Source organism: Salmo salar, chromosome 02 (genome assembly GCF_965601325.2).
Source record: "Salmo salar chromosome 02, fSalSal1, whole genome shotgun sequence".
Taxonomy (NCBI): Eukaryota; Metazoa; Chordata; class Actinopteri; order Salmoniformes; family Salmonidae; genus Salmo; species Salmo salar.
Window position 1 is genome coordinate 92,968,668 of NC_138292.1, and position 144,179 is coordinate 93,112,846.

The following is a 144,179-nucleotide window of genomic DNA, read 5'->3' on the forward strand; positions in this document are numbered from 1 at the left end:
TGAAGTTATGGTTCCTACAGTAGGTCTATGTTGTTGTTAGGTGAAGTTATGGGTCCTACAGTAGGTCTATGTTATTGTTAGGTGAAGTTATGGGTCCTACAGTAGGTCTATGTTGTTGTTAGGTGAAGTTATGGGTCCTACAGTAGGTCTATGTTATTGTTAGGGGAAGTTATGGGTCCTACAGTAGGTCTGTGTTGTTGTTAGGTGACGTTATGGGTCCTACAGTAGGTCTATGTTGTTGTTAGGTGAAGTTATGGGTCCTACAGTAGGTCTATGTTATTGTTAGGTGAAGTGATGGGTCCTACAGTAGGTCTGTGTTGTTGTTAGGTGAAGTTAAACAGTGTACAAACCCTCATTGTCAGGCTGATGGAAAAGCCAAAGAGAATTTTAGTGGTTGAAGTACAAAGCGGTTGATTTGCGATGATGACACAAACATTATATTAAGCATGACATTGAAGCGAGCCTTACAATTATAATTATAATAATATAATAATAATAATAATAAAATAGATATACCTGCTTATAATCCAAAGTAGTGTGAAATGCACTCATAAGCAACCTGGTAATGGAGGTTACTCCCCTGAGTTTCCCCCATTCACATTCAGAATACATTGTGAAAAACTCAAATCTTTGCTCACCAGATATACTACATCCTTACCTAGTGGTTTCCTCATTACCAGATATACTACATCCATAACTAGTGGTTTCCTCATTACCAGATATACTACATCCATAACTAGCGGTTTCCTCATTACCAGATATACTACATCCATAACTAGCGGTTTCCTCATTACCAGATATACTACATCCATAACTAGTGGTTTCCTCATTACCAGATATACTACATCCATAACTAGTGGTTTCCTCATTACCAGATATACTACATCCATAACTAGTGGATTCCTCATTAACAGATATACTACATCCATAACTAGTGGTTTCCTCATTACCAAATATACTACATCCATAACAAGTGGTTTCCTCATTACCAGATATACTACATCCATAACTAGTGGTTTCCTCATTACCAGATATACTACATCCATAACTAGTGGTTTCCTCATTACCAGATATACTATATCCATAACTAGTGGTTTCCTCATTACCAGATATACTACATCCATAACTAGTGGTTTCCTCGTTACAAGATATACTACATCCATAACTAGTGGTTTCCTCATTACCAGATATACTACATCCATAACTAGTGGTTTCCTCATTACCAGATATACTACATCCATAACTAGTGGTTTCCTCATTAGCAGGGAGGAGTTTCTGCAATCAAATAGTGTGTGCATTGCCCTCGTGCCGCAATTTTAGCAAACACAGAAAGGGGCCTATATTGGAGACCAAAAGTCGTCTGGCACACTGCTTAGAGTTTCAACAACTTTAATAATTTATTTCTAGCCTACAATCATCGATGTTACTACTAATGTGAAAACAATACTAAATATGACTATTCTTGCTCATTTTAAGACAAACGTCAAGTAATCATTACATTCATTACAGACGTCAATTTTTGTACAACATCATGGCTACGCTGTTGGCATCACCTTTTACAGTGGATTTCCGCTGATGTGGGCTTTTAACCATCTGTCTGACTTTGTTGTTCACACAGGAGAGAGACGGGACTATCGTGGATCCTCTGGGGAGCCTCAACAACCTCATGATGCTGAAGAGGCAGAGAAGAGTCTCTCCAGATCAGAACACCTCAATAAACACCTGCAGAGATCCACAGGGAAGAGAACTCACTGCTGCTCTGACTGTGGGAAGAGATTCACCTCCCCATCAGGCATTAAAATTCATCAGAGAATCCACACAGGAGAGAAACCGTATAGCTGTCATCAATGTGGGAAGAGTTTTACCACATCTGGCCATCTGACTCAACACCAGAGAACACACACAGGAGAGAAACCTTATAGCTGTGTTCAATGTGGGAAGAGTTTTAGTCAATCTGGAGCTCTGACAATGCACCAGAGAACACACACAGGAGAGAAACCTTATAGCTGTGATCAATGTGGGAAGAGATTTGTTCGATCTGCCCATCTGACATTACACCAGAGAACACACACGGGAGAGAAACCTTATAGCTGTGATCAATGTGGGAAGATTTTTGGTCAATCTGGAGATCTGACAGTGCACCAGAGAACACACACAGGAGAGAAACCTTATAGCTGTGATCAATGTGGGAAGAGATTTGCTACATCGAGCAATCTGACTCTACACCAGAGAACACACACAGGAGAGAAACCTTATAGCTGTGGTCAATGTGGGAAGAGTCATGTTTCATCTAGCAATCTGACTCTACACCAGAGAACACACACAGGAGAGAAACCTTATAGCTGTGTTCAATGTGGGAAGAGTTTTAGTCAATCTAGCAGTCTGACTGTACACAAGAGAACACACACAGGAGAGAAACCTCTTAGTTGTGACCAGAGATAATCTGATAAAAGATATCTGATCAAATATCAGAAAATACATGGAGTTGTTTCATGATATTAATTTCACCATGTGGAATGTTTTAACATTGTAGTAGGAGTATTTTAATAATGTCACAATGTAGAACCCTAAACGTTTGTCCCCTGTTCTATTGATTTCAACATGATATGGATATTAGCCTCAGGGGGAAAATCCAGGCTCTGAATTGAAAGAGTACTATTTTTGTGATTTAACAAAAAGTGACTAACAAAAAAAGAGTTGTGTTACACTTACCATGTTGGTGACCCACTTGAATCAAAATGCAACACTTCAAAATGTGGCTAGCTGTTTTCTACAAATTGTCCTCTAACCAGTGATGTGCACATTATTCCCAGATTCCGTGTGGTTTTTGAGCTGTTAGTTTTAACAGGACGTGCAACCTCATCTCCCATCTGTCACACAAATTATTTTGGCGATGACTTATGACAAATACTTGTTGTGTTCCTTTGTTTAACGACACCTACATTTAAATGTATCACCTAGCTGACTGTCTTCTGCAGGTTGTCCTCTAATCAGTGAGGTAAAATACATCTCCCATTTCCATGTGTTTATTTTAGTTGTGTTAGTTTCAACAGCACGTACAACCTGATTTCCCCCCTAATTGATATCAGTGGTTTATTGCAGTGTTTTTCGTGCTTGTGCAGTTTATAAGGTGCTTGTTTTAAAAAATACAAGTAATATGAATATTGTGGCAGATGTTTGTGTATATAGCACATTTTATGTTTAGGCTTTCAATTCATCACAAACTGTTTCTGCATATTGGTTATTGATTTGGACACGTTAAAACTGTGTTTTGACATTGGGGCTATTTCATATTTTATTTCATGTAACATTTAGTAATGATTATTTATTAATGCAACCAACTGACAATTTTTTGTACAATTATATTGACATTGTTGCCCTGCTTTTAGAATATCAGGGTTCATTCTCACATGTGCCAACCCAAATGTACCAGACCATGACATTGGGGACTGGGCCCCGATCCAACAACATGCCTATCTAGTGAACTCTGAAAAGAGAGAGAAGCTCCGCAGTGAGGTGGAAAGTAACTACAGATATTGCAGGAGTTTCCTCTTGAAATCAGACATGTCCGTGGTTAAGGACAACTTGGTTGCTGATTGTCTCGAAGGGTGGGCAGTCAAATGGTTTTGCGTTTAGCCAGTGAGTTGCCATGGATCACAATTTATTTTGACTGCATGTTTTTCCGTATTGGAGATGAGTTTTGTTTGGGCTCGTTCCAAGGGGACGAGAGTTCTAGAAGCTAGTGAGTTTTAGGAAGATATAAAAAAATATATTGTTTTTAATTGTTGACAGCCAGTAGACACCATGTTTATATTGGTGAAGCATTGTAGTTGATTATAATGTGAAATGGAAGTTGTTTTCTGTTGGTGGTAAGCATTCTCTTACGGTGTTACAGTCTTTGGTTTTTCCATGTTATGTTTTGAGGTTTGGATTTTAGCACGTCTAGCTCGTTAGCACGTCTAGCTCGTTAGCACGTCTACCTCGTCAGCACGTCTAGCCCGTTAGCACGTAGGACGCACTGATTGGTGTCACCTCGTTAGTCAGTATGTGTTACACCTGTGCTGGCTTGTCCATCTCGTTAGTGGGAAGGTGTTTCACCTGAGCTGGTCCAGGTTCTATTTAAGAGTGTCTGGCCCAGTGCTCCAGTTGTCTTGATACATGTGGAGAGTCAACACCTTTAGTTGCTCCACCTTTTTGGTTTACTTCCTGTCTTTAAGTTTGGTGTGGGTTTTCTTTTGTTTTCCTCTTCTTGGGCAGATTTAGTGGGTCTCATGGTGGGTGTCTTTTAGGTCCCAGTTGTTGTTACTAGTCAACTTTCAGTGGACACAGAGCAAAACTGCAAGATTATGTTATAATACTTTCATTGCATCAAATGGTTGTTTTATTAACAGAATAGAGGGTTCTTAAAACTATTGTCTGTGTGTTCTACTGAGGATGGGTCTCTGGGAGAAAACACTGACAGGAGATTTACAATGTCTTTTGGGTGATAAAACCTAAAGAGACCGCATTCCAGAGCATGAGTTAATGTTTCTGTTCTATATGGTACCAGGGAGAGATGACCCCAGGGCCAGACCCAGGTCTCTACACAAAGAGTACTGTTTTTACAGCAGATACTGTCTGCTGAGAATTATAAGTATCTTTCATACAAATCTTAACCTTGTGACCCGATCTATACATCTGTTGTTCGTCATGTAGGTTGAAAGGGGTGTATCTTGGCTGTAAAAGACCTTTGTACTTTTGTCTCTGGGCTCTCAACTAATCATCTGGGGGTGATTCATCTCTCAACGAATCATCTGGGGGTGATTCATCTCTCAACGAATCATCTGGGGGTGATTCATCTCTCAACTAATCATCTGGGGGTGATTCATCTCTCAACTAATCATCTGGCGGTGATTCGTCTACCAGCCATCATTATCGTAGAGCACTCAATTGATTCACCCTATGTTTGTGCGTTGTATTGACCTGCTCCCTTATTATTAAGTGAATAAAGATTTAGTTTAAGTATAACTCTGACTTGTGTGATAAGTTTGTCTCATTTGATATTAAAGAAATTAACAACCACATTTGGGGATGTGAATCTTCACTTGGTGACCGCTCCTGATGACCTGGGTAAATGGTGCACCAGGGTTCCCTCTAACTTGGGATCTCAGGGAGACCACACTTCGGGAACAGAGCAGATGGACCCACCTTTGATCTGAGAGGCAGCGAGCCGAGTGGATACCACATCTCGAACGTAGTTTAAAAAGAAAGAGGTGAGCGAAGCACGCAAAGTGGAGTTTTTAGAAAATCCTCGTAGGCTCTGAGTGTGTATTTCTTTGTGGAGGTGTAAACAGGGCCCAGTCAGCTATCTGTGCAAACTGGAAAACTAGAATCTGTGTTTACTAGTTAAGACCATTTATGATATAGTATAAGATAGTAAGGTGCACCTGTAATTGTTTTAAACCTGGACTCCATTTTAGAAGTATTGAAAGGTGTAAATGTATTTGTTTCATTATCCTAGGAACTAACTATGAGATAGATATTAGAAAATATTCCTGCAGGTTAAAATGTTGTTGAAAAACATCTATTTGATTAGGTATGTTTGGGAATAGCATTGTGTGACTGTGATATGAGAGTTGTGTGACTGTGTCTTAATCTGAAGTTTGGATAGTAACAGAGATCTGTCGTTCCGCACAGAGATCTCTAGTTCCTCACAGAGATCTGTCGTTCCTCACAGAGATCTATAGTTCCTCACAGAGATCTATAGTTCCTCACAGAGATCTATAGTTCCTCCTAGAGATCTATAGTTCCTCCTAGAGATCTATAGTTTTTCACAAAGATCTATAGTTCCTCATAGAGATAGATCTATAGTTCCTCATAGAGAGAGATCTATAGTTCCTCATAGAGAGAGATCTATAGTTCCTCATAGAGATAGATCTATAGTTCCTCATAGAGATAGATCTATAGTTCCTCATAGAGATAGATCTATAGTTTCTCCTAGAGATCTATAGTTTCTCACAAAGATCTATAGTTCCTCATAGAGATAGATCTATAGTTCCTCATAGAGATAGATCTATAGTTCCTCATAGAGATAGATCTATAGTTCCTCATAGAGATCTATAGTTCCTCATAGAGATCTATAGTTCCTCACAGAGATCTATAGTTCCTCATATAGAAATATGCTTAATCAGATGATTGACATGTGGATAATAAGCTTTGATATAACGTTATCTTGGGGTTCCTTCACTGCCCATCATAGAAGATCACGGGGTGGTATTGAGATATATGTATGATAATTTAGAAAGCAGAGGAAGGTCTATAGTTCCTGGGAGGCTTGATTTTGCCGTGGTCTCTGGGAGGTTAGAGAACCGTTGAGGATCCCATGGTCATTGTCCGGGAAACAAAAGTTTATTTTTTGTTCTGCTGGGAGTATGTTTGGAGAGCTGCTTCGTAGCTGTGGAGAGTCCTTGAAAAAGCAAATGGAATGGTTGTTGTGAGTACCTGAGAATTTCTTACGTTTTCTATGGATTCTGTGAATATATGAAAATATGATGAATTGTATGTGTGTATAATGATTAGTAGAGATTTGATGAAGTAATACTGGGAATATAATTAGATACAATTTATACAACCCATATGTAGACGAACGTATGTTTTGAGTTGGTATCTTTAATTAATGGATCATTTGATAAAGATGAGGTTTAAGCATTATTAAACAGTCTACAAAGTCTGGGCAGTTGTTTCAGAAACTGATGGGAGTGTGTCCACTTTAGGGGAAGTTACGGGGGGGGGGGGGGGGGCTGCCCCTACAAGCGACTTCCCCTACAAACCAACGACTCCCTTTGAAAACGGGCGATGCGGCATCAGAAACATTTATTATAGTGTAAAAATGTACTACAAAGTGTAGCTAAACAGAATAACTTTGGTCATACCCACTCAGCACGTGGCGTCAAAGGACGTTGAATTACGGTCGATATCAGGTCTGTCTGTGGCCTCTATTTCGCCCTAAAATAGTCATCCCAAAATGGGCTGTGTATAACTATGTAAATGTCTCTCGGACAAGGTGACTTTTATCAATATACACTCTAAAAAGTCAAGGTTCCTGGAGTATCCTGTAGGGGTTCTTCAAACTGAAACTGTGGGGGAACCCCTAAAAGTTATTTGAAGAACCTTTAGTGGGAACCCCTATTATTTCTTCAAAGAACCCCTTATCATGGTTCCTCAAAGAACCTTTTGGGGTTCCTTTTTTAACTCCCTGTCCACCCTCCCTCCTTATAAAAAAAAATATTTTAATAACAATATTGACAATATTGATTTAAATAATTCATTGTTTATTTAGTGGCACCACAAATGTGAATTAATATTTACAAAACCATTTACCAAACAAAACACATTACAAAATTGAAACATTTCTGCAGACATGTCAGACCATAATAAATAATACATTTACTTTGTATAGTGCTTTTTATGACTTTTAAAAATATATAAATAATGATGTACAATAAAAAAACATAAAAAATGAATCATAGGTCAACTAACAATATTATAGACTTGATGCTAAATACAGATTTTTTTCAGCTTTAGTGTGTATATCATATTCACTTAGTTATGTTAGGAAGTTTTCCATCTTTATGACCGGCCCTGGTAACTTCACCCCAACTTCTCTGATCCCCAGAACACAGTAACTTAACATAAGTTAGGTGTTCCCTGTGGCTCAGATGGTAGAGCATGGTGTTTGCAAGGCCAGCATGGTGTGTGCAACGTCAGGGTTGTGGGTTCAATTCCCACGGGGGGCCAGTACAAAATAAAAAAATAAAAATACATGAGATGTATGAAATGTATGCATTCACTACTGTAAGTCGCTCTGGATAAGAGCGTCTGCTAAATGACTAAAATGTAAAATAAGTGTTTATGTGTTTATGACATTTTGGAGAAATTTAAGGGAAAATAAAAAATCCAGCCGTAGCAGAGCCCCAAGTCCCATGGGGACGTCCTCGAGGGCCTGGATGTTCTCCCCATCAAAGGCCAGCGGGATTTCACTCTCATGGTGAAATGGATTTCCACCGATGTGCAGTAAAGGAGTGAAGAGCAGTGAAATCTGTGTCAACAAAAGTAAGAAACGATTAATACACATACAATTAACAAAGAACATAACAAATGTTCAGCTGTAGTTTTATATAAGCATGCACACCTATGTTTATGAAGAAACAGATGATTGGTGCATAGGCATACCTTGTCACGGACATAAAGGCCACTCGGGTCCTCATTGAAGAGGTAGGGCAAGAGCAGAATCGCTGCTGTGGTCTCCAGTCCTAGTAAAGTAAAGCAATGATCTTACTACACTTGCACATTTTATTACAAAATACATTACTGAAAGGGAAGGAATAAGAGCAAACTCCTCTTCTGTATTTTCCTTCAGGGACTGTCAAAATAGCAGGATGATGTCCTCACCCCTGCCTCGCCTCTCTACCTCTGATAGTCCTTCAATTATCTAAGGAATAAGAGCTGTTGTTGGCTTTATGGAAACGATATACAATATATGGGAAAGAATATAGTTGAGGAAATAATCCAAACCTAGTTGTGCCTAGTTAGGACATAACGTTAGCTAGCTAGCTAACGGTACTGTACTGTAGCTCATACAACGCCGACGTTCAAACGCGGCTTTCTAATATTTACGTTCATAAACTATAGTAACGTTATGAAAGATATTCACAGAAAACCATCATTGTCTTCGTTATTCATTATTAGTATGTTATATTATAATACATTATTTCGATACATATTCAGAGCCAAACATCAACCCAACTTAACCTTTTTAACTGTTGTCGCATCCAAACTTGTCACCATCGTTTTCAGTTGTAATGGCGAAGTTCCCGGAAGAAGTCCAGCAACAACGGAGGTTCCTCGATGAACCCACCTTCTAACAAGTTCTTTGAAGAACCTTTTGGGGCTGTTTTTCATTGACCAAAAACCCTACGGTTCTTAGGGGATCTGAGAACAACTCCAGTTGAACCCTTCATTTTTAGAGTGTAGTCGGCTCTATTTACTCTCAGATTCAAACATGATGATTAGTATCAACGATCAAGTCAGCTGCTGCTGCTCCAATACAGTATGTGGTGAGACGGTGAACTGATGTTGAACTGGGCAGTCATCTGCTGCTGCTCCAATACAGTATGAGGTGAGACGGTGAACTGATGTTGAACCGGGCAGTCAGCTGCTGCTGCTCCAATACAGTATGAGGTGAGACGGTGAACTGATGTTGAACTGGGCAGTCAGCTGCTGCTGCTCCAATACAGTATGAGGTGAGACGGTGAACTGATGTTGAACTGGGCAGTCAGCTGCTGCTCCAATACAGTATGAGGTGAGATGATGAACTGATGTTGAACTGGGCAGTCAGCTGCTGCTGCTCCAATACAGTATGAGGTGAGACGGTGAACTGATGTTGAACTGGGCAGTCAGCTGCTGCTGCTCCAATACAGTATGAGGTGAGACGGTGAACTGATGTTGAATCATAATGATTAAGTTAATTAAAATGTGAAATTTGTGAAACGGTAAAAAAGTAGTGTATGTCATATTAAATATATTACTCTATTGTTATCATATAGAAACATCATGGAATATTGTACATCATATTAGCATCAACATACATTATTGTTTCATTCACTTTCACATTTTCAAGTTCAGAAGTCAGAACCCATCACCTGCTATGTAAAAGAGACAGAAGAATGCACAATGGTCAATGCTATCTGGGATCCTTGGTACATCCCTACCCTAAACCCTAACCTTAACCATTTTAAATGTCAACTTCAACAGGCTAGGGATGTCCCAAGGATGTATCTCTACCTGAAAATACACGATCTAAGTGATTGATAGTTGGTATTCAGCAGTCATAAAGCCTTATTTACTTTAATGAACTACTAAAATAGTGATTTTGTGAGACAGCATAGACAGCAGCTCTACACTTTATTGACTGACTGATCCATTCATCCTTCCATCCCTCCTCAGCCTTCCTCACCTCTGAAGACCCAGTGAGGGTGGAGCTCAGTCAGAGAGCTGTTGAGGGACTGGTTAGGAAGAACACTTCTACAGCCAGAGAGGTGAGAGGTCACACATGGTTTAGATGGTAAATATTTATGTCCCCTTAGCGGTTCATCACGTCAGCAAAAGGGAATATGTTCCATCATCCATGTTTATTTACATTAGTGCAAATTGTCCACTGAAATTGGTGTAATTTCTTACCCCTTTTGGCTGTATGAAAGTTAATTTCCTCTCAGGCACACACATTTGTTCTTTGATAATATGAAGGTAATTTGTGTAAAATGTATTTTTCCCCTCATTCACCCCATCTCTTTACATTGCTTATTTATATTCAGTGGCCTGACTGCATCCAGACTATGTCAAAGGCCCATCCTGGTAGATCTGAACCTAATGCAGCTTGGAGTGATCGGATGACAGAAGTCACATTTAGGTGCCAGGTGTAACTGAGGCCCTAGATGCTCCATATCCATTACTTTTAGAGTTTTATATAATATGACTAAATGTGTTTATTTCTGTGTTGCAGGGGCAGTCAAGAAATGGAACAGCAAGGCCACAGAACATGACATAAGCAGAGCTGTGGGAGACCACCTCAAGCCCCTGGTAGAGCCGGGGGTGGTGTTTACCACTCCCCCACACCTTCAGCAGGCTAGAAAAGTGGGATTGATACGGTTTGATCCATTTGTTTGTTTCAGTTTTCAGTAGTTGAATCCTTTTCGACATAATATCCTCTGATGTATTGTTGAGTTCAACATTTTTCATTTTCAACAAATGAATTGGGTTGGTTGAAAAGTGATACTAAACATGCATACCATTTGCACTATTTTGACAGTGGAAGATATGCTGAATTTATACTGTTTTTCATACTAAGATGGACCAATATGTGTTGCTTTTGCACATATTTGTTAATTGGTTTTGCAAGAGTATACAAAAGAAAAACCCACACCAAACTTAAAGACAGGAAGCAAACCAAAAAGGTGGAGCAACTAAAGGTGTTGACTCTCCACATGTATCAAGACAACTGGAGCACTGGGCCAGACACTCTTAAATAGAACCTGGACCAGCTCAGGTGAAACACCTTCCCACTAACGAGATGGACAAGCCAGCACAGGTGTAACACATACTGACTAACGAGGTGACACCAATCAGTGCGTCCTACGTGCTAACGAGCTAGACGGGCTAACCAGCTAGACGTGCTAACGAGCTAGACGTGCTAACGAGCTAGACGTGCTAAAGTCCAACCTCAAAACATGAATGGAAAAACCAAAGCCTGTAACACCTTCCCCCTTTAAGACAACAAATATATCCTATATTTTTGTTGGACAAGTTTGCTCACCACCAACAGAAAACAACTTCCATTTCACATTATAATCAACTACAATGCTTCACCTTCACAAATATAAATACGGTGTCTACTGGCTGTCAACAATTAAAAACAAGAAAAAAAACACGTATTTCTAAATAATAATATACACAATCATGTAATTTCTATAGAACCCCCCCCCCCCAGAAAAGCAATTTTTCCCACAAAACACAAAACTTTTTGACTGCCAACCCTTGAGACAATCAGCAACCAAGTTGTCCTTACCACAGACATGTCTGATTTCAAGAGGAAACTCCTGCAATATCCGTAGTAACTTTCCACCTCACTGCGGAGCTTCTCTCTCTTTTCAGGGTTCACTAGATAGGCATGTTGTTGGATCCGGGCCCAGTCCCCAATGTCATGCTCTAGTACATTTGGGTTGGCACATCTGAGAATGAATCCTGATATTCTAAAAGCAGGGCAACAAAGTCAATACAATTGTACAAAAAATTGTCAGTTGGTTACATAAATAATAATCATTACTAAATGTTACATGAAATGTAAATATGAAATATTTGGATGCATAGTCTTATTTTCAACGTCTTATCAATTACATTTTGCTAAATGTCCAAATCAATAAACAATATGCATAAACAGTTTGGGATAAATTGAAAGCATAAAATGTGCTATGTACACAAACATCTGCCACAATAATCATATTACTTGTATTTTTTAAAACAAGCACCTTATAAACTGCACAAGCACCAGAAACACTGTTGTTTTGACAAGTAGCAATAAATCACTGATATCGATTAGGGGGAAAATCAGGTTGTACGTGCTGTTGAAACTAACACAACTAAAAAAACACATGGAAATGGGAGATATCTTTTACCTCACTGGTTAGAGGACAACCTGCAGAAGACAGTCAGCTACATTTTGGACTGATGCATTTAAATGTAGGGGTCGCTAAACAAAGGAACACAACACTTATTTGTCCTAACTCATCGATATCATGTTAAAATCATTTGTGTGACAGAAGGGAGATGAGGTTGCACGTCATGTTAAAACTAACAGCTAAAAACCACATGGAATCTGGGAATAATGTGCACATCCCTGGTTAGAGGACAACTTGTAGAAAACAGCTAGCTACATTTTGAAGTGTTGCATTTTGATTCCAGTGGGTCACCAACATGGTAAGTGTAACACAACTCTTTTTTTGTAAGTCACTTTTTGTTAAATTTCATAAATAGTAACTCTTCTAATTCAGAGCCTGGATTTTCCCCCTGAGGATAATATCCATATCATGCTGAAATCAATAGAACAGGGGGCAAATATTTAGGGTTCTACATTGTGACATTATTAAAATACTCCCACTACAATGTTAAAACATTCTACATTGTGACATTAATTCATTGAAATCATGAAACAACTCCTTCATGTATTTTCTGATATTTGATCAGAGATCTTTTATCAGATTATCTCTGGTCACAGCTAAGAGATTTCTCTCCTCTGTGTGTTCTCTGGTGTCGAGTCAGATCACTAGATGAGGCAAAACTCTTCCCACATTGATCACAGCTATAAGGTTTATCTCCTGTGTGTGTTCTCTGGTGTAGAGTCAAATCACTAGATGTAATAAACCTCTTCCCACATTGAGCACAGCTATAAGGTTTCTCTCCTGTGTGTATTCTCTGGTGCACTGTCAGAGCGCTAGATTGACCAAAACTCTTCCCACATTGACCACAGATATAAGGTTTCTCTCCTGTGTGTGTTCTCTGATGTAAAGTCAGAGAGCCAGATGCTGTAAAACTCTTCCCACATTGAGCACAGCTATAAGGTTTCTCTCCTGTGTGTATTCTCTGGTGCACTGTCAGATAGCTAGATTGGCCAAAACTCTTCCCACATTGACAACATATATGTTTCTCTCCTGTGTGTGTTCTCTGGTGTATAGTCAGAGAGCCAGATGTAGTAAAACTCTTCCCACATTGATCACAGAGAAAAGGTTTCTCTCCTGTGTGTGTTCTCTGGTGTGATATCAGGCTGTTTGATTGAGTAAAACTCTTCCCACATTGAGTACAGCTATAAGGTTTCTCTCCTGTGTGGATTCTCTGATGAATTTTAATGCATGATGAGGTGAATCTCTTCCCACAGTCAGAGCAGCAATGAGTTCTTTTCCCTGTGGATCTCTGCAGGTGTTTATTGAGGTGTTCTAATGTGGAGAGACTCTTCTCTGCCTCTTCAGCATCATGAGGTTGTTGAGGCTCCCCAGAGGATCCACGATAGTCCCGCCTCTCTCCTGCGTGAACAACAAAGTCAGACAGATGGTTAAAGGCCCACAACAGCGGTAATCCACTGTAAAAGGTGATGCCAACAGCGTAGCCATGATGTTGTACAACAATTGACGTCTGTAATGAATGTTAAAATTATTTGACAATTGTCTTAAAATGAGCAAGAATAGTCATATTTTGTCTTGTTTTCTCATTAGTAGTAAAATTGATGATGGTAGGCTAGAAATAAGTTAAAGTTACTGAAACTCTAAGCACAGTGCCTGACGACTTTTGGTCTCCAATATAGACCCCTTTCTGTGTTTGCTAAAATTGCGGCACGAGGGCGATGCACATGCAATTTCATTGCAGAAACTCCTCCCTGCTAATGAGGATCCAACAGTTATGGATGTAGTATATCTGCCTGGAGCAAAAATGGTGAGCAAAGATTTTAGTTTTTCACAATGTATTCTGAATGTGAATGGGGAAAAACTCAGGGGAGTAACCTCCATTTCCAGGTTGCTTATGAGTGCACTTCACACTACTTTGGATTATAATTGTAAGGCTCGTTTGAATGTCCTGCTTAATATAATGTTTGTGTTATTATCGCAAATCAACTGCTTTATACTTAAACATTTCAATCAGTAAAATATTCGTTGGCTAGCTTTTCCATCAGCCTGACAATGAGGGTTTGTACACTGTTTGCAAATTGGCCCATCACTTCACCTAACAATAACATAGACCTACTGTAGGACCCATAACTTCACCTAACAATAACATAGACCTAGTGTAGGACCCATAACTTCACCTAACAATAACACAGACCTACTGTAGGACCCATAACTTCACCTAACAATATAGACCTACTGTAGGACCCATAGCTTCACCTAACAACAACATAGACCTAGGATTATAAATCATTTAATATTTCAGGTGAAACAAGGAAACTAAAATGTCTGTCATGACATTTCATAACCTGATCACCAGATAATTTTGTGAATAATCCCACTAGGCTTCTCTGTAATGTGTTGTCATTCTAAATGTCCTGAATAAAGGAAAATAGCTCTGTGTGTTGTACAATAACCTATTAATCAATGAACAGTTCTCTACACATTATGAGCAAAGTATCTCTGTGTCCAAACAGACTAACGAGACCCTACTTTAAATCAACCTATAATAACCTATAATATAATGTTTGTGTCAATCAATTGCTTTGTATTTAAAAACACTTCAACCAGTAAAATGCTCTTTGGCTTTTCCATCAGCCTGACAATGAGGGTTTGAACACTGTTTGCCAAATTGGCCCATAACTTCACCTAACAACAAATATACCCATGTCATGATGTTTGTCATGCGACTGTCATTCAGAAAATGATATCCTGGATCAGCTGATGATAGTTGAACATGTGACTGTAACTAAACAGCTACAGTATTAAGAATTATGTGTAATTATTTAAGAACTGCGTTAATGACAGTATCCATTCGGGTGTTGTCAATAAAGTTAAGGTAAACTAGGTACAACATACTATTAAATCCACATGTTATGACTATAACTACTGTTCCCTGAAGGAGGGAAACTAGGTACAACATACTATTAAATCCTCGCTGGAAGCCCTGCCTTCTACAGGTGATGAGCGTGAGGCTCGGATTTATTCCTTCAATTTAATACCGCTCTTCACCGACCCAGGAAGGGGTGGGGTCAAACAGGTGTTGCACCTCGTTTCCCTCCTTCAGGGAACAGTAATTATAGTCATAAAGTTACACTCCCTTTCAGTCGGTCAACTTCGGTACAACATACTATGGGGAAATACAATCATTCCCCATGCCGACCCAAACGGATACTAAATGAAACGGCCCCTGGCAGACCACCCAGACCTGATCGTACAAGATGCGTCAGTTTTGTCAATTTATTAATTGTCTTTTGTTTGAAACACTCCTGTCAATGTTGAGTAAGGACGCACAGCTAATTACCCATATAGAATTAGGACTAGTCTACCTGTCCTGCACGCAAATGTAGGCCTATAAATGTGCCCATTTGGGGATGTCTGATAGTATTTCTGATTGTCTTAATGCACCACCACTAATGAGTTGTGAAGGTTCTCAAAGTAATTTTTTCTTCACCTCAAACAGCAAGTAAACAAAGTCTAATCAAAATCAATTGCAAATGACAATAGTTCCTCAAAGTATTTTTGTAAAATATTGCCAGCTCTCGCCCTTTCGATAACCACTCGGCATAAAAGGGAAAAATGTAATGCTCTGATCCAGTGGAAATGTCATAAAATACCTGATTACTTCTTATCCTTTGTACAAATAGCCGACAGCTGTGTCTGTCCCAAACTCACTGGCGAGGGAAACTCTGAGGGCCTAGAATATTTTATACAATGTTGCAAGCTTGTTACCTAGAGTTTTGGGCCGACCCAGTTGATAGTTGATACAATGTTTCAAGTTTGTTGTAGACAGGCCATGTGCAGCCAAAGTGATTTCTAGGATATTTATTACCTGCAGGCTGCAATGTTTTTATTTGTTGGTTTTATGTAGTCTATTTTTACATAGTTGGCAATGGCAATAATAGTTACTTTTAGATTTGTATAATTTTCATTTAGATTTAGATAGAATGTAGATTAATCACAGACAATGATTTTGAGATACTATTATGAATTAAATGAAACTGTTCCAGTAAAATGTACATATGAAAATCATAACTGGCACCAGATCAGTAGAAATGGTCAGATACATTGCCACTCCAAATGGAAAAGGTTGCTGACCGCTGGTGTAGCCCATTACCGGAAACTTCAGGAGCATAACGGCAGAATGTTTCTCCTTCTGGTTAGGTTATCTTGATCTCTGGCTCCCTCCAGTCATTTGTGTGTCTTAATTATTTGATCAAACAGCTTAAAGCATCAGACCAGTTCAGTACATACAGTTGATTTTATTAAAACACATGGGGTGTGTCTATATATGGAAAAATACACATAACCAAGCGATTGGTAGAAATAACAGACGACTCTTGGTTGACCAAGATTTATTAGAGGTGGGGACAGCACTAGAATATAATTTTGGGGCCCCTGAGTGGCGCAGCGGTCTAAGACACTATCTCAATGCTTGAGGCGTCACTACAGACACCCCGGTTCGAGTCCAGGCTGTGTCACAACCGGCCGTGATTGCGAGTTAAATAAAGGTTACATTGTTAAAAATGAAATAAAACATAGTTCATTCAGAAAGTTCACACTCCTTCCCGTTTTACACATTTTGTTATGTTACAGCTTTATTTTAAAATGGACTTAAAAAAATAGAATCCTCATTAATCCACAGACAATAATGAAAAAGTGAAAACAGGTCAAAAACAGAAATACCTTATTTACTTAAGTATTCAGACCCTTTGCTATGAGACTCGAAATTGCTTTCGGGTGCATCCTGTTTCCATTAATCATCCTTGAGATGCATCAACAACTTGTTCGGAGTCCACCTGTGGTAAAATTCAATTGATTGGATATGATTTGGAAGGCACACACCTGTCTATATAAGGTCCCAGAGTTGACAGTGCATGTCAGAGAAAAAACCAAGCAATGAGGACGAAGGAATTGTCCGTAGAGCTCCGAGACAGGATTGTGTTGAGGCACAGATCTGGGGAAGGGTACCAAAAAACACTCTGCAGCATTGAAGGTCCCTAAGAACACAGTGGCCTCCATCATTCTTAAATGGAATACTCTTCCTAGAGCTGGTCACCCGGCCAAACTGAGCAATTGGAGGAGGAGGGCCTTGGTCAGGGAGGTGACCAAAAACCTGATGGTCACTCTGACAGAGCTCCAGAGTTCCTCTGTGGAGATGGGAGAACCTTCCAGAAGGACAACCATCTCTGCAGCACTCCACCAATCAGACCTTTACAGTAGAGTGGCCAGATGGAAACCACTCCTCAGTAAAAGGCACATGACGGCCTGCTTGGAGTTTGACAAAAGGCACCTTAAGACTCTAAGACCATGAGAAACAAGATTCTCTAGCTTGATGAAACCAAGATTGAACGCTTTGGCCTGAATGCCAAGCGTCACGTCTGGAGGAAACCTGGCACCATCCCTACGGTGAAGCCTGGTGATGGCAGCATCATGCTGTGGGGATGTTTTTCAGCAGCAGGGACTGGGAGACTAGTCAGGATCCAGGGAAATATTAACAGAGCAAAGTGCAGAGAGATCCTTGATGAAAGACCTGCTCCAGAGTGCTCAGGACCTCAGACTGGGGTAAAGGTTCACCGTCCAACAGGACAACAACCTTAAGCACACAGCCAAGACAACACAGGAGTGGCTTCGGTAGAGGTCTCTGAATGTCCTTGAGTGGCCCAGCCAGAGCCCGGACTTGAGCCCAATCTAACATCTCGGGAGAGACCTGAAAATAGATGTGCAGTGATGTTCCCCATCCAACCTGACAGAGCTAGAGAGGATCTGCAGAGAAGGTTGGGAGAAACTCCCCAAATGCAGATGTGCCAAATAAATGAGCTAAATGAAAGGGGGGAAGAATTTAATCAATTTTAGAATAAGGCTTTAACATAACAAAATGTGGAAAAAGTCAAGGGGTCTGAATACTTTCCGAATGCACTGTATACAGCAACACCTCCCCCATAAGCATTCCTGTCTTTTCTGTAGATGTTATATCCCTGTATTGTTACTGCTGTATGAAAGGAATTCTCAGTGAGTTTCAGATGAACAGTACAGTGCATTCCAAATTCAATAGGCAGGCAAGTAAATAAAAACATTTTCAAATAAAAACTATTCCAGAAAATGTCAAAGCGAATATAACGCCCGTCCAAGAGACTGTCGACCAATCGCGTTCACATTGTCACCAAATCTCACCAAATCCCTTTTTAAAGTCAGGGTATGAGTCGAGAAACATGCCTATTATCCTTGAAAGTACGTACTGTTACGATTGCAAAGCTATACGATATTACAGAGAACAAGTTCATTATCTCACATCTCTGAAAATATTTGTAATGTTGTACTTCTAGTTCACATAGTGTAATTCATGCCAATGTTATTTTCTTTAAGCTGTTAATATGAAACGAAAGGAGTTTCTAATATCCTCATTTCTTAAAGTATTTCTGGTGATAACTAGTGATAGTGATACACAAGCTAGGTCTATTTGAAACATTGCCATCCCATGGCAGCATTTACCAGCCACCAGGTTCAGAAGCTTTAAAACCACATAAAAAATATTTTAAACCCAATTCTATTTTTGCCCAAAGTTAAGATATAAATTATTCAAACTGAACATAATTCATGCTGGTTATTATTTTAGGCTATTTTAGTTTTGGAGTCAAAGATAGTTTTGGAACAGTTTTCATTTTTCAAACAGGTTTGTTATTTTATTTCAGTTTTCTAAATAGTTTCCCCCTAATTACTTTTTCTATAATAAGCATGGAGGTTTCCCCTATAAACCAGTCATAGGTACTGGTGACAAAGCACCTCGTAACCTAGCTGGGAATGAACAGACTGAAACCACTCCCCTATCAACCAGTCATAGGTACTGGTGACAAAGCACCTCGTAAACTAGCTGGGAATGGGACAGACGGAACCCTTCTGTGGTAACAGACAGGGGAGATTTGTAATCTAATCTAATTCCCAGGAATGGGGTTCATATGAACCACAGAGACTGTGTGTGGGATAATAACATGGCCGTGTCCAACCCTGCTTGTTCCCTCGACTCCGCTACCAACCACCAATCTCCAACAGGGCCCTTAACCTGTATCACTAGACACCTCATAGTGAGCTACAGGTAGGAATCAGCAATGAATTCCAATAATGAGACACCTCTGGGGAGGGGTGTCAGCAACAGTTAAAAAATATATAGTGTTTTATGATAAACCGTTTTTACAAATCTGTCAAGACACCAACTCAGACTTTACCGATTTTGATGTGATATTTAAGTATTGTGTGAAATGATTTGACGTTATATGAAAGTACCGCAATTTATGTTTGTAGAAACGTATCGGAATTGAGAACCGATTCAAATTTAGATGGAATATTTGACTATTTTAGCTGCCAGAGCCAGTCTACCTCTGAAAATAACATACAGTCCTTGGACCTTGAGGAGTAACGGGGGCAGCAATCAGCAGTAGAAACAATAACAAAGCGTACTCCCTGCCCGTTTCAGTAAAAAGCTGAGGGATGGGGCTGGAGAAATGTAACCATCCATGATAAACATTCTAGTTTTAACCATGTTTTGAGGATATACAGTGTTTGTTTATATTTACTGACAAACATTGGAGTTAAAAAAAAGACTATATTTTGGGTTCTGATGGGGTACGACAGTTGAACTAAGCTCATGAGGCATTTATAAGTGATTTCTTCAAGAAACAATGGGTACATATCATTAATGTATAAGTCCCTAAATGGATGTAACAACTGCTGATTGCCCCTTTAAGAGAACATCTTGGGCTAATCTAATAGGAGATATTGAGGACTACAGTATTTCAGGCATTGTCATTGGATGCATTTGATCAAATGTTAACGTGTTGTTGATGGTCCACTCTTGATGCTCTACACGTTACAGTGTAGTTTCAGCCATTCCTAGAGAACAACATTAAAGTGTAGAACCCCTTTACTGCATATTGGTTCAACGACTGCAGAGACGGTACTTACTGGTGTTAAACAGATCTCCAACCTCCTCTTCTTCCTCCAATGTGACAGTCATCTCTCCCTCCTCTTTCACTCCAAAAACTGCATCCTCCTCTTCCTCCTCTTCTTTTACTGTAACATCCTCCTCCTCTTTCACTCTGAACGCGTCTTCCTCTTCTTTCACTGAAACGTCTTTCTCTTCTTCTTTCACTGTAACAGCCTCACCCTCTACTTGTTTTTGTATTGTAACATCTTTCTCCTCCTCCTCCTCTTTCACCAGAGCTTCTTTCTCTGTCCAGCAGACCTCCTCTTCTTTAACAGGAGGAGAGTAGCTTAGTGAACTCATGGTCGGAGATGTTAGCTAGCTAGCATTAGCGACTAGCCTAGTTCTAAGCTAACTTAGCAAACCAGCTAGCTGACAAACAACGTAAATATATAATTAAATGGGCCAACAAGTACATACGACAGAAGTGTGTTTAATACACAGCGACTAATATACACCAAAACAGTGTAAAGAGCGTGAATGTTGTAGCTATGTTTGCTAGAAAGCTACCGAGGTGTCTGACTAGCTGTTGTTGTTGAAGGAGCGTCCCGTCCACTAGATTATACGTCACACTGGCAGCATCGCCTGAACCTAAAAGACGCACATCGCCATCTGCTGACGGGAGTGGGCAACGCAGTTGAGGAACCAAACGTTTATTTTTCATTTATTTCAGAAAAGTTTAATATTATATTAAGTCGTTCAAAGAGAAACATGTGTTGATTGTTTTAATTTCTCACTCATTAAAAACGAATCAAACTTTACACCCACTACATATTTGCATTGAACCATACTTCTGACATGGATCATTTTGACCCCAGAGGCATATCTTTTATCATAGCCAAAATGTATTTTATTAAATTCTTCCAATTTTTCGTGACTTTGTCAATCAACTGGTTGTTAATACATCTAAATCATGGTTTAGTGTTTCTATATCAATATGGACTTTTAACAAATTCAAATCCTTTGGAGTCATTTTGACCCCAGACAAAAGCACCTTTGATAAATAGGACGTTTATTTCAAATCAAAATCACATTTTATTGGTCACATACATGTGTTTAGCAGATGTTATTGCGGGTGTAGCAAAATGCTTGTGTTTCTAGCTCCGACAGTGCAGTAATATCTAACAAGTAATATCTAACAATTTCACAACATATACCCAATACACACAAATCTAAGAATTTGAATCTAGGTTTCTCTGTAGACATGATCAATCCCACCAGAGGGTGGAGGGGCACCTGTATCAGTGGTTTTGACCAGATAGACACCTGCAGACACACAGTATAGTGCCTCCCATATACTCTCCTAAGATTGGACTTTTCTATGCCACGTATCACATGACTGTGTACAAAACTGCTAATGCGGCGGCAGGGTAGCCTAGTGGTTAGAGCGTTGGACTAGTAACCAAAAGGTTGCAAGTTCAAATCCCCGAGCTGACGAGGTACAAATCTGTTGTTCTGCCCCTGAACAAGGCAGTTAACCCACTGTTCATAGGCCGTCATTGAAAATAAGAATTTGTTCTTAACTAACTTGCCTAGTTAAATAAAGGTTAACATTTTTTGTTGTTGAAAACTCTACACAATCCCAAAGCAGGTTTTTAGACATTTTTACAAATGTACTTAAGTATTCAGACCCTTTGCTATGAGACTCGAAATTGAGTTCAGATGCATCCTGATTCCATTAATCATCCTTGAGATGTTTCTACAACTTGATTGGAGTCCACCTGTGGTAAATGAAATTGGTTGGACATGATTTAGAAAGGCACACACCTCTCTATATAAGGTTCACAGTGCATGTCAGAGTCTTACCTTCTCCCCTTGGGTGTAGCTCGTCTGAGGAGGAGAAGTAAATGCCTGGGCCTAAACACACCAGGTAACATGGATGAAAGGGGAAGAAATGTGGGGTGCAATGAGCGATAAATAAATCAGACCACAACCAGAACTCAATTTTAACCCTCAGGGGATGTTTAGTGAATTAGTTAAATAAATAATATAAAACACCCATAAATAATCAGTAAGAAACAAAAACAACCACAACAAGGGAAGGTAAGAGAAGGTAATGTTTGGGATCGGGGTCCAAGTAATGAAAACAAACAAAAGGTCCCTCCTCTTCTACACACCTAATCCTTCCTAACACACTCTAAACCCTAACCCACTGTCCTACCTGGTTCCTAATCCTTCCTAACACACTCTAAACCCTAACCCACTGTCCTCCCTGGTTCCTAATCCTTCCTAACACACTCTAAACCCTAACCCACTGTCCTACCTGGTTCCTAATCCTTCCTAACACACTCTAAACCCTAACCCACTGTCCTACCTGGTTCCTAATCCTTCCTAACACACTCTAAACCCTAACCCACTGTCCTACCTGGTTCCTAATCCTTCCTAACACACTCTAAACCCTAACCCACTGTCCTACCTGGTTCCTAATCCTTCCTAACACACTCTAAACCCTAACCCACTGTCCTACCTGGTTCCTAATCCTTCCTAACACACTCTAAACCCTAACCCACTGTCCTACCTGGTTCCTAATCCTTCCTAACACACTCTAAACCCTAACCCACTGTCCTACCTGGTTCCTAATCCTTCCTAACACACTCTAAACCCTAACCCACTGTCCTACCTGGTTCCTAATCCTTCCTAACACACTCTAAACCCTAACCCACTGTCCTACCTGGTTCCTAATCCTTCCTAACACACTCTAAACCCTAACCCACTGTCCTACCTGGTTCCTAATCCTTCCTAACACACTCTAAACCCTAACCCACTGTCCTACCTGGTTCCTAATCCTTCCTAACACACTCTAAACCCTAACCCACTGTCCTACCTGGTTCCTAATCCTTCCTAACACACTCTAAACCCTAACCCACTGTCCTACCTGGTTCCTAATCCTTCCTAACACACTCTAAACCCTAACCCACTGTCCTACCTGGTTCCTAATCCTTCCTAACACACTCTAAACCCTAACCCACTGTCCTACCTGGTTCCTAATCCTTCCTAACACACTCTAAACCCTAACCCACTGTCCTACCTGGTTCCTAATCCTTCCTAACACACTCTAAACCCTAACCCACTGTCCTACCTGGTTCCTAATCCTTCCTAACACACTCTAAACCCTAACCCACTGTCCTACCTGGTTCCTAATCCTTCCTAACACACTCTAAACCCTAACCCAGTGTCCTACCTGGTTCCTAATCCTTCCTAACACACTCTAAACCCTAACCCACTGTCCTACCTGGTTCCTAATCCTTCCTAATACACTCTAAACCCTAACCCACTGTCCTACCTGGTTCCTAATCCTTCCTAACACACTCTAAACCCTAACCCACTGTCCTACCTGGTTCCTAATCCTTCCTAACACACTCTAAACCCTAACCCACTGTCCTACCTGGTTCCTAATCCTTCCTAACACACTCTAAACCCTAACCCACTGTCCTACCTGGTTCCTAATCCTTCCTAACACACTCTAAACCCTAACCCACTGTCCTACCTGGTTCCAAGAAAATACAAGGGTGACACCTGCCCGGCTAACCTAGTGTATAAAACAATGGGTTATCTACGTGGGAATGTACACCCATGGGCAGATCTACCTTTTCCCTTCTCCAGGACCTTGGTAGGGTGGAGCACCTCAAGAGGACAGGCTGAAACACAAACAAAAACATTAACACAAATAATCAAACAAAAAAACAAGTGTCCTCTCTCTCCCCCTCTCTTCTTCTCACACGGCAAACAGATATCCTCTCTGTAATCAGCTACAGCCACGCCCACCATCGTTAGCCACAACTCGGTACACCTGTAATGCCCAGGACACAAACACACTAACAGGGGAAAATGGGGAACAAGAAAAACGTAACACGTAACACAGAGCAAAAACCAAGCCATGAGGTCAAAGGAATTGTCCATAGAGCTCTGAGACATTATTGTGTCAAGGCACAGATCTGGGGAAAGGTACCAAAAAATGTCTGCAAGAACACAGTGGCCTCCATCATTCTGAAATGGAAGAAGTTTGGAACCACCAAGACTCTTCCCAGAGCTGGCTGCCTGGCCAAACTGAGCAATCGGGGGAGAAGTGCCTTGGTCAGGGAGGTGACCAAGAATCCGATGGTCACTCTGACAGAGCTCCAGAGTTCCTCCTGTGGAGATGGGAGAACATTCCAGAAGGACCATCATCTCTGCAGCACTCCACCAATCAGGCCTTTATGGTAGAGAGGCCAGACGGAAGCCACTCCTCAGTAAAAGGCATATGACAGCCCACTTGGAGTTTGCCAAAAGGCACCTAAAGGACTCTCAGACCATGAGAAACAAGATTCTCTGGTCTGATTAAACTAAGATTGAACTCTTTGGCCTGAATGCCAAGTGTCACGTCTGGAGGAAAATTTGCACATTCCCTACGGTGAAGCATGGTGGTGGCAGCATCATGCTGTGGGGATGTGTTTCAGCAGCAGTGCAAATTGTCCACTGATATTGGTATAACTTCTCAACCCTTTTGGCTGTATGAAAGTTAATTTCCCCTCAGGCACACACATTTGTTCTTTGATATAATGAAGGTCATTTGTGTAGAATGTACTTTTCCCCACCTCTTTATTTTTTTTTCAAGAGAAAAACTGCTGATGCACATTTCGAAATTACACCTTGTCTATTCTTCTATTCTAACTCTCAACAGTAAGTTTAGACCCCGACTGATTTAAAAATATATTTTATTATATTATTATTTATTACAAAGAACACAAGGAAGGGGTAAAATTAAAGAATTAGAACATGAAGGACAAACAATACAGCATCAAGACACTATCAAACATGTATCAGTCTGTCCACAACAGAGCCATCCTTATGTGTGAGGGTGCGTGTGCATTATAGTGATATAAAATATATGTCATAGTTTCCTTTTTCATGATCACAATCTAGTGAAACCCGAACCCTCCAAGATCCCCCCACAGTTCCCCAATAGCTGTCCCTCAACCATCCAAGATCCCCCCCACACTTCCCTAATAGCTGTCCCTCAACCCTCCAAGATCCCCCCACAGTTCCCCAATAGCTGTTCCTCAAACCTCCAAGATCCCCCCACAGTTCCCCAATAGCTGTCCCTCAACCTTCCAAGATCCCCCCCACAGTTACCAAATAGCTGTCCCTCAACCCTCCAAGATCCCCCCCACAGTTCCCCAATAGCTGTCCCTCAACCCTCCAAGATCCCCCCCACAGTTCCCCAATAGCTGTCCCTCAACCCTCCAAGATCCCCCCACAGTTCCCCAATAGCTGTCCCTCAACCCTCCAAGATCCCCCCACAGTTCCCCAATAGCTGGCCCTCAACCCTCCAAGATCCCCCACAGTTCCCCAATAGCTGTTCCTCAACCCTCCAAGATCCCCCCCACAGTTCCCTAATAGCTGTCCCTCAACCCTCCAAGATCCCCCCACAGTTCCCCAATAGCTGTTCCTCAACCCTCCAAGATCCCCCCACAGTTCCCCAATAGCTGTTCCTCAACCCTCCAAGATCCCCCCCACAGTTACCCAATAGCTGTCCCTCAACCCTCCAAGATCCCCCCACAGTTCCCCAATAGCTGTCCCTCAACCCTCCAAGATCCCCAATAGCTGTCCCTCAACCCTCCAAGATCCCCCACAGTTCCCCAATAGCTGTTCCTCAACCCTCCAAGATCCCCCCCACAGTTCCCCAATAGCTGTTCCTCAACCCTCCAAGATCCCCCCCACAGTTCCCCAATAGCTGTCCCTCAACCCTCCAAGATCCCCCCACAGTTCCCCAATAGCTGTCCCTCAACCCTCCAAGATCCCCCCCACAGTTCCCCAATAGCTGGCCCTCAACCCTCCAAGATCCCCCCACAGTTCCCCAATAGCTGTTCCTCAACCCTCCATGATCCCCCCCACAGTTCCCCAATAGCTGGCCCTCAACCCTCCAAGATCCCCCCACAGTTCCCCAATAGCTGTCCCTCAACCCTCCAAGATCCCTCCACAGTTCCCCAATAGCTGTCCCTCAACCCTCCAAGATCCCTCCACAGTTCCCCAATAGCTGTCCCTCAACCCTCCAAGATCCCTCCACAGTTCCCCAATAGCTGTCCCTCAACCCTCCATGATCCCCCCCACAGTTCCCCAATAGCTGGCCCTCAACCCTCCAAGATCCCCCCACAGTTCCCCAATAGCTGTTCCTCAACCCTCCAAGATCCCCCCACAGTTCCCCAATAGCTGTCCCTCAACCATTCGAGACCCCTCCCACAGTCCCCCCTAATAAAAAAACACAATTAATTCCATTCCCCACCTCCAAGAACCCCCCAATGCACCAACAACCAAGAGAATGAACTAAAGAGAAAAAAGGAAAAGACAGAAGAAAACAGCAAACAATGCAAAAAAATTATAAAACAAAATAATACATTTAAAACAAAGGACATCAAGGACAACTAAAATCATAACAGCAATGCCAACTGTCTATGTTTTTGTGAATGTCTGGCACTATTACATGTATGTGTGTGTTCTTGTATGTGTTTGTTTGAATGAGAGTGTGTGAATATGCATGTGTTCCAACACCTGCACGGGCATCAGCCTCAGGCAAACCGGCATTAGTTGTAAAAACACTGCCACTTAGTGTCATTCAAATGTACTTTTTATTATGTTTGATTTTGACTTAAAAAAAAAAAAAAAAACTTTTGTCTTTTGACCATCTATCATCTACCATGAGGTAGTCACCTGGAATGCATTTCAATTTACAGGTGTGCCTTGTTAAATATTCATTTGTGGAATTTCTTTCTTTCTTAATGCATTTGAGCCAATCAGTTGTGTTGTGACAATGTAGGGGTGGTATACAGAAGATATCCCCATTTGTCTATATTATGGCAAGAACAGCTCAAATAAGCAAAAAGAAATGACAGTCCGTCATTACTTTAACACATGAAGGTCAGTCAATACGGAAACTTTCAAAAACTTTGAATGAATCTTCAAGTGCAGTCACAAAAACCATCCATCGCTATGATGAAGCTGGCTCTCATGAGGATTGCCACAGGAAAGGAAGACCCAGAGTTACTTCTGCTGCAGAAGATAAGTTCATTAGAGTTAACTGTGAAGACAACACAACTATGCCTATGAGATGGTTTGAGATTAATCGGACTGCAGAGTGAAAGAAATGCAGCCAACATGTGCTCAGCATATGTGGGAACTCCTTCAAGACTGTTGGAAAAGCATTCCAGGTGAAGCTGGTTGAGGGACTGCAAAGAATGTGAAAAGCTGTCATCAAGGCGGATACTTTGAAGGATTTCAAATATAAAATATATTTGGATTTGTTTAACACTTTTTTGGTTACTACATGATTCCATATGAGTTATTTCATAGTTGTGTTCTCTTCACTATTATTCTACAATGTAGACAATAGTTAAAATAAAGAAAAAACTGAATTTGTAGGTGTGTCCAAACAATTGACCGGTACTGAATATGCATTGTGGAGGAGAACTGATCTTAGATCTGTACAAAGGCATAACATCTACAGCAGGAACAACTGTCTGCGTTAAAAAGGCCCAGCTGGATTGAATTTAGCTATTTTAAATGACATATTTGAATGTCAAATGATTTGTTCTGTTTGTCAATACAAGACAGGGTCTGTGGAGGCTTGGCCTATTAGTGGTAGATTTGGGGGAGAATTTGAGTTGGAATAGTGATAGATTTTTGGAGGGACCCTTGTCACTACAGCCAATCAGTGAGCAGCGTCCCTTCCCCCACACCGTAGGCAGTTCTGTTACTCACAACACTTCCCCTGCTTTCCTCAACAATGGAAAAGCCCACTGAACTAAAGCCTTGCCATTTCAGATCTTTTTTAAAAGATTGGGGAATTTTTTTGAATTAGGAAATAATATTTCATGTTTTACTCGTACCTCAGCCAGCATTGTGAATGGTTAGGAAATAATAGGTAATGTTTTACTCGTACCTCAGCCAGCATTGTGAATGGTTAGGAAATAATATTTCATGTTTTACTCGTACCTCAGCCAGCATTGTGACTGGTTAGGAAATAATGTCATGTTTTACTCGTACCTCAGCCAGCATTGTGACTGGTGTCTGATGCAGTGACATACTAGACCATGGCAGTAAATCTAATACTTAGGTGTTTTTAGTCATGCATGAAAGGTCTGGGGTGGTTCTGTGGTTATAAGTTACTGACCTTGGAATACATTTCTGGCCATGCTGGCAGGGTCTGAATCAAACCCAATGTCCACCTTGTACACTGGCAGGGTCTGAATCAAACCCAATGTCCACCTGGTACACTGACAGGGTGTGAATCAAACCCAATGTCCACCTGGTACACTGACAGGGTCTGAATCAAACCCAATGTCCACCTTGTACACTGGCAGGGTCTGAATCAAACCCAATGTCCACCTGGCATACTGGCAGGGTCTGAATCAATCCAATGTCCACCTGGTACACTGGCAGGGTCTGAATCAAACCCAATGTCCACCTGGCATACTGGCAGGGTCTGAATCAACCCAATGTCCACCTGGTACACTGACAGGGTCTGAATCCACCCAATGTCCACCTGGCATACTGGCAGGGTCTGAATCAAACCCAATGTCCACCTGGTACACTGACAGGCTCTGAATCAAACCCAATGTCCATCTGGTACACTGGCAGGGTCTGAATCAACCCAATGTCCACCTGGTACTCTGACAGGGTCTGAATCAATCCAATGTCCACCTGGTACACTGGCAGGGTCTGAATCAAACCCAATGTCCACCTGGTACACTGACAGGGTCTGAATCAACCCAATGTTAAGGGGAGGGAAGATTGGTCAAGAGGGTGATGATTATTGTTGTTCTACTACCTGATTGTTATGCAACAACACTGTTTACAAAAGCTTTGTTAAATCAGCACAACAGTTTTCAGCTGTGCTAACATAATTTCAAAAGGGTTTTCTAATGATCAATTAGCCTTTTAAAATGATAAACTTGGATTAACTAACACAACGTGCCATTGGAACACAGGAGTGATGGTTGCTGATAATGGGCCTCCGTACACCTATGTAGATATTCCATAAAAAAATCAGCTGTTTCCAGCTACAATAGTCATTTACAACATTAACAATGTCTACACTGTATTTCTGATCAATTTGATGTTATTTTAATGGACAATCTTTTTGATTTTCTTTCAAAAACAAGGACATTTCTAAGTGACCCCAAACTTTTGTTACACCATGTAGGAGCAGTATAGACCTAGTCTGTTCATTATATACATCTACATGATGTATTGTTACACCATGTAGGAGCAGTATAGACCTAGTCTGTTCATTATATACATGTACATGATGTATTGTTACACCATGTAGGAGCAGTATAGACCTAGTCTGTTCATTATATACATCTACATGATGTATTGTTACACCATGTAGGAGCAGTATAGACCTACAGTAGCTGGCTACTTATTTAGATGTTGTTTGACTGAATAAAACTGCCTTAAATGTGCTGTAGTAAAACATTATTAGCACTAATCAACCAACACATTCCTGTCTTTGTATGTCTCAATATAATAGTATTATTTAATTAAATCCATGTAAAATAATCTTAGTCTGAATATAAAATCTGATCCTCAACTGCGTTTCCCTCCAGTCAGCAGACGGCGATGTGCGTCTTTCAGGCGATGCTGCAGCGTGACGTATAATCTAGTGGACGGTTCTTCATAAACAGCTCGTCAACCACCTCGGTAGCTTGCTAGCGAACATAGCCTAAACATTCAAGATATTTATACGCTTTCGGTCTATATTAGCTACTGTGTTTTAGACACACTTCTGTCGTATCTACTTGTTAACCTATTTAATTTAATATTACGTTATTTTTTTTATTAGTCAGCTATAGTAGCTGGCTGGTTAAGTTAGCATTAGCCTGGTCGCTAATGATAGCTAGCTAGCTAACATCCCCGAACATGAGCTCCCTAAACTACTCCCCTCCTGTTAAAGAAGAGGAGGTCTGCTGGACGGAGAAAGAAGCTCTGGGGCTGAACATTGTCGTGAAAGAGGAGAAGGAAGAGGAGGATGTTACAGTAAAACAAGAAGTAGAGGGTGAGGTTGTTACAGTGAAAGATGAAGAGAAAGACGTTTCAGTTAAACAAGAGGAAGAAGAGGATGATGCTGTTTTTGGAGTGAAGAAGGAAGGAGAGATTACTGTCACATTGGAAGATGAAGAGGAGGAGACAGGAGATCTGAGTAACACCAGTAAGTACCGCCTTCAATTAGTTTTTAACTTTGGATATTCGGAGTTGGCTCGTCAATACCTCTTCAACGGAGGGCCCTGGGATGATGACTGATATGTCTAGAATCAGGACGTAGAGAACAAGCTAAGCCTTGTTTTCTCCTTTCCGTTTCCAAAAAGTCACTTAACATATATATTTGAGAAGGGTCTATCTGCTGACCGCAGACTTCGGGGGCCACGGCATGTAGTGATTTTAATGTAGTGATGTTTTACTACACACCGTTCCCCTCAATAGAGCCATGTGAGAGTTGGGTTGGCTACACCAAAGATTATGCATATACTGACAAGATGTCTCTCCGTCCTAACAAGGGGAGTCGTTGTCCACAAAGCTGCACTGTGTGTTGTCTCGCTCCCACCTATCCTGTCTTTGGATTGGTGGATACATCTTATTATTGTAATCTATTGTTTATATTCTATGAGGGTTGTTGTCGTCAACCGCCTGTATTCAATGGAGAGAGATGCTAAGCTACTAGCATGAATATGCATAGCGATCTGGAGACAACTCCTATAGTGTTTCTATCAAAGTTGTCGGTATGTCACGTGTCCACATAACAACTGAAGAATTACAAAACTTATGTTGGATCAAGTAAACCTCATGTAGCAAATAAGCCATTCATTTTGTTGTTGACCAAATTCAACACTTTCCTCATTGGGTTGATAATTGTTTCCACTTGGATACAACCTACTGTAGCCTACTGGTATGACCAAGAGAGTTACAACCTACTGTAGCCTACTGGCATGACCTAGAGAGATACAACCTACTGTAACCTACTGGCATGACCTAGAGAGATACAACCTACTGTAGCCTACTGGCATGACCTAGAGAGATACAACCTACTGTAACCTACTGGCATGACCTAGAGAGTTACAACCTACTGTAACCTACTGGCATGACCTAGAGAGTTACAACCTACTGTAGCCTACTGGCATGACCTAGAGAGATATAACCTACTGGCATGAACTAGAGAGTTACAACCTACTGTAACCTACTGGCATGACCTAGAGAGATGTAACCTACTGGCATGACCTAGAGAGTTACAACCTACTGTAGCCTACTGGCATGACCTAGAGAGTTACAACCTACTGTAACCTACTGGCATAACCTAGAGAGTTACAACCTACTGTAACCTATTAGAATGACCTAGAGAGTTACAACCTACTGTAGCCTACTGGCATGACCTAGAGAGTTACAACCTACTGTAACCTACTGGCATGACCTAGAGAGATGTAACCTACTGGCATGACCTAGAGAGTTACAACCTACTTTAACCTACTGGCATGACCTAGAGAGTTACAACCTACTGTAACCTACTGGCATGACCTAGAGAGATGTAACCTACTGGCATGACCTAGAGAGATGTAACCTACTGGCATGACCTAGAGAGTTACAACCTACTGTAGCCTACTGGCATGACCTAGAGAGTTACAACCTACTGTAACCTACTGGCATGACCTAGAGAGTTACAACCTACTGTAGCCTACTGGCATGACCTAGAGAGTTACAACCTACTGTAACCTACTGGCATGACCTAGAGAGATACAACCTACTGGCATGACCTAGAGTTACAACCTACTGTAACCTACTGGCATGACCTAGAGAGATGTAACCTACTGGCATGACCTAGAGAGTTACAACCTACTGTAACCTACTGGCATGACCTAGAGAGATGTAACCTACTGGCATGACCTAGAGAGTTACAACCTACTGTAGCCTACTGGCATGACCTAGAGAGTTACAACCTACTGTAACCTACTGGCATGACCTAGAGAGTTACAACCTACTGTAACCTACTGGCATGACCTAGAGAGTTACAACCTACTGTAACCTACTGGCATGACTTAGAGAGTTACAACCTACTGTAACCTACTGGCATGACTTAGAGAGATATAACCTACTGGCATGAACTAGAGAATTACAACCTACTGTATACTACTGGCATGACCTAGAGAGATACAACCTACTGTAGCCTACTGGCATGACCTAGAGAGATACAACCTACTGTAGCCTACTGGCATGACCAAGAGAGTTACAACCTACTGTAGGCTACTGGCATGGCCTAGAGAGTTACAACCTACTGTAACCTACTGGCATGACCTAGAGAGATGTAACCTACTGGCATGACCTAGAGAGTTACAACCTACTGTAGCCTACTGGCATGACCTAGAGAGTTACAACCTACTGTAACCTACTGGCATAACCTAGAGAGTTACAACCTACTGTAACCTATTAGAATGACCTAGAGAGTTACAAACTACTGTAGCCTACTGGCATGACCTAGAGAGTTACAACCTACTGTAACCTACTGGCATGACCTAGAGAGATGTAACCTACTGGCATGACCTAGAGAGTTACAACCTACTTTAACCTACTGGCATGACCTAGAGTTACAACCTACTGTAACCTACTGGCATGACCTAGAGAGATGTAACCTACTGGCATGACCTAGAGAGTTACAACCTACTGTAGCCTACTGGCATGACCTAGAGAGTTACAACCTACTGTAACCTACTGGCATGACCTAGAGAGTTACAACCTACTGTAGCCTACTGGCATGACCTAGAGAGTTACAACCTACTGTAACCTACTGGCATGACCTAGAGAGATACAACCTACTGTAACCTACTGGCATGACCTAGAGAGTTACAACCTACTGTAGCCTATTAGAATGACCTAGAGAGTTACAACCTACTTTAACCTACTGGCATGACCTAGAGAGTTACAACCTACTGTAACCTACTGGCATGACCTAGAGAGATGTAACCTACTGGCATGACCTAGAGAGTTACAACCTACTGTAGTCTACTGGCATGACCTAGAGAGATACAACCTACTGTAACCTACTGGCATGACCTAGAGAGATACAACCTACTGGCATGACCTAGAGTTACAACCTACTGTAACCTACTGGCATGACCTAGAGAGATGTAACCTACTGGCATGACCTAGAGAGTTACAACCTACTGTAACCTACTGGCATGACCTAGAGAGATGTAACCTACTGGCATGACCTAGAGAGTTACAACGTACTGTAGCCTACTGGCATGACCTAGAGAGTTACAACCTACTGTAACCTACTGGCATGACCTAGAGAGTTACAACCTACTGTAACCTACTGGCATGACCTAGAGAGATACAACCTACTGTAACCTACTGGCATGACCTAGAGAGTTACAACCTACTGTAGCCTATTAGAATGACCTAGAGAGTTACAACCTACTTTAACCTACTGGCATGACCTAGAGAGTTACAACCTACTGTAACCTACTGGCATGACCTAGAGAGATGTAACCTACTGGCATGACCTAGAGAGTTACAACCTACTGTAGTCTACTGGCATGACCTAGAGAGATACAACCTACTGTAACCTACTGGCATGACCTAGAGAGATACAACCTACTGGCATGACCTAGAGTTACAACCTACTGTAACCTACTGGCATGACCTAGAGAGATACAACCTACTGTAACCTACTGGCATGACCTAGAGAGATACAACCTACTGTAGCCTAATGGCATGACCTAGAGAGATACAACCTACTGTAGCCTAATGGCATGACCTAGAGAGATACAACCTACTGTAACCTACTGGCATGACCTATAGAGATACAACCTACTGTAACCTACTGGCATGACCTAGAGAGATACAACCTACTGTAACCTACTGGCATGACCTAGAGAGTTACAACCTACTGTAACCTACTGGCATGACCTAGAGAGATGTAACCTACTGGCATGACCTAGATAGTTACAACCTACTGCAACCTGCTGGCATGACCTAGAGTTACAACCTACTTTAACCTACTGGCATGACCTAGAGAGATACAACCTACTGTAACCTACTGGCATGACCTAGAGAGATGTAACCTACTGGCATGACCTAGAGAGTTACAACCTACTGTAGCCTACTGGCATGACCTAGAGAGATACAACCTACTGTAGCCTACTGGCATGACCAAGAGAGATACAACCTACTGTAGCCTACTGGCATGACCTAGAGAGTTACAACGTACTGTAGCCTACTGGCATGACCTAGAGAGATACAACCTACTGTAACCTACTGGCATGACCTAGAGAGATACAACCTACTGTAGCCTACTGGCATGACCAAGAGAGTTACAACCTACTGTAGCCTATTAGAATGACCTAGAGAGTTACAACCTACTGTAACCTACTGGCATGACCTAGAGAGATGTAACCTACTGGCATGACCTAGAGAGTTACAACCTACTTTAACCTACTGGCATGACCTAGAGAGTTACAACCTACTGTAACCTACTGGCATGACCTAGAGAGATGTAACCTACTGGCATGACCTAGAGAGTTACAACCTACTGTAACCTACTGGCATGACCTAGAGAGATGTAACCTACTGGCATGACCTAGAGAGTTACAACCTACTGTAGCCTACTGGCATGACCTAGAGAGTTACAACCTACTGTAGCCTACTGGCATGACCTAGAGAGTTACAACCTACTGTAACCTACTGGCATGACCTAGAGAGATACAACCTACTGTAGCCTACTGGCATGACCTAGAGAGTTACAACCTACTGTAGCCTATTAGAATGACCTAGAGTTACAACCTACTGTAGCCTACTGGCATGACCTAGAGAGTTACAACCTACTGTAACCTACTGGCATGACCTAGAGAGATACAACCTACTGTAACCTACTGGCATGACCTAGAGAGATACAACCTACTGTAGCCTACTGGCATGACCTAGAGAGTTACAACCTACTGTAGCCTACTGGCATGACCTAGAGAGTTACAACCTACTGTAATCTACTGGCATGACCTAGAGAGATGTAACCTACTGGCATGACCTATTGAGTTACAACCTACTGTAGTCTACTGGCATGACCTAGAGAGATACAACCTACTGTAACCTACTGGCATGACCTAGAGAGATACAACCTACTGGCATGACCTAGAGAGTTACAACCTACTGTAACCTACTGGCATGACCTAGAGTTACAACCTACTGTAGCCTACTGGCATGACCTAGAGAGATACAACCTACTGTAACCTACTGGCATGACCTAGAGAGATGTAACCTACTGGCATGACCTAGAGAGATACAACCTACTGTAGCCTAATGGCATGACCTAGAGAGATACAACCTACTGTAACCTAATGGCATGACCTAGAGAGATACAACCTACTGTAACCTACTGGCATGACCTAGAGAGATACAACCTACTGTAACCTACTGGCATGACCTAGAGAGTTACAACCTACTGTAACCTACTGGCATGACCTAGAGAGATGTAACCTACTGGCATGACCTAGAGAGATACAACCTACTGCAACCTGCTGGCATGACCTAGAGTTACAACCTACTTTAACCTACTGGCATGACCTAGAGAGATACAACCTACTGTAACCTACTGGCATGACCTAGAGAGATGTAACCTACTGGCATGACCTAGAGAGTTACAACCTACTGTAGCCTACTGGCATGACCTAGAGAGATACAACCGACTGTAACCTACTGGCATGACCTAGAGAGTTACAACCTACTGTAGCCTACTGGCATGACCTAGAGAGATACAACCTACTGTAGCCTACTGGCATGACCTAGAGAGTTACAACGTACTGTAGCCTACTGGCATGACCTAGAGAGATACAACCTACTGTAGCCTACTGGCATGACCTAGAGAGTTACAACCTACTGTAGCCTACTTGCATGACCTAGAGAGATACAACCTACTGTAACCTACTGGCATGACCTAGAGAGTTGTAACCTACTGGCATGACCTAGAGAGATAACCTACTGTAACCTACTGGCATGACCTAGAGAGATACAACCTACTTTAACCTACTGGCATGACCTAGAGAGATACAACCTACTTTAACCTACTGGCATGACCTAGAGAGATACAACCTACTGTTGTCAATGAACTAATCACTGATAATAATCTTGATGTGATTGGCCTGACTGAAACATGGCTTAAGCCTGATGAATTTACTGTGTTAAATGAGGCCTCACCCCCTGGTTACATTAGTGACCATACCCCCCGTGCATCCGGCAAAGGCGGAGGTGTTGCTAACATTTACGATAGCAAATTTCAATTTACAAAAAAAAAAACAACAATGACGTTTTCGTCTTTTGAGCTTCTAGTCATGAAATCTATGCAGCCTACTCACTCACTTTTTATAGCTACTGTTTATAGGCCTCCTGGGCCATATGCAGTGTTCCTCACTGAGTTCCCTGAATTCCTATCGGATCTTGTAGTCATAGCAGATAATATTCTAATTTTTGGTGACTTTAACATTCACATGGAAAAGTCCACAGACCCACTCCAAAAGGCTTTCGGAGCCATCATCGACTCAGTGGGTTTTGTCCAACATGTCTCTGGACCTACTCACTGCCACAGTCATACTCTGGACCTAGTTTTGTCCCATGGAATAAATGTTGTGGATCTAAATGTTTTTCCTCATAATCCTGGACTATCGGACCACCATTTTATTACGTTTGCAATTGCAACGAATAATCTGCTCAGACCCCAACCAAGGAGCATTAAAAGTCGTGCTATAAATTCTCAGACAACCCAAAGATTCCTTGATGCCCTTCCAGACTGCCTCTGCCTACCCAAGGACGTCAGAGGACAAAAATCAGTTAACCACCTAACCGAAGAACTCAATTTAACCTTGCGCAATACCCTAGATGCAGTTGCACCCCTAAAAACTAAAAACATCTGTCATAAGAAACTAGCTCCCTGGTATACAGAAAATACACGAGCTCTGAAGCAAGCTTCCAGAAAATTGGAACGGAAATGGCGCCACACCAAACTGGAAGTCTTCCGACTAGCTTGGAAAGACAGTACCGTGCAGTATCGAAGAGCCCTTACTGCTGCTCGATCATCCTATTTTTCCAACTTAATTGAGGAAAATAAGAACAATCCGAAATTTATTTTTGATACTGTCGCAAAGCTAACTAAAAAGCAGCCTTCGCAAATGGAGGATGGCTTTCACTTCAGCAGTAATAAATTTATGAACTTCTTTGAGGAAAAGATCATGATCATTAGAAAGCAAATTACAGACTCCTCTTTAAATCTGGGTATTCCTCCAAAGCTCCATTGTCCTGAGTCTGCACAACTCTGCCAGGACCTAGGATCAAGGGAGATACTAAAGTGTTTTAGTACTATATCCCTTGACGCAATGATGAAAATAATCATGGCCTCCAAACCCTCAAGCTGCATACTGGACCCTATTCCAACTAAACTACTGAAAGAGCTGCTTCCTGTGCTTGGCCCTCCTATGTTGAACATAATAAACGGCTCTCTATCCACCGGATGTGTACCAAGCTCACTAAAAGTGGCAGTAATAAAGCCTCTCTTGAAAAAGCCGAATCTTGATCCAGAAATTATAAAAAAACTATCGGCCTATATCGAATCTTCCATTCCTCTCAAAAATTTTAGAAAAAGCTGTTGCACAGCAACTCACTGCCTTCCTGAAGACAAACAATGTATACGAAACGCTTCAGTCTGGTTTTAGACCCCATCATAGCACTGAGACTGCACTTGTGAAGGTGGTAAATTACCTTTTAATGACGTCAGACCGAGGCTCTGCATCTGTCCTCGTGCTCCTAGATCTTAGTGCCGCTTTTGATACCATCGATCACCACATTCTTTTGGAGAGATTGGAAACCCAAATTGGTCTACATGGACAAGTTCTGGCCTGGTTTCGATCTTATCTGTCGGAAAGATATCAGTTTGTCTCTGTGAATGGTTTGTCCTCTGACAAATCAATTGTAAATTTCGGTGTTCCTCAAGGTTCCGTTTTAGGACCACTATTGTTTTCACTATATATTTTACCTCTTGGGGATGTCATTCGAAAACATAATGTTAAATTTCACTGCTATGCGGACGACACACAGCTGTACATTTCAATGAAACATGGTGAAGCCCCAAAATTGCCCTCGCTAGAAGCCTGTGTTTCAGACATAAAGAAGTGGATGGCTGCAAACTTTCTACTTTTAAACTCGGACAAAACAGAGATGCTTGTTCTAGGTCCCAAGAAACAAAGAGATCTTCTGTTGAATCTGACAATTAATCTGGATGGTTGTACAGTCGTCTCAAATAAAACTGTGAAGGACCTCGGCGTTACTCTGGACCCTGATCTCTCTTTTGAAGAACATATCAAGACTGTTTCAAGGACAGCTTTTTTCCATCTACGTAACATTGCAAAAATCAGAAATTTTCTGTCCAAAAATGACGCAGAAAAATTAATCCATGCTTTTGTTACTTCTAGGCTGGACTACTGCAATGCTCTAATTTCCGGCTACCCGGATAAAGCACTAAATAAACTTCAGTTAGTGCTAAATACGGCTGCTACTATCCTGACTAGAACCAAAAAATTTGATCATATTACTCCAGTGCTAGCCTCCCTACACTGGCTTCCTGTTAACCTGTTAGGGCTAGGGGGCAGTATTGACACGGCTGGATAAAAAACATACCCGATTTAATCTGGTTACCACTCCTACCCAGTAACTAGAATATGCATATACTTATTACATATGGATAGAAAACACCCTAAATTTTCTAAAACTGTTTGAATGGTGTCTGTGAGTATAACAGAACTCAAATGGCAGGTCAAAACCTGAGAGATTCCTTTACAGGAAGTGGCCTGTCTGACCATTTCTTGAACTTCTTTTCCATCGCTATCATTTACTAAGGATCTCTGCTCTAACGTGACACTTCCCACGTCGTCCATAGGCGCTCAGAGCCCGGGAAAAAACAGAATGTCGTCATTCCAGCCCCAGGCTGAAACACATTATCGCCTTTCTCAAGTGGCCGATCAAGGGACACTGGGCTTATGCGCGTGACCCCGACCGCCCCCGCCTTTGGGATTTTTTCCTCTGTTTGCCGAAAAGGAGATTCCCTGTCGGAATATTATCGCTTTTCTACGAGAAAAATGTTTTAAAAATTGATTTTAAACAGCGGTTGACATGCTTCGAAGTACGGTAATGGAATATTTAGAATTTTGTCACGAATTGCGCCATGCGCGCGACACTTCTTTACTATTTCGGATAGTGTCTGGAACGCACGAACAAAACGCCGCTATTCGGATATAACGATGGATTATTTTGGACCAAACCAACATTTGTTATTGAAGTAGCAGTCCTGGGTGTGCATTCTGAGGAAGACAACAAAAGGTAATCAAACTTTTATAATAGTAAATATGATTATGGTGAGTGCTAAACTTGCCGGGTGTCTAAATAGCGAGCCTGTGATGCCTGGGCTATGTACTTAGAATATTGCAAAATGTGCTTTCACCAAAAAGCTATTTTAAAATCGGACATATCGAGTGCATAGAGGAGGTCTGTATCTATAATTCTTAAAATAATTGTTATGCTTTTTGTGAACGTTTATCGTGAGTAATTTAGTAAAATGTTAGCGAATTCCCCGGAAGTTTGCGGGGGGTATGCTAGTTCTGAACGTCACATGCTAATGTAAAAAGCTGGTTTTTGATATAAATATGAACTTGATTGAACAAAACATGCATGTATTGTATAACATAATGTCCTAGGGTTGTCATCTGATGAAGATCATCAAAGGTGAGTGCTGCATTTAGCTGTCTTCTGGGTTTTGGTGACATTATATGCTGGCTTGAAAAATGGGTGTCTGATTATTTCTGGCTTGGTACTCTGCTGACATAATCTAATGTTTTGCTTTCGTTGTAAAGCCTTTTTGAAATCGGACAGTGTGGTTAGATTAACGAGAGTCTTGTCTTTAAATGGCTGTAAAATAGTCATATGTTTGAGAAATTGAAGTAATAGGATTTTTAAGGTTTTGAAAATCGCGCCACAGGCTGGCAGTGGCTGTTACGTAGGTGCAAGCGTCCCACCTAGCCCATAGAGGTTAAGGCAAGGGCTGATTTCAAGGTTTTACTGCTAACCTACAAAGCATTACATGGGCTTGCTCCTACCTATCTTTCCGATTTGGTCCTGCCGTACATACCTACACAAGACGCAGGCCTCCTAATTGTCCCTAGAATTTCTAAGCAAACGGCTGGAGGTAGGGCTTTCTCCTATAGAGCTCCATTTTTATGGAATGGTCTGCCTACCAATGTGAGAGACGCAGACTCAGTCTCAACCTTTAAGTCTTTACTGAAGACTTATCTCTTCAGTAGGTCCTATGATTAAGTATAGTCTGGCCCAGGAGTGTGAAGAGGAACGGAAAGGCTGGAGCAACGAACCGCCCTTGCTGTCTCTGCCTTGCAGGTTCCCCTCTTTCCACTGGGATTCTCTGCCTCTAACCCTTTTACAGGGGCTGAGTCACTGGCCTACTGGTGTTCTTCCATGCCGTCCATGGGAGGGGTGCGTCACTTGAGTGGGTTGAGTCACTGACGTGGTCTTCCTGTCTGGGTTGGCGCCCCCCCCCTTGGGTTGTGCCATGGCGGAGATCGTTGTGGGCTATACTCGGCCTTGTCTTAGGACGGTAAGTTGGTGGTTGGAGACATCCCTCTAGTGGTGTGGGGGCTGTGCTTTGGCAAAGTGGGTGGGGTTATATCCTGCCTGTTTGGCCCTGTCCGGGGGTATCATCGGATGGGGCCACAGTGTCTTCTGATCCCTCCTGTCTCAGCCTCCAGTATTTATGCTGCAGTAGTTTGTGTCGGGGGGCTAGGGTCAGTCTGTTACATCTGGAGTATTTCTCTTGTCTTATCCGGTGTCCTGTGTGTATTTAAATATGCTCTCTCTAATTCTCTCTTTCTCTCTTTCTGTCTTTCTCTCGGAGGGCCTGAGCCCTAGGACCATGCCTCAGGACTACCTGGTATGATGACTCCTTGCTGTCCCCAGTCCACCTGGCCGTGCTGCTGCTCCAGTTTCAACTGTTCTGCCTGCGGCTATGGAACCCTGACCTGTTCACCGGACGTGCTTGTTGCACCCTCGACAACTACTATGATTATTATTATTTGACCATGCTGGTCATTTATGAACATTTTAACATTTTGACCATGTTCTGTTATAATATCCACCCTGCACAGCCAGAAGAGGACTGGCCACCCCTCATAGCCTGGTTCCTCTCTAGGTTTCTTCCTAGGTTTTTGGCCTTTCTAGGGAGTTTTTCCTAGGGAGTTTTTCCTAGCCACCGTGCTTCTTTCACATGCTTTGCTTGCTGTTTGGGGTTTTAGGCTGGGTTTCTGTACAGCACTTTGAGAATATCAGCTGATGTACGAAGGGCTATATAAAAATAAATTTGATTTGATACTGTAACCTACTGGCATGAGCTAGAGAGATACAACCTACTGTAACCTACTGGCATGACCTAGAGAGTTACAACCTACTGTAACCTACTGGCATGACCTAGAGAGATGTAACCTACTGGCATGACCTAGAGAGTTGTAACCTACTGTAGCCTACTGGCATGACCTAGAGAGATACAACCTACTGGCATGACCTAGAGAGATACAACCTACTGTAGCCTACTGGCATGACCTAGAGAGTTACAACTTACTGTAACCTACTGGCTTGACCTAGAGAGCTAAAGTTTTAAAATTCCTGGATTTTAAATGAATATTTTCCAGTAATAATGATAATTTGTATCTTCCTATCCACATATTGGATCCCTCTCCTTTGTCGTCCAGTCTACACCAATAACAGACAACTACTGTGGGACTCCCAATCATTCAGCCTGGATTCGAACCAGGGACTGTAGTGACGCCTCTTGTACTGAGATGCATTGGCTTAGACCGCTGCATCCGTGTGTGTGTGTGTGTGTGTGTGTTAACTATTTAACTGTACTAGAATGCTTAAAAGGCCGCTAAAAGTTTTAATATCGCTATCATTTTTTGGGGCAAGGAGAAAAATAGGATATCGGTATTGGCCAGAAATGTAATATCGGTTTTAGGATATTGCGGTGAGAAAATCCCTCTAAGCTCACACAGCTCTCCCGTACCTTTATCAGATCAGCAGTGATTCTCGTCAGCCTCCAGAGAGGTAGTCAGGTGTAAAGTGCTGCAATCATCGTGGTGTGTAACTGTTTTGAGTGAGGCCATAACAGGCACAGTCTTGTTTCACAGATTAGTTCAATCTGCTTTGAAAGTATCAGAAACCTCTTGTATTCAGGTCTGAATCGTAGCCACGACCTCAGTTGAAATTACATTTACATTTAAGACATTTAGCAGACGCTCTTATCCAGAGCGACTTACAAATTGGTGCATTCACCTTATAATATCCAGTGGAATGAAAACTATACTGCTCAAAAAAATAAAGGGAACACTTAAACAACACAATGTAACTCCAAGTCAATCACACTTCTGTGAAATCAAACTGTCCACTTAGGAAGCAACACTGATTGACAATACATTTCACATGCTGTTGTGCAAATGGAATAGACAACAGGTGGAAATTATAGGCAATTAGCAAGACACCCCCAATAAAGGAGTGGTTCTGCAGGTGGTGAACACAGACCACTTCTCAGTTCCTATGCTTCCTGGCTGATGTTTTGGTCACTTTTGAATGCTGGCAGTGCTTTCACTCTAGTGGTAGCATGAGACGGAGTCTACAACCCACACAAGTGGCTCAGGTAGTGCAGCTCATCCAGGATGGCACATCAATGCGAGCTGTGGCAAGAAGGTTTGCTGTGTCTGTCAGCGTAGTGTCCAGAGCATGGAGGCGCTACCAGGAGACAGGCCAGTACATCAGGAGACGTGGAGGAGGCCGTAGGAGGGCAACAACCCAGCAGCAGGACCGCTACCTCTGCTTTTGTGCAAGGAGGAGCACTGCCAGAGCCCTGCAAAATGACCTCCAGCAGGCCACAAATGTGCATGTGTCTGCTCAAACGGTCAGAAACAGACTCCATGAGGGTGGTATGAGGGCCCGACGTCCACAGGTGGGGGTTGTGCTTACAGCCCAACACCGTGCAGGACGTTTGGCATTTGCCAGAGAACACCAAGATTGGCAAATTCGCCACTGGCGCCCTGTGCTCTTCACAGATGAAAGCAGGTTCACACTGAGCACATGTGACTGACGTGACAGTCTGGAGAAGCCGTGGAGAATGGTCTGCTGCCTGCAACATCCTCCAGCATGACCGGTTTGGCAGTGGGTCAGTCATGGTGTGGGGTGGCATTTCTTTGGGGGGGCCGCACAGCCCTCCATGTGCTCGCCAGAGGTAGCCTGACTGCCATTAGGTACTGAGATGAGATCCTCAGACCCCTTGTGAGACCATATGCTGGTGCTGTTGGCCCTGGGTTCCTCCTAATGCAAGACAATGCTAGACCTCATGTGGCTGGAGTGTATCAGCAGTTCCTGCAAAAGGAAGGCATTGATGCTATGGACTGACCCGCCCGTTCCCCAGACCTGAATCCAATTGAGCACATCTGGGACATCATGTCTCGCTCCATCCACCAACGCCACGTTGCGCCACAGACTGTCCAGGAGTTGGCGGATGCTTTAGTCCAGGTCTGGGAGGAGATCCCTCAGGAGACCATCCGCCACCTCATCAGGAGCATGCCCAGGCGTTGTACGGAGGTCATACAGGCACGTGGAGGCCACACACACTACTGAGCCTCATTTTGACTTGTTTTAAGGACATTACATCAAAGTTGGATCAGCCTGTAGTGTGGTTTTCCACTTTAATTTTGAGTGTGACTCCAAATCCAGACCTCCATGGGTTGATAAATTGGATTTCCATTGATTATTTTTGTGTGATTTTTGTTGTCAGCACATTCAACTATGTAAAGAAAAAAGTATTTAATAAGATTATTTCATTCATTCAGATCTAGGATGTGTTATTTTAGTGTTCCCTTTATTTTTTTGAGCAGTGTATCTCCGAGCATAGTAGCTTGATGGCCTCGAATGTTCATTTTAGCCCCCAGACAAAACCACACACCCGGGCAAAGTGCAAGTCTCTGGGCTTTCAGTCTCAGGAGAGGGTCCCCTGAAAAAGGGGAGAAATAATCACGAGAGTGATACGGTATTGTTTCCTCAGAACTTTTACTGCAATCATTTTACCAAAGTAACACATTTTACAAAAGTAACACATTTTACAAAACAACAGATCTACAGGAAAGAGCTAGTGTTGTTGGGTACAAGGCTTATTCAAGTCACAACAGTATACACTGTAATTCACTGAAACATACACTAATTTCAATATAACTGTCAAGCACAAAGCTTTAACTCAGTAAACCATAACTCAATTTATCAACAGTCAATAAAGTGTTTGAAAAACCATTATACATATAACACCGCAAAATATCTTATTAGCAACGCACATGTTCATTCACGATCGACATAAAATGGCAACTACTCTCAGTACGAAGCTAGCCTTCGCTGCAACCGAGCAGGGCTCATATTACTCTCTGAAAACTTAACTCTGACTTCCTCAAGATGTTACTAAGACACACCTTAAACACTCTTGACATGTTAGCGAGTTATTACATTTAAATGACTCTGTTTTATCATCAATAACGTACCTGAAAAAGGGGAGAAATAATCACGAGTGTGATACGGTATTGTTTCCTCACTGAGAACTTTTACTGCAATAAGGAAAAGACCGCGATTTCCCCGCGAACTTGGGTGGAGACCAGAGCAATCGATCTCAGGCTCATAGATTAAGAGCATTTAGTAGATCATAGATGAACACTTTTCCCCTTCAATTAGGCACCACAAAATAAAGTAATCAATATAACGTTTACACATTCCTTTTACAATTCTTACCCTTTGTATGCTTGATGGATTTGAACTTTTTAACACAATTATATGAATGTTATCAATCTCTATCAACTAATACAGAATGCATGATCTTTTTAACGTTAAATGTTTTAAGATCCTCACATACTATGAACTTACTAATACTTTTTAATGTATAACAGGCTATGAGTATTTCCTTTAACCTGTCACAAGGGCAGTGATGAAACTGGGTGTTGTAGGCTGGGAAAATATATATTTTTACTGCTAAATTCACAACACTTTAGAATACTGCTGGAGCAAACGGGAAAGACATTGGGTTTTTACAGAAATGTTTGATGATTGACTAGGAATGCCTTGGTGACCACTGTTTTTCACACTGGCTATTATTTTAATGACCTCCCCCAAACAAGACCAAATCTGAACCAATCATAGACTTATATGTTTCACCAGTTTGGCCACACAGTACAGCACAGTAGACAACTAAGTAACTAAGATACTCTGTTTGTCTTTGACAGGAGAGAGACCAGACTATCCCTCTGACAGCGGGAAGAGTCCTTCAGGGGAATCAGACCCAGGGAAGAGTCCATCAGGGGAATCAGACCCAGGGAAGAGTCCTTCAGTGGAATCAGACCCAGGGAAGAGTCCTTCAGGGGAATCAGACCCAGGGAAGAGTCCATCAGGGGAATCAGACCCAGGGAAGAGTCCTTCAGGGGAATCAGACCCAGGGAAGAGTCCTTCAGGGGAATCAGACCCAGGGAAGAGTCCTTCAGGGGAATCAGACCCAGGGAAGAGTCCATCAGGGGAATCAGACCCAGGGAAGAGTCCTTCAGGGGAATCAGACCCAGGGAAGAGTCCTTCAGGGGAATCAGACCCAGGGAAGAGTCCTTCAGGGGAATCAGACCCAGGGAAGAGTCCTTCAGGGGAATCAGACCCAGGGAAGAGTCCATCAGGGGAATCAGACCCAGGGAAGAGTCCTTCAGGGGAATCAGACCCAGGGAAGAGTCCTTCAGGGGAATCAGACCCAGGGAAGAGTCCATCAGGGGAATCAGACCCAGGGAAGAGTCCTTCAGGGGAATCAGACCCAGGGAAGAGTCCTTCAGGGGAATCAGACCCAGGGAAGAGTCCTTCAGGGGAATCAGACCCAGGGAAGAGTCCTTCAGGGGAATCAGACCCAGGGAAGAGTCCATCAGGGGAATCAGACCCAGGGAAGAGTCCTTCAGGGGAATCAGACCCAGGGAAGAGTCCTTCAGGGGAATCAGACCCAGGGAAGAGTCCATCAGGGGAATCAGACCCAGGGAAGAGTCCTTCAGGGGAATCAGCAGAATCAGGCCCAGAGATGCCCAAAGCAACAGGAGGACATCATCACTGCTCCCACTGTGGAAAGAGTTTTACCAAGTTAGGGAACCTGAATAGGCATGAGAGGACACACACAGGAGAAAAACCTTTCCAATGCTCCCAGTGTGGAAAGAGTTTTAACGAATTAGGGTACCTATTAATACATAAGAGAATACACTCTGGAGAGAAGCCTTATCACTGCTCCAAATGCGGAATGACTTTTACCTGGCTAGGAAGCCTGAAAACACATGAGAGAATTCACACTGGAGAAAATCCTTTCCAATGTTCACACTGTGGAAATAATTTTACCCAGTTAGGGAACCTAAATCGGCACAAGAGGACACACACAGGAGAGAAGCCTTATCACTGTTCCCAGTGTGGAAAGAGTTTTAAGGGTTTAATGAGCCTGAAACAGCATGAGAGGACACGCACAGGAGAAAAGCCTTACCAATGCACCATATGTGGAAAGAGATTTACCCTGTTAAAGTCCATGAAATTACATGGAAGAATACATACAGGAGAGAAGCATTATCAATGTTCCCAGTGTGGAAAGAATTTTAGGGGTTTAGTGAACCTGAAACAGCATGAGAGGACACACACACACACACACACAAGAAAAGCCCTACCACTGCTCCCTGTGTGGAAAGAGTTTTAACCGGTTGAGGCATCTGAATAAGCATGAAAGAATACATACACAGGAGGAGAAGACATACCACTGCTCTCATTGTGGAAAGACATTTTCCCAGTCAGAAGACCTGAAAGCACATGAGAGAATAGAGAGACTGTGTTCTGACTTGTGTTTTTGACTGAAAATTAGTGTTTTAGTTTGGCACATTAAATCATATTGTTTAAATGAAATCATACATGAAAATCTGACCAAAACAACAGGCCTGTTTTTGTTGTTTTTTCATATTGATCATGTCTAAAATCAATTAAATATTTTAAGGTGTATTTTGTTTTTCTTTATTAGCTTTGATTGGTTGTATACAAGTATAAACCCTCTATTTTTCATAATATCATTTGGATATTGCTAAATGTAAATGATTATATAAGGAAGTAAGTAGCCTTGGCTTGTCTGAGCCAGAACGGCTCACAGTAGCAGGAGCTGTTTCTGTAGTGTGAGGCAGCTTGATGTACAGTACTTCCCCTGGACAGGACTCTAGTCTATACAGTACCACAGTATAGTAACAGGACTCTAGTCTATACAGTACCACAGTATAGTAACAGGACTCTAGTATATACAGTACCACAGTATAGTAACAGGACTCTAGTCTATACACTACCACAGTATAGTAACAGGACTCTAGTCTATACAGTACCACAGTATAGTAACAGGACTCTAGTCTCTACAGTACCACAGTATAGTAACAGGACTCTAGTCTATACAGTACCACAGTATAATAACAGGACTCTAGTCTATACAGTACCACAGTATAGTAACAGGACTCTAGTCTATACAGTACCACAGTATAGTAACAGGACTCTAGTCTATACAGTACCACAGTATAATAACAGGACTCTAGTCTATACAGTACAACAGTATAGTAACAGGACTCTAGTCTATACAGTACCACAGTATAGTAACAGGACTCTAGTCTATAGAGCACCACAGTATAATAACAGGACTCTAGTCTATACAGTACAACAGTATAGTAACAGGACTCTAGTCTATACAGTACCACAGTATAGTAACAGGACTCTAGTCTATAGAGCACCACAGTATAGTAACAGGACTCTAGTCTATACAGTACCACAGTATAGTAACAGGAGCCTACCTCCTGTTTCTGTAGTGTGAGGCAGCTTGATGTACAGTACTTCCCCTGGACAGGACTCTAGTCTATACACTACCACAGTATAGTAACAGGACTCTAGTCTATACAGTACCACAGTATAGTAACAGGACTCTAGTCTATACAGTACCACAGTATAGTAACAGGACTCTAGTCTATACAGTACCACAGTATAGTAACAGGACTCTAGTCTATAGAGCACCACAGTATAATAACAGGACTCTAGTCTATACAGTACCACAGTATAGTAACAGGACTCTAGTCTATACACTACCACAGTATAGTAACAGGACTCTAGTCTATACAGTACCACAGTATAGTAACAGGACTCTAGTCTATACAGTACCACAGTATAGTAACAGGACTCTAGTCTATACAGTACCACAGTATAGTAACAGGAGCCTACCTCCTGTTTCTGTAGTGTGAGGCAGCTTGATGTACAAGTTCTTCCCCTGGACAGGACTCTAATCTATTAAGTTATTATATAGCTTCATTTCATTTTGCTATTCTTCACTCCAACCTTGAATTTGATTTGATATATGATTTGGATATTTCTAAATGACTTTGATTGGATACAGCTGCAGCCAAATATATTGGCACCCTTGCACTTAGAAATAATTCCCTATTTCTTCTCAAATCAGTCTAGTACCACTACTTTACTATGATGGTCTCCACACCTTGTTATTGTACTAGCTCCACTACTATCTCCACTACTATACTATGATGGTGTCCACACCTTGTTATTGTACTGGCTCCACTACTATCTCCACTACTATACTATGATGGTGTCCACACCTTGTTATTGTACTGGCTCCACTACTATCTCCACTACTATACTATGATGGTGTCCACACCTTGTTATTGTACTGGCTCCACTACTATCTCCACTACTTTACTATGATGGTCTCCACACCTTGTTATTGTACTGGCTCCACTACTATCTCCACTACTATACTATGATGGTGTCCACACCTTGTTATTGTACTAGCTCCACTACTATACTGTGATGGTCTCCACACCTTGTTATTGTACTAGCTCCACTACTATACTATGATGGTGTCCACACCTTGTTATTGTACTGGCTCCACTACTATACTATGATGGTCTCCACACCTTGTTATTGTACTGGCTCCACTACTATACTATGATGGTCTCCACACCTTGTTATTGTACTGGCTCCACTACTAGTACTACTACTATACTATGATGGTCTCCACACCTTGTTATTGTACTGGCTCCACTACTAGTACTACTACTATACTATGATGGTCTCCACACCTTGTTATTGTACTGGCTCCACTACTGTACTATGGAGGTCTCCACACCTTGTTATTGTACTAGCTCCATTACTAGCTCCACTACTATACTATGATGGTCTCCACACATTGTTATTGTACTGGCTCCACTACTATACTATGATGGTCTCCACACCTTGTTACCTTACTGGCCCCACTACTATACTATGATGGTCTCCACCTTGTTATTGTACTGGCTCCACTACTAGTACTACTACTATACTATGATGGTCTCCACACCTTGTTATTGTACTGGCTCCACTACTGTACTATGAAGGTCTCCACACCTTGTTATTGTACTAGCTCCATTACTAGCTCCACTACTATACTATGATGGTCTCCACACGTTGTTATTGCCTGAATTAAGTCCTGTGGGAATAGGGTCCAAGGGGCAGGTAGTTGACCTCATTTTATGGACCATTTCAGAGACAGATGTTGGGGTTGTCAATGAGAATGTGGTGAAACTGCAGCTGGGAGGCTCAGTGTGAAGCAGAGGGGCAGGTCTGAATCAAGGGGTAGATTGTACAGTGAAGTAAATGCTCTTCGTTTCGTGTTCAGTGCCTCTGTGTATGCAGTCTGTTGATATACCAGGGACTGGGGATGTAGTTAGGTTTGTTTGCAGTCTGTTGATATACCAGGGCCTGAGGATGTAGTTAGGTTTGTATGCAGTCTGTTGATATACCAGGGCCTGAGGATGCAGTTAGGTTTGTACAGTCTGTTGATATACCAGGGCTTGAGGATGCACAGTTGGCTTTGTTTTCCTCTAGCTACTCTGCAGTTTGCTTCCAGCAGCTTTCATAGAACGTAGATCACTGTTAAACTAGGCAGCAGAGCGTTTGTTTGACTGAATGAATATGACATTGACTTAAATGCAGCGTTAGATGTAAAGTTAAAATTCTCATTCATTACTAATCAATCAACACATGCTTTCCTTTGGACGTATCAATATAATATTATTATTTAATGAAATACATTTTAAAAATACCCTTTTTTGTCAGGAAATAAAATAAACTTTTCCTTATACTGCGTTACCCACTCCAGTCAGCTGATAACGATGCTGCCAGTGTGACGTATAATCTAGTGGACGGGACACTTCAACAACAACAGCGAGTCAGTCACTTCAGTAGCTTGCTAGGCGACGTAGCCTAAACGTTCAAGCTTTTTAGACTGTTTCAGTCCATACTTGCCTATGTGTTTTAAACATACTTCTGTTTTATAGCGAGTTGCCCCATTTATTTTCTTATTTACGTTGTTAGTCAGGCAGATGTCTAAAATTTGCCTAGCGCTAGGCTAGTCGCTAATGCTAACTAGCTAGCTATTATCCCCGACCATGAGTTCACTAAGCTACTCTCCTCCTGTTAAGGAAGAGGTCTGCTGGACGGAGAAAGAAGCTCTGGGGCTGAACGTTGTCGTGGAAGCGGAGGATGTCACAGTAAAACAAAAAGTAGAGGGTGAGGCTGTTACAGTGAAAGAAGAAGAGAAAGACGTTTCAGTGAAAGAGGAGGAGGAAGAGAAATAGGGGGATGCAGTTTTTGGAGTGAATGCTATTAGATTGCTGGGTGGGGGGATAGGAGGGCCTTCAGAAAGTATTCGCACCCCTTGACTTGTCCCACATTTTGTTGTGTTACAGCCTGAATTTAAAATGGATTCAATATCCCATAATGTCAAAGTGGAATTACGTTTTTGGAAATGTTTACACATTTAATTAAAAGCCTAATTAAGTTCAAGAGTAAAGGTTTTGCTTAAAAAGTCACACAATAAGTTGCATAGACTCACTCTGTGTGCAATAATAGTGTTTAACGTGATATTTGAATGAATACCTCATCTCTGTACCCCACACATACAATTATCTCTAGTGTCCCTCAGTTGAGCAGTGAATTTCAAACACAGATTCAACCACAAAGACCAGGGAGGTTTTCCAACGCCTCGCAAAGAAGGGCATGTATTGGTGGATGGGTAAAAAAAAAAGCAGACATTGAATATCCTTTTGAGCATGGTGAAGTTATTAATTACACTTTAGATGGTGTATCAATACACACAGTCACTACAAAGATACAGGTGTCCTTCCTAACTCAGTTGCTGGAGAGGAAGGAAACCGCTCAGAGATTTCACCATGAGGCCAATGGTGACTTTAAAATAGTTACAGTGTTTAATGGTTGTGATATGAGAACTGCGGATGGATCAACAACATTTTAGTTACTGCACAATACTAACCTAAATGACAGAGTGAAAAGAAGGAAGCATTCCCAGTCAGAGGACCTGAAATCACATGAGAGAATAGAGAGGCTGTTGGCACTAAAGTAATACTGCAAAAGAATGTGGCAAAGAAATGAACATTATATCCTGAATACAAAGCGTTATGTTTGGGGAGGGTTTGGAGGGTTTGGCCGGCAGGGGCGTCCTTGTCCCATTGTGCTCTAGCGACTCCTTGTGGCGGTCAGCATGCACGCTGACTTTGGTCGCCAGCTGGACGGTGTTTCCTCCGACACATTGGTGTGGCTGGCTTCCGGGTTAAACGAGCAGTGTGTCAAGATGTGCAGTGCGGCTTGGCAGGGTCGTGTTTCAGAGGACGCATGGCTCTCGACCTTCGCCTCTCCCCCGAGTCCGTAGGGGAGTTGCAATTGGATATCATGAAATTGGTGAGAAAAAGGTGTAAAAGTACCCCCAAAAAATATATATATACACTGGTACTGAAATTAGATTTTTTGATGACCTGGCAGATGTGAAAACCATGTAAACACCTGCAAGACTTCGGTTGGAAGTGAATCACCTGCCTGGACATCCTAAGAAGCACACAGAGACCTGCATTTTGAAGTGGGTTTAATAATACTTGTGAAAACTGACTTCAGGTGATTGAGGGATCTAGTCTAGATTAAACATCATAGGAAGTTTTATCATGTGGAGGTTTCATTCAGGTCTCTGTTTAGTTAATTAAATAATCTGTTTGTCTTTGACAGGAGAGAGACCAGACTCTCCTTCTGACAGCAGGAAGAGTCCTTCAGAGGAACCAGACCCTGAGTCATCCAAACCAGCAGGACGACATCACTGCTCCCAGTGTGGAAAGAGTTTTACTCAGTTAGGGAGCCTGAGAACACAAGAGAATACACACAGAAGAGAAGCCTTACCACTGCTCCTTGTGCGGAAAGAGTTTTAGGTGGTTAGGGAGCGTGGAAAGGCATGAGAGGACACACACAGGAGAAAAGCCTTTCCAATGGTCCCATTGTGGAAAGCATTTTGCCCAGTTAGGAAACCTGAACCAGCATGAGAGGATACACACAGGAGAAAAGACACACCACTGCTCCCACTGTGGAAAGAGATTTATCCGGTTAAGGTACCTGAAAGAGCATGAAAGAATACACACAAATACACAAGAGAAGAAGACATACCACTGCTCTCATTGTGGAAAGACATTTTCCCAGTCAGAGGACCTGAAATCACATGAGAGAATAGAGAGGCTGTGTTCTGACTTGTGTTTTTGACTGAGAATTTGTGATTTTGTTTGGACTGTCAGACTTGAGTTCACTTTGTGTAATGTTAGTGCACAATTTTTTTATTGCGATTAATCCATTGTCTGAAAGCGTTGAAAATACACTGAAAACATCCAAAATACATCCCGTATACCGCTAAAATCTACAATGCCATGTAAAAACAAGATGACATTGAGGTTAAATAAAGGGTGCTTTACCAATGTAACATATTTTGACACGTCCACTGTGGGGCTCTGCAGAGTCATAATATCCATAACAACTACAGGTCAAACAGGGAAATGGTTCACATCGTTTTTCCACCATTCATTCTTCCCATAGGGCTGTGTTTTGTTTAGGCTCACCGTGGTGTGACGTTTTGATAAACATGTAAATCTCTCTAGGACAAGGTGACTGAGGACACACAGTGTGTTGTGAATTTATTGTAATGTTTTTAAAATGGTATAACTGCTTTTATTTTAGCTGGACCCCAGGAAGAGTAGCTGCTGCCTTGGCTGGAACTAATGGGGATTCATAATAAATACTTGTATCAATATATTTGTGTCTCTTTTCTCTCAGATTCAAAAATGCTAATTAGCATCAAAGTAGATGACATGCAAGACTACAAATCCCTGCAAGCTCCTGCATGTCATCTCTAGCTAACACCTTTTCACAGAACAGTTCACAGAATTGTCCATTGAAATAAAGAAAATTGGCCAATTTAATCATTGCTACATAAAGGCCTGATATGTGGAGTGCTGCAGAGATGGTTGTCCTTCTGGAAGGTTCTCCCATCTCCACAGAGGAACTCTGGAGCTCTGTCAGAGTGAACATCAGGTTCTTGTTCACCTCCCTGACCAAGGCCCTTCTCCGCCGATTTCTCAGTTTGGCCAGGCAGCCAGCTCTAGGAAGAGTCTTGGTGTTCCAAACTTCTTCCATTTAAGAATGATGGAAGCCACTGTGTTCTTGGGGACCTCCAATGCTGCAGACTGAATATATTTTTCCATACCTTTCCCCAGATCTGTGCCTCGACACAATCCTGTCTCAGAGCTCTATGGACAATTCCTTTGACCTCATGGCTTGGTTTTTGCTCTGACATACACTGTAAACTGTGGGACCTTATATAGACAGGTGTGTGCCTTTCCAAATCATGTCTAATCAATTGATATTACCACAAGTGGACTCCAATCAAGTTGTAGAAACATCTCAAGGATGATCAATGGAATCAGGATGCATCTGAGCTCAATTTCGAGTCTCATAGCAAAGGGTCCGGATACTTAAGTAAATACATGTAAAAAAATGTTTTTGGTTTGTCATTATGGGGTATTGTGATGTCATTATGGGTTATTGTGATGTCATTATGGGGTATTGTGTGTAGATTGATGAGGGGGAAATGATTCAATTTTAGAATAAGGCTGTAACGTAAGAGAATCTGGAAAAGGTGAAGGGGTCTGAATACTTAACAAATGCACTGTATACCACTGGCAGAGTTTTCTACCATTGGCAGTTTTGTACACAGTCACGTGATACAGAAAAGTCCAATCTTAGGAGAGTACATGGGAGGCACTATACTGTGTGTCTGCAGGTGTCTATCTGGTCAAAACCACTGATACAGGTGCCCCTCCACCCTCTGGTGGGATGGATCATGTCTACAGAGAAACCTAGATTCAAATACTTATATTTGTGTGTATTAGGTATATGCTGTGAAATTGTTAGATATTACTTGTTATATATTACTGCACTGTCGCAGCTAGAAAGACAAGCATTTCGCTACACCCACAATAACATCTGCTAAACATGTGTATGTGACCAATACAATGTAATTTTGATTTGAAATAAATGTCCTATTTATCAAAGGTGCTTTTGGCTGGGGTCAAAATGACTCCAAAGGATTTGAATTTGTTAAAAGTCCATATTGATACAGAAACACTAAACCATGATATAGAGTTATTAAGAACAAGTTGATTGACAAAGTCATGAAGAATTGAATAAACTACATTTTGGCTATGATACAAGATATGCCTCTGGGGTAAAAATGATCCATGTCAGAAGTATGGTTCAATGCAAATATGTAGTGGGTGTAACGTTTGTTTTAATTTCTCACTTATTAAAAACGAATCAATCAACACATGCTTCTCTTTGAACGACTTAATGTAATATTAAACTTTTATGAAATAAATGAAAAATAAACGTTTGGTTCCTCAACTGCGTTGCCCCCTCCAGTCAGCAGATGGCGATGTGCGTCTTTTAGGTTCAGGCGATGCTGCCAGTGTGACGTATAATCTAGTGGACGGGACGCTCCTTCAACAACAACAGCTAGTCAGACACCTCGGTAGCTTTCTAGCAAACATAGCTACAACATTCACGCTCTTTACACTGGTTTGTTGTATATTAGTCGCTGTGTATTAAACACACTTCTGTTGTATGTACTTGTTGGCCCATTTAATTATATATTTACGTTGTTTGTCCGCTAGCTGGTTTGCTAAGTTAGCTTAGAACTAGGGTAGTCGCTAATGCTAGCTAGCTAACATCCCCGACCATGAGTTCACTACGCTACTCTCCTGCTGTTAAAGAAGAGGAGGTCTGCTGGACGGAGAAAGAAACTTTAGTGAAAGAAGAGGAGGAAGAGAAGGATGTTACAATACAAAAACAAGTAGAGGGTGAGGCTGTTAGCGTGAAAGAAGAAGAGAAAGACGTTTCAGTTAAAGAAGAGGAAGACGCGTTCAGAGTGAAAGAGGAGGAGGATGTTACAGTAAAAGAAGATGAGGCAGAGAAAGAGGAGGATGCAGTTTATGGAGTGAAAGAGAAGGAGGGGGAGATGACTGTCACATCGAAAAAGGAGGACGAAGAAGAGGAGGAAACTGGATATCTTGTCCCGGTTTCCCAAACGCATCTTAAGGCATCTAATGGTTCTAACGGTGAACTTAGCAGTAAGATGGTTTTGAGAAACCATTCCCTGATTAACACTGGTAAGTACTGTCTTAAATACAGAGGCACAACTCTGCAGTTGTTGAACTGATGTTTGGTGTTAAAGCGGAAATCTGCAATTTTTACATCCATATTTGGACTTTAAATTATTCATTTATAGCCATTGATTCTTGAAGAATGTAACACATGCCTCATGAGCTTAGTTCAACTGTTGTACCCCATCAGAACCCCAAATAAGCTTTTTTTACTCCAATGTTTAGAAACAATGTAAATCAACACTGTACAGCCTCAACATAGTTGAAACTATAATGTTGATATCATGGATGGTCAGTTCTTGCATCCGAAGGTCTGTCTATGAATTTGAGAGTAGTTACATTTCTCCAGCCCCATCATCATCTTATAACCAAACTAGTGGTGGAATGACAGCTTTGTTATTGTTTCAACTGCAGATTGAATGATTGTTGTGTGGCTTGTTTAACCTCTATGGGCTAGGTGGTGCACTCCATCAACAGCAGGTGCATTTCAAGAGCGGCAAATTTGAATCCAAATAAATGTCAAAATTCAAATTTTTCAAACATACAACTATTTTACACCCTTTGAAAGATAAACATCTCCTTAATCTAACCACGTTTTACGATTTCAAAAAGGTTTTACGGCGAAAGCATAAATTTAGAGTATGTTAGGACAGTACATTTACAAGAGTTGTGTGTAATGTTTTGTCAAGTCAAAGACAGGGTCACCAAAACCATAAAACCAGCTAAAATGATGCACTAACCTTTTACAATCTCCATCAGATGACACTCCTAGGACATTATGTTAGACAATGCATGCATTTTTAGTTCTATCAAGTTCATATTTATATCCAAAAACAGCGTTTTACTATGGCATTGATGTTGAGGAAATCGTTTCCCTCCAATAACCGGCAGTCAAGTCAACACCACAAATTAAATAATTAAAATTAGAAAACATTGGTAAAATATTATATTGTCATTTAAAGAATTATAGATTTACATCTCTTGAACGCAATCAACTTGCCAGATTTAAAAATAACCTTACTGGGAAATCACACTTTGCAATAATCTGAGCACTGCGCCCAGAAAAATACGCGTTGCGATACAGACTAGACGTCATGTTGGGGAGATCGAAAATCGAAAATACTATGTAAATAATCCATTACCTTTGATTCTCTTCATCAGATGTCACTTCCAGGTATCACAGGTCCATATAGAATGTAGTTTTGTTCAAAAAAGCTCATCATTTATGTCCAAAAATCTCCGTCTTGTTAGCACATGATCTAAGCCAGCCGGACTTCTCGTCATGAACGAGGGGAAAAAATATATTTACGTTCGTTCAAACATGTCAAACGTTGTATAGCATAAATCATTAGGGCCTTTTTTAACCAGAACATGAATAATATTCAAGGTGGACGAATGCATACTCTTTTATAACGTATTGGAACGAGGGTACCCAACATGAACTCGCGCGCCAGGTGTCTAATGGGCCATCATCGTTCCATGGCTCTTGTTCGGTCAGATCTCCCTCCAGAAGACTCAAAACACTTTGTAAAGGCTGGTGACATCTAGTGGAAGCAATAGGAACCTCTCTTGGGTAGGGGGCAGTATTTCCACGTCCGGATAAAAAACGTACCTGATTTAATCTGGTTATTACTCCTGCCCAGAAACTAGAATATGCATATACTTGTTTGATTTGGATAGAAAACACCCTAAAGTTTCTAAAACTGTTTGAATGGTGTCTGTGAGTATAACAGAACTCATATGGCAGGCCAAAACCTGAGAAGATTCTATACAGGAAGTGCCCTCTCTGACCATTTCTTGGCCTTCTATAGCCTCTTTATCGAAAACAGAGGATCTCTGCTGTAACGTGACATTTTCTAAGGCTCCCATAGGCTCTCAGAAGGCGCCAGAACGGGGAATGATGACTCTGCAGTCCCTGGCTGAAAAACAGCAGCACATTTGGATAGTGGTCGATCTGAGAACAATGACACGGGCGCACGCGTGCACGTGAAGACACCATTTCTTCTTTCAGTCTTTGAACGAAAACAACTTCTCCCGGTCGGAATATTATCGCTATTTTACGCGAAAAATCGCATAAAAATTTATTTTAAACAGCGTTTGACATGCTTCGAAGTACGGTAATGGAATATTTTGAATTTTTTTGTCACGACATGCGTTCGCGCGTCACCGTTCGGATAGGGACCTGAACCCTCGGACAAAACAGAGGATATTTGAACATAACTATGGATTATTTTGAACCAAAACAACATTTGTGGTTGAAGTAGAAGTCCTGGGAGTGCATTCTGACGAAGAACAGCAAAGGTAATCCAATTTTTCTTATAGTAATTCTGAGTTTAGTGAACGCCAAACTTGGTGGGTGTCAAATTAGCTAGCCCGTGATGGCGAGCTATCTACTCAGAATATTGCAAAATGTGCTTTTGCCGAAAAGCTATTTTAAAATCTGACACCGCGATTGCATAAAGGAGTTCTGTATCTATAATTCTTAAAATGATTGTTATGTTTTTTGTGAACGTTTATCTTGAGTAATTTAGTAAATTCACCGGAAGTTTTCGGTATGTTTGCTAGTTCTGAACGTCACATGCTAATGTAAAAAGCTGGTTTTTGATATAAATATGAACTTTACATTTACGTTTACATTTACATTTAAGTCATTTAGCAGACGCTCTTATCCAGAGCGACTTACAAATTGGTGCATTCACCTTATAATATCCAGTGGAACAACCACTTTACAATAGTGCATCTAAATATTTTACGGGGGGGTTAGAAGGATTACTTTATCCTATCCCAGGTATTCCTTAAAGAGGTGGGGTTTCAGGTGTCTCCGGAAGGTGGTGATTGACTCCGCTGTCCTCGCGTCGTGAGGGAGCTTGTTCCACCATTGGGGTGCCAGAGCAGCGAACAGTTTTGACTGGGCTGAGCGGGAACTGTGCTTCCTCAGAGGTAGGGAGGCGAGCAGGCCAGAGGTGGATGAACGCAGTGCCCTTGTTTGGGTGTAGGGCCTGGTCAGAGCCTGAAGGTACGGAGGTGCCGTTCCCCTCACAGCTCCGTAGGCAAGCACCATGGTCTTGTAGCGGATGCGAGCTTCGACTGGAAGCCAGTGGAGAGAGCGGAGGAGCGGGGTGACGTGAGAGAACTTGGGAAGGTTGAACACCAGACGGGCTGCGGCGTTCTGGATGAGTTGTAGGGGTTTAATGGCACAGGCAGGAGCCCAGCCAACAACGAGTTGCAGTAATCCAGACGGGAGATGACAAGTGCCTGGATTAGGACCTGCGCCGCTTCCTGTGTGAGGCAGGGTCGTACTCTGCGAATGTTGTAGAGCATGAACCTACAGGATCGGGTCACCGCCTTGATGTTAGTGGAGAACAACAGGGTGTTGTCCAGGGTCACGCCGAGGCTCTTAGCACTCTGGGAGGAGGACACAAGGGAGTTGTCAACCGTGATGGCGAGATCATGGAACGGGCAGTCCTTCCCCGGGAGGAAGAGCAGCTCCGTCTTGCCGAGGTTCAGCTTGAGCTGGTGATCCGTCATCCACACTGATATGTCTGCCAGACATGCAGAGATGCGATTCGCCACCTGGTTGTCAGAAGGGGGAAAGGAGAAGATTAATTGTGTGTCATCTGCATAGCAATGATAGGAGAGACCATGTGAGGATATGACAGCCAAGTGACTTGGTGTATAGCGAGAATAGGAGTGGGCCTAGAACAGAGCCCTGGGGGACACCAGTGGTGAGAGCACGTGGTGCAGAGACAGATTCTCGCCACGCCACCTGGTAGGAGCGACCTGTCAGGTAGGACGCAATCCAAGCGTGGGCCGCGCCGGAGATGCCCAGCTCGGAGAGGGTGGAGAGGAGGATCTGATGGTTCACGGTATCAAAGGCAGCAGATAGGTCTAGAAGGATGAGAGCAGAGGAGAGAGAGTTAGCTTTAGCAGTGCGGAGAGCCTCCGTGACACAGAGAAGAGCAGTCTCAGTTGAATGCCCAGTCTTGAAACCTGACTGATTAGGATCAAGAAGGTCATTCTGAGAGAGATAGCAAGAGAGCTGGCCAAGGACGGCACGTTCAAGAGTTTTGGAGAGAAAGGAAAGAAGGGATACTGGTCTGTAGTTGTTGACATCGGAGGGATCGAGTGTAGGTTTTTTCAGAAGGGGTGCAACTCTCGCTGTCTTGAAGATGGAAGGGACGTAGCCAGCGGTCAAGGATGAGTTGATGAGCGAGGTGAGGTAGGGGAGAAGGTCTCCGGAAATGGTCTGGAGAAGAGAGGAGGGGATAGGGTCAAGTGGGCAGGTTGTTGGGCGGCCGGCCGTCACAAGACGCGAGATTTCATCTGGAGAGAGAGGGGAGAAAGAGGTCAAAGCACAGGGTAGGGCAGTGTGAGCAGGACCAGCGGTGTCGTTTGACTTAGCAAACGAGGATCGGATGTCGTCAACCTTCTTTTCAAAATGGTTGACGAAGTCATCCGCAGAGAGGGAGGAGGGGGGGGGGGGGGAGGAGGATTCAGGAGGGAGGAGAAGGTAGCAAAGAGCTTCCTAGGGTTAGAGGCAGATGCTTGGAGTTTAGAGTGGTAGAAAGTGGCTTTAGCAGCAGAGACAGAAGAGGAAAATGTAGAGAGGAGGGAGTGAAAGGATGCCAGGTCCGCAGGGAGGCGAGTTTTCCTCCATTTCCGCTCGGCTGCCCGGAGCCCTGTTCTGTGAGCTCGCAGTGAGTCGTCGAGCCACGGAGCAGGAGGGGAGGACCGAGCCGGCCTGGAGGATAGGGGACAGAGGAAATCAAAGGATGCAGAGAGGGAGGAGAGGAGGGTTGAGGAGGCAGAATCAGGAGATAGGTTGGAGAAGGTTTGAGCAGAGGGAAGAGATGATAGGATGGAAGAGGAGAGAGTAGCGGGAGAGAGAGAGCGAAGGTTGGGACGGCGCAATACCATCCGAGTAGGGGCAGAGTGAGAAGTGTTGGATGAGAGCGAGAGGGAAAAGGATACAAGGTAGTGGTCGGAGACTTGGAGGGGAGTTGCAATGAGATTAGTGGAAGAACAGCATCTAGTAAAGATGAGGTCAAGCGTATTGCCTGCCTTGTGAGTAGGGGGGGAAGGTGAGAGGGTGAGGTCAAAAGAGGAGAGGAGTGGAAAGAAGGAGGCAGAGAGGAATGAGTCAAAGGTAGACGTGGGGAGGTTAAAGTCACCCAGAACTGTGAGAGGTGAGCCATCCTCAGGAAAGGAACTTATCAAGGCGTCAAGCTCATTGATGAACTCTCCAAGGGAACCTGGAGGGCGATAAATGATAAGGATGTTAAGCTTGAAAGGGCTGGTAACTGTGACAGCATGGAATTCAAATGAGGAGATAGACAGATGGGTCAGGGGAGAAAGAGAGAAAGAGAGAATGTCCACTTGGGAGAGATGAGGATTCCAGTGCCACCACCCCGCTGGCTCGATGCTCTAGGGGTATGCGAGAACACATTGTCAGACGAGGAGAGAGCAGTAGGAGTAGCAGTGTTATCTGTGGTAATCCATGTTTCCGTCAGCGCCAGGAAGTCTAGGGACTGGAGGGCAGCATAGGCTGAGATGAACTCAGCCTTGTTGGCCGCAGACCGGCAGTTCCAGAGGCTGCCGGAGACCTGGAACTCCACGTGGGTCGTGCGCGCTGGGACCACCAGGTTAGAGTGGCAGCGGCCACGCGGTGTGGAGCGTTTGTATGGCCTGTGCAGAGGGGAGAGAACAGGGATAGACAGACACATAGTAGACAAGCTACAGAAGAGGCTACGCTAATGCAAAGGAGATTGGAATGACAAGTGGACTACACGTCTCGAATGTTCAGAAAGTTAAGCTTACGTTGCAAAAATCTTATTGACTAAAATGATACAGTACTGCTGGCTGGTGGAGTAGGCTAGCTAGCAGTGGCTGCGTTGTTGACTTTGAACGTGTAGCTGGCTAGGTAACCTCGATAGTTTCAGTACTACACCTTGTCATGATACAAAGCAACTTTGTAGCTAGCTAGCTAACATAACACTAATCAAGACGTTCCTTGTAATGTATTTATTTTCTACAATGCTGCTCGTCGGTAATAGTTGGCTGGGTTAGGAAAAATGGCGTCGCGGGGGACGGAAATAGCTGGCTAGCTAACCTCGATGGCTGGCTAGCTAAACTCGGTAATTACTAGACTACACAATTATCAAGCTATGACAAAGACAACTAAGTAGCTAGCTAGCTAACACTGCACTAGTCAAATTTTTCCGTTGTAAAGTATTAGTATCTACAGCGCTGCTAGTCGGTAACGGTTGGCTAGCTAGCAGTGGGTTAATGATGACTAGGTGTGTTGACTAAGACTGGCGCCGCGTCGCGGCTGGCTAGCTCACCTCGATAATTACTCAAACTACACAATTATCTTAGATACAGAGACAGCAAAGACAACTATGTAGCTGGCTAACTAACACTAACACCACACTAATCAAGTCGTTACGTTGTAATGTAATAGTTTCTACAGTGCTGCTAGTCGGTAGAAGTTGGCTAGCTAGCAGTGATGACTAGCTAGCTAGCAGCTAGCAGTGTTGACTACGTTAGGAGGACGAAGATAGCTAGCCTCGATAATTACTCAATTACTCTAAAACTACACAATTATCTTTGATACAAAGACGGCTATGTAGCTAGCTAAGAAGAATTGCTCAGATCAAACAAATCAAGCCGTTGTAATGTAGTGAAGTGTAATATTACCTGTGGAGCGAAGCGTAGTGCGACTGCTCGCTCCAAACTGCTCGCTCCAACTTGATTGAACAAAACATGCATGTATTGTATAACATAATGTCCTAGGAGTGTCATCTGATGAAGATCATCAAAGGTTAGTGCTGCATTTAGCTGTGGTTTTGGTTTTTGTGACATATGCTAGCTTGAAAAATGGGTGTGTGATTATTTCTGGCTGGGTACTCTCCTGACATAATCTGTTTTGCTTTCGTTGTAAAGCCTTTTTGAAATCGGACAGTGTGGTTAGATTAACGAGAGTCTTGTCTTTAAAATGGTGTAAAATAGTCATATGTTTGAGAAATTTAAGTTATAGCATTTTTAAGGTTTTTGAATATCGCGCCACTCGATTCCACTGGCTGTTGACTAGGTGGGACGATATCGTCCCACATACCCGAGAGAGGTTAAGATTTGCTGTGGGGGTCAAATTGTTACAGCTGTTCATACAGTTGAAGTGGGAAGTTTACATACACTTATGTTGGAGTCATTAAAACTCATTTTTCAACCACTCCACACATTTCTTGTTAACAAACTATAATTTTGGCAAGTCGGTTAGGACATCTATTTTGTGCATGATACAAGTAATTTTTTCAACAGTTGTTTACAGACAGATTATTTCACTTATAATTCACTGTATCACAATTCCAGTGGGTCAGAAGTTTACATACACTAAGTTGACTGTGCCTTTAAACAGCTTGGAGAATTCCAGAGAATTATGCCATGGCTTTAGAAGCTTCTGATAGGCTAATTGACATAATTTGAGTCAATTGGAGGTGTACCTGTGGATGTGTTTCAAGGCATACCTTCAAACGCGGTGCCTCTTTGCTTGACATCATTGGAATATCAAAAGAAATCACCCAAGACCTCAGTCTGGTTCATCCTTGGGAGCAATTTCCAAACGCCTGAAGGTACCACGTTCATCTGTACAAAGAATAGTACGCAAGTATAAACACCATGGGACCACGCAGCCGTCATACCGCTCAGGAAGGAGACGCATTCTGTCTCCTAGAGATGAATGTACTTTGGTGCGAAAAGAGCAAATCAATCCCAGAACAACAGCAAAGGACCTTGTGAAGATGCTGGAGGAAACAGGTAGAAAAGTATAGGACTTTTACTGTGGATATAGATCCACAGTAAAACGAGTCCTATATCGACATATCTGAAAGGCCGCTCAGCAAGGAAGAAGCCACTGCTCCAAAACTGCCATAAAAAAGGCAGACTACGGTTTGCAACTGCACATGGGGACAAAGATCGTACATTTAGGAAAAATGTAATCTGGTCTGATAAAACAGAAATAGAACTGTTTGGCCATAATGACCATCGTTATGTTTGGAGGAAAAAGGGGGAAGCTTGCAAGCCGAAGAACACCATCCCAACCGTGAAGCACGGGGGTGGCAGCATCATGTTGTGGTGGTGCTTTGCTGCATTAGGGACTGGTGCACTTCACAAAATAGATGGCATCATGACGATGGAAAAGTATGTTGATATATTGAAGCTACATCTCAAGACATCCGTCAGGAAGTTAAAGCTTGGTTGCAAGTGAGTCTTCCACATGGACAATGACCCCAAGCATACTTCCAAAGTTGTGGCAAAATGGCTTAAGGACAACAATGTCAAGGTATTGGAGTGGCCATCACAAAGCCCTGACCTCAATCCTATAGAACCTTTGTGGGCAGATCTGAAAATGCGTGTGCGAGCAAGGAGGCCTACAAACCTGACTCAGTTACACCAACTCTGTCAGGAGGAATGGGCCAAAATTCACCCAACTTATTGTGGGAGGCTACCCATAACGTTTGACCCAAGTTAACTTCTTGGGGCTATGTGGGACGCTAGCGTGCCACCCGTGGTGCACCCTATCAACAGCAGGTGCATTTCAAGAGCGGCAAATTTGAAACCAAATAAATGTCAAAATTCAAATTTTTCAAACATACAACTATCTTACACCCTTTGAAAGATAAACATCTCCTTAACCTCTATGGGCTAGGCGGGATGAATTCGTCCCACCTACGTAACAGCCACCTGTATCCAGTGGCGCGATTTTTGAATCGTTTGAAATACTATTACTTCAATTTCTCAAACATATGACTATTTTACAGCTATTTAAAGACAAGACTCTCGTTTATCTAACCACACTGTCCGATTTCAAAAAGGCTTTACAACGAAAGCAAAACATTAGATTATGTCAGGAGAGTGCCCAGCCAGAAATAATCAGACACCCATTTTTCAAGCTAGCATATAATGTCACCAAAAACCCAAACCACAGCTAAATGCAGCACTAACCTTTTATGATCTTCATCAGATGACACACCTAGGACATTATGTTATACAATACATGCATGTCTGTTCAATCAAGTTCATATTTATATCAAAAAACAGCTTTTTACATTAGCATGTGACGTTCAGAAAAAGCATACCCCCCGCAAACTTCCGGGGAATTTACTAACAGTTTGCTAAATTACTCACGATAAACGTTCACAAAAAGCATAACAATTATTTTAAGAATTATAGATACATTACTCCTCTATGCACTCGATATGTCCGATTTTAAAATAGCTTTTCGGATGAAGCACATTTTGCAATATTCTAAGTACATAGCCCAGCCATCACGGCTAGCTATTTAGACACCCAGCAAGTTTAGCCTTCACCATAATCACATTTCCTATAAGAAAAATGTTCTTACCTTTCCTGTTCTTCGTCAGAATGCACTCCCAGGACTTCTACTTCAATAACAAATGTAGGTTTGGTCCAAAATAATCCATCGTTATATCCGAATAGCGGCGTTTTGTTCATGCGTTCTAGACACTATCAGAATGGTAATCCACGGTCGCGCATATGGCGCATGGCGTGACAAAAAATGTCTAAATATTCCATTACCTTACTTCGAAGCATGTCAACCGCTGTTTAAAACAAATTTTTATGCCATTTATCTCGTAGAAAAGCGATAATATTCCGACCGGGAATCTGCAATAAACTAAACAGCCTAATGAAAATACTCCACGGGGGGCTAATCGCGCACGCGCCTCATTCCATTGTCACCTAATGGGACACTTGAGTAAGGCGATAATCTGTTTCAGCCTGAGGCTGCCTCGTCAACCTTCATGATTTTCCCGGCTTCTGAGAGCCTATTGGAGCCCTGGGAATTGTCACGTTACAGCTAAGATCCTTACTCTTCAATAAACAGATGCAAGACGCACGACTCCTTGTCAAACAGGCCACTTCCTGCATGAAACCTTGTCAGGTTTTTGCCTGCCATAGGAGTTCTGTTATACTCACAGACACCATTCAAACAGTTTTAGAAACTTTAGGGTGTTTTCTATCCAACCTGAACAATAATATGCATATTCTAGCTTCTGAGTTGGTGTAGGAGGCAGTTAAAAATGGGCACATATTTTTTCCAAAATTCTCAATACTGCCCCATAGCCCAAACAGGTTAATCTAACCACGTTGTCCGATTTCAAAAAGGTTTTACGGCGAAAGCATAAAGTTAGATTATGTTAGGAGAGTACATTGACAATAACTGTGTGTAATGTTTTGTCAATTCAAAGACAGGGTCACCAAAACCATAAAACCAGCTAAAATGATGCACTAACCTTTTACAATCTCCATCAGATGACACTCCTAGGACATTATGTTAGACAATGCATGCATTTTTAGTTCTATCAAGTTCATATTTATATCCAAAAACAGCGTTTTACTATGGCATTGATGTTGAGGAAATCGTTTCCCTCCAATAACCGGCAGTCAAGTCAGCACCACAAATTAAATAATTAAAATTAGAAAACATTGGTAAAATATTATATTGTCATTTAAAGAATTATAGATTTACATCTCTTGAACGCAATCAACTTGCCAGATTTAAAAATAACCTTACTGGGAAATCACACTTTGCAATAATCTGAGCACTGCGCCCAGAAAAATATGCTTTGCTATACAGACAAACGGCCATGTTGGAGAGATCTAAAATCGAAAATACTATGTAAATAATCCATTACCTTTGATTCTCTTCATCAGATGTCACTTCCAGGAATCCCAGGTCCATAACGAATGTAGTTTTGTTCAAAAAAGCTCATCATTTATATCCAAAAAGATCCGTGTTGTTAGCACATGATCTAAGCCAGCCGGACTTCTCGTCATGAACGAGGGGAAAAAATATATTTACGTTCGTTCAAACATGTCAAACGTTGTATAGCATAAATCATTAGTGCCTTTTTAAACCAGAACATGAATAATATTCAAGGTGGACGAATGCATTCTCTTTTATAACGTATTGGAACGAGGGTACCCAACATGAACTCGTGCGCCAGAGTCTAATCGGCCATCACCGTTCCATGGCTCTTGTTCGGTCAGATCTCACAGTAAAAGACTCAAAACACTTTGTAAAGGCTGGTGACATCTAGTGGAAGCAATAGGAAGTGCCAAAACATTAATCAACCCCTGTGTGTTTCAATGGCATAGGCTTAAAGGTAATTCAACACATCAGGTATCCACTTCCTGTCAGAAAATGTCTCAGGGTTTTGCCTGCCAAATGAGTTCTGTTATACTCACAGACACCATTCAAACAGTTTTAGAAACTTTAGGGTGTTTTCTATCCATATATAATAAGTATATGCATATTCTAGTTACTGGGTAGGATTAGTAACCAGATTAAATCGGGTACGTTTTTTTATCCAGCCGTGAAAATACTGCCCCCTAGCCCCAACAGGTTAAACAATTTAAAGGCAATACTACCAAATGCTAATTGAGTGTATGTAATCTTCTGACCCACTGGGAATGTGATGAAAGAAATAAAAGCTGAAATAAATAATTCTCTCTACTATTATTCTGACATTTCACATTCTTAAAAAAAAGTGGTGATCCTACCTGACCTAAGACAGGGAATTTCTACTTGGATTAAATGTCAGGAATCGTGAATAACTGAGTTTAAATGTATTTGGCTAATGTGTATGTAAACTTCCCACTTCAACTGTAAGTCATTGTAAAATATTCAGCCATTTATTTTTTCATGCCATTACATTGAAGGTGAAACATACCTAGATACAATTACATTAACCTCTCTAGGGGGAGTGGGACGCTAACGTCCCACCTGGCCAACATCCAGTGAAAATTACAGAGCGCCAAATTCAAAAACAGAAATATTATATAAATAAAAATTAATTCAGAAAACATACAAGTGTTATACATTGGTTTTAAGATTAACTTCTTGTGAATCCAACCACGGTGTCAGATTTCAAAAATACTTTACGGCGAAAGCAAACCATGCGATTATCTGAGAACAGCGCCGAGCAGACAAATCATTACAAACAGTAACCAGCCAAGTAGAGGAGTAACAAAACTCAGAAATAGCGATAAAATGTATCACTTACCTTTGATGAGCTTCATATGGTTACACTCCCAAGACTCCATGTCACACAATAAATGTTCGTTTTGTTCGATAATGTCCCTGTTTATGTCCAAAAACCTCTGTTTTGTTGGTGCATTTTGTTCAGTAATCCATTGGAACAAAGCACGGTCACAACAGGCAGACGAAAATCAAAAAAGTACCATAAAAGTTCGTAGAAACATATCAAACGTAAATCCTCAGGTTGTTTTTGTCATAAATAATCAATCATATTTCAACCGGACAATAGCTTCGTCAATAGAAAAGGAGAAACAAGAAAGGCACGCTCCTGGTTATGTGCAGGACTCATGTCTGGAATGAGGACTCATGTCCTCTCATTGAAAGTGGTGTTTCTCCCTCATTTTTCAGAGTAAAAGCCTGAAACAATGCCTAAAGACTGGCCACATGTTTTGAAAGCCATAGGGATCGTGAACTGGGTCATAAGTCTTTGTATGGTGGATAGGCTTTCAATGGAAAAACAGCCATTTCAAAATAATAGCACTTCCTGGATGGATTTTCCTCAGGTTTTCACCTGACATATCAGTTCTGTTATACTCACAGACATTATTTTAACAGTTTTGGAAACTGTAGAGCGTTTTCTATCCACATCTACCAATTATATGCATATCCTACTCAGGCTTCTGGGCCTGAGTAGCAGGCAGTTTACTTTGGGCATGCTTTTCATCCAAAATTCCTAATGCTGCCCCCTACCCTAGTGAGGTTAAAGGTGAAACATACCTAGATTCAATAACATTTATACGATTCAATAACATTCATTAATTGGTTTGAAACCTTTGTTTTAGAACCTTCTCAAAGTTGGTGCCTTGACGGTTTCTCACTCGTACCCTGACTTTTTAAAAGGGATTTTGGGACAATTAGCTTAGTTTATAACGTGTATTTTAGGAACTGCGTGTCACACCATGACAATGTGAACGTGATTGGTTGACAGTCTCTTGGATGGGCATTAAACATTTGAATAAGGCTGTAACTTAACAAAATGTGGAAAAGGGAAGGGGTCTGGACTTTCTGAATGCTCTATGTTTTATTACATTTTTTCAAATGTAACCTTTATTTAACTAGGTAAGTCAGTTAAAAACAAATTCTTATTTATAATGATGGCCTACACCGGCCAAAACCGGACGACGCTTGGCCAATTGTGCGCCTCCCTATGGGACTCCCAATCACGGCCGGTTGGGATACAGTCAGGATTCGAACCAGGGTCTGTAGTGACGCCTCAAGCACTGAAATGCAGTGCCTTAGACCGCTGCACTGCTCGGGAGCCCCAAAATCATGTTCTAGTGCTGTCCCCAACTAAAATAAATCTTGGTCAACCAAGAGTCATCTGTTCTTTCTATCAATCGATTGGTTGAACATTTCTAATGTGTATTTTTCCATATATAAACACCACCCATGTGTTTTAATAAAATAAAATGATTCTCGACCAGGTAGAAATACTGTCATACAACCCCAAATGGGCACATTTATAGGCCTACATTTGCACACAGGCCAGGTAGACTAGTCCTACTTCTATATCTGTAATCAGGTAGACTAGTCCTACTTCCATATGTGTAATCAGGTAGACTAGTCCTACTTCTATATGTGTAATCAGGTAGACTAGTCCTACTTCTATATGTGTAATCAGGTAGACTAGTCCTACTTCTATATGTGTAATCAGGTAGACTAGTCCTACTTCTATATGTGTAATCAGGTAGACTAGTCCTACTTCTATATGTGTAATCAGGTAGACTAGTCCTACTTCTATATGTGTAATCAGGTAGACTAGTCCTACTTCTATATGTGTAATCAGGTAGACTAGTCCTACTTCTATATGTGTAATCAGGTAGACTAGTCCTACTTCTATATGTGTAATCAGGTAGACTAGTCCTACTTCTATATGTGTAATCAGGTAGACTAGTCCTACTTCTATATGTGTAATCAGGTAGACTAGTCCTACTTCTATATGTGTAATCAGGTAGACTAGTCCTACTTCTATATGTGTAATCAGGTAGACTAGTCCTACTTCTATATGTGTAATCAGGTGCCCGTCCTTACGCAACGCATTGACAGGAGTGTTTCAAACAAAAGACAATGAATAAATTGACACAACTGACGCATCTTGTACGATCAGGTCTGGGTGGTCTGCCAGGGGCCGTTTCATTTAGTATCCGTGGATTTGGGTCGGCATGGAGAATGATTCTCTTTCCCCATAGTATTTTGTACTGAAGTTGACCGACTGAAAGGGAGTGTAACTTTATGACTATAACTACTGTTACAAAATTCAAAAGGCACTCGCACATCTGAGCAATCTTTTTGCAGGTGCATGGCAACAGTTGAAACAGGATGTAGGAGAAAGGAAACCGCACACTGCTCTCGATAGTATCACTGATATTTAACAAGCTTACGTATCGGCCTCACGGCCTTCGTCAGAGCTTTTGTGATTTTTTTTAAATCAGCACCCCTATGTAGACCTAGCCCCACCCACATCTGTTCCACGTATGGAAAGGGGTTGGAGGCAAAGGAAAAATAAATAAGTGCTACCAAACATAACAATATGCCTTTCACAAACACTACAAAAGTGTATAAATAAGACGCATTAAACACGTCCATAAAACCACAATGAGGACATAGCAAGTTTTCATTAATAATTGGGTACATCGTACGAAAAGTATCAGAATTATTTTAAATAGGCACATAATTCAAGTTCAAAATCACAACATAACATACATAGGCATTTCATCATTAAGTCCTTTAGGAAATATTGTCTGGAGGGTGAAAATCCAAAAACATTCTCTTTTGCTCAGAGTATTATTAATATCACCTCCCCTGTCTGATATCTTGACTTTCTCTATGCCACAACATCTAAAGGTTGAAATGTCATGCTTTAGGTCATTAAAATGTACTGCGACTGGATAATCCCTGTCATTTCTCCTGATTGAACTTTTATGTTCACTAATTCTCTGTTTGAGAGAGCGGGAGGTCTTACCGACATAGCAGAGCCAACATGGACATTTAATAATGTAAATAACATGGGTGGTGGAACACGTAATGGATTTTTAAATTCCGCCAGCAAAGTTGGGTCCGATGATAAAATATGCCAGTGTTTCTTGACCACACCTCACACTTTTCGCGAGTTCAAAGTATATGTGGTTGTGAACATTACGGAGTGTTCTTTGGCTTTAGCGGGTCTTTTTTGTAACAGTTCATCTCGTGTTTTTCCCAATGCCAAATTAAGAGCTTCATCCACACATTGTGGCGAATAGCCTCTTCTTAGAAACCTAATGCGCATCTCCGCTGCTTTTGCTAGATAATCCTCTGTGGAGTGGCATATACGGCGCAGTCTGAAAAACTGGCTTCTAGGAAGTCCTCTTTTTAATGGCTCAGGGTGGAAGCTGTCCCCCTGTAATAGAGTATTTCTGTTTGTTTCTTTTCTATACAGAGCTGTAAACAGGGTTCCATTTGATTTCTCAATCCACATATCGAGGTAATAAACACGTTGAGTGTCACATTCAATAGTGAATTTGAGATTGGGGTCAATGTCATTGAGTAGTGCCATAAAATCTGACAGCTCTTGTTCAGTTCCTTCCCATATGCAAAAAAAAATTCGTCAACATATCGATACCACTTCAGGACTTTATTAAAAAATGGGTTTTCGTTTTCATTATTGACAACACTATACTATAACTACTGTTACCTGAAGGAGGGAAATTAGGTACAACACCTGATTGGCCCCACCCCTTCCTGGGTCGGTGAAGAGCGGTATTAAATTGAAGGAATAAATCCAAGCCTCACTCTCATCACCTGTGGAATGCGGGGCTTCCAGCGAGGCGTGGATTTAATAGTATGTTGTACCTAGTATCCCTCCTTCAGGGAACAGTGGTTATAGTCATAACGTGTGGATTTAATAGTATGTTGTACCTAGTTTCCCTTCTTCAGGGAACAGTAGTCATAGTCATAACATCACGCTTGTCATATGATGAATTTCAACTTAAATACTGGATCTTGCTGTCGGACAGTTTTTTGTATTCAGATCTCTGAAATACACTCTAACTACGTAACATTTAGTGTCTCCTTATGTTACGCTGGGAAACAGTTTTCATGGGCACAGAAATCCTAAATCATTTCAGAGTTTGCTAAATCCAATGGTTCTAACCGAATGTCCCCTTAACTTTATTGACAACACCCAAATGGATACTGTCATTAATGCGGGTCTTCAATAATTACACATAATACTTAATACTGTAGCTGTTTAGTTACAGTCACATGTTCATATGACACATATCATCAGCTGATCCAGGAAATCATTTTCTGAATGCCAGTCAAATGACAAACATCACGACATGGGTATATCTGTTGTTTGGTGAAGTTATGGGTCCTACAGTAGGTCTGTTATTGTTAGGTGAAGTTGTGGATCCTACAGTAGGTCTATGTTATTGTTAGGTGACGTTATGGGTCCTACAGTAGGTCTATGTTATTGTTAGGTGAAGTTATGGGCCAATTTAGCAAACAGTGTACAGATCTAACAGAGTCGTAATGGACATTAACAACACTCACACCTCCACAATCATTCCAGTATGGGTGTCAACCACAAGAGAGCCCGATCGTGAAGTTCTCGTGTATGCACTTCTTGACACCCAGAGCGACACCACCTTTATCCTTGAAGAGACAACAAAGGCACTCAATACAAGGAAGGAGCCAGTACAACTGAAACTCTCTACAATGGCTTCAAGGAATACCATCGTGCCCAGCCAGAAGCTGTCTGGTTTGCAGGTTAGAGGATTTTACCTGGAGAAGAAAATCCCTCTGCCAACTACCTACTCAAGAGAGTTTATTCCTGCAAACAGAGATCATATTCCTACTCCAGAGACGGCAAGAGCATGGCCTCATCTTGAACACATTGCAGAGGAGATTGCTCCTCAACAGAGCTGTGATGTCGGTCTCTTAATTGGCTACAACTGCTCCCAGGCTCTCCTTCCAAGAGAAATTGTGTCTGGTAAGGGAAATCAGCCTTTTGCTCAGAGAACAGACCTTGGCTGGAGCATAGTCGGCTATGGAAACCCATGTATCGACTATGGCGACGCTATTGGAGTTAGTCATCAGGTTATCGTTAGACAGTTGATGCCAAGTCTTCAATCTTCTTCCAACCTCACAAATCAAGTACACTATGTTTGTAGAACACGCGTAAGAGAGGTAATCAAAGCACTGGACGTTATCAAGACGCTTGAATCCGACTTCAATGAGAGAGCTACAGAAGAGGACCTCATATCTCAAGAGGATATCCGGTTCCTGACAAAAATGAAAGCGGGCATCAAATGCAAGGACAATGGACATTACGAGATGCCGCTGCCGTTTAACCTGTTTGGGCTAGGGGGCAGTATTGATAATTTTGTAAAAAATATGTGCCCATTTTTAACTGCCTCCTACACCAACTCAGAAGCTAGAATATGCATATTATTGTTCAGGTTTGGATAGAAAACACCCTGAAGTTTCTAAAACTGTTTGAATGGTGTCTGTGAGTATAACAGAACTCCTATGGCAGGCAAAAACCTGACAAGGTTTCATGCAGGAAGAGGCCTGTCTGACAAGGAGTCGTGCGTCTTGCATCTGTTTATTGAAAAGTAAGGATCTTAGCTGTAACGTGACAATTCCCAGGGCTCCAATAGGCTCTCAGGACGCGGTAAAATCATGAAGGTTGACGAGGCAGCCTCAGGCTGAAACAGATTATCATCTTATTCAAGTGTCCCATTAGGTGACAATGGAGTGAGGCGCGTGCGCGATTAGCCCCCGTGGAGTATTTTAATTCGGCTGTTTAGTTTATTGCAGATTCCCGGTCGGAATATTATCGCTTTTCTACGAGATAAATGGCATAAAAATTGGTTTTAAACAGCGGTTGACATGCTTCGAAGTACGGTAATGGAATATTTAGAATTTTATTGTCACGAATTGCGCCATGCGCGCGACACTTCTTTACTATTTCGGATAGTGTCTGGAACGCACGAACAAAACGCCGCTATTCGGATATAACGATGGATTATTTTGGACCAAACCAACATTTGTTATTGAAGTAGCAGTCCTGGGTGTGCATTCTGACGAAGACAACAAAAGGTAATCAAACTTTTATAATAGTAAATATGATTATCGTGAGTGCTAAACTTGCCGGGTGTCTAAATAGCGAGCCCGTGATGCCTGGGCTATGTACTTAGAATATTGCAAAACGTGCTTTCACCAAAAAGCTATTTTAAAATCGGACATATCGAGTGCATAGAGGAGGTCTGTATCTATAATTCTTAAAATAATTGTTATGCTTTTTGTGAACGTTTATCGTGAGTAATTTAGCAAACTGTTAGTAAATTCCCCGGAAGTTTGCGGGGGGTATGCTTTTTCTGAACGTCACATGCTAATGTAAAAAGCTGTTTTTTGATATAAATATGAACTTGATTGAACAGACATGCATGTATTGTATAACATAATGTCCTAGGTGTGTCATCTGATGAAGATCATAAAAGGTTAGTGCTGCATTTAGCTGTGGTTTGGGTTTTTGGTGACATTATATGCTAGCTTGAAAAATGGGTGTCTGATTATTTCTGGCTGGGCACTCTCCTGACATAATCTAATGTTTTGCTTTCGTTGTAAAGCCTTTTTGAAATCGGACAGTGTGGTTAGATAAACGAGAGTCTTGTCTTTAAATAGCTGTAAAATAGTCATATGTTTGAGAAATTGAAGTAATAGTATTTCAAACGATTCAAAAATCGCGCCACTGGATTAGACTGGCTGTTACGTAGGTGGGACGAATTCGTCCCGCCTAGCCCATAGAGGTTAAGAAAGAAAGACCCAACCTGCCGAACAATAAAACATGTGCAGTTCGCCGTCTCAAGTGCCTGGAAAGGAGGCTGAGGAGACACAAGCAGTACTACAAGGACTACACAGCATTTATGGAAGAGACCATAGCTCGTGGAGATGCTGAGAAGGTCTCCAAGGAAGAAATTAACAAACATCCAGCATGGTACATCCCAGATCATGGGGTTTATCACCCACAAAAGCCTGGGAAGATACGAGTCGTCTTTGACTGCTCAGCTAAGTTTCGAGACGTCCTTGAATGACCATCTCCTCACCGGTCCAGAGTTGACAAACACATTGCTGGGTGTCCTTTGTCGTTTTCGTAAGGGTCCAGTTGCAATCATGTGTGATGTAGAGCGCATGTTCCACCAGTTTCATGTGAAAGCAGAAGATCAAGATTATCTGCGGTTCCTTTGGTGGGAGAACGGAGATCTAGAGTCTCAACCCTCAGTGTATCGTTTGAAGGTCCACTTGTTCGGCGCAGCTTCATCTCCTGGTTGCGCCAACTATGGTCTCAAACATCTCGCTGCCGAAGGACGAGGAAGCTTCAGCGAGAAGTCTATCCAGTTCATAGAAAGGAACTTTTATGTTGATGATGGGTTGACGAGCGTATCGTCTGAAGCTGAAGCGGCCCAGCTGGTGAAAGAAGCAAGAGAGCTTTGCAGCATCGGCAAACTTCGGTTGCACAAGTTTATCTCTAACAGCAAGGACGTTATAGCCACAATTCCCAAGGAAGAATGTGCTGAGGGTGCCAAAGACCTGGATATGGCTTTGGGTGAACCACACATGGAGAGGGCGCTTGGTGTACTATGGTGTGTCGCATCAGACGAGTTCCAGTTTAGGGTAGTTGTTAAGGAACGCCCACTCACAAGAAGAGGAGTGTTGTCTACAGTAGCCTCTGTATATGATCCGCTTGGGTTTGTGGCACCCTTTGTCCTGGCAGGGAAGCAGATCTTGCACCAGATGTGTCGTGACAAGATCGACTGGGATGACCCCATTCCAGATGACCTACGTTTCCAGTGTGAATTCTGGCTCCAAGGTCTACAAAAGTTGTCGGAAGTAAGAATCCAACGAGGCTACTTGCCATCAAGTTTCAAGGAAGTGCAGAGTTATGAGCTCCATCAATTCTCCGACGCTAGTACCTCAGGTTATGGAGAGTGCTCATACCTCAGAACAATCAGCACAGCAGGAGAAGTTCATTGCTCCCTAGTTATGGGGAAGTCGGGAGTCGCCCCTTCCAAGATTACGACCATACCATGACTGGAACTTTCAGCAGCGGTGGTAGCTGTTCGAACAAGTGACATGCTCAAAAGGGAGCTAGAGATACAAGGTCTACAGGAATACTTCTGGACAGACTCAAAGGTAGTTCTTGGCTACATCAACAATGAAGCCAGAAGATTCCACGTCTTTGTAGCTAACCGTATCCAACGCATTAAGCAAAGCACAGATCCCGAACAATGGAGATATGTGACCTCTGAAGAGAATCCTGCGGATCATGCTTCCAGAGGTCTCACATCAGAACAGCTCATGGCTTCCAACTGGTTCACAGGTCCAGACTTTCTTTGGCAAGAAGAACTTCCCAAAGGACAAGTCAAGGGGGGAGAGTTCGCAGACAATGACCCAGAGCTGCAGAAATCCCTGGTCCATGATACCCAGGCAAAGGAAGAAATATCGTTACTAGATCACCTTCACAAGTTCTCAGACTGGGCAAGAGTTGTAAAAGCTATTGCCAGGCTCAAACGACGTGTCAAGGAAGCCATAGGCTTAAAATTGAGGTCTAGTGAAGCTACAAGCATAGAAGAAAGGAGAGAGGCAGAGCTCACCATTATAAGGATGGTTCAAGAAGCAGCCTTCTCCCATGAGATACACAACCTTAGGCACCAGAAAGACATCAAGACCAAAGATAAAGCAAGCAAGTTGCATAAATTGAGTCCATTTCTGGATGAGCAAGGTATCCTCAGGGTGGGAGGTCGCTTGGCTCATGCAACTCTTCATTCCCACGTGAAGCGTCCTGCAATCCTGCCAAGAGATAGCCACTTGTCAGTGCTGCTCGTCAAGCACTATCATGAAAGAGTACGACACCAAGGACGTGGAATAACGATCAATGAGCTGCGATCCAACGGTATATGGATCCTAGGATGCAGCAATGCAGTTTCCTCGCACATCTACAAATGTGTGAAATGCAGGAAATTCAGAAGATGTACAGAAGAGCAAAGGATGGCAGATCTTCCGAAGGAACGCATGGAGACCACGCGACCACATCCCTTCACATACTGTGGGATGGACTGCTTTGGACCCTTCTATGCCAAGGACGGAAGAAGAGAGTTAAAGCGTTATGGGCTCCTACTCACTTGCATGGGCTCTCGAGCAGTTCACATTGAAATGCTTGATGACTTAACCACCGATGCCTTTATCAATGCCCTGCGTTCATTCATCGCCATACGTGGTAATGTTCTTCAAATCAGATGTGATCAAGGCAGCAACTTCATTGGCGCAAGACGCGAGTTTGTGGACGCCCGGAAAGAAATGGATCAAGAACGATTGAAGGAACTTGGATGCGAGTTTATCATGAACACCCCATCTTCAAGTCACATGGGTGGTGTTTGGGAAAGGCAAATCCGCACGATACGAAGTGTCTTGACATCCATTCTTGATCAGTCAGACGGAAGACTCGACAGCGCTTCTCTGCGTACCTTTCTCTATGAAGTCATGGCGATTTTAATAGTAGGCCCCTAACTACGGAATATCTGAATGATCCATTAGGTCCAGAACCGCTCACACCAAATCACATCTTGACAATGAAGTCCACAATTCTCTTACCACCACCTGGACAGTTCATCAAGGAAGATCTTTATCTCCGCAAGAGATGGCGCAGAGTACAATTCTTAGCCAATGAATTCTGGGCAAGGTGGAAGAAAGAGTACCTCCTAAACCTCGAACACAGGCAGAAATGGAATAAAGACAGAAGAAACGCAAGTATTAATGACATTGTCATGTTGCAAGATGATACTGCACCACGCAACCAGTGGAAATTGGAAAAGGTTACAGAAGTGTACCCGGGACAGGATGGCCGGGTGAGAAGATCCAAGTTACTGATCAGCGACTCAACCCTGGATGAGAGAGGTAAACGCATCACCAAACCCACCTATCTGGAGAGGCCCATCCATAAGACAGTCACCCTCCTGGAAGCCGATCAAAAACCCTGCAGACCCCTTTCACAGAAATCACAGGTGATTGGCGGGAGTATAACTGACAGTTAATCTGTAAGTCTATGTCGTTGTTTTTTGTTTGAATTGTTTACGTGTTCGCTATACGGGGGAAATGATAAGACAGGTGGAACTACGTGGCTAATAACTGTTGTAACGGGGATCATTATCGTAGCAACACATCTTTGGGGGTGAAGGCATTCCCGCGCGATGTTAGCTAAGTTTTCATGTTACCGGGTGTAGTTCGTAAAGGTTGATATGTGTATGTTAGGATGAAGCGTGAATTCATGCCAGGAATATAAGTGTGAAGTTTGATTTCCTCCCTTCTGTAATAAGCAGCCAATGAGGTATTTTTTTCCTTTATTCGTGTGCTCAATCTGATACTGTTATAGCTCCGGCTAAACTGTTTATGTATGTAATTACTTCAGAGTTATACCAAGCTAATAAGTCACTCATTAGACAAGAAGGTGTAAGAGTGTGCTTAAACTGTATTTTCATTTACTTTATAGTTCTCACGGAAGGTGATAATTCTGACTAAACTACAGAATAAAGCCGCCAGTTAAAATCAAGGAACGGTTGTGCTCGTGGTTACTGGAGGGAGCTACACCCTCATTGTCAGGCTGATGGAAAAGCTAGCCAAAGAACATTTTACTGGTTGAAGTGTTTTTTTAAGTGCAAAGCGGTTGATTTGCGATGATCAAATCAAAGTTTATTTATCACGTGCGCCGAATACAACAATCTAACCAATAGTGCGAAAAAAAGGTGTGTGTGTGTGGGGGTGGGGGTGGGTGGGTGGGTGGGTAGGTAAAGAAATAAAACAACAGTAAAAAGACATTTGAAAATAAGAGTAGCAAGGCTATATACAGACACCGGTTAGTCAGGCTTATTGAGGTAGTATGTAAATGTAGGTATGCATATATGATGAACAGAGAGTAGCAGTAGCGTAAAAAGAGGGGTTGGCAGGTGGTGGGACACAGTGCAGATAGCCTGGTTAGCCAATGTGTGGTGCACTGGTTGGTCGGGCCAATTGAGGTAGTATGTACATGAATGTATAGTTAAAGTGACTATGCATATAAGATAAACAGAGAGTAGCAGCAGCGTAAAAGAGGGGTTGGGGGGGGCACACAATGCAAATAGTCCGGGTAACCATTTGGTTACCTGTTCAGAAGTCTTATGGCTTGGGGGTTAAAACTGTTGAGAAGCCTTTTTGTCCTAGACTTGGCACTCTGGTACCGCTTGCCATGCGGTAGTAGAGAGAACTGTCTATGACTGGGATGGCTGGGGTCTTTGACAATTTTTAGGGCCTTCCTCTGACACCGCCTGGTGTCGAGGACCTGGATGGCAGGCAGCTTTGCCCCAGTGATGTACTGGGCCGTACGCACTACCCTCTGAAGTGCCTTGTGATCGGAGGCCGAGCAATTGCCGTACCAGGCAGTGATGCAACCGGTCAGGATACTCTCGATGTTGCAGCTGTAGAACCTTTTGAGGATCTCAGGACCCATGCCAAATCTTTTTAGTTTCCTGAGGAGGAATAGGCTTTGTCGTGCCCTCTTCACGACTGTTCATATGTTTGGACCATTCTAGTTTGTTGTTGATGTGGACACCAAGGAATTTGAAGCTCTCAACCTGCTCCACTACAGCCCGGTCGATGAGAATGGGGACGTGCTCGGTTCTCCTTTTCCTGTAGTTCACAATCATCTCCTTAGTCTTGGTTACGTTGAGGGATAGGTTTTTATTCTGGCACCACCCGGCCAGGTCGCTGACCTACTCCCTATATGCTGTCTCTTCGTTGTCGGTGATCAGCCCTACTATTGTTGTGTCATCAGCAAACTTAATGATGGTGTTGGAGTCATGCCTGGCCATGCAGTCGTGGGTGAACAGGGAGTACAGGAGGGGACTGAGCACGCACCCCTAGGGAGCTCCAGTGTTGAGGATCAGCGTGGCAGATGTGTTGCTACCTATTCTCACCACCTGAGGGCGGCCCATCAGGAAGTCCAGGATCCAGTTGCAGAGGGAGGTGTTTAGTCCCAGGTTCCTTAGCATAGTGATGAGCTTTGAGGGTACTATGGTGTTGAACGCTGAGCTGTAGTCAATGAATAGCAGTCTCACATAAATGTTCCTTTTGTCCAGGTGGGAAAGGGCAGTGTGGAGTGCAATAGAGATTGCGTCATCTGTGGCTCTTTTTGGGCGGTATGCAAATTGGAGTGGGTCTAGGTTTCTGGGATAATGGTGTTGATGTGAGCCATTACCAGCCTTTCAAAGCACTTCATGGTTACGGACGTGAGTGCTACGGCTCTGTAGTCATTTAGGCAGGTTGCCTTTGTGTTCTTGGGCACAGGGACTATGGTGGTCTGCTTGAAGCATGTTGGTATTACAGACTCAATCAGGGACATGTTGAAAATGTCAGTGAAGACACCAGCCAGTTGGTCAGCACATGCCCGGAGCACACGTCCTGGTAATCCGTCTGGCCCCGCATCCTTGTGTATGTTGACCTGTTTAAAGGACTTACTCACGTCGGCTACGGAGAGCGTGATCACACAGTCGTCCGGAACAGCTGATGTTCTCATGCATGCCTCATTGTTGCTTGCCTCGAAGCGAGCATAGAAGTGTTTTAGCTCGTCTGGTAGGCTCGTGTCACTGGGCAGTGTCTAATCCAGGTGAGTGAGTGATCCAGTCTAATCCATCATTCGAGGTGTGATTGATGTGTGAGTGATCGCTGTCCTTATATCCAGAAGCTCTTTTCTGCAGAAACATTATGTACAAAATAATTTACAAATATCGCAAAAGAAAACACATAATAGCACAATTGGTTAGGAGAGGGCCATCTCCTCCGGCGCCATTTTTGAGTTAAAAGCGTTTTACTGGTTGAAGTGTTTTTTAAGTACAAAGAGGTTGATTTGCGATGATGACACAAACATTATATTAAGCAGGACATTCAAGCGAGCCTTACAATTATAATCCAAAGTAGTGTGAAATGCACTCATAAGCAACCTGGAAATGGAGGTTACTTCCCTGAGTTTTCCCCTGTTCACATTCAGAATACATTGTGAAAAACTAAAATCTTTGCTCACTATTTTTGCTCCAGGCAGATATACTACATCCATAACTATTGGTTTCCTCATTAGCAGGGAGGTGTTTCTGCAATCAAATTGTGTGCGCATCGCCCTTGTGCCGCAATTTTGTTAAACACAGAAAGGGGCCTATATTTGAGACCAAAAGTCGTCTGGCACATGAACAACATGAATAACTTCATTTCTAGCCTACAGTCATCGATTTTACTACTAATGTGAAAAGACAAAATATGACTATTCTTGCTCATTTTAAGACAATTGTCAAATAATTTTAACATTCATTACAGACGTCAATTGTTGTACAACATCATGGCTACGCTGTTGGCATCACCTTTTACAGTGGATTACCGCTGTTGTGGGCCTTTAACCATCTGTCTGACTTTGTTGTTCACACAGGAGAAATATGGGACTATCGTGGATCCTCTGGGGAGCCTCAACAACCTCATGACGCTGACGAGGCAGAGAAGAGTCTCTGCAGATCAGAACACCTCAAGAAACACCCGCAGAGACCCACAGGGAAGAGAACTCACTGCTGCTCTGACTGTGGGAAGAGTTTTGTTTCTTCAGGACATTTAAAATCACACCAGAGAATACACACGGGGGAGAAACCTTATAGCTGTGCTCAATGTGGGAAGAGTTTTACTACATCTGGCCAGCTGACTTTACACCAGAGAACACACACAGGAGAGAAACCTTATAGCTGTGCTCAATGTGGGAAGAGTTTTGTTCAATCTGGCCAGCTGACTTTACACCAGAGAACACACACAGGGGAGAAACCTTATAGCTGTGATCAATGTGGGAAGAGTTTTGTTCAATCTGGCCAGCTGACTTTACACCAGAGAACACACACAGGAGAAAAACCGTATACCTGTGATCAGTGTGGGAAGAGTTTTGTTCAATCTGGCCAGCTGACATTACACCAGAGTACACACACAGGAGAGAAATCTTATAGCTGTGATCATTGTGGGAAGAATTTTGCTGCATCTAGCAGTCTGACTCTACACCAGAGAATACACACAGGAGAGAAATCCTATAGCTGTAATCAAGGTGGGAAGAGTTTTACTACATCTGGCCAGCTGACTTTACACCAGAGAACACACACAGGAGAGAAACCTTATAGCTGTGATCAATGTGGGAAGAGTTTTGCGGCATCAAGAAGTCTGACTGTACACCAGAGAATGCATACAGGAGAGAAGCCTTATAGCTGTGATCAATGTGGGAAGAGTTTTGCTGCATCTAGAAATCTGACTCTACACCAGAGAATACACACAGGAGAGAAGCCTTATACCTGTGATCAATGTGGGAAGAGTTTTACAGGGTCTAGCAATCTGACAATACACCAGAGAACACACACAGGAGAGAAACCTTATAGCTGTGATCATTGTGGGAAGAGTTTTGGTCAATCTGGGAAGCTGACTGTACACAGGAGAATACACACAGGAGAGAAGCCTTATAGCTGTGATCAATGTGGGAAGAGTTTTACAGGATCTAGAAATCTGACAATACACCAGAGAATACACACAGGAGAGAAGCCTTATAGCTGTGATCAATGTGGGAAGAGTTTTACAGGACCTAGAAATCTGACAATACACCAGAGAATACACACAGGAGAGAAGCCTTATAGCTGTGATCAATGTGGGAAGAGTTTTATTACATCTAGCAATCTGACTCGACACCAGAGAATACACACAGGAGAGAAATCTCATAGCTGTCACCAGAGATAATCTGATAAAAGATCTCTGATCAAACATCAGAAAATACATGGATGAGTTGTTTCATGATATCAATGAATTAATGTCACAATGTAGAATGTTTTAACATTGTAGTAGGAGTATTTTAATATTGTCACAATGTAGAATCCTAAACGTTTGTCCCCTGTTCTATTGATTTCAACATGATATGGATATTAGCCTCAGGGGGAAAATCCAGGCTCTGAAATGGAAGAGTTACTATTTATGTGATTTAACAAAAAGTGACTAACAAAAAAATTGTTGTTACACTTACCATGTTGGTGACCCACTGGAATCAAAATGCAACACTTCAAAATGTAGCTAGCTGTTTTCTACAAATGGTCCTCTAACCAGGGATGTACACATTATTCCCAGATTCCGTGTGGTTTTTGAGCTGTTAGTTTTAACAGGACGTGCAACCTCATCTCCCTCCTGTCACACAAATGATTTTAGCGATGACTGATGACAAATAAGTGTTGTGTTCTTTTGTTTAGCGACCCCTACATTTAAATGCAGCAACATGCCTATCTAGTGAACCCTGAAAAGAGAGAGAAGCTCAGCGGTGAGGTGGAAAGTTACTATGGATATTGCAGGAGTTTTCTCTTGAAATCAGACTTATTCAATTTATTTTGACTGCATGTTTCTCCGTATTGGAGATGAATTTTGTTTGGACTCGTTCCAAGGGGACGAGAGTTCTAGAAGCTAGTGAGTTTTAGGGAGACGAGAGTTCTAGAAGCTAGTGAGTTTTAGGAAGACGAGAGTTCTAAAAAAAGAAAAAGGTGAAAAATAATTGTAACGATTGTATATTATTATATAGAAATGTTTTTAATTGTTGTCAGCCAGTAGACACCATGTTTATATTTGTGAAGGTGAAGCATTGTAGTTGATTATAATGTGAAATGGAAGTTGTTTTCTGTTGGTGGTAAGTATTCTCTTAAGGGGGAAGGTGTTACATTCTTTCTTTTAAGGTGTTAGTCTTTTTGGTTTTTCCATTTTATGTTTTGAGTTTGCACGTTTGTATATTATTATTTAGAAATACGTGTTTTTTTCTTGTTTTTAATTGTTGACAGCCAGTAGACACCATGTTTATATTGGTGAAGGTGAAGCATTGTGGTTGATTATATTGGGAAATTAAGTTGTTTCTGTTGGTGGTAAGCAAACTTGTCCAAAAGAAATGTAGGATATATTTGTTGTCTTAAGGGGGAAGGTGTTACAGGCTTTGGTTTTCCATTTATGTTTTGAGGTTGGACTTTAGCGCGTATAGCTCTCTAGCGCGTGTAGCTCTCTAGCGTGTATAGCTCGTTAGCACGTCTAGCTCGTTAGCACGTCTAGCTCGTTAGCGCGTATAGCTCTCTAGCGTGTATAGCTCGTTAGCACGTCTAGCTCGTTAGCACGTAGGACGCACTGATTGGTGTCACCTCGTTAGTCAGTATGTGTTACACCTGTGCTGGCTTGTCCATCTCGTTAGTGGGAAGGTGTTTCACCTGAGCTGGTCCAGGTTCTATTTAAGAGTGTCTGGCCCAGTGCTCCAGTTGTCTTGATACATGTGGAGAGTCAACACCTTTAGTTGTTCCACCTTTTTGGTTTACTTCCTGTCTTTAAGTTTGGTGTGGGTTTTTCTTTTGTTTTCCTCTTCTTGGGCAGATTTAGTGGGTCTCATGGTGGGTGTCTTTTAGGTCCGAGTTGTTGTTACTAGTCAACTTTCAGTGGACACTGTGAGAGCAAAATTGCAATATTATGTTATAATACTTTTTTTGCAACAAATGGTGGTTTTATGCAACAGAATAGAGGGTTCTTGGAACTATTGTGTCTGTGTGTTCTACTGAGGATGGGTCTCTGGGAGAAAACACTGACAGGAGATTTACAATGTCTTTTGGGTGATAAAACCTAAAGAGACCGCATTCCAGAGCATGAGTTAATGTTTCTGTTCTATATGGTACCAGGGAGAGATGACCCCAGGGCCAGACCCTGGTCTCTACACAAAGAGTACTGTTTTTACAGCAGATTCTGTCAGCTGAGAATTATAAGTATCTTTCATACAAATCTTAACCTTGTGATCCATTCTATATATCTGTTTGCCATGTAGGTTGAAAGGGGTGCATCTTGGCTGTAAAAGACCTTTGTACTTTTGTCTCGGGGCTCTAAACGAGTCATCTAGGGGTGATTCGTCAACCAGCCATCATAATCGTAGAGCACCCAATTGATTCATTTTGTATGTGTGTTGTATTGACCTGCACCCTTATTAATAAGTGAATAAAGATTTAGTTTAAGAATAACTCTGACTTGTGTGATAAGTTTCTCTTAATGAACAACCACATTTAGCGACGGGGATGTGAATCTTCTCTTGGTGACTGCCCCTGATGACCTGGGTAAATGGTGCACTTGGGAATTCAGAGAGACCACACTTCAGGAGCGGAGCAGATGGACCCACATTTGATCTGAGAGGCAGCGAGCTGAGTGGATACCACATCTCAAACGTAGTTTAAAAATAAAGAATGAGGTGAGCGAAACAAGTGGAGTTTTTAGAAAAGCCTCGTAGGCTCTGAGTGTGTTTTCCTTAGTGAGGGGGGCACCTTGGAGGTGTAAAGAGGGGCGAGTCAGCTATCTGTGTGAACTGGATGAAAACTAGAATCTGTGTTTACTAGTTAAGACCATTTATGATATAGTATAAGATAGAAAGGTGCACCTGTAATTATTTTAAACGTATTTGTTTTAAACCTGTAATTATTTTAAACCTGTACCCCATTTTAGAAGTATTGAAAGATGTAAATGTATGAGTTGCATTATCCTAGGAACTAACCATGAGATAGAAATTAGACAATTTTCCTGCAGGTTAAAATATTGTTGAAAAACAATTACTTGATTGGGAATGGCATTGTGTGACTGTTATATGAGAGTTGTGTGAATGTGATATGAGAGTTGTGTGACTGTGATATGAGAGTTGTGTGACTGCGATATGAGAGTTGTGTGACTGTGATATGAGAGTTGTGTGAATGTGGAAATGAGTCTTAATCTGTCGTCTGGATAGTAACATATAGAAATATGCTTCATCAGATGATTGAAATGTGGATAATAAGCGGGATGATATTTTAGAAAGCAGCAGAAGGTCTATAGTTCCTGGGAGGCTTGATTTTGCCGTGGTCTCTGGGAGGTTAGAGAACCGTTGAGGATCCCATGGTCATTGTCCGGGAAACAAAAGTTTATTTTTGGTTCTGCTGGGAGTATGTTTGGAGAGCTGCTTCGTAGCTATGGAGAGTCCTTGAAAAAGCAAATGGAATGGTTGTTGTGAGTACCTGAGAATTTCTTACGTTTTATATGGATTCTGTGAATATATGAAAATATGATGAATTGTATGTGTGTATATACGATTTGAGATTTGATAAAGTAATACTGGGAATATAATTAGATACAATTTAAACAACCCATATGTAGACAAACGTAGGTTTTGAGTTGGTATCTTTAATGGATCATTTGATAAAGATGAGGGTTAAGCATTATTAAACAGTCTACAAAGTCTGGGCAGTTGTCTCAGAAACTGATGGGAGTGTGTCCACTTTAGGGGAAGTTACGGGGGGGGGGGGCTGCCCCTACAAGCGACTTCCCCTACAAACCAATGACTCCCTTTGACAACGGGCGATGCAGCATCAGAAACATTTATTATAGTGTAAAAATGTACTACAAAGTGCAGCTAAACAGAATAACTTTGGTCGTATCCACTCGGCACGTGGCGTCAAAGGACGTTGAATTATGGTCGATATCAGGTCTGTCTGTGGCCTCTATTTCGCCCTAAAATAGTCATCCTAAATTGGGCTGTGTATAACTATGTAAATGTCTCTCGGACAAGGTGACTTTTATCAATATACACTCTAAAAAGTAAAGGTTCCTGGAGTATCCTGTAGGGGTTCTTCAAATTGAAACTGTGGGGGAACCCCTAAAAGTTATTTGAAGAACATTTTGTGGGAACCCCTATAAGTTCTTTGAAGAACCCCTTATCATGGTTCCTCAAAGAACCTTTTGGGGTTCCTTTTTTAACTCCCTGTCCACCCTCCCTCCTTATAAATAAAAATATTTTAATAACAATATTGACAGTATTGATTTAAATAATTCATTGTTTATTTAGTGGCACCACAAAAGTGAATTAATATTTACAAAAACAATTTACCAAACAAAACACATTACAAAATTGCAACATTTCTGCAGACATGTCAGACCATAATAAATAATACATTTACTTTGTATAGTGCTTTTCATGACATTTAAAAATATATAAAAATGATGTACAATAAAAAGATAAAAAATGAATCACAGGTAAACTAACAACATTGTAGACTTTACGCTAAATACAGATTTTTTTCAGCTTTAGTGTGTGTATCGTATCCACTTAGTTATGTTAGGAAGTTTTCCATCTTTATGACCGGACCTGGTAACTTCACCCCAACTTCTCTTATCGCCAGAACACAGTAACTTAACAACATAAGTGTTTTTCTGATATTTTGGGGAAATTTAAGGGCAAATAAAAAATACAGCCGTGGCAGAGCCCCAAGTCCCATGGGGACATCCTCGAGGCCCTGGATGTTCTCCCCATCTAAGGCCAGCGGGATTTCACTCTCATATCCATTCCCTGGACTTGATTCATTTCTGAGATCTGAAAAGATCATTTGCACATCTATGCTAATAGATTTCAGTTTGTATTGACTGCTATGTAGGTTAAATGTACACTTCAAATGCAGCTGTCCTACAACATATCTGTACCTTCTTCTTGATCCCAATTGCATTGTGTCCATGTTCTGTCCTATAACAATTTCAAAGGAAGAGAAAATGTGTCAAAGAACAGTCTTACAAGCATTAAAACATATATATATACATATATTAAAACCTCTTGAGGATACCCTAGGATAGGGGGCGCCACAGCGCATTTTGAAAAAAAATCGTTCCCATTTTCAACGGCCTACTAATCAAACTCAGAAGCTAGGGCATGCATATACTTATTATATATGGATAGAAAACACCCTAAAGTTTCTAAAACTGTTTGAATGGTGTCTGTGAGTATAACAGAACTCAAATGGCAGTCAAAACCCCGAGACCGATTGAAACAGGAAGTGGAATTCAGAATTGTGGACTCGACTTCTCATCTTTCCCTATAAATCACACCGTTAACCATGGTTCAGTGAGCACTTCCTATTGCTTCCACTAGATGTCGCCAGTCTTTTCACAGTGGTTTGAGCCTTATACAGTCGAAACTCAGTGAATGAGACTCATTGGAAATTGGTCACAGGGGATGGGCCATCACCATTATGACGCCGGCGGCCATGTCTACCCCCACCTTTGGAAACGGTTTGAAAGACAATTAAATCATCCCCCTCGAATCTTATTGGCTCTCTTGGTGTTACAGGCCCTGACGATTAATGTTTTACAACGTTTGACATGTTTGAACGAACCTACAGGCGGGAGAATCATTTTATCCGAAACTTCAGCCCTGCGCACATCGGAGAATTTGGAGAGAGCCCAAGGACGCGCTACCAACAGCAGGCTAATGGAACGTGAAGTATGGACTTTTTCGACCGAAAATACATCTGTTGTGGACCTGGGATTCTTTCTGATGAAGACAACTAAAGGTAGGCGATTATTGACAATATTATACAAGATGAGATGTGACATGCGATTGTTCCAAGATGGCGCCGAGCTCTGTATATTAGCTCATTTTCTGAGTATCGCATCTCCTTTTATCGCAAAGTGTGATTACCCAGTAAAGTTAATTTAAAATCTGGTATGACAGGTGTTCTCAAGAGATATTCATCTATAAATGTTAGATTGACAATATAAATGTAAAAAATCGTTATAGGATAGTAATTTAGGGAATTGTAGCATTGTTTCCCGGGACGCATTTGAGGGGAAATTCGTTAGTCAACGTCAGACGCCGATGTAAAATGCTGTTTTTATATATAAATATGACCTTTATTGAACAAAAGAATGCATGCATTGTGTAACATGATGTCTTAGGTGTGTCATCTGATGAAGTTTGTAAAAGGTTAGTGCTGCATTTAGCTGTTTTTTGGTTATATGTGATGCAAGTGGTTGGTCGGAAAATGGCTATGTTGCTGCTTTTTACGATGGACTCATCTAACATAATCTAATGATTTGCTTTTCCTGTAAAACCTTTTTGAAATCGGACGACGTCGGTCGATTCAGGAGAGGTGTATCTATAAAAAAAAAAATATATATATATATATTTTTTTAATTATGATTTTTTTTAATGCTAATTGGCGATATGATTTTTCGCTGGATTTTGATCCCGCTGACGGGATGAGACGCTGAAGAGGCTAAATAAATATTGAAAGATAAATGGCATCAACATACAATGTAATGTAAAATAGAAGAACATATTGGAGAAAGTACTAGCCAATGCAGTACTGCCATACAGTAACAGTACTGCCATACAGGCCTAATATCACATTTCAAGATATATTTGTACACAAATTAATCAATATTTTATCAGGCTGACTTGAAAGATTATACCCAACGTTTTGCTGCGTGGCAATACTGTGTTTCGATTCTGAACGACATTTATACAAAAGAGGTAGTCTAGACACTGTATTAATACCATTATGCATTTGAATCCCATCTACAGCTACCATCTAAGATATTAATTTCCCTCCACAAGGGGGAGGACATGTAATGTTTCCAAAATGGGATAGTATTGTACATGTAATGTTTCCAAAATGAGATAGTATTGTACATGTAACGTTTCCAAAACGGGATAGTATTGTACATGTAACGTTTCCAAAATGGGATAGTATTGTCCATGTAACGTTATGCCCCCTTGTGAGTTAATAGTATTGCATGCTGTAGCAGGCTATATAAAGAGGAAGACCTCCATTGAGGATTCAGTTCGTTGTAACATCTCGTCTGGACAGGTCACCGTCCTTAGTTAGTTAGTTAGTTAACGAAGCTAACGTTAGCTAGTTGTACATGTAGATTGGAAACTTACGTTAATGAGTGTAAAGCCATGTTGGCTTTATGGAAACAATATACAATATATGGGAAAGAATATAGTTGAGGAAATAATCCAAACCTAGATGGTGAACTGATGTTGAACTGGGCAGTCAGCTGCTGCTGCTCCAATACAGTATGAGGTGAGACGGTGAACTGATGTTGAATCATAATGATTAAGTTAATTAAAATGATTTTGTGAAACGGTTAAAAATAGTATATGGCATATTAAATATAGCACTCTATTGTTATCATATAAAAACATCATGGAATATTGTACATCATATTAAATATATTACTGTATTGTTATCATATAGAAACATCATGGAATATTGTACATCATATTAAATATATTACTCTATTATCATATAGAAACATCATGGAATATTGTACATCATATTAAATATAGCACTCTATTGTTATCATATAGAAACATCATGGAATATTGTACATCATATTAAATATATTACTGTATTGTTATCATATAGAAACATCATGGAATATTGTACATCATATTAGCATCAACATACATTATTGTTTCATTCAATTTCAGATTTTCAAGTTCAGAAGTCAGAACCCATCACCTGCTATGTAAAAGAGACAGAAGAATGCACAATGGTCAATGCTATCTGGGATCCTTGGAACATCCCTACCCTAAACCCTAACCTTAACCCCCTACCTTAACCATTTTAAATGTCAACTTCAACGGGCTAGGGACGTCCCAAGGATGTATCTCTACCTGAAAATACATGATCTAATACTGATCCTTCCATCCCTCCTCAGCCTTCCTCTCCTCTGAAGACCCAGTGAGGGTGGAGCTCAGTCAGAGAGCTGTTGAGGGACTGGTTAGGAAGAACACTTCTTCAGCCAGAGAGGTGAGAGGTCACACATGGTTTAGATGGTAAATATTTATGTCCCCTTAGCGGTTCATCACGTCAGCAAAAGGGAATATGTTCCATCTATGTTTATTTACATTAGTGCAAATTGTCCACTGATATTGGTGTAATTTCTCACCCCTTTTGGCTGTATGAAAGTTAATTTCCCCTCAGGCACACACATTTGTTCTTTGATATTATTAAGGTAATTTGTGTCAAATGTACTTTTCCCCTCATTCACCCCATCTCTTTTCATTACTTATGCATATTCAGTGGCCTGACTCTGTCAAAGGCCCATCCTGGTAGATCTGAACCTAATGCAGCTTGGAGTGATCGGATGACAGAAGTCACATTTAGGTGACAGGTGTAACTGAGGCCATAGATGCTCCATTTCCATTACTTTGAGTGTTTTATATAATATGACTAAATGTGTTTCTGTGTTGCAGGGACAGTCAAGAAATGGAACAGCAAGGCCACAGAACATGACATAAGCAGAGCTGTGGGAGACCACCTCAAGCCCCTGGTAGAGCCGGGGGTGGTGTTTACCACTCCACCACGCCTTCAGCAGGCTGGAAAAGTGATTCTGTTTTTCATACCAAGAGGGACCAAGAGTCTATTGATTGTTCATTGGGTTCATTTGTTCAAATCAAATCAAGCTTTATGTATACAGCACATTTCAGACAGGATACAACACAATGAAAAAAACTATTTAGTACACAAACATTAAATAAAAAACAAGACTGACAACTGAAAGACTAATGAGCACCTTAAGGAAATGCCATTGATTAAACAATTTATCCAATATCCAACCCCAAAATATAAGGGGTTCTGAAACACACTCTCACAGTGCCCACTGAAAGTTGACTAGTAACAACAACTGGGACCTAAAAGACACCCACCATGAGACCCACTAAATCTGCCCAAGAAGAAGAAAACAAAAGAAAAACACACAACAAACTTAACGGCAGGAAGCAAATCAAAAAGATGGCGCAACTAAAGCTGTTGACTCTCCACATGTATCAAGACAACTGGAGTACTGGGCCAGACACTCTTAAATAGAACCTGGACCAGCTCAGGTGAAACACCTTCCCACTAACGAGATGGACAAGCCAGCACAGGTGTAACACATACTGACTAACGAGGTGACACCAATCAGTGCGTCCGACGTGCTAACGGGCTAGACGTGCTAAAGTCCAACCTCAAAACATAAATGGAAAAATCAAAGACTGTAACACCGTAAGAGAATGCTTACCACCAAGAGAAAACTACTTCCATTTCACATTATAATCAACTACAATGCTTCACCTTCACCAATATAAACATGGTGTCTACTGGCTTTCAACAATTAAAAACAAGAAAAAACACGTATTTCTAAATAATAATATACAATCGTATCTTTGTCATTTTTCTTTTTATAGAATCCTAAAACTCACTAGCTTCTAGAACTTTCGTTCCCCTAAAACTCACTAGCTTCTAGAACTCTCGTCTTCCTAAAACTCACTAACTTCTAGAACTCTCATCCCCTTGGAACGAGTCCAAACAAAACTCATCTCCAATACGGAAAAACGTGCAGTCAAAATAAATTGTGATCCATGGCAACGCACTGGCTAAACGCAAAACACAAATCTTTTTGACTGCCCACCCTTGAGACAATCAGCATCCAAGTTGTCCTTACCACGGACATGTCTGATTTCAAGAGGAAACTCCTGCAATATCCGTAGTAACTTTCCACCTCACTGCAGAGCTTCTCTCTCTTCTCAGGGTTCACTAGATAGGCATGTTGTTGGATCGGGGCCCAGTCCCCAATGTCATGCTCTAGTACATTTGGTTTGGCACATCTGAGAATGAACCCTGATATTCTAAAAGCAGGGCAACAATGTCAATATAATTGTACCCAAAAATTGTCAGTTTGTTGCATAAATAAAGATTACTAAATGTTACATGAATTGTAAATATGAAATATCAAAAGCAAATGTACAACCCTTTGTTAATATCTATTGGCAATAATTAACTTAAGGGTGAGGCATGAAATAATCAAACATGTATCTTTTGTCAGGCTGAATGTTTGAAATATGAGGTGATTTGAATCATGCTTCTTCAGTAGTGGAATAAAGACAATTAGTACTTGAATGTTGTCAAGAAATACTGGAGTGATGTAGGATTGTTAATAAAATGTATTACATACCAATTTATTATACTGCGTCCATGTGTATAGGCTGCAAGTAGGGCTTTCTCCTATAGAGCTCCATTTTTATGGAATGGTCTGCCTACCAATGTGAGAGACGCAGACTCAGTCTCAACCTTTAAGTCTTTACTTAAGACTTATCTCTTCAGTAGGTCCTATGATTAAGTATAGTCTGGCCCAGGAGTGTGAAGGTGAACGGAAAGGCTGGAGCAACGAACCACCCTTGCTGTCTCTGCCTTGCCGGTTCCCCTCTTTCCACTGGGATTCTCTGCCTCTAACCCTATTACAGGGGCTGAGTCACTGGCTTACTGGTGTTCTTCCATGCCGTCCATGGGAGGGGTGCGTCACTTGAGTGGGTTGAGTCACTGACGTGGTCTTCCTGTCTGGGCTGGCGCCCCCCCCTTGGGTTGTGCCATGGCGGAGATCGTTGTGGGCTATACTCGGCCTTGTCTTAGGACGGTAAGTTGGTGGTTGGAGACATCCCTCTAGTGGTGTGGGGGCTGTGCTTTGGCAAAGTGGGTGGGGTTATATACTGCCTGTTTGGCCCTGTCCGGGGGTATCATCGGATGGGGCCACAGTGTCTTCTGATCCCTCCTGTCTCAGCCTCCAGTATTTATGCTGCAGTAGTTTATGTGTCGGGGGGCTAGGGTCAGTCTGTTACATCTGGAGTATTTCTCTTGTCTTGTCTGTGAATTTAAATATGCTCTCTCTAATTCTCTCTTTCTCTCTTTCTGTCTTTCTCTCGGAGGACCTGAGCCCTAGGACCATGCCTCAGGACTACCTGGCATGATGACTCCTTGCTGTCCCCAGTCCACCTGGCCGTGCTGCTGCTCCAGTTTCAACTGTTCTGCCTGCGGCTATGGAACCCTGACCAGTTCACCGGACGTGCTTGTTGCACCCTCGACAACTACTATGATTATTATTATTTGACCATGCTGGTCATTTATGAACATTTTAACATCTTGACCATGATCTGTTATAATATCCACCCTGCACAGCCAGAAGAGGACTGGCCACCCCTCATAGCCTGGTTCCTCTCTAGGTTTCTTCCTAGGTTTTTGGCCTTTCTAGGGAGTTTTTCCTAGCCACCGTGCTTCTTTCACATGCATTGCTTGCTGTTTGGGGTTTTAGGCTGGGTTTCTGTACAGCACTTTGAGATATCAGCTGATGTACGAAGGGCTATATAAATAAATTTGAAGTAGTTGAAATTAAGTTGTTTTCAAGTTATTGACAAAACGACCAGAAAATACATCTTTTCAACTTTCACTTTCAACTACAACCGAACATCGGGCATAGTCTTATTTTCAACGTCTTTTGAATTACATTTCGCTAAATGTCAATGTCAAAAAACAGTTTTAACGTGTTCAAATCAATAACCAATATGCAAAAACAGTTTGGGATATACTGAAAACCTAAACATTTTGAAGTGTTGTGTTTTGATTCAAGTCGGTCACCAACGTGGTAAGTGTAACACAAGTCTTTTTTTGTTAGTCACTTTTTGTTAAATCATATAAATAGTAACTCTTCCATTTCAGAGCCTGGATTTTCCCCCTGGGGCTAATATCCATATCATGTTGAAATCAATAGAACAGGGGACAAACATTTAGGGTTCTACATTGTGACATCATTTAAATACTTCTACTACAATGTTAAAACATTCTACATTGTGACATTAATTCATTGATATCATGAAACAACTCCTTCATGTATGTATTTTCTGATGTTTAATCAGAGATCTTTTATCAGAGTATTTCTTCCCACATTGATTACAGCCGTAAGGTTTCTCTCCAGTGTGTGTTCTCTGGTGAATAGTTAGATAGCTAGATGTAGTAAAACTCTTCTCACATTGATCACAGCTATAAGATTTCTCTCCAGTGTGTGTTCTCTGGTGAATAGTTAGATAGCTAGATGTAGTAAAACTCTTCTCACATTGATCACAGCTAAAAGGTTTCTCTCCAGTGTGTGTTCTCTGGTGTTTAGTTAGACAGCTAGATGTAGTAAAACTCTTCTCACATTGATCACAGCTAAAAGGTTTCTCTCCAGTGTGTATTCTCTGGTGTGATTTCAGGGTTTGTAGGCCAATAAAACTCTTCCCACATTGATCACAGCCATAAGATTTCTCTCATGTGTGTATTCTCTGGTGTATAGTTAGACAGCTAGATGTAGTAAAACTCTTCCCACAGTGATCACAGGTATAAGATTTCTCTCCTGTGTGTGTCTGCTGGTGTACTATCAGGTTGCTTAGCTGAGTAAAACTCTTCCCACATTGATCACAGCCAAAAGGTTTCTCTCCTGTGTGAATTCTTTGATGTATTTTAAGGTTTGATGAAGAGTTGAATCTTTTCCCACAGTCAGAGCAGTGGTGAGTTCTCTTCCCTGTGGGTCTCTGCTGGTGTTTCTTGAGGAGTTCTGATCTGGAGAGACTCTTCTCTGCCTCGTCAGCATCATGATGTTGTTGAGGCTCCACAGAGGATCCACGATAGTCACGTCTCTCTCCTGTGTGAACAACAAAGTCAGACAGATGGTTAAAGGCCCACAACAGCAGAAATCCAGTTTATTTGAGGTAAAAGGTGATGTCCAAATCATACCCATGAAGTTGTACAACAATTGACGTCTTAAAATTGAAAATTAAGACAGTCAAGAAATATCAGGGACACCAGGCCTGGTTTTCATAGCTGTTTTTGAAAAGGCTATGGATAAAGTACGACTGGAGTTTATATATAAATGCCTAGAATATTTCAATTTTGGGGAATCTCTTATAAAATGGGTTAAAGTTATGTATAGTAACCCTAGGTGTAAAGTAGTAAATAATGGCAACATCTCAGAAAGTTTTAAACTATCTAGAGGAGTAAAACTAGGTGGTCCACTATCGGCATTTTTATTTATTATTGCCATTGAAATGTTAGCTGTTAAGATTAGATCAAACAATAATATTAAGGGATTAGAAATCAGTGGCTTAAAAACCAAGGTGTCATTGTACGCCAATGATTCATGTTCTTTTAAAACCACAATTAGAGTCTCTCTACGGCTTCATACTTATTTTCCACCATAATTTGCAAATAAATTCATTAAAAATCCTACAATGTGATTTTCTGGATTTTTTTTCCTCATTTTGTCTGTCATAGTTGACGTGTACCTATGATGAAAATTACAGGCCTCTCTCATCTTTTTAAGTGGGAGAACTTGCACAATTACTGGCTGACTAAATACTTTTTTGCCCCACTGTATTTACCAAAAAAATAAATAGGGGATTGGAAATGACGCAGACAATTACATTGATGGAAGCAATGTTCTTTCCGCAATATTAAGCTGATCCACCCCTAACAAAATTATATTTTTATAAAACTTCATTTTTTTAAAAGACAGTCAAGTTAACAACAATAGTCAGATTTAGTCTTGTTTTCACATTAGTAGTAACATCGATGATTGTAGGCTAGAAATAAGTTATTCATGTTGTTGAAACTCTAAGCAGTGTGCCAGACGACTTTTGGTCTCCAATATAGGCCCCTTTCTGTGTTTGCTAAAATTGTGACACGAGGGCAATTTGATTGCAGAAACTCCTCCTTGCTAATGAGGAAACCACTAGTTATGGATGTAGTATATCTGGTAATGAGGAAACCACTAGTTATGGATGTAGTATATCTGTTCATGAGGAAACCACTAGTTATGGATGTAGTATATCTGGTAATGAGGAAACCACTTGTTATGGATGTAGTATATCTGGTAATGAGGAAACCACTAGTTATGGATGTAGTATATCTGGTAATGAGGAAACCACTAGTTATGGATGTAGTATATCTGGTCATGAGGAAACCACTAGTTATGGATGTAGTATATCTGGTAATGAGGAAACCACTTGTTATGGATGTAGTATATCTGGTAATGAGGAAACCACTAGTTATGGATGTAGTATATCTGGTAATGAGGAAACCACTAGTTATGGATGTAGTATATCTGGTAATGAGGAAACCACTAGTTATGGATGTAGTATATCTGCTAATGAGGAAACCACTAGTTATGGATGTAGTATATCTGCTAATGAGGAATCCACTAGTTATGGATGTAGTATATCTGCTAATGAGGAAACCACTAGTTATGGATGTAGTATATCTGGTCATGAGGAAACCACTAGTTATGGATATAGTATATCTGGTCATGAGGAAACCACTAGTTATGGATGTAGTATATCTGGTAATGAGGAAACCACTTGTTATGGATGTAGTATATCTGGTAATGAGGAAACCACTAGTTATGGATGTAGTATATCTGGTAATGAGGAAACCACTAGTTATGGATGTAGTATATCTGGTAATGAGGAAACCACTAGTTATGGATGTAGTATATCTGCTAATGAGGAAACCACTAGTTATGGATGTAGTATATCTGCTAATGAGGAATCCACTAGTTATGGATATAGTATATCTGCTAATGAGGAAACCACTAGTTATGGATGTAGTATATCTGGTAATGAGAAAACCACTAGTTATGGATGTAGTATATCTGGTAATGAGAAAACCACTAGTTATGGATGTAGTATATCTGGTAATGAGGAAACCACTAGTTATGGATGTAGTATATCTGCCTGGGAAAAAAATGGTGAGCGACGATATTAGTTTTTCACAAAGCATTCTGAATATTACAACGCACAATCAGGAGTGCTACTGAAGGAAACTCACATTAAGCTCTGTGTCTATTCACTACTTCACCACCGTAGGGGAACACTCAGGGGAGTTCTCATAGGCTGACAGCAAAAATAGCCTCCATTTACAGGTTGCTTATGAGTGCATTTCACATTACTTTTGGATTATAATTGTCAGGCTCGTTTGAATCTCCTGCTTAATATGTTTGTGTTATTGTCGCAAATCAACTAATTTATACTTAATAAACACTTCAACCAGTAAAATGCTCTTTAGCTAGCTTTGCCATCAGCCTGACAGAGGGTTTTACACTAAGTATTTGCCAAATTTGCCCATAACATCACCTAACAACAACATAGACCTACTGTAGGACCCATAACTTCACCTAACAACAACATAGACCTACTGTAGGACCCATAACATCACCTAACAACAACATAGACCTACTGTAGGACCCATAACATCACCTAACAACAACATAGACCTACTGTAGGACCCATAACATCACCTAACAACAACATAGACCTACTGTAGGACCCATAACTTCACCAAACAACAACATAGACCTAGGACTATAAATCATTTAATATTTCAGGTGAAACATGGAAACTAAAATGTCTGTGATGACATTTCATAACCTGATCACCAGATAATTTTGTGAATAATCCCACTAGGCTATTCTGTAATGTGTTGTCATTCTAAATGTCCTGAATAAAGGAAAATAGCTCTGTGTGTTGTACAATAGCCTATCCATCAAGGAACAGTTCTCTACACATTATGAGCTAAGTATCTCTGTGTCCAAACAGACTAATGAGACCCTACAGTAAATCAACCAGACAATAACACATTATAAACATCAATTTGTTAGGGATGTTGGATCCAACGTGGAGCACGGCATAACTGTCTTTACCAGAGTAATGAATGAAGAAGCACTTTGGTTGTTGTTGCATGTCGTGATGTTTGTCATGTGACTGTCATTCAGAAAATGATTTCCTGGATCAGCTGATGATAGTTGAACATGTGACTAACTAAACAGCTACAGTATTAAGTATTATGTGTAATTATTGAAGAACCGTGTTATGACAGTATCCATTTGGGTGTCAATAAAGTTAAGGTGACTCTTGGTTAGAACCATGGGATTTAGCAAACTCTGAAATGATTTAGGATTTCTGTGCCCATGAAAACTGTTTTTCCAGCTTAACATAAGGAGACACTAAATGTTACGTAGGTAGAGAGCATTTCAGAGATCTGAATACAAAAAACTGTCCTAACAGGACAATAACCTGAACCACAAGGCCAAATCTACACTGGAGGAGCTTACCAAGATGACATTGAATGTTCCTGAGTGACCTAGTTAAAGTTTGGACTTAAATCGTCTTGAAAGTCTATGGCAAGACTTGAAAATTGCTTGTGTCCCTGTTTTATAAGACAGTACTCACTGTATTTACTGGTGTTAACCAGATCAATGTCCCTGTTTTATAATATAGTACTCACTGTATTTACTGGTGTTAATCAGATCAATGTCCCTGTTTTATTAGATAGTACTCACTGTATTTACTGGTGTTAATCAGATCAATGTCCCTGTTTTATAATATAGTACTCACTGTATTTACTGGTGTTAACCAGATCAATGTCCCTGTTTTATTAGATAGTACTCACTGTATTTACTGGTGTTAATCAGATCAATGTCACTGTTTTATTAGATAGTACTCACTGTATTTACTGGTGTTAATCAGATCAATGTCCCTGTTTTATAAGATAGTACTCACTGTATTTACTGGTGTTAATCAGTTCTCCAGTCTTCTCTTCTTCGTCCTCCTCTAATGTGACAGTAATCTCCCCCTCTTCATCCTTCAGTCCAAAAACGTCTTCATTTTCTTTCACTTCATCCTCCACTCCAAAAACTGCATCTTCCTCCTCTTCTTTCACAGTAACATCCTCCTCTTTCACTCTGAACGCGTCTTCCTCTTCTTTCTCTGTAACGCCTTTCTCTTCTTATTTCACGGTAACAGCCCCACCCTCTACTTGTTTTTGTATTGTAACAGCCTCCTCTCCCTCCTCCTCTTCCACGAGAGCTTCTTTCTCCGTCCAGCAGACATCCTCCTCTTTAACAGGAGGAGAGTGGCTTAGTGAACTCATGGTCGGGGATAATAGCTAGTTAGCATTAGCTGCCAGACTAGTGCTAATTTAACCAGCCAGCTAGTTGACTTACAACGTAAATATTAAATTAAATGGGGTAGCTAATTGTTTCCACATACGTATGTTTAAATCACAGTGGCAATTAAACCACGAAATCGTATAAAGAACTTGAATGTTCCGACTTTGTTGGCTAGCGAGCTACCGAGGCGGCTGCAGTTGTTGAAGAAGCGTTCCGTCCACTAGATTATACGTCACACTAGAAACATCGCCTGAAAGACACATATCGCCATCTGCTGTCTGGAGGGAGGAAACGCAGTTGAGGAGGGACAACTATTTTTCTTCTTCATTGAATTATAATATTATAAAGCAGTTTAGGGAAATGTTTTTTTCTTTCCATTAAATATCAATATTATATCAACACGTACAAAGAGCAACAAGTGTTGTTTGATTAGTTCAGATTTTATATGAGAATTTAAAACAAACTTAACCTCTACTCCACATCTGTATTTCTGATTCAGTCAAATAACTAGATATCAAAATAAGCACCTAGTTATTGATACCGTTGATATAGAGTAGCAAAAATTACTGTATAAAATTAATAAATAAACTTTACCCAGTACCAAGATATTTTAGCCCAAAACCTGGTTACCTCTGCTAGGAGACTGAAACTTGGCCATAAGTGGATCTTCCAGCAAGACACATCAACATCCACAAAGAAATTGGGCACAAACTCAAAAATGTTCTATGGTCATCTCAGTCTTCGGATTTGAACTCCATTGAAAACCTGTGGTATGAATTGAACAGGGCAGTCCATAAGCGCAGACTAAATAAATCAAGGACCTGGAGAGATTCTGTATGTGTTCTCTAATCTCATAAAACATTTCAGTGTCATTATCCTCCCAAGGGGAAAGTGCTGGAGAATTAAAAACATGGGTGGCAATAATTCAGACCCCTACCTTTTGAGAATTACATTTTAAACTAAATCTCTTTCTCTGAGCAATTGTATTAGTATAAAATAATATAATTTCCTTTTTTTGTGTTGGTGTAACTATACATCATGTAGATGTATATAATGAACAGACTAGGTCTATGCTGCTCCTACATGGTGTAACAATACATCATGTAGATGTATATAATGAACAGACTAGGTCTATACTGCTCCTACATGGTGTAACAATACATCATATAGATGTATATAATGAACAGACTAGGTCTATACTGCTCCTACATGGTGTAACAATACATCATGTAGATGTATATAATGAACAGACTAGGTCTATACTGCTCCTACATGGTGTAACAATACATCATGTAGATGTATATAATGAACAGACTAGGTCTATACTGCTCCTACATGGTGTAACAATACATCATGTAGATGTATATAATGAACAGACTAGGTCTATACTGCTCCTACATGGTGTAACAATACATCATGTAGATGTATATAATGAACAGACTAGGTCTATACTGCTCCTACATGGTGTAACAATACATCATGTAGATGTATATAATGAACAGACTACTGTATCTTAGTCTATGTATTACTCATCTCATATGTATATACTGTATTCTATCCTATTCTACTGTATCTCTCTATGTATTACTCATCTCATATGTATATACTGTATTCTATCCTATTGTACTGTATCTTAGTCTATGTATTACTCATCTCATATGTATATACTGTATTCTATACTATTCTACTGTATTTTAGTCTATGCCACTCTGACATTGCTCGCCCAAATATTTATAAATTCTTAATTCCATTCCTTTACTTTAGATGTGTGTATTTGTTGTGAAGTTGTTACATATTATTGCACTGTTGTCCTTGAGTGGTCCAGCCAGAGCCCGGACTTGAACCCGATCAAACATCTCTGGAGAGACCTGAAAATAGTTGTGCAGCGATGCTCCCCATCCAACCTGACATAGCTTGAGAGGATCTGCAGAGAAGAATGGAAGAAACTACCCAAATACAGGTGTGCCAAGCTTCCAGTGTCATACCCAAGAAGACTCAAGGCTGTAATCGCTGCCAAAGGTGTTTCATCAAAGTACTGAGTTAAGGGTCTGAACACTTATGTAAATGTAGGATTGGGCCGTTGTCATCAAACTTCCATGATTAGTAAGAATTAGGGTAGATTTATAGGACTATTGTTTTTATGATTCATACATACTTTCCTAACCCTAAAATGTACCTAAATAATCTACAAGATCAGAGTATTTTTAAATCTACCAGTTGGTGTTGAAACAGAGACGAATGATGACTTTCTTGAATTGATCCCTAGTTTCTGACTCCGTGTATTCTATTGAGTCCGTCAACAAAATTAGAATTAAAAGGTATTTAAAGGTACAACATTCTAATTAAAGGTATTACCGCATTTAAAAGAATGGCTTAAGATGAAATGTACTCTAAACCCTATTGAATGAAAACTCCATGACAAAATCTGATGGCCAACAATTGTGAGGGTTTTCAGCAAGGTAACCTAACCCAGTAAATATCTTTCCACACTGAGAGCAGTGGTAGGTCTTCCTATCTTCTGTGTGTATTTCTTCATGTTGTTTCAGGTACCGTAACTGGGTAAACCTCTTTCCACACTGGGAACATTGGAAACTCTTTTCTCTTGTGTGTGTCCTCTCATGCTCTTTTAGGTTCCCTAACTTGGTAAAACTCTTTCCACAGTGGGAGCATTCATAAGGGTTTTCTCCTGTATGCGTTCTCTCATGTACTTTCAGGTTCCTTAACCACTTAAAACTCTTTCCACACTGGGAACAGTGGTGTTGTCTCGCTAGTTTGGGCGTCTCTGGGTCTGGTTCCCCTGAAGGAGTCTCCCCGCTGTCAGAGTGACAGTCTGGTCCCTCTCCTACCAAAGACAAACAGAGTATTTAGTTAAATATTAAACAGAGAACTGAATTAAACCTCCATGAAATAAAACTGTCTTCCTGTGAGGCTAGATTCCTCAAAAACCTGAAGTCCGTTTTCAGAACATTACATAATTTAATAAAAACTTGGTGGCCGCCCTAATAATAATAATAATGTAGAACATAAAATCTAATCTTTCTCACATGTTTATAGGCTGAGCAGAGCTCTATAATAGGGAAAGGGAAATACCTAGTCAACTGAATGGATTCAACTGAAATGTGTGTCCCGTATTTAACCCTCTGAATCAGAGAGGTGTGGGGGGCTGCCTTAATAGACATCCACGTCATCGGCACCCAGGGAACAGTGGGTTAACTGACTTGCTCAGGGGCAGAATGACAGCTTTTTGCCTTGTCAGCTCTGGGATTTGATCCAGCAACCTTTCGGTTACTGGCCCAACGCTCCTACCTGCCAGTCTACATAATGTCGTATTTTAGGCTGAGCAGAGCTCTATAATAATAGATGTCATGTTTATAGGCTGAACAGAGCTCTATAATAATAGATAATGTCATGTTTATAGGCTGATCAGAGCTCTATAATAATAGATAATGTTGTTTATAGGCTGAGCAGAGCTCTATAATAATAGGTAATGTCATGTTTATAGGCTGAGCAGAGCTCTATAATAATAGATAATGTCATGTTTACAGGCTGAGCAGAGCTCTATAATAATAGATAATGTCATGTTTATAGGCTGAGCAGAGCTCTATAATAATAGATAATGTCATGTTTATAGGCTGATCAGAGCTCTATAATAATAGATAATGTCATGTTTATAGGCTGATCAGAGCTCTATAATAATAGATAATACTATTTCAGTCAATGTTATAGGCTGCATTTGATCCATTGTTATTAACGTTTTGTTGGTGACCCACTTCATCTCTAAAGTAATAATTACCATCTTTTCTAAATGATAATTCTTTAGTTCAGCCTTTCCTTGAAATGGCTATTTTGCCCATGTTTTTTGTCGACTAACAAACGTTTGCTAATATGTTCAGTCTCCCCAAAACGCTTGTCCTTTTAATATGTTCAGTCTCCCCAAAACACTTGTCCTTTTGCTAATATGTTCAGTCTCCCCAAAACACTTGTCCTTTTGCTAATATGTTCAGTCTCCTCAATACGCTTGTCCTTTTGCTAATATGTTCAGTCTCCCCAAAACGCTTGTCCTTTTGCTAATATGTTCAGTCTCCCCAAAACGCTTGTCCTTTTGCTAATATGTTCAGTCTCCCCAAAACACTTGTCCTTTTGCTAATATGTTCAGTCTCCCCAAAACACTTGTCCTTTTGCTAATATGTTCAGTCTCCCCAAAACGCTTGTCCTTTTGATAATATGTTCAGTCTCCCCAAAACGCTTGTCCTTTTGCTAATATGTTCAGTCTCCCCATAACACTTGTCCTTTTGCTAATATGTTCAGTCTCCCCAAAACGCTTGTCCTTTTGCTAATATGTTCAGTCTCCCCAAAACGCTTGTCCTTTTGCTAATATGTTCAGTCTCCCCAAAACACTTGTCCTTTTGATAATATGTTCAGTCTCCCCAAAACACTTGTCCTTTTGATAATATGTTCAGTCTCCCCAAAACGCTTGTCCTTTTGATAATATGTTCAGTCTCCTCATAACACATGTCCTTTTTATGTCAATAATGCTTCTTATTTTATGTATTTCTCCAACATTATTTAGAAATCTGTGTTTGCTGGTATACACACTCTACACAAGGCCTACAATAGACACGTCAAAAGTTTCATTTATAACTTGTTTGCCATTCTGTGAGACAATTAAGTTGTGATTTTGTGGTGGGAGGGACTCTGATGGTATACACATGTTACAGTTAAGCAATAAGACCAGAGGAAGTGTGGTATATGGCCAATATAGCACGGTTAAAGACTGTCCTTATGCACAACGCAACACAGAGTGCCTGGATACAGCCCTTAACCGTGGTATATTGGCCATCTATCACTGAGGTGTCTTATTGCTATTATAAACTGGTTACCAACATAATCAGAACAGTAAAAATACATGTTTTGTCATACCCATGGTATACAGCCTGATATACCACGGCTGTCAGCCAATCAGCATTCAGGGCTTTAATCACCCATTTTAAAATGTAGCTTTAACATTATATTATAACATAAATTGCTATAGTACAGAACAACATTTTCAAGTATAGAATTTCAATATGCTGCTTTAAAACAACACATTCGTTAAAAACCTTTGGACAGTTAGAGCCCGTTTTTAAGACAGTACTTACTGGTGGTAATCAATCTCCTGACTCGTCTGTCAATATGACCGTTATCTCTCCCTGTTTCTCCTCCTTCACTCCAAAAACGGCACCCTCCTCTTTCTCTTCCTCCTCTTCTTTTACTGTAACATTCTCCTCTTTCACTCTGAACGCGTCTTCCTCTTCTTTCACTGTAACGTCTTTCTCTTCTTCTTTCACTGTAACAGCCTCACCCTCTACTTCTTGTTTTACTGTGACATCCTCCTCTTCCTTCTCCTCTTTCACGACAATGTTCAGCCCCAGAGCTTCTTTCTCCGTCCAACAGACCTCTTCTTTAGCAGGCGAGGAATACATCAGTGAGCTAGCTCATGGTCGGGGATGTTAGCTAGCTAGTTAGCATGAGCGACTAGTTTAGTGCTAGGCTAACTTATCAAGCCAGCTAGTTGACTAACAATGTACCTATAACATTTAAATGGGGGCAATTAACTAGATGTCAGAAGTATATTTAAAACACAGAGGCAAATATTCACAGAAACAGTCTAAATGTTTCGGCTGTTGGCTACCAAGGTGGCTGACTCGTTGTTGTTGATCCGTTCCGTCCACTAGATTATACGTCACGCTCGCAGAGTCGCCTGAAAGACGCACATCGCCGTCTACTGACTGGAGGGAAACGCAGTTATGATTGTTTTTTTGTTGTTGCACACAAATGTATTTTTCATTCCTTTCATGAAATAATAATATTATATTGAGACGTTCAAATAGAGCAGTGCATATTTTAAGTGAGAATTTAAAACATACTGTCCTTCACATCTGTATTTAAGGCAGTTTCATATTCATTCATTAATTTGGTCACTGCGCTCAATGCAATGGCACTTACAAATGTAGATCCTTCAAACACCCCCAAACAGGGAAACAGATCCCAATCACAGGTGTTATCAGTTTCACCACTAAGGCAGTTATTTATCTTTTCATTTGTCCTTGTGGTAAAATCTTTTTGGAAGCGAACCCCTTGATTTCGTCCCTACATTATATCGGCATCGAACACGTCACCCTCCCTAGGAGAGGGGGTGACCTCGACAATTTATTGTTAAAAACAAGAGGCTGTCTGGATCTTTAATTTAAAGACCTTTGCTCCCGTCGGTCTCAACGTAGCCATTACTGTAATATTGCTATTCATTGTAAATGTTTGCAGGTCTATGTATCCATTATTGTAATATTGCTATTCATTGTAAATGTTTAGAGGTCTATGTATCCATTATTGTAATATTGCTATTCATTGTAAATGTTTAGAGGTCTATGTATCCATTATTGTAATATTGCTATTCATTGTAAATGTTTGCAGGTCTATGTATCCATTATTGTAATATTGCTATTCATTGTAAATGTTTGCAGGTCTATGTATCCATTATTGTAATATTGCTATTCATTGTAAATGTTTGGAGGTCTATGTATCCATTATTGTAATATTGCTATTCATTGTAAATGTTTGGAGGTCTATGTATCCATTATTGTAATATTGCTATTCATTGTAAATGTTTAGAGGTCTATGTATGCATTATTGTAATATTGCTATTCATTGTAAATGTTTGGAGGTCTACATAGCCAAATTGTATCTATGATCGTATGCTATCCATTTATGTTTTCATATGTTCTATTTATATCTGTAAATGAACCAATGATATCAGGCCACACTCAGACATGATTACAGACACCTGTGTGTGTCCTTTGACACAATATAAACCAGTTACCTGCAGTGTTTGTCATTATACCGTGATGAAGACAGCTTGTCTGTGAAAACGTTGGTTATTAGGTTATTAAATTATTGCATCTGAGCTCCTAGAGTGTGAGGTTCTCTTTTTTTCTTTTTCAGGCCACCGGGGTCTGACAACTTGGATGGAAAAATTACTGAGGATAATAGAGGACGACATCGCCACTCCTATTTGCCATATGTTCAATATAAGCCTACTAGAAAGTGAGAAAACCCTACCTTGTCACAACACAACTGATTGGCTCAAATGCATTAAGGAAAGACATTTCACAAATTAACTTTTAATTATTATTTGTTCTGTGACAAATGGTGAATTAGTTATTGATTTATACCACTTTTAAATGGCATTTTATATATTTATGCATTTCTATAAAATCAAAACTGGAATTTTTGTTTAAAAAAAGTTGTAAAAGTATGCTAGACATGTATATAATAAATCTAGTTTGATGTTTCTGTGATAATCAATGAATTAGTTATTGATTTATACCATTTTAAATGGCTTTTGGCCAATGTCTGTTGAATATCTGAATGTGTGAATATAAATCCAACTTTACCTCGGTCTTAACTTTCATTGTCTAGGTCTCATTTTTAGCCATCTTACTCATTGCTATAACCAGGACATTGTGATTAGGAAACTATGAGAACCACACAAAGTCCAGGGGGTGATCACACTCTACCACTAAGGGTCAGTTTAGTTGGAGCAACGTAAGACAGTCTCGTGTTCCAATTGTATGTTTCAGTACCATGAATTGTTCCAGTTCACACCGAGGTGAAGGGCGGAATAATGGAAGGAATGAATCCCAGCCTGACGCTCATCACCTGTGGAAGGCGGGACTTCCAGTCAGGAGCGGATTTCATTGGCCTTTTCAGGTGTGATTTTAGATCCTTCAACAGAAGTCGCGACTCCCAATAGTATGTTGTACCAAAGTTGACTGACCCTTAAGGGAACTACACTGCCATAAATACAAGGAAAGTCAAGTAGTGTTGTATTTTTTTATTATTTTTAATTACAAATCCGGCAAGGCACCAACTTTAAGAAGGGTTTAAAACAAAGGTTTCAACCAATTCATAAATGTTATTGAATGTAGGTATGTTTCGCCTTTAATGTAATGGCATTGAAAACAATGAAAAAAGGCGAATATCTGTGTTTGAATACTCATACTAACATACTGTATACTAGATACTTAATGAGTATATACTACATACTATTAGTTAATTGTAGTATACTGTAACTACATACTTAATGAGTATATACAACATACTATTAGTTAATTGTAGTATACTGTAACTACATACTTAATGAGTATATACTACATACTATTAGTTCACCTGTTAGGGATAGGGGGCAGTATTTACACGGCCGGATAAAAAAACGTACCCGATTTAATTTGGTTATTACTACTGCCCAGAAACTCGAATATGCATATAATTATTGGCTTTGGATAGAAAACACCCTAAAGTTTCTAAAACTGTTTGAATGGTGTCTGTGAGTATAACAGAACTCATATGGCAGGCAAAAACCTGAGAAGATTCCTTACAGGAAGTGGCCTGTCTGACAATTTCTTGGGCTTCTTCACTCTCTTAATTGAAAACTTAGGATCTCTGCTGTAACGTGACACTTCCTACGGCTCCCATAGGCTCTCAGAAGGCGGGAAAAAGCTGAATGATGTCTTTGCAGCCCCTGGCTGAAAAACAGCGCATTTGGTAAGTGGTCTATCAGAGGACAATGAGACTGAGGCGCGTGCACGAGGCAACCCCATGTTTTTATTTTCTCTGTCTTTGAACTAAAACAGGGTTTCCCGGTCGGATTATTATCGCTTTTTTACGAGAAAAATTGCATAAAAATTGATTTTAAATAGAGGTTGACATGCTTCGAAGTACGGTAATGGAATATTTAGAATTTTTTTGTCACGAAACGCGTCGGGCGCGTCACCCTTCTTTACCCTTCGGATAGTGTCTTGAACGCACGAACAAAACAGAGGATATTTGAACATAACTATGGATTATTTTGAACCAAACCAACATTTGTTATTGAAGTAGAAGTCCTGGGAGTGCATTCTGACGAAGAACAGCAAAGCTAATAACTTTTTTCTTATAGTAAATCTGACTTTGGTGAAGGCTAAACTTGGTGGGTGTCTAAATAGCTAGCCCGTGATGGCTGGGCTATCTACTCAGAATATTGCAAAATGTGCTTTCACCGAAAAGCTATTTTAAAATCGGACATAGCGAGTGCATAAAGGAGTTCTGTATCTCTAATTCTTAAAATAATTGTTATGTTTTTTGTGAACGTTTATCGTGAGTAATTTAGTAAATTCACCGGAAGTTTGCGGTGGGTATGCTAGTTCTGAACGTCACATGCTAATGTAAAAAGCTGGTTTTTGATATAAATATGAACTTGATTGAACAAAACATGCATGTATTGTATAACATAATGTCCTAGGATTGTCATCTGATGAAGATCATCAAAGATTAGTGCTGCATTTAGCTGTGGTTTGGGTTTATGTGACATTATATGCTAGCTTGAAAATGGGTGTCTGATTATTTCTGGCTGGGTACTCTGGGTACTCGTCTTCAAATCTGAAAACGCTGTGAAGCCACGCCCATTTCCTGAAGATTTGCATTATGGGCCCTAACGTACTGCGTGTTTACGTCATATTATGGTGAATTTAGTACGACATCCGGGAACTTTTGGCATACTAACTATATCATACTATTACCAATAAGCATACTATACACTCAATTAACATCACAAATAGTACGGTTAGTATGAGTATTCTAACACAGCTAATGACTTATCAACAGCTCTAACAATTTGACCCCACAGGAAATCTACACTGGCAGTTATAGAAAGACCCATTTACTATATAACCATTGATTCTTGAAGAATATAACTTATAAATTCCTCAAATGTTTCAACTGTATTACCCCACCAGAAACCAAAACATAAGCTTGTTTAACGCCACTGTTTGTAAACAAGCACTATATAGCCTTGAAATCTGGTTAAAAACTATCATTTTGACCTTATGGATGGCCAGTGCTTGTATTTATAGTGTAGTCAATTCAGGGGGTAGTCCTGAGCTGGACTCAAACCTGGGTCCAGCGACTGTCAAGCCAACACCTTATAACTGTTACGCCAAGATGTCTGAACTTCTTGACGAGGTCGCTAGGTGTTGGGTTACGGTTTCTACAATAGCTTTCTCTATGAATTTGAGAGTGGTTACATTTCTCCAGCCCCCATTCCTCAGCTGTTTACCAAACCAAGTCTCTGGGCTGACAATTTTGTTGCTGTTTAAATCCTAGGTTACCCCTATAAAACATCTATCAACCAATCCGCAGTTCATACAATAACAAAGCTGTCATTCCACCACTAGTTTGGTTATAAGATGATGGATGGGGCTGGAGAAATGTAACTACTCTCAAATTCATAGATAGACCTACGGATGCAAGGACTGACCATCCATGACATCAACATTATAGTTTTAATTATGTTGAGTGTTTACAGTGTTTCTTTATCATTTCAATTGTTTCTAAACATTGTAGTATAAAAAGCTTATTTGGGGTTCTGATGGGGTACAACAGTTGAACTAAGCTCATGAGGCATGTGTTATATTCTTCAAGAATCAATGGCTATAAATAATTTAAAAATCTAAATATGGATGTAGCTATTGGATATTTCCCCTTTAACACCAAACATCAGTTCAACAACTGCAGAGTTTGTGCCTCTGTATTTAAGACAGTACTTACTAGTGTTAATCAGGGCCCGTTTATCGTTAGAACCATTGGACGCCTTAACATGCCTTTGGGAAACCGAGACCAGATATCCAGTTTCCTCCTCTTCATCCTCGTCTTCTTCCAATGTGACAGTCATCTCCCCCTCCTCCTCTTTCACTCCAAGAACTGCATCCTCCTCTTCTTTTACTGTAACATCCTCCTCCTCTTTCTCTTCCTCTTCTTTAACAGTAACATCCTCCTCCTCTTTCACGACAACGTTCAGACACAGTCCCTCTTTCTCCGTCCAGCAGACCTCTTCTTTAGCAAGAGAGTAGCTTAGTGAACTCATGGTCGGAAATGCTAGCTAGCTAGGCTAACGCTAACTTAACCAACCCGCTAGCTGACTAATAACAACAACACCGTAAATATGAAATTAAAACGGATAACTAACTAGACGACAGAAGTGGGTTAAATATACACGAAAGCGTCTAAAGAGCTTTATTGGTTCGGCTATTTTGTCAAGCAAACTACCGAGGTGGCTGAATATATATTTTTTTTTAATTATTATTATTTTTTAAGTTTGCACAAATCTTTATTTAACTTGCTGTAAATAACAGTAACATGCAAAACATAAACATAACATAACATAACAGCCAGAGGGAATCCAAAGAAATTAGAGAAAAATAAAAAAAAACTATTATATCAAATCAAATACAGACATATATCAAATACATTTTTTTGACATATTGTTTTGTATACGTTTTAAAGATTCTACGTACTGTTCCAAATCAGATAAAAAAAATTAAGAAAAGGGGCTTTTTCTTCATAAATTTTGATTTATGGATAAAAGATTTTCCTAATAAAATAAAGAGATTTATGACATACTCACGTTCAATTGTGGAATCAGTGCAGTAAAATAATATGTCAAACTTAGTAATATCAATGGTTGTATGCAATTTGCGGCTAAGATATAGTTTTACATCAGTCCAAAACACTTCACTATATAAACAATTACAGAATAAGTGTTCAATAGATTCAGTTTCTAGTTCACAAACTGCATTCACTGGTAACGTCAAATATATATTTAGAAATCAAGCTATTACACGGATAGCATCTATGGATTATCTTAAAGGAGATCTCCTTTACTTTATTGGTCACAATAAATCTGTGTGGAGTGAGCCAAGCACGGCGCCAGTTTACATCAAACGATGAAGCCCAACAAAATATCGCAGAGGGAATAGACTTCCTGTAGAAAATATCCCTTATTAAACGATTGTTGAATTTCGTATCTAGTAGACCAATGCCATTCACCTGAATATCGCTTACAATCGGAGATATTCCAAAATATGCATTATTCTAAAGTAAAGTTTTTATCCCACTAGGTATAGCTTTAATAACAGTGTCATATTCCTTGCTTGAAACCTCAAAGTTGTATATTTCCATAAATTCTCTCTGTGTAAATAGATTCCCACTGTTATTAACCAATTGGCTGACAAGAACAATGTTTTTCGAGAACCATTTATGGTTAAATAACATCTTATTTCTATGTAATATTGACCCATTGTTCCAAATAAAACATTTATGAGGTGAAAAGTTGTGTTTATACAACAAAGCCCAGCACATTAAAGCCTGCTTGTGAAAAACCTCCAGTTTCACAGAAATTTTCACAGGACATTGTAGTAAAAAATTAAGCCCGCCGAACTTCTGAAAAACAAAATGAGGTATAATATTCCAGAAGCTATGAGGATTTTTTATGTACCTTTTAATCCAGTTGACCTTTGATATCTGATTGAAGAGAGTGAAATCTAAGACATTTAGACCGCCATCACAAACCCTGTTGGTGATAACATCTCTTTTTATCTTATGTGGCTTGTTTTTCCATATGAAGTTGTACAAAAGCCTATCTAAGGTACAGCAAGTGGATTTGGGAATGTCAATAGATGAAAAAAGATAGGATGCACGAGATAGCCCCTCAGCTTTGGATAAAAGCACCCTTCCTTGAAGACTTAAATCCCTCCCTAACCATGAGGATAATTTTTTTTTGACAGATTCAGTTACAGGGTTCAAATTAAGATCATTCATAGCCTTAAGATTTTTGGTGATCTTTACACCGAGGTAGGTTACAGTATCTTTTTCAGAGATGTTACAATCTGCTGGGTTGACAGCTCCTTTCACAACAAACAACTCACATTTGGAAAGATTTAAAGTCAAGCCTGAGATTTTGGAGAACTGCTTCACGATATCCAATGCTAATCTAGCTTGAGATACATTTTTCAAAAAAAGTGAGGTGTCATCCGCCAGTTGGGATATCTTGATCTCTCTGGACTGGAATGTAATGCCTTCAAATGGACTTTTATGAACTAATGAGCATAACATTTGAGAAACTAACAAAAATAAAAAAGGTGAAATTGGACAACCTTGTCGTATTCCTTTGTAAATGTTAAATCTTGAGGATGTTCCATGACAGAGTTTGATACAGCTATTGCCACCATTATACAGAGTTCTAATAGCATCAACAAAGAAACGACCAAATTTCAAATGCTTAAGACAATCAAATATAAAATTGTGACTTACTGTATCAAATGCTTTCTGAAAATCCAGAAATAGGATAACAGGGAAGTCATCTAATAGATCACGATACTCAACCAAGTCTAATATCAGCCTCAGATTATTAGATATATGGCGCCCTTTCATAAACCCTGATTGACATTCATCAATCAGATCATTTAAGCAAGACTTTAACCTTTTTGCAAAGATTAAGGCTATAATTTTGTAGTCGTTATTTAGGAGTGTGATTGGACGCCAATTATCAATACTTAGGAGATCCTTGTGTGGTTTAGGTATAAGAGTAATAACCCCTTGCTTCAGAGAGGCAGGTAGTTCTCCCTTCTTTATAGCCTCCTTAAAGGTTTCAAGTAAAAAAGGTGCTATTTCTTCAAAGAAGGTTTTGTAAAATTCAGAGGTTAATCCATCACAACCTGGAGATTTGTTCTTTTTTAACTGAGCAACCCCGTACTGGATGTCCATAATGGATCAATCTTGGCAACAAGACTGATTGAGTTCTTCACTAATCGAATTAACATTCTCTATAGAATCAAGGAGATCCTTAGAGTCACTCAAATTGTTATCTAAGGAGTAAAGATTCTCATAAAATGTAGTGGTAAATTCTGATATCAACTCTCTATCCTCAGTGGTAACCCCATTAATTTTAAGTTTCCGAAATGTGTTGAGTTCCCCTCTCCTCTTCTCCAAATTAAAAAAGTATCTACTGTTCTTTTCTCCTTTTTCAAGCCATTGTTTTCTAGATCTTATGAAAGCTCCTCTAGCCTTTTCCTCATACAATGTATCTAGTTGATTCTGTAAATCATTCAATTTAGCTTTCTCATTAAGATCAAAATGCTCAATATCTGTGATATCGGCAATTGTCTTAGAGAGTTCAGCTACCTCACATCTCCTTCTTAAAGCAAGCCGTTTTCCATAAGTAATACAGGCTGAGCGGATTTTAAATTTCAGCAGTTCCCAATATTTCCCATATTCTGCATTAGATGTAGCTAAACTCCAGTAAACAGAAATTAGATTCTTAATCACATTTTTTAAATCATCATGCAATAACAATGAGTTATTTCGTTTCCAGTAACCACCAGAGTATTTCTTACCATCATTACTGCATATTCTTACAGTCAACCATATGACTTTATGATCCGTCAGGACTGCAGGCAGTATTTTCACCTCTACAGTGTTGGGCACAAGACTAGAGGTTATCACCCACAAATCAATTCTTGATTGTAAGGAACGATCTCTATTACTCCATGTGTATTGTATCTCTCCAGGGTTTTTTACTCTCCATATGTCAATTAAGTCCAGGCTTTGGCAGAAATTCACCAACTTGTTCACACCAATGTTAGGCCTATGAGGCAATCTATCAGTCTCATTAGAATAAACCATATTAAAATCTCCACCAACTATTATCTGACTGGATGGATATTTTCTCAGAAGATTTTAAAGAATTTCTTCAATTTCCTCTAGAAGTAAGTTATTTGGAGGACTAGAACAGTATCCATATACATTACACAACACAAATAATCTGTCCATGTGGTTGATGACCGCTACTAGCCAATGTCCATTGGAGTCCATTTGAGTAAACAAAAATTTCCCTTTGAAATTGTGTGCTAAAATTGCAACCCCAGCTGAATAATTTGTCCCGTGGGCCAAAAAAATGTCACTGCCCCACTGATTTTTCCAATAATTATAGTCCTCTTTGCATGAATGTGTTTCTTGAACGAATACAAGATCTGCGTTGCAGTCCTTACAAAACAAAAAAAAGCTTTTCTCTTCAACAGGTTACGTATCCCCCTGGCATTGATTGACATAAACTTCAAGTCCATATCTATAGAATAGAAAGAAAAATCCTATGCAATCTCAACTTTACCCTCTCTATAAAAAGTTGCTTCATATATGTATTAAGAGAATTCTTAACTTGTAAAATAGTAACACCATGTTTCAAAAGTAGAACGTTCAGTTTGCAGTGGGGAAGGAACTACCTTGTAAACCTACCGACAGAACAAATCAAATCACCCCGGTCGTATTTCTTTACCGTTGGCAAAAAAAGCTCTGATTCCCCTGTAGTATCCACCGTTTCCTTGATTTCGGGCCTGTTGTACGAGAGGCCACAATTTTGCCTTTGCTGCCTTGTCTGCTGCAGTCAAGTCCTCACCGAATCTAAGTTTTCTTTCTTTCAGAAAGGCGCTTTCCTTTGCTTTCTTCCAAACTGCATCTCTCGCTGTGCGAAAAGCAAACTGGATGATGATCGATCGGCTGACGATGGCATCATGTTTCTTCCCAATACGATGAGCGACATCCACAGCCATATCCATATATCCATCGGGAAAGTCCGGTGCCACACGGTTACAGATGTCTCTTACTAAGCGCTTCACATTCTCATCCTGGTCCTCGGGGACACCGTAAAGCCGTAGCCCCCACCTTCTCCGGTATCGCTCTGCTTCCGATAAGCGCTCTTGCATGTCTGCGATGGTCTTCTCCTGAGCAATGCATTTCTCAGACGTAGCAGTGTTTGCAAGTTTAAGCTCTTCGATACTCTTGTATGCATGATTCAGAGAGGTCTCGAGGTCAACTATTTTTGATGTGTTTTCGCGTATCATTTTCTCCAGACCGTCGGCTCTTTCGTTTATCTTTGCAGAGACAGCATCGATTATGTTGACCTGTAATTCGCGCAAAGACAATTCTTTCTGTGTCTTTTTGGGTGCAGGACTATTGACTGCATTTTCAGAATCAACCGAATGTCCAGAATCCTCCATTTCTTCTCCTGAGGAGTCAGGTGGCGGTTTTTCTCCAACGTATGAGTGCTCAGCTAGCAACTGCCTTCTCCTCCCTTTGCTCTTTCGCACATTTTTTCCTTCCATTTCTCAAAGTTATGAATCAAATTATCGGTCAACTAAGTGTTGTTCTCTATTGTGTTTACTATAAGCCAAGTTCCGTTACATTTAAGTAAGTTTGAGAGGGATAAAAGTTAAGGTTACTCGGAGCAAGCTGAAATCTCGTCTACACTCGCCGCCATCTTCCAGCGCCTCGGTGCTCAAACCTGTTGAACCTACATTGCCGTTCAAAAGTTTGGGGTCAATTAGAAATGTCCTTGTTTTCCATGAAAACATTCATGAAATGAGTTGCATAATGAATAGGAAACATAGTCAAGACTTTGACAAGGTTTTAAGTCCTGGCAGAGTTGTGCAGACTCAGGACAACGGAGCTTTGGAGGAATACGCAGATTTAAAGAGGAGTCCGTAATTTGCTTTCTAATGATCATGATCTTTTCCTCAAAGAAGTTCATGAATTTATTACTGCTGAAGTGAAAGCCATCCTCTCTTGGGGAATGCTGCTTTTTAGCTAGCTTTGCGACAGTATCAAAAATAAATTTTGGATTGTTCTTATTTTCCTCAATTAAGCAGCAGTGAGGGCTCTTCATACTGCACAGTTTGGTGTTGCGCCATTTCCGTTCCAATTTTCTGGAAGCTTGCTTCAGAGCTCGTGTATTTTCAGTATACCAGGGAGCTAGTTTCTTATGACAAATGTTTTGAGTTTTTTGGGGTGCAATTTAGGGTATTGTGCAAAGTTAAATTGAGTTCCTCAGTTAGGTGGTTAACTGTTTTTTGTCCTCTGATGTCCTTGGATAGGCATAGGGAGTCTGGAAGGGCATCAAGGAATCTTTGGGTTGTCTGAGAATTTATAGCATGACTTTTGATGCTCCTTGGTTGGGGTCTGAGCAGATTATTTGTTGTGATTGCTAATGTAATAAAATGGAGGTCCGATAGTCCAGGATTATGAGGAAAAACATTAAGATCCACAAAATTTATTCCACGGGACAAAACTAGGTCCAGAGTATGACTGTGGCAGTGAGTAGGTCCAGAGACATGTTGGACAAAACCCACTGAGTCGATGATGGCTCCGAAAGCCTTTTGGAGTGGGTCTGTGGACTTTTCCATGTGAATATTAAAGTCACCAAAAATTTGAATATTATCTGCTGTGACTACAATGACTGATAGGAACTCAGGGAACTCAGGCCTGTAAACAGTAGCAATAAAAAGTGATTGAGTAAGCTGCATAGATTTCATGACTAGAAGCTCAAAAGACGAAAACATCGTTGTTTTTTTTGTAAATTGAAATTTGCTTTAGTAAATGTTAGCAACACCTCTGCCTTTGCGGGATGCACGGGGGATATGGTCACTAGTGTAACCAGGAGGCGAGGCCTCATTTAACACAGTAAATTCATCAGGCTTAAGCCATGTTTCAGTCAGGCCAATCACATCAAGATTATGATCAGTGATTAGTTCATTGACTATAACTGCCTTGGAAATGAGGGATCTAACATTAAATAGCCATATTTTGAGATGTGAGGTATCACAATCTCTTTCAATAATGGCAGGAATGGAGGAGGTCTTTATACTAGTCAGATTGCTATGGTGAACACCGCCATGTTTAGTTTTGCCCAACCTAGGTCGAGGCACAGACACGGTCTCAATGGGGAAAGCTGAGCTGACTACACTGACTGTGCTAGTGGCAGACTCCACTAAGCTGGCAGGCTGGCTAACAGCCTGCTGCCTGGCCTGCACCCTATTTTATTGTGGAGCTAGGGGAGAAATCCCTACATCCCTAACTAGTGGTTTTCTCATTACCAGATATACTACATCCATAACTAGTGGTTTCCTCATTACCAGATATACTACAACCATAACTAGTGGTTTCCTCATTACCAGATATACTACATCCATAACTAGTGGTTTCCTCATCACCAGATATACTACATCCATAACTAGTGGTTTCCTCATTACACAATATACTACATCCATAACTAGTGGTTTCCTCATTACCAGATATACTACATCCATAACTAGTGGTTTCCTCATTACCAGATATACTACATCCATAACTGGTGGTTTCCTCATTAGAATGGAGGAGTTTCTACAACCAAATTGCATGTGCATCGCTGCAATTTTAGCAAACACAGAAAGGGGCCTATATTGGAGGCCAAAAGTCATCTGGCACACTGCTTAGGTCTTGACTGTCTTAAGATAGTCTTGTCAAATGTTGTACAACTTCATGGGTACTCTCTGGTCATCCCTTTTTACCTCAAATAAACAGTGGATTTCTGCTGTTGTGGGCATTTAACCATCTGTATGACTTTGTTGTTCACACAGGAGAGAGACGGGACTATCGTGGATCCTCTGGGGAGCCTCAACAACCTCATGATGCTGAAGAGGCAGAGAAGAGTCTCTCCAGATCAGAACACCTCAAGAAACACCTGCAGAGACCCACAGGGAAGAGAACTCACTGCTGCTCTGACTGTGGGAAAAGATTCACCTCATCAGAAAAACTTAAAATACATCAAAGAATTCACACTGAAGAGAAACCTTTTGGCTGTTCTCAATGTGGGAAGAGTTTTACCAAGTCAAGAAGCCTGATATCACATCAGAGAACACACACAGGAGAGAAAGTTTTTAGCTGTAATCAATGTGGGAAGAGTTTTACCCAGTCAAGAAGCCTGATATCACATCAGAGAACACACACAGGAGAGAAAGCTTTTAGCTGTAATCAATGTGGAAGGAGTTATGCCCTGTTAGGTAGCCTGACAGCACATCAGAGAACACACACAGGAGAGAAATCTTTTAGCTGTACTCAATGTGGGAAGAGTTTTTTTTCGTTCTAGCTGTCTGAAGAGACACCAGAAAACACACACAGGAGAGAAACCTTTTAGCTGTAATCAATGTGGAAAGAGTTTTACCCAGTCAAGAAGCCTGATATCACATCAGAGAACGCACACAGGAGAGAAACGAGAGAAACCATATAGCTGTACTCAATGTGGGAAGAGTTTTTTTTCTTCTAGCAGTCTGAAGGTACACCATAGAACACACACAGGAGAGAACCCTTTTAGCTGTGATCAATGTGGGAAGAGTTTTACTACATCTAGCCATCTGACTCAACACCAGAGAACACACACAGGAGAGAAACCTTATAGCTGTGATCAATGTGGGAAGAGATACTCTGGTAAAAGACATCTGATCAAACATCAGAAAATACATGAATGAGTTGTTTCATGATATTAATGAATTAATGTCACAATGTAGAATGTTTTAACATTGTAGTAGGAATATTTTAATGATGTCACAATGTAGAATGTTTAAACATTGTAGAAGGAGAATTTTAATGATGTCACAATGTAGAACCTAAACGTTTGTCCCCTGTTGATTTCAACATGATATGGATATTAGCCTCAGGGGGTAAATCCAGGCTCTGAAATGGATGAGTTACTATTTATGAGATTTAACAAAAAGTGACAAAAAAAATGTATTACACTTACCATGTTGGTGACCCACTTGAATCAAAATGCAACACTTCGAAATGTTTAGGTTTTCAATATATCACCAACTGTTTCTGCTTATTGGTTATTGATTTGGACACGTTAAAACTGTGTTTTGACATTGCACTATTCTCATTTAGTAAAATGTCATTGAAAAGACGTTGAAAATAAGACTATGACCGACGTCCAATATATGTTCGGTTGTAGTTGAAAGTGAAAGTTGAAAAGAGGTCTTTTCTGGTCGTTTTTTTCAATGACTTGAAAACAGCTTCATTTCAATGTACTTGCAGCCTATACACATGGACGCAGTATAATAAATTGGTCTATAATCAATTTTATTAACAATCCTTCATCACTCCAGTATTTATTTACAACATTCAAGTGCTAATTGTCTTTATTCCACTACTGAAGAAGCATGACTCAAATCACCTCATATTTATAAAAAATAAAATAAAATAAAAAAGTACAATTGTTTTTTTTTTTTAATGAAATGTATGTATTCACTAATGTAAGTCGCTCTGGATAAGAGCGTAAGCTAAATGACTAAAATGTAAAATGTAAAAAATTTCAAACATTCAGCCTGACAAAATCAGATTTTTTTTAATTATTTCATGCCTCACCATTAGGTTCATTATTGTCAATATGTATTAACAAAGGGGTGTACATTTGGTTTTGATATTTCATATTTACAATTCATGTAATACTTATTCATGCAACCAACTGACAATTTTTGGGTACAATTATATTGACATTGTTATCCTGCTTTTAGAATATCAGGGTTCATTCTCAGATGTGCCAACCCAAATGTACTAGAGCATGACATTGGGGACTGAGCCCCGATCCAACAACATGCCTATCTAGTGAACCCTGAAAAGAGAGAGAAGCTCTGCAGTGAGGTGGAAAGTTACTATGGATATTGCAGGAGTTTCCTCTTGAAATCAGACATGTCTGTGGTAAGGACAACTTGGTTGCTGATTGTCTCAAGGGTGGGCAGTTAAAAAGTTTTGTGTTTTGTGTTTAGCCAGTGAGTTACCATGGATCACAATTTATTATAACTGCATGTTTTTCCGTATTGGAGATGTGTTATGTTTGGGCTCGTTCCAAGGGGACGAGAGTTCTAGAAGCTAGTGGGTTTTAGGAAGACGAGAGTTCTAGAAGCTAGTTAGTTTTAGGAAGACGAGAGTTCTAGAAGCTAGTGAGTTTTAGGAAGAATTCTATGGAAAGAAAAAGGACAAAAAATACGATTGTATATTATTATTTAGAAATAGGTGTTTTTTTTCTTCTTTTGAATAGTTGACAGCCAGTAGACACCATGTTTATATTGGTGAAGGTGAAGCATTGTAGTTGATTATATTGGGAAATTAAGTTGTTTTCTGTTGGTGGTAAGCAAACTTGTCCAAAAGAAATGTAGGACATATTTGTTGTCTTAAGGGGGAAGGTGTTACAGGCTTTGGTTTTTCCATTTATGTTTTGAAGTTGGACTTTAGCACGGTCTAGCTCGTTAGCGCGTCTAGCTCGTTAGCACGTCTAGCTCGTTAGCACGTAGGACGCACTGATTGGTGTCACCTCGTTAGTCAGTATGTGTTACACCTGTGCTGGCTTGTCCATCTCGTTAGTGGGAAGGTGTTTCACCTGAACTGGTCCAGGTTCTATTTAAGAGTGTCTGGCCCAGTGCTCCAGTTGTCTTGATACATGTGGAGAGTCAACACCACTAGTTGCGCCACCTTTTTGGTTTGCTTCCTGTCTTTAAGTTTGGTGTGGGTTTTTATTTTGTTTTCCTCTTCTTGGGCAGATTTAGTGGGTCTCATGGTGGGTGTCTTTTAGGTCCCAGTTGTTGTTACTAGTCAACTTTCAGTGGACACTGAGAGCAAAAGTGAAACATTATGTTATAATACTTTTATTGCATCAAATGGTTGTTTGATGCAACAGAATAGAGGGTTCTTAGAACTATTGTGTCTGTGTGTTCTACTGAGGATGGGCCTCTGGGAGAAAACACTGACAGGAGATTTACAATGACTTTTGGGTGATAAAACCTAAAGAGACCGCATTCCAGAGCATGAGTTAATGTTTCTGTTCTATATGGTACCAGGGAGAGATGACCCCAGGGCCAGACCCTGGTCTCTACATAAAGAGTACTGTTTTTACAGCAGATACTGTCTGCTGAGAATTATAAGTATCTTTCATACAAATCTTAACCTTGTGACCCGTTCTATACATCTGTTGTTGGTCATGTAGGTTGAAAGGGGTGTATCTTGGCTGTAAAAGACCTTTGTACTTTTGTATCGTGGCTCTCAACGAATCATCTGGGGGTGATTCGTCGACCAGACATCATTATCGTAGAACACTCAATTGAATAACGTTATATGTGTGTGTTGTATTGACCTGCTCCCTTATTAATAAGTGAATAAAGATTTAGTTTTAGAATAACTCTGACTTGTGTGATAAGTTTGTCTCCTCAATTGATGTTAAAGAAATTAACCACCACATTTGGCGATGGGGATGTGAATCTTCACTTGGCTCCTGATGACCTGGGTAAATGACCTGGCTCCTGATGACCTGGGTAGATGACCTGACGACCTGGGTAAATGACCTGGCTCCTGATGACCTGGGTAAATGACCTGACTCCTGATGACCTGGGTAAATGACCTGACTCCTGACGACCTGGGTAAATGACCTGGCTCCTGACGACCTGGGTAAATGACCTGGCTCCTGATGACCTGGGTAAATGACCTGGCTCCTGATGACCTGGGTAAATGACCTGACTCCTGACGACCTGGGTAAATGGTGCACGAGAGATCACTCTAACTTGGGATCTCAGGGAGACTTCGGGAACAGAGCAGATGAACCCACCTTTGATCTGAGTGGATACCACAACTCAAACCTAATTTAAAAAAAAGAATGAGGTGAGCGAAACACGCAAAGTGGAGATTTTAGAAAATCCTCGTAGGCTCTGAGTGTGTATTCCTGTGTGAGGGGGGGGCACCTTGGAGGTGTAAACAAAGCCCAGTCAGGAGGCTCTGAGTGTGTACTCCTGTGTGGAGGTGTAAACAGGGCCCAGTCAGGAGGCTCTGAGTGTGTATTCCTGTGTGGAGGTGTAAACAGGGCCCAATCAGCTATCTGTGTGAACTGGATGAAAACTAGAATCTGTGTTTACTAGTTAAGACCATTTATGATATAGTGTAAGATAGTAAGGTGCACCTGTAATTGTTTTAAACCTGTAATTGTTTTAAACCTGGACCCCATTTTAGAAGTATTGAAAGATGTAAATGTATGAGTTACATTATCCTAGGAACTAACCATGAGATAGAAATGTGAAAATATTCCTGCAGGTTAAAATATTGTTGAAAAACAACCAATTGATTAGGTATGTTTGGGAATAGCATTGTGTGACTTTGATATGAGAGTTGTGTGACTGTGATATGAGAGTTGTGTGACTGTGATATGAGAGATGTGTGACTGTGATATGAGAGTTGTGTGACTGTGATATGAGAGATGTGTGACTGTGATATGAGAGTTGTGTGACTGTGATATGAGAGATGTGTGACTGTGATATGAGAGCTGTGACTGTGATATGAGAGTTGTGTGACTGTGATATGAGAGTTGTGTGACTGTGATATGAGAGTTGTGTGACTGTTATATGAGAGTTGTGTGACTGATATGAGAGTTGTGTGACTGTGATATGAGAGTTGTGTGACTGTGATATGAGAGTTGTGTGACTGATATGAGAGTTGTGTGACTGTGATATGAGAGTTGTGTGACTGATTTGAGAGTTGTGTAACTGTGGTATGAGAGTTGTGTGACTGTGATATGAGAGTTGTGTGACTGTGATATGAGAGTTGTTTATGAAGAAACAGATGATTGGTGCATAGGCATACCTTGTTATGGACATAAAGGCCACTCGGGTCCTCATTGAAGAGGTAGGGAAAGAGCAGAATCACTGCTGTGGTCTCCAGTCCTAGTAAAGTAAAGCAATGATCTTACTACACTTGCTAATTTTATTACAAAATACATTAGAGAAAAGGAAGGAATAAGAGCAAATCCCTCTTCTGTATTGTCCTTCAGGGACTGTCAAAATAGCAGGATGATGTCCTCACCCCTGCCTCGCCTCTCTACCTCTGATAGTCCTTGAATTATCTTTTTGTCTATATCCATTCCATGGACCTAATTCATTTCTGAGAAGATCTGAAAAGATAATTTGCACACATTTGTATGCTAATAGATTTCAGTTTGTATTGACTGCTATGTAGGTTAAATGTACACTTCAAATGCAGCTGTCCTACAACATATCTGTACCTTCTTCTTGATCCCAATTGCATTGTGTCCATGTTCTGTCCTATAAGAGTTTCAAAGGAAGAGAAAATGTGTCAAAGAATAGTCTTTCAAAAAAACAAATATATATATTAAGTAAATATTGAAAGATAAATGGCATCAACATACAATGTAATGTAAAATAGAATAACATATTGGAGAAAGCACTAGCCAATACAGTACTGCCATACAGTAACAGTACTGCCATACAGGCCTAATATCACATTTCAAGATATCTTTGTACACAAATTGTTCAATATTTTATCAGGCTGACTTGAAAGATTATACGCAACATTTTGCTGCATGGCAATTGGATTCTGAAGGGCATTTATACAAAAGAGGTAGTCTAGACACTGTATTAATACCATTATGCATTTGAATCCCATCTACAGCTACCATCAAGATATTAATTTCCCTCCACAAGGGGGCGGACATGTAACGTTTCCAAAATGGGATAGTATTGTACATGTAACGTCTCCAAAATGGGATAGTATTGTACATGTAACGTTTCCAAAATGGGGTAGTATTGGACATGTAACGTTTTCAAAATGGGATAGTATTGTACATGTAACGTTTCCAAAATAGGATAGTATTGTACATGTAACGTTTCCAAAATGGGATAGTATTGTCCATGTAACGTTTCCAAAATGGTATAGTATTGTACATGTAACGTTTCCAAAATGGGATAGTATTGTACATGTAACGTTTCCAAAATGGTATAGTATTGTACATGTAACGTTTCCAAAATGGGATAGTATTGTACACGGGGGGCCAGCACAGAAAAAAATGTATGAAATTGTTTGAAATGTATGCATTCACTACTGTAAGTCGCTCTGGATAAGAGCGTCTGCTAAATGACTAAAATGTAAAAAAAAAAAATGTACATGTAACGTTTCCAAAATGGGATAGTATTGTACATGTAACGTTTCCAAAATGGGATAGTGTTGTACATGTAACGTTTCCAAAATGGGATAGTATTGTACATGTAACGTTTCCAAAATGGGATAGTATTGTCCATGTAACGTTTCCAAAATGGTATAGTATTGTACATGTAACGTTTCCAAAATGGGATAGTATTGTACATGTAACGTTTCCAAAATGGGATAGTATTGTCCATGTAACGTTTCCAAAATGGTATAGTATTGTACATGTAACGTTTCCAAAATGGGATAGTATTGTACATGTAATGTTTCCAAAATGGGATAGTATTGTACATGTAACGTTTCCAAAATGGGATAGTATTGTCCATGTAACGTTTCCAAAATGGGATAGTATTGTACATGTAATGTTTCCAAAATGGGATAGTATTGTACATGTAACGTTTCCAAAATGGGATAGTATTACCCATGTAACGTTTCCAAAATGGGATAGTATTGTACATGTAACGTTTCCAAAATGGGATAGTATTGTACATGTAACGTTATGCCCCCTTGTGAGTTAATAGTATTGCATGCTGTAGCAGGCTATATAAAGAGGAAGACCTCCATTGACGATTCAGTTCGTTGTAACATCTCGTCTGGACAGGTCACCGTCCTTAGTTAGTTAGTTAACGAAGCTAACGTTAGTAGAAGCTGCTGCAGCTCCAATACAGTATGAGGTGAGACGGTGAACTGATGTTGAATTACACCTCTGTTGCTAGGCAGAACTTTAGTCACATGAGTTCTTCCTCACTTGACCTGACCTGACCTCAGCCTAAATTCCTCACTCCTCCCCACCTCACGGCTATCCTGTTGACTTGTACCAGACTGTGGCCCTTCTCCTCCCCACCTCACGGCTGTCCTGTTGACTTGTTCCAGACTGTGGCCCTTCTCCTCCCCACCTCACGGCTGTCCTGTTGACTTGTTCCAGACTGTGGCCCTTCTCCTCCCCACCTCACAGCTGTCCTGTTGACTTGTTCCAGACTGTGGCCCTTCTCCTTCCATAGGATCCCTGATGTCTAACAATAACACATTCTGACAGAATGTAAACGTTCTACATCCCCTTCTCTCAAACAGTGACATGAATAAGGATATTTCATATTTTCAAGTTCAGAACCCATCACCTGCTATGTAAAAGAGACAGAAGAATGCACAATGGTAAATGCTATCTGGGATCCTTGGGACATCCCTACCCTAAACCCTAAACTTAACCCTAACCTTAACCATTTTAAAAGTCAACTTCAACGGGCTAGGGACGTCCCAAGGATGTATCTCTACCTGGAAATACATGATCTAAGTGATTGATAGTTGGTATTCAGCACTCATAAAGCCTTATTTACTTTAATGAACTACTAAAATAGTGATTTTGTCAGACAGCATAGACAGCAGCTCTACACTTTATTGACTGACTGATCCATTCATCCTTCCATCCCTCCTCAGCCTTCCTCTCCTCTGAAGACCCAGTGAGGGTGGAGCTCAGTCAGAGAGCTGTTGAGGGACTGGTTAGGAAGAACACTTCTACAGCCAGAGAGGTGAGAGGTCACACATGGTTTAGATGGTAAATATTTATGTCCCCTTAGTGGTTCATCACGTCAGCAAAAGGTGATATGTTCCATCATCTATGTTTATTTACATTAGTGCAAATTGTCCACTGATATTGGTGTAATTTCTCACCCCTTTTGGCTGTATGAAAGTTAATTTCCCCTCAGGCACACACATTTGTTCTTTGATATTATGAAGGTCATTTGTGTCAAATGTATTTTTCCCCTCATTCACCCCATCTCTTTACATTGCTTATGTATATTCAGTGGCCTGACTGTGTCAAAGGCCCATCCCGGTAGATCTGAACCTAATGCAGCTTGGAGTGATCGGATGACAGAAGTCACATTTAGGTGCCAGGTGTAACTGAGGCCATAGATGCTCCATATCCATTACTTTGAGTGTTTTATATAATATAACTAAATGTGTTTCTGTGTTGCAGGGACAGTCAAGAAATGGAACAGCAATGCCACAGAACATGACATAATCAGAGCTGTGGGAGACCACCTCAAGTCCCTGGTAGAGCCGGGGGTGGTGTTTACCACTCCACCACGCCTTCAGCAGGCTGGAAAAGTGGGATTGATCTGGTTGATCCATTTGTTTGTTTCAATGTTTAATAGTTGAATCCTTTGTTGATTTCAACATACATCATTTATACTGTTTTTCATACTAAGATGGACCAAGATATATACATTTTGTTTAAAAAAAAACATATATTTAACTAGGCAAGAACAAATTCTTATTTACAATGATGGTCTACAGGGGAACAGTGAGTTAACTTCCTTGTTCAGGGGCAGAATGACAGATTTTTACCTTGTCAGCTCTGGGATTCAATCCAGCACATTTTCAGTTACTGGCCCTACACTCTAACCACTAGGCTACCTGCTGCCCAAAATATGTGTTGCTTTTGCAAGAGTCTGTTGATTGGTCGGTCATTGGGTTCATTGTTTCACAAAATGTTCAAATCAAGCGTTATTTATATAGCAAATTTAAGACATGGCTTCACAGAAAGAAAATGAAAAAATCTAAAATTTACTACACAACAAACATAACAGGATAAAAAACTGATTAAATGGAAGATTGATGTGCATTTTAAGGAAATGCCATTTGATAAAAATATTAACAATATGATGCAATATCCAACCCAAAATATAAGCTTGTTTTACTACATTCCCCAACAAGAAAACCAAAAATGTCGCTTACTTAGAAGAGGGAACTAACAAAGAGTCACTGACAACAACCACAACTAAACAGGTGGGGTTATAGGAGGGTTCTGAAAGACACTATGGGGGTGTCCACTGAAAGTTGACTAGTAACAACAACTGGGACCTAAAAGACACCCACCATGAGACCCACTAAATCTGTCCAAGAGGAAAACAAAAGAAAAACCCATATCAAACTTAAAGACAGGAAGCAAACCAAAAAGGTGGAGCAACTAAAGGTGTTGACTCTCCACATGTATCAAGACAACTGGAGCACTGGGCCAGACACTCTTAAATAGAACCTGGACCAGCTCAGGTGAAACACCTTCCCACTAACGAGATGGACAAGCCAGCACAGGTGTAACACATACTGACTAACGAGGTGACACCAATCAGTGCGTCCTACGTGCTAACGAGCTAGACGGGCTAACCAGCTAGACGTGCTAACGCGCTAGACGTGCTAACGCGCTAGACGGGCTAGACGTGCTGACGAGCTTGACGTGCTAACGAGCTAGACGTGCTAACGAGCTAGACGTGCTAAAGTCAGGGGCGGAAATCCCGGGGGGGACGGGGGGGACACGACCCCCCCATCCTGGGAAAAATATGATTTGTCCCCCCCAATATATCACTGAAACATAACTATGCAATTTAAATAATATTAATAATACGCAACGAAAGCAATTGTGCTGATTATAGACACTTAATAGCGCATTTTTAAGTTTCAAAAGATTGCAACCCCCCCACCCTTGCCTCACAATGGTTTGATCCACTGCCAGTTCCTTAGCTTGCTCCGTAACAGAGAGGTCGTATCTACTGTCTGAAAGGCACTCAATGCACGTAACTGACGTGAGGTTAATCCAGTCAATCGCGCACACACACTAGCAGAATATGCAGAGCTAGCGCGCAAATATTAACTATTAAGCTAGCTAGTACCTATTCCATTTATGTGGCGTCGTCAAAAATGGAATCAGCATGCAGATGATGTAAGTTAGTGCTTCAAAGTCCCTGTGATAAGGTTAGCGATAAACTGAAATCCAAACTGAACAGAACTACACTCTCTTCTACCATTGTCTTAAATATATTTAATGGTCTCGTTGCAAAAGCTAAATTGTCGCAAGTGAACTTTTATTTATTTATTTTATTTCACCTTTATTTAACCCGGGTAGCAAAGATTATAGCAAACACCACTGAAACTGAATTGGTGCTCGCTAGCTTTGCAATTTCAGCTATTGTTGGAAGCCAGCCAATATGAAACAAACTATTAAAATTACAAAAGGTTGCAGCATATGTTGTGTAAATTGTGAACTCATACAGCTGTCAACTCTTGTCATTTTAATCCGTTTCACATTTGCTAGCTACCTTTTAGATCGAAGCCCAAATAGAATGATTGAAGATGATAGAAGCCCATCTCCTACTGTAAATAACCTACGCACTGTGTGTGTAGCCAGCCAGCCAGCCGGGTAGAAAAATGGCAGAAAAATAAAAGACGGACATCAGAGTATTTTTCAATACACCAAAACGCATAGTAAGAACCCTAGTAGCCTAATATCTCAAAGACTAGTTGATAAAATGTTCATAAGAAAGAAATGAAATTCTAATGGAAATGTTTCACAATGATGTCATTAGGCAGAGCAGGCAACAGATGGCACACAGACAGCAGAGTTGGGGACAGATATGCAGGGACAGACTGGCAGAGACAGGGAGTCTCAGGTAAGTTTGTTGAGTCTTTGTTTGGCAACATTATGAAAGGTTCTCAATTTTTTGGACTTGTAAAATAGGAACATAATTGGAAAATGCCATGGATACCCCCACTCTCAACTTAAACTGGTGACTGAACTAAGATTTGTTAAAGGCAATGGTATTGCTGTTGTGATTAGTTGTGTAGTTTTGGGTACCGGTAGTTAGGAGTACGGCAAACACCTTATTTCTTTGGTTCCTCAATATACATTTACCATATTACAATGTAGGCTATGTTTTACAGCACTACTTTTGGTGTCCCCCTCAGGAATTGCCCTTGAGAAAATTTCATGTAATTGTCCCCTCCAAAGTTGATATCAGATTTTCGCCAATGGCTAAAGTCCAACCTCAAAACATAAATGGAAAAACCAAAGCCTGTAACACCTTCCCCTTTAAGACAACAAATATATCCTATATTTTTGTTGGACAAGTTTGCTAACCACCAACAGAAAACAACTTCCATTTCTCATTATAATCAACTACAATGCTTCACCTTCTACAATATAAACATGGTGTGTACTGGCTGTAAACTATGAAAAAAATCATTTAATTAAAAAAAAATTCTAAATACATTTTTCTACAATGTAATTTTTTGCTTCTAGAACTCTCGTCCCCGTGGAACGAGCCCAAACAAAACGAATCTCCAAAACGGAAAAACGTGCAGTCAAAATAAATTGTGATCCATGGTAACTCACTGGCAAAACACAAAACTTTTTGACTGCCCACCCTTGAGACAGCCACGTTGTCCTCACCACGGACATGTCTGATTTCAAGAGGAAACTCCTGCAATATCCGTAGTACCTTTCCACCTCACTGCAGAGCTTCTCTCTCTTTTCAGGGTTCACTAGATAGGCATGTTGTTGGATCGGGGCCCAGTCCCCAATGTCATGCTCTAGTACATTTGGGTTGGCACATCTGAGAATGAATCCTGATATTCTAAAAGCAGGGCAACAATGTCAATATAATTGTACCAAAAAATTGTCAGTTGGTTGCATAAATAAATATCATTACTAAATGTTTCATGAAATGTAAATATTAAATAGCCCCAAAGTCAAAACACAGTTTTAACATGTCTAAATCAATAACCAATATGCAGAAACAGTTTGGGATGAATTGAAAACCTAAACATAAAATGTGCTATATACACAAACATCTGCCACAATAATCATATTACTTGTATTTATTTAAACAAGCTCCTTATAAACTGCACAAGCACAAAAAACGCTGTTGTTTTGACAAGTAGCAATAAATCACTGATATCCATTAGGGAGGAAATCAGGTTGTACGTGCTGTTGAAACTAACACAACAAAACAAAAAACACATGGAAATGGAGATATCTTTTACCTCACTGGTTAGAGGACAACCTGCAGAAGACAGTCAGCTACATTTTGGAGTGATGCATTTAAATGTAGGGGTCGCTAAACAAAGGAACACAACACTTATTTGTCATCACTCATCGATATCATGTTGAAATGAATTGTGCGAGAGGAGGGAGATGAGGTTGCACGTCCTGTTAAAACTAACAGCTCAAAAACCACATGGAATCTGGGAATAATGTGTACATCACTGGTTAGAGGACAATTTGTAGAAAACAGCTGGCTACATTTTGAAGTGTTGCATTTTGATTCAAGTGGGTGACCGACATGGTAAGTGTAACACAGCTCTTTTTGTGTTAGTCACTTTTTGTTAAATCACATAAATAGTAGTCTTTCAATTCAGAGCCTGGATTTTCCCCCTGAGGCTAATATCCATATCACGCTGAAATGAATTGAATGGGGAAAACGTTTAGGGTTCTACATTGTGAAATTCCTTAAAATAAGGTTAAAAACATTGTGACATTTTTTCATTGATGCCATGAAACAACTCCTTCATGTATGTATTTTCTGATGTTTGATCAGAGATCTTTTATCAAAGTATCTCTTCTCACACTGATCACAGCTATAAGGTTTCTCTCCTGTGTGTGTTCTCTGGTGTAGAGTCAGAGAGCCAGATGTAGTAAAACTCTTCCCACATTGATCACAGCTATAAGGTTTCTCTCCTGTGTGTGTTCTCTGGTGTGATACCAGATGGCCAGATCCACGAAAACTCTTCCCACATTGACCACAGCTATAAGATTTCTCTCCTGTGTGTGTTCTCTGGTGTGATACTAGATGGCCAGATTGACCAAAACTCTTCCCACATTGATCACAGCTATAAGGTTTCTCTCCTGTGTGTGTTCTCTGGTGTAGAGTCAGCGAGCCAGATGTAGTAAAACTATTCCCACATTGATCACAGCTATAAGGCTTCTCTCCTGTGTGTGTTCTCTGGTGTTGAGTCAGAGTTCTAGATGCAGCAAAACTCTTCCCACATTGACCACAGCTATAAGGTTTCTCTCCTGTGTGTGTTCTCTGGTGTGATACTAGATGGCCAGATTGACCAAAACTCTTCCCACATTGATCACAGCTATAAGGTTTCTCTCCTGTGTGTGTTCTCTGGTGTAGAGTCAGCGAGCCAGATGTAGTAAAACTCTTCCCACATTGATCACAGCTAAAAGGTTTCTCTCCTGTGTGTGTTCTCTGGTGTGATACTAGATGGCCAGATCCACGAAAACTCTTCCCACATTGATCACAGCAATAAGGTTTCTCTCCTGTGTGTATTCTCTGGTGTTGAGTCAGAGTTCTAGATGCAGCAAAACTCTTCCCACATTGACCACAGCTATAAGATTTCTCTCCTGTGTGTGTTCTCTGGTGAAATTTAATGCCTGATGAGGTGAATCTCTTCCCACAGTCAGAGCAGCAGTGAGTTCTCTTCCCTGTGGGTCTCTGCTGGTGTTTCTTGAGGTGTTCTGATCTGGAGAGACTCTTCTCTGCCTCGTCAGCATCATGAGGTTGTTGAGGCTCCCCAGAGGATCCACGATAGTCCCGTCTTTCTCCTGTGTGAACAACAAAGTCAGACAGATGGTTAAAGGCCCACAACAGCGGAAATCCACTGTAAAAGGTGATGCCAACAGCGTAGCCATGATGTTGTAAACAATTTAAGTCAGTAATGAATGTTACAATTATTTGACAATTGCCCTAAAATGAGCAAGAATAGTCATATTTTGTCTTGTTTTCACATTAGTAGTAACATCGATGATTGTAGGCTAGAAATAAGTTATTAAAGTTGTTGAAACTATAAGCAGTGTGCCAGACGACTTTTGGTCTCCAATATAGGCCCCTTTCTATGTTTAATGAAATTGCGGCACGAGGGCGATGCACATGCAAAAACACTTGCAGAAACTCCTCCCTGCTGATGAGGAAACCGATAGTTATGGATGTAGTTTATCTGGTAATGAGGAAACCACTAGTTATGGATGTAGTATATCTGGTAATGAGGAAACCACTAGTTATGGATGTAGTATATCTGGTAATGAGGAAACCACTAGTTATGGATGTAGTATATCTGCTAATGAGGAAACCACTAGTTATGGATGTAGTATATCTGGTAATGAGGAAACCACTAGTTATGGATGTAGTATATCTGCTAATGAGGAAACCACTAGTTATGGATGTAGTATATCTGGTAATGAGGAACCCACTAGTTATGGATGTAGTATATCTGGTAATGAGGAAACCACTGGTTATGGATGTAGTATATCTGGTAATGAGGAAACCACTAGTTATGGATGTAGTATATCTGCTGATGAGGAAACCGATAGTTATGGATGTAGTATATCTAGTAATGAGGAAACCACTAGTTATGGATGTAGTATATCTGCTAATGAGGAAACCACTAGTTATGGATGTAGTATATCTGGTAATGAGGAAACCACTAGTTATGGATGTAGTATATCTGCCTGGAGCAAAAAATGGTGAGCAAAGATTAGTTTTCACAATGTATTCTGAATATTACAGCACTAGATCAGGAGTGCTACTCAAGGAAACTCACATTAAGCTCTGTGTCTATTCACTACTTCACCACCGTGGGGGAAAACTCAGGGGAGTTCTCATAGGCTGACAGTAAAAATAGCCTCCATTTACAGGTTGCTTATGAGTGCATTTCACATTACTTTGGATTATAATTGTCAGGCTTGTTTGAATCTCCTGCTTAATATGTTTGTGTTATTGTCGCAAATCAACTGCTTTATACATAAACACTTCAACCAGTAAAATGCTCTTTAGCTAGCTTTTCCATCAGCCTGACAGAGGGTTTTACACTAAGTATTTGCCAAATTTGCCCATAACATCACCTAACAACAACATAGACCTACTGTAGGACCCATAACATCACCTAACAACAACATAGACCTACTGTAGGACCCATAACATCACCTAACAACAACATAGACCTACTGTAGGACCCATAACATCACCTAACAATAACATAGACCTACTGTAGGACCCATAACTTCACCTAACAATAACATAGACCTACTGTAGGACCCATAACTTCACCAAACAATAACATAGACCTACTGTAGGACCCATAACTTCACCTAACAATAACATAGACCTAGGACTATATATTTAATATTTCAGGTGAAACATGGAAACTAAAATGTCTTTGTCATGACATTTCATAACCTGATCACCAGATAATTTTGTGAATAATCCCACTAGGCTACTCTGTAATGTGTTGTCATTCTAAATGTCCTGAATAAAGGAAAATATCTCTGTGTGTTGTACAATAGCCTATCCATCAAAGAACAGTTCTCTACACATTATGAGCTAAGTATCTCTGTGTCCAGACAGACTAACCAGACCCTACTGTAAATCAACCAGACAATAACACATTATAAACATTGATTTGTTTGGGATGTTGGATCCAACATGGAGCACGGCATAACTGTCTTTACCAGAGTAATGAATGAAGAAGCACTTTGGTTGTTGTTGCATGTCGTGATGTTTGTCATGTGACTGTCATTCAGAAAATGATTTCCTGGATCAGCTGATGATAGTTGAACATGTGACTGTAGCTAAACAGCTACAGTATTAAGAATTATGTGTAATTATTGAAGAACTGCATTAATGACAGTATCCATGTGGGTGTCAATGAAGTTAAGGTGACTCTAGGTTAGAACCATTGGATTTAGCAAACTCTGAAATGATTTAGGATTTCTGTTCCCATGAAAACTGTTTTCCCAGCGTAACATAAGGAGACACTAAATGTTACATAGTTAGAGAGCATTTCAGAGATCTGAATACAAAAAAACTGTCCTAACAGGACAATAACCTGAACCACAAGGCCAAATCTACACTGGAGGAGCTTACCAAGATGACATTGAATCTTCCTGAGTGGCCTAGTTACAGTTTGGACTTAAATCGTCTTGAAAGTCTATGGCAAGACTTGAAAATGGCTTGTGTCCCTGTTTTATAAGATAGTACTCACTGTATTTACTGGTGTTAATCAGATCAATGTCCCTGTTTTATAATATAGTACTCACTGTATTTACTGGTGTTAATCAGATCAATGTCCCTTTTTTATTAGATAGTACTCACTGTATTTACTGGTGTTAATCAGATCAATGTCCCTGTTTTATTAGATAGTACTCACGGTATTTACTGGTGTTAATCAGTTCTCCAGTCTTCTCTTCTTCGTCCTCCTCTAATGTGACAGTAATCTCCCCCTCTTCATCCTTCATTCCAAAAACGTCTTCATCTTCTTTCACTTCATCCTCCACTCCAAAGACTGCATCTTCCTCCTCTTCTTTAACTGTAACGTCTTTCTCTTCTTCTTTCACTGTAACAGCCTCACCCTCTACTTGTTTTTGTATTGCAACAGCCTCCTCTTCCTCTTTCACAAGAGTTTCTTTCTCCGTCCAGCAGACCTCTTCTTTAACAGGAGGAGAGTAGCTTAGTGAACTCATGGTCGGGGATAATAGCTAGTTAGCATTAGCGACTAGACTAGTGCTAACTTAACCAGCCAGCTAGTTGACTTACAACGTAAATATTAAATTAAATGGGGTAGCTAGTTGTTTCCACATAAGTATGTTTAAAGCAAAGTGGTAAATAAACCACGAAATTGTCTAAAGAACTTGAATGTTCCGACTTTGTTGGCTAGCGAGCTACCGAGGTGGCTGCAGTTGTTGAAGAAGCGTTCCGTCCACTAGATTATACGTCACACTAGAAACATCGCCTGAAAGACACATATCGCCATCTGCTGTCTGGAGGGAGGAAACGTAGTTGAGGAGGGAAAACTTTTTTTCTTCTTCATTGAATTATAATATTATAAAGCAGTTTAGGGAAACGTTTTTTTCCTCTCCATCAAATATGAATATTATATCAACACGTACAAAGAACAACAAGTGTTGTTTGTTTAGTTCAGATTTTTAATGAAAATTTAAAACAAACTTAACCTCTACTTCACATCTGTATTTCTGATTCAGTCAAATGACTATATATCAAAATAGGCACCTGGTACCCTTGATAAAGATGAGCTAAAATTACTGTATGAAATAAATAAATAAACTTTACCCTCTACCAGGATATTTTAGCCCAAAACCTGGTTACCTCTGCTAGGAGGCTGAAACTTGGCCATAAGTGGATCTTCCAGCAAGACACATCAATATCCACAAAGAAATGGTTAATTGGGCACAAAATCCACATTTTCAATGGCCATCTCAGTCTTCGGACTTGAACTCCATTGAAAACCTGTGGTTTGAATTGAACAGGGCAGTCCATAAGCGCAGACTAAATAAATCAAGGACAGATAGAGATTCTGTATGGAGGAATGTGTTCTCTAATCTCATAAAACATTTCAGTGTCGTTATTCTCTGAACAGACTAGGTCTATACTGCTCCTACATGGTGTAACAATACATCATGTAGATGTATATAATGAACAGCCTAGGTCTATACAAAAAGTTTGGGGTCACTTAGAAATGTCCTTGTTTTTGAAAGAAAATCAAAATGTTTCATTTATTTACCTGTGTTTGCTTTGTCATTATGGGGTATTGTGATGTCATTATAGGGTATTGTGATGTCATTATGGGGCAACGTGATGTCATTATGGGGCAATGTGATGTCTTATGGGGTATTGTGTGTAGATTGATGAGGGAAAAAAATGATTTAATACATTTTAGAATAAGGCTGTAACGTAACAAAATGTAGAAAAGGTGAAGGGGTCTGAATACTTTCCGACTGCACTGTATATATTGGGGAAGTACTTAGTGACATCACTTCATTAAACATGAGGTACAAATATATAACATAGGTTCACAATATCAACATTCAATGTATCAGAATATATGACCAAGCTGGAAGTGTAAACGCCAGCCCAGCCACAATCCTAGAGGTTCACTGATGATCAACCTCCTCCTTCACATCTGACTCCTGATGATCAACCTCCTCCTTCACATCTGACTCCTGATGATCAACCTCCTCCTTCACATCTGACTCCTGATGATCAACCTCCTCCTTCACATCTGATTCCTGATGATCAACGTCCTCCTTCACATCTGACTCCTGATGATCAACCTCCTCCTTCACATCTGACTCCTGATGATTAACCTCCTCCTTCACATCTGACTCCTGATGATCAACCTCCTCCTTCACATCTGACTCCTGATGATCAACCTCCTCCTTCACATCTAACTCCTGATGATCAACCTCCTCCTTCACATCTGACTCCTGATGATCAACCTCCTCCTTCACATCTGACTCCTGATGATCAACCTCCTCCTTCACATCTGACTCCTGACGATCAACCTCCTCCTTCACATCTGACTCCTGACGATCAACCTCCTCCTTCACATCAGACTCCTGATGATCAACCTCCTCCTTCACATCTGACTCTAGTGATCAATCCAGAGCATCTTCTTTTTTGGGGGAATCCCGATGGAGGACGTAATCCAATAGGCCGTCATCACCACCACCGCCCACTAGTTAATTGTCATTCAGGTTATCAATGGGAAGAGCATTAGCAATATGTCCTGTCTGGTAACTTGTCTCGTTCAATGGATTTACATTGGCAGGTGCACAGGGAGAAACCCCATTAAACAACTTTTGGAAGTCTTTAACTATAACTAAGTCTGTGGCCTGTGATGTTGGGACAGATGATAGTCCCTTATTATACCAGAGACAAATCCCCTAATTCTACAGCACAACGGCAGAGTCATGTCTAAAGTGTAAAACTAGCAATGACTAAATAATCCTTCTGGGAATGTTATGACGTCATAAAGTTATGGGCAGAGTTAGAAAGTTGGCTGTCAGAAGTACAGTTATACAATGTAAAATTACTTTTAATCTGTCTGTCTGTATATTTCAAGACATGACATATGAGGGTGCAGTGAGATACCCGATGGTTGGACGATACTTTTCTCGTCAATCATCTTAAATATTATACTTAATTAAAACCTGGAAATTAACCAATCCTCTGTTGTTAATTCAATAGAAAGGTCAAATGCTTTATTATCTAAAAGTTGAAAGTGACGGAGAGAAATAAAATGGTGCTGATGCGGGCGCTGGAGATGGGGGTGTGTTCTAGTGGGTCTGGGCAGGTGTGATGTAGTTAATGGAGATGGAGGTGTGTTCTAGTGGGTCTGGGCAGGTGTGATGTAGTTAATGGGGATGGAGGTGTGTTCTAGTGGGTCTGGGCAGGTGTGATGTAGTTAATGGAGATGGAGATGTGTTTAACGTTTGCAAGCTTGAGCTAGATATCGACCTTGTGTGACCTTCCTGGTCCCTCAAGTCAGTGAGTCAACACAGGAAGGAGCAATGGATGGATAGTTCATTTATTTCCAAAGCTGAAATGATGGGACACACACAGTATGGATGAATGATCAGTAGTGATGGGATATAAATAGCACTCCCACAGCAATTCTCCATAAATCTGCCCTATAATATACTAACAAAAAACAATCAAGATGTCTGTCAAAGTTATTATGATCATATAGTGGATTTAACAGTTCCTAATAATTCCTAATTTACTATAATAAAATAAATACATAGTTTCCATGTGTAATCTCATATTCACAACATCAGAATAAACTGTCATCCATTTTAGTATCAAAATTTATCAAATTAACCTGAAATATTACTCAATGTCCCCCTCTGGTGGTGAAGAAGTATAATCCACCTAAACTAACAGAACCGGGCTGATAAACTGGCTGGTGTTCATGAGTTTATTAAACACATACTTTATACATGTCAGAAATTACCTGCATTGATGAGACACACAGTGTGGATGAATGATCAGTAGTCAACAGGATATAAATAGCACTCCTAAAGAAGATGCAGTGTGGATGAATGATCAGGATATAAATAGCACTCCTAAAGAAGATGCAGTGTGGATGAATGATCAGTAGTCGACAGGATATAAATAGCATTCCTAAAGAAGATGCAGTGTGGATGAATGATCAGGATATAAATAGCACTCCTAAAGAAGATGCAGTGTGGATGAATGATCAGGATATAAATAGCACTCCTAAAGAAAATGCAGTGTGGATGAATGATCAGGATATAAATAGCACTCCTAAAGAAGATGCAGTGTGGATGAATGATCAGGATATAAATAGCACTCCTAAAGAAGATGCAGTGTGGATGAATGATCAGGATATAAATAGCACTCCTAAGATGAGGCATTTTCCAGTTTGCTACCAACTTGAAAGAGGGAACTTTAGCATAAAACCCACATGGAAAACTGAGATTCATCAAATTACATATAAAGAGAGGCCAACAGAAGTTACTAAAACATAAATTGCTAATTTATGATGTAAAAGTTGGATTTTATGATGTAATGTCAACTTCATACATTTCTATCCCAGGACCACTCAATTTCCAATTTCTCCAAAAAATCTGCTGTGGGTTACCCAGAATCACATTGGGTTACCCAGAATCACATCCTTTATCACTGACTGTAATGTAAACACACGAGCAGCGATCTAAGGTACTGCATCTCAGTGCTAGAGGTGTCACTACAGACCCTGGTTCAAAACTAGGCTGTATCATAACAGGCCGGATTGGGAGTCCCATAGGGCAACGCACAGTGGCCCAGCATCGTCTGGGTTAGGGTTTGGCAGGGGTTTGGCCGTCATTGTAAATAAGAATGTGTCCTTAGCTGGCTTGCCTGTTTAAATTAAGGTTAAATAAAAAAAAATTAAATGTAACTTCATTACACCGTTACACTGGCATACAAACTCGGTAGTATAGAGTTGATAATACATATGACGTTGGGAAATAGTGAATTGTGGGTAGTTTAGAAGATTTACCAAAATAAGTTAATACATTTGTAATAATGCAAAAACATAACTGTTTGTACTTATAGGTAACCATATCGTGACTACAACTAGCTTACTAAGTCTTTAACCATACTGTGTTGTTCCGCTGGTGAGTAAAAACTCATGCTTCCTACACTTTAACTTGTCTGACATCAGTCAGGAGGTTAAAGCTTGGTCGCAAATGGGTCTTCCAAATGGACAATGACCCCAAGCATACTTCCAAAGTTGTGGCAAAATGGCTTAAGGACAACAAAGTCAAAGTCTTGGAGTGGCCATCACAAAGCCCTGACCTCAATCCCATAGAAAATGTGTGGGCAGAACTGAAAAGCGTGTGTTAGCAAGGAGGCCTGCAAAACTGTCTCCGTTACACCAGCTCTGTCAGGAGGAATGGGCCAAAATTCACCCAACTTATTGTGGGAAGCTTGTGGAAGGCTACCAGAAACGTTTGACCCAAGTTAAACAATTTAAAGGCAATGTTACCAAATACTAATTGAGTGTATGTAAACTTCTGACCCACTGGGAATGTGATGAAAGAAATAAAAGCTGAAATAAATCATTCTCTCTACTATTATTCTGACATTTCACATTCTTAAAATAAAGTGGTGATCCTAACTGACCTAAGACATGGAATTTTTACTAGGATTAAATGTCAGGAATTGTGAAAAACTGAGTTTAAATGTATTTGGCTAAAGTGTATGTTAACTTCCGACTTCAACTGTAGCTACCTAACGTTAGTTGGCTACTTATACATCAAACTTACCAGTATATTAACTATATTCTAACTAACTACCCAACGTTTATTGACTTGATTATTCACATCATTCTTAGCCAAGGGGTTGTGTGCTTTCTCAGTGGACATTGTTAATTCGGGTGCATTCCTAAATTCGCTCTGGCTCTCTACTCCGATTTCAGAGCACTCTCGTCTGAGTGTACCGGAGCTTAGAATAACTGAAGAATTTACTAGCACTCAACACCCGTTGAATATGTCCAGGTGTCAGTAAACGTTAAAAAAAGCTCAAATTAAATTGTTGCGAGCAGCACAGTTAGTCACCAACGCTCTGGATAACATGAAAACAGCCTAACCAGCTCTGCTAGGGCAAGTAAAATGGTAAGAGTGAGGTTTTTTCTCATTTGTGTCTAGCAAGCTATCCAACGGTAGCCAGTTCGCTTAGTCTTTGCTTTACTGTCTTTGTGAGGTCAGAACGCTTGGATCGACCCTACTCCTCAGCCATATAGTATTGGTTTACAAACAGTGGCCTTATACGAGCTCATGTTTTGGTTTCTGATGGGGTAATACAGTTGAATCATTTGAGGCATTTATAAGTTATATTCTTCAAGAATCAATGGCTAGATGGTAAATGGGTCTTTCTATAACTGCCAGTGAAGATTTCCTGTGGGGGTCAAATTGTTAGAGCTGTTGATAAGTCATTGTATAATATTCTGGCAATTATTTTCATGCCATTACATTGAAGGCGAAACATTTGTCTTTTCTTAGCAAGGTGTTGCTAAAATAATGTTAGCCGCTAATGCTAATCGCTAGCTAGCTTGCTAAATGTATTAAGAGTCAAACGTAGCTGGCTAATACTGCCTGGTGCTGGTGTAGGCATAGATAAGATACCGCTGCACAAACATGCTTATCAGAGAGGAATAAGAAGTTTGAATATGTTGGCTAGCTAGCCAGCTACATGAAGTAAGAAAACATGTAATGTAACATCTAATTAGGGTCATCTGGAAACACTGACCAACACTTTGGTTCTTACCATGTCTTCTTCGCTGAGGTTTATTGTCAGACTACACTCATCAGGTGTATTTCTGCCACCTACTGTATGGGGTTGTATCATTCTAATTAAAATTATAGAATACAAAATAAACAGTTTGACTAGTGCAATTTCTCACTTGCGCTATAAACACAACTCAGTCCACCTTCTACACTATTAGTGTGTTGGGATCCTTCTCCTGCATGGCTTCACTGCAGACTTTTGGACATCCACTACCTTCTCTCTACTCACTCCTTCAGCTATTTTCACTGCCTGCACATAGGACACCTGCTGGATGGGCCTGATCCTAGCTACTGTGACATCCTTCATCCGTACAGGGCACTCCAGGATCTTGGGAACGTGATTCCCATCACAATTACAACAACATGCTTCATCTGACTCTTCAACTACGACATATTTATTCCTTGGACAAACACTTGACGCGTGTCCAAACTTTTACAATTGTAACACCGCAGCGGCTTCTGTACATAGGGTCTCACCGCATATCTCACATACCCAGGTTTTACATAAGATGGGAGAATCAGTTCACCAAACGACAGTAAAACCTTCCTGCTATCATTCATTTTATTGACGTGCGTATACCTGGAATGTTATCCCTAAACCACCCAGCCTCTATGTCCAACGCAACACCAGAGATGACACTTTTAACCGGTGCCCTACTCTGAAAGTCATAGCCTTCCACATCGTACGTCCACATCTTGTTGAGTCACAGAGCTTCTCCTTTTGTGCTGTTGACACACAATCAGCATCATACCGCTCCTGGTCACTCAAACCGATTCCACTTTACCCAATTCATCCTTCACCATCTTTGATACCTCTAACGGGTCACTTTACCCAATTCATCCTTCACCATCTTTGATACCTCTAACGGGTCACTTTACCCAATTCATCCTTCACCATCTTTGAGACCTCTAACGGGTCACTTTACCCAATTCATCCTTCACCATCTTTGAGACCTCTAACGGGTCACCCAAAAAAACATCCTTGCTGATGATTCCCACTCCAACCATAAACTGCTGTTCATTACCAACTTTAGCCCCTTTCACTCCACTGTTCTTCACCATCGTCCACTCAGTCTCAACAACTGTACAGAGTCACTGTTCTTCACCATCATCCCCTCAGTCTCAACAACTGTACAGAGTCACTGTTCTTCACCATCGTCCACTCAGTCTCAACAACTGTACAGAGTCACTGTTCTTCACCATCATCCACTCAGTCTCAACAACTGTACAGAGTCAATGTTCTTCACCATCGTCCACTCAGTCTCACCAACTGTACTCACACCAATAGAATCCCACAATGCTTCCTCCATTGCTCCTCCAGTGATCCCCTGGACTCCCTGCTCTTTGCTGTGAAAGATGAGAGTTTGTGTTCTCGAAGTAGCATCTATATTGTTCTCATTCCAGTACAGTTGCTGCTTCACCAACTTTTTGAATAAAAAAATAGTGAAAATTTTGTCCATATTGCTCAGCCCTACCTAACCTAGCTAGACTAAAGAGCCTCCTGACTAACGTTGGCTAGCATGCATAACTTCTGGTGAATGAAGCTTACTTGTGTTCCCCCGGGCTTTTAAAATAGATTTTGTGATAATTAGCTTAGGAACTGTGTGTCACAGCATCACAATGTGAAATGCGATTGGTCGACAGTCTCTTGGACGGGCATTATACGTTTTGACATTTTCTGGAAAAGTTTTTCTTTGGAAACTTTTGTTTACTAGCCTGCCTATTGAATTTGGAATGCACTGTAGTGCTCATCTCTGAAACTCACTTAGATAATTCCTTTGATACAGCAGTAGCAATACAGGAATATAACAACTACAGAAAAGACAGGAATGCCTATGGGGGAGGTGTTGCTGTATACAGTGCATTCGGAAAGTATTCAGACCCCTCTGTCAGGTTGGATGGGGAACATCACTGCACAGCTATTTTCAGGTTTCTCCAGAGATGTTAGATCAGGTTCCAGTCCGGGCTCTGGCTGGGCCACTCAAGGACATAGAGACTTATCCCGAAGCCACTCCTGCGTTGTCTTGGCTGTGTGCTTAAGGTCGTTGTCCTGTTGGACGGTGAACCTTCACCCCAGTCTGAGGTCCTGAGCACTCTGGAGCAGGTCTTTCATCAAGGATCTCTCTGCACTTTGCTCTGTTAATATTTCCCTCGATCTGACTAGTCTCCCTGTCCCTGCTGCTGAAAAACATCCCCACAGCATGATGCTGCCACCACCATGCTTCACCGTAGGGATGGTGCCAGGTTTCCTCCAGACATGACTCTTGGCAGTCAGACCAAAGAGTTCAATCTTTGTTTCATCAAGACAGAGAATCTTGTTTCTCATAGTCTTAGAGTCTTAAGGTGCCTTTTGTCAAACTCCAAGCAGGCTATCATGTGCCTTTTACTGAGGAGTGGCTTCTGTCTGGCCACTACCATAAAGGTCTGATTGGTGGAGTGCTGCAGAGATGGTTGTCCTTCTGGAAGGTTCTCCCATCTCCTCAGAGGAACAAAGCCTCCTTCACTCACGCCACCAAACATACCCTCCTAAAACTGACTATCCTACTGATCCTCGACTTCGGCGATGTCATTTACAAAATAGCTTCCAACACTACTCAGCAAACTGGATGCAGTCTATCACAGTGCCATCCGTTTTGTCACCAAAGCCCCATATACCACCCACCACTGCGACCTGTATGCTCTCGTCGGCTGACCCTCGCTACATATTCGTCGCAAGACCCATTTGCTCCAGGTCATCTATATGTCTTTGCTAGTAAAAGCTCCACCTTATCTCAGCTCACTGGTCACCATAGCAACACCCACCCATAGCACGCGCTCCAGCAGGTATATCTCACTGGTCATCCCCAAAGCCAACACCTCCTTTGGCCGCCTTTCCTTCCAGTTCTCTGCTGCCAGTGACTGGAACGAATTGCAAAAATTGCCGAAGCTGGAGACTTATATTTCCCTCACTAACTTTAAACATCAGCTATCTGAGCAGCTTACCGATCACTGCAGCTGTACATAGCCCATCTGTAAATAGCCCATCCAACTACCTACCATATCCCCATATTGTTTTTATTTATATTTTTTTCTCCCTTTTGCACACCAGTATTACTACTTACACATCATCATCTGCACATCTATCACTCCAGTGTTAATTTGCTAAATTGTAATTACTTCACTACTATGGCCTATTTATTGCCTTACCTCCTTACTCCATTTGAAAACACACTGTATATAGATTTTTCTATTGTTATTGACTACTTTTGTTTATCCCATGTGTTGTTGTTTTTTTGTCGCACTGCCTTGCTTTATCTTGGCCAGGTTGCAGTTGTAAATGAGAACTTGTTCTCAACTAGCCTACCTGGTTAAATAA

General features: G+C 40.8%; 4 protein-coding genes and 1 long non-coding RNA gene across 5 annotated transcripts; 3 read left to right on the forward strand and 2 right to left on the reverse strand.

Annotated features, from left to right (window-relative positions):
• Window positions 1-29,879: 29,879 nt before the first annotated feature.
• LOC145863113 (uncharacterized) lies at window positions 29,880-45,566 on the forward strand. Its single transcript, XM_082968318.1, has 2 exons — window positions 29,880-30,409; window positions 41,186-45,566. The coding sequence occupies exons 1-2, from the start codon at window positions 30,121-30,123 to the stop codon at window positions 41,197-41,199; spliced, it is 303 nt and encodes a 100-aa protein (XP_082824444.1). The 5' UTR covers window positions 29,880-30,120; the 3' UTR covers window positions 41,200-45,566.
• LOC145863077 (uncharacterized) lies at window positions 45,566-47,367 on the forward strand (the record flags this gene model as incomplete). The annotated part of the gene is made up of 1 exon (XM_082968315.1): window positions 45,566-47,367. A coding segment is annotated over one exon (1,506 nt), but the record flags the coding sequence as incomplete, so codon positions are not given.
• A 7,908-nt stretch (window positions 47,368-55,275) lies between these two features.
• Window positions 55,276-85,142, forward strand: LOC145863054 (uncharacterized). Its single transcript, XM_082968269.1, has 2 exons — window positions 55,276-55,934; window positions 81,533-85,142. The coding sequence occupies exons 1-2, from the start codon at window positions 55,505-55,507 to the stop codon at window positions 82,858-82,860; spliced, it is 1,758 nt and encodes a 585-aa protein (XP_082824395.1). The 5' UTR covers window positions 55,276-55,504; the 3' UTR covers window positions 82,861-85,142.
• A 6,205-nt stretch (window positions 85,143-91,347) lies between these two features.
• On the reverse strand, window positions 91,348-105,445 carry LOC145863124 (uncharacterized). Its single transcript, XR_014382449.1, has 3 exons — window positions 104,850-105,445; window positions 99,323-102,553; window positions 91,348-95,412 (listed from the first exon to the last, which is right to left on the reverse strand). It is a non-coding gene; the product is annotated as an uncharacterized LOC145863124 (long non-coding RNA).
• Window positions 105,446-130,035: 24,590 nt separating this feature from the next.
• LOC145864266 (uncharacterized) lies at window positions 130,036-141,886 on the reverse strand. The gene is made up of 2 exons (XM_082969698.1): window positions 141,751-141,886; window positions 130,036-131,782 (listed from the first exon to the last, which is right to left on the reverse strand). The coding sequence occupies exons 1-2, from the start codon at window positions 141,884-141,886 to the stop codon at window positions 130,740-130,742; spliced, it is 1,179 nt and encodes a 392-aa protein (XP_082825824.1). The 3' UTR covers window positions 130,036-130,739.
• Between the last annotated feature and the right edge of the window lie 2,293 nt (window positions 141,887-144,179).

What these genes read in the sequence shown, in the direction of transcription:
- LOC145863054 (XM_082968269.1), top strand. Translation starts at nt 55,505, where the DNA reads ATGAGTTCACTACGCTACTCTCCTGCTGTTAAAGAAGAGGAGGTCTGC. An exon ending in CCATTCCCTGATTAACACTG is followed by an intron (nt 55,935 to 81,532) that starts GTAAGTACTGTC and finishes TTGTTCACACAG; the next exon opens with GAGAAATATGGGACTATCGT.
- LOC145864266 (XM_082969698.1), bottom strand. Translation starts at nt 141,886, where the DNA reads ATGGTGAAGAACAGTGGAGTGAAAGGGGCTAAAGTTGGTAATGAACAG. An exon ending in GATGGTGAAGGATGAATTGG is followed by an intron (nt 131,783 to 141,750) that starts GTAAAGTGACCC and finishes TTGTTCACACAG; the next exon opens with GAGAAAGACGGGACTATCGT.
- LOC145863113 (XM_082968318.1), top strand. Translation starts at nt 30,121, where the DNA reads ATGAGCTCCCTAAACTACTCCCCTCCTGTTAAAGAAGAGGAGGTCTGC.